Source organism: Parambassis ranga, chromosome 21 (assembly GCF_900634625.1).
Source record: "Parambassis ranga chromosome 21, fParRan2.1, whole genome shotgun sequence".
In the NCBI taxonomy this organism is placed as follows: domain Eukaryota; kingdom Metazoa; phylum Chordata; class Actinopteri; family Ambassidae; genus Parambassis; species Parambassis ranga.
The window spans coordinates 9703043-9822368 of NC_041041.1; the positions used below are offsets into that span (position 1 = coordinate 9703043).

The 119326-nt window shown below is 41.8% G+C and overlaps 11 protein-coding genes across 20 annotated transcripts in view; 5 read left to right on the top strand and 6 right to left on the bottom strand.

Moving 5' to 3' along the window:
* Window positions 1-3525: 3525 nt before the first annotated feature.
* Window positions 3526-39556, bottom strand: satb2 (SATB homeobox 2). Of its 4 annotated transcripts, none has more exons than XM_028393308.1 (14): window positions 39000-39556; window positions 29782-29997; window positions 25821-26006; window positions 20622-20748; window positions 19619-19742; window positions 18686-18788; window positions 18315-18365; window positions 17720-18240; window positions 16490-16702; window positions 16311-16397; window positions 15464-15616; window positions 13753-13947; window positions 5879-6085; window positions 3526-5762 (listed from the first exon to the last, which is right to left on the bottom strand). In XM_028393308.1, exons 2-14 carry the CDS (start codon window positions 29951-29953, stop codon window positions 5268-5270), a joined length of 2634 nt encoding a protein of 877 aa, XP_028249109.1. In that variant the 5' UTR covers window positions 29954-29997; window positions 39000-39556; the 3' UTR covers window positions 3526-5267. The 4 variants fall into 4 exon arrangements, with proteins under 4 accessions (XP_028249109.1, XP_028249108.1, XP_028249106.1 ...); XM_028393307.1 differs by having other exon boundaries at window positions 5879-6064; window positions 17648-18240; XM_028393305.1 differs by having other exon boundaries at window positions 17648-18240.
* A 15997-nt stretch (window positions 39557-55553) lies between these two features.
* dnajb11 (DnaJ heat shock protein family (Hsp40) member B11) lies at window positions 55554-59312 on the bottom strand. The gene is made up of 10 exons (XM_028394424.1): window positions 59125-59312; window positions 58562-58718; window positions 57770-57867; window positions 57466-57598; window positions 57220-57362; window positions 56980-57062; window positions 56846-56903; window positions 56652-56763; window positions 56123-56282; window positions 55554-56033 (listed from the first exon to the last, which is right to left on the bottom strand). The coding sequence occupies exons 1-10, from the start codon at window positions 59196-59198 to the stop codon at window positions 55969-55971; spliced, it is 1083 nt and encodes a 360-aa protein (XP_028250225.1). The 5' UTR covers window positions 59199-59312; the 3' UTR covers window positions 55554-55968.
* A 56-nt stretch (window positions 59313-59368) lies between these two features.
* Window positions 59369-64937, top strand: tbccd1 (TBCC domain containing 1). Of its 2 annotated transcripts, none has more exons than XM_028394422.1 (9): window positions 59369-59721; window positions 60511-60575; window positions 60653-60919; window positions 61035-61193; window positions 61309-61431; window positions 61541-61790; window positions 61877-62063; window positions 62155-62685; window positions 63509-64937. In XM_028394422.1, the coding sequence occupies exons 2-9, from the start codon at window positions 60513-60515 to the stop codon at window positions 63723-63725; spliced, it is 1797 nt and encodes a 598-aa protein (XP_028250223.1). In that variant the 5' UTR covers window positions 59369-59721; window positions 60511-60512; the 3' UTR covers window positions 63726-64937. The 2 variants fall into 2 exon arrangements, with proteins under 2 accessions (XP_028250223.1, XP_028250224.1); XM_028394423.1 differs by having other exon boundaries at window positions 61309-61425.
* A 626-nt stretch (window positions 64938-65563) lies between these two features.
* On the top strand, window positions 65564-67424 carry crygs2 (crystallin, gamma S2). Its single transcript, XM_028394427.1, has 3 exons — window positions 65564-65825; window positions 66032-66274; window positions 67129-67424. Exons 1-3 carry the CDS (start codon window positions 65817-65819, stop codon window positions 67399-67401), a joined length of 525 nt encoding a protein of 174 aa, XP_028250228.1. The 5' UTR covers window positions 65564-65816; the 3' UTR covers window positions 67402-67424.
* Window positions 66175-72534, bottom strand: lcmt2 (leucine carboxyl methyltransferase 2). Of its 3 annotated transcripts, none has more exons than XM_028394420.1 (15): window positions 71549-71833; window positions 71120-71244; window positions 70954-71035; window positions 70677-70857; window positions 70428-70584; window positions 70158-70347; window positions 69759-69866; window positions 69593-69680; window positions 69291-69509; window positions 68978-69208; window positions 68790-68887; window positions 68410-68597; window positions 68186-68321; window positions 67910-68090; window positions 66175-66255 (listed from the first exon to the last, which is right to left on the bottom strand). In XM_028394420.1, exons 1-14 carry the CDS (start codon window positions 71588-71590, stop codon window positions 67923-67925), a joined length of 2013 nt encoding a protein of 670 aa, XP_028250221.1. In that variant the 5' UTR covers window positions 71591-71833; the 3' UTR covers window positions 66175-66255; window positions 67910-67922. The 3 variants fall into 3 exon arrangements, with proteins under 3 accessions (XP_028250221.1, XP_028250220.1, XP_028250219.1); XM_028394419.1 differs by lacking the exon at window positions 66175-66255 and adding an exon at window positions 72423-72534 and having other exon boundaries at window positions 67609-68090; window positions 71549-71784; XM_028394418.1 differs by lacking the exon at window positions 66175-66255 and having other exon boundaries at window positions 67609-68090.
* rab5b (RAB5B, member RAS oncogene family) lies at window positions 72295-78065 on the top strand. 2 transcript variants are annotated; one of them, XM_028394425.1, is made up of 6 exons: window positions 72295-72408; window positions 74066-74365; window positions 74451-74602; window positions 74865-74987; window positions 75290-75383; window positions 75669-78065. In XM_028394425.1, exons 2-6 carry the CDS (start codon window positions 74200-74202, stop codon window positions 75782-75784), a joined length of 651 nt encoding a protein of 216 aa, XP_028250226.1. In that variant the 5' UTR covers window positions 72295-72408; window positions 74066-74199; the 3' UTR covers window positions 75785-78065. The 2 variants fall into 2 exon arrangements, with proteins under 2 accessions (XP_028250226.1, XP_028250227.1); XM_028394426.1 differs by having other exon boundaries at window positions 72316-72408; window positions 74070-74365.
* Window positions 78066-78221: 156 nt separating this feature from the next.
* On the bottom strand, window positions 78222-81629 carry dbr1 (debranching RNA lariats 1). Of its 2 annotated transcripts, none has more exons than XM_028393504.1 (9): window positions 81493-81629; window positions 80658-80855; window positions 80444-80568; window positions 80285-80365; window positions 80115-80200; window positions 79815-80039; window positions 79640-79717; window positions 79416-79561; window positions 78222-79258 (listed from the first exon to the last, which is right to left on the bottom strand). In XM_028393504.1, exons 2-9 carry the CDS (start codon window positions 80852-80854, stop codon window positions 78529-78531), a joined length of 1668 nt encoding a protein of 555 aa, XP_028249305.1. In that variant the 5' UTR covers window position 80855; window positions 81493-81629; the 3' UTR covers window positions 78222-78528. The 2 variants fall into 2 exon arrangements, with proteins under 2 accessions (XP_028249305.1, XP_028249304.1); XM_028393503.1 differs by having other exon boundaries at window positions 80658-80948.
* A 224-nt stretch (window positions 81630-81853) lies between these two features.
* On the top strand, window positions 81854-91442 carry armc8 (armadillo repeat containing 8). 2 transcript variants are annotated; one of them, XM_028393833.1, is made up of 22 exons: window positions 81854-82156; window positions 83496-83572; window positions 84206-84277; window positions 84382-84524; window positions 84613-84710; window positions 84839-84931; window positions 85055-85135; window positions 85216-85291; window positions 85398-85488; window positions 85574-85634; window positions 85722-85922; window positions 86104-86199; window positions 86287-86369; window positions 86605-86686; window positions 86800-86886; window positions 87212-87304; window positions 87389-87538; window positions 88130-88225; window positions 88364-88459; window positions 88557-88629; window positions 89227-89320; window positions 90130-91442. In XM_028393833.1, the coding sequence occupies exons 1-22, from the start codon at window positions 82112-82114 to the stop codon at window positions 90161-90163; spliced, it is 2022 nt and encodes a 673-aa protein (XP_028249634.1). In that variant the 5' UTR covers window positions 81854-82111; the 3' UTR covers window positions 90164-91442. The 2 variants fall into 2 exon arrangements, with proteins under 2 accessions (XP_028249634.1, XP_028249633.1); XM_028393832.1 differs by lacking the exon at window positions 81854-82156 and adding an exon at window positions 83249-83320.
* Window positions 91443-107675: 16233 nt separating this feature from the next.
* Window positions 107676-110777, top strand: ing1 (inhibitor of growth family, member 1). The gene is made up of 4 exons (XM_028393963.1): window positions 107676-107820; window positions 108838-108998; window positions 109355-109503; window positions 109759-110777. The coding sequence occupies exons 2-4, from the start codon at window positions 108860-108862 to the stop codon at window positions 110389-110391; spliced, it is 921 nt and encodes a 306-aa protein (XP_028249764.1). The 5' UTR covers window positions 107676-107820; window positions 108838-108859; the 3' UTR covers window positions 110392-110777.
* Window positions 110778-110885: 108 nt separating this feature from the next.
* ube2al (ubiquitin conjugating enzyme E2 A, like) lies at window positions 110886-114861 on the bottom strand. Its single transcript, XM_028393964.1, has 6 exons — window positions 114658-114861; window positions 113453-113533; window positions 113322-113347; window positions 112951-113040; window positions 112768-112856; window positions 110886-111633 (listed from the first exon to the last, which is right to left on the bottom strand). Exons 1-6 carry the CDS (start codon window positions 114699-114701, stop codon window positions 111505-111507), a joined length of 459 nt encoding a protein of 152 aa, XP_028249765.1. The 5' UTR covers window positions 114702-114861; the 3' UTR covers window positions 110886-111504.
* Window positions 114862-115393: 532 nt separating this feature from the next.
* ankrd10b (ankyrin repeat domain 10b) overlaps window positions 115394-119326 on the bottom strand; it is a 12956-nt gene continuing 9023 nt past the window's right edge. The window contains exons 4-6 of the mRNA XM_028393565.1: window positions 118366-118631; window positions 117921-118028; window positions 115394-115954 (exon numbers count right to left, since the gene is read on the bottom strand). Coding sequence (XP_028249366.1) covers window positions 115761-115954; window positions 117921-118028; window positions 118366-118631 — 568 coding nt within the window. The 3' untranslated portion in view covers window positions 115394-115760. The remainder of the gene's footprint in view (window positions 115955-117920; window positions 118029-118365; window positions 118632-119326) is intronic.

The following is a 119326-nucleotide window of genomic DNA, read 5'->3' on the forward strand; positions in this document are numbered from 1 at the left end:
GGAACGGGCGGTATTCAATGAAAACCAGAGGTGCTCACCACAAAGCTGAGTAGCACAGAGGCTGTGTGCTGGATGCTACAGCAGGGCGGCGGTGCCTCCTTCCCGTAACTCTCTCACATTTACAGTAATACGCATTTTAGTGATTGTCACGAGAAAAGACAGAGAAAAGAGCCCACAAATATTATTACTAGAACAAATGTCATCACTGAGAGGAAATAATGTCTTAATCAGAACATTGAGTCCGGCTTGCTGTCAGAAGATTATGTGGTTGAGTGCGGCATTACCATTCAGATTGAGTTGCTGCCTCTTTGCATAATATTTGCTGGTGTGTTTTAGGCTGATGAGTTTGGACCATTAAAAGGAAAAATGTGCATCTCGGTGTTTTATCAGTTTTGGGGGTGCCAGTCGACAGTTTGATATTTTTTAATTTCCTAGAACATCCATAGGGGGCTCTTTAGTAATAAAATTTCAACTCAAAAGAATAGGCTGGTTTGAATAACATTACCATTCAGAGTGAGTGGTTAGGCACTTATTAGCTTTATTTTGCACAATTCTCAGTTTGATTTAGTCGGAGGCTGATCGACCCACAGAACTCCAAACAATGTGTTCTTCTTCCACTTTCTCATTCACTCCGGTTAGGCTCATCATTCACTGGAATATAAACAGCAAAATTATGGAAAGAACTCAAACATGCCTTCGTGCACTATAATAATTAAAAAGACAATAGTGGGAAAAGAATTTCCGCATGGTATAAATTATTAACTATTTGTGTGTCACAGTCACCCACAAGCCAGTCTGCCCTACATGTCAATGGTAGAAAGGCTGTGGATCAGCCAGATACTCGCTGAATTTATTTCACTGCTAGTCAAAAGTCAATTGTGGTTCCATAGTGGTGCTGAGGAGGAAAATATTTTTTAGTCTTTACTGAATGCTTTTCTTAAGAATAAAAGGATTTGGTTAGATTTCCTGACAAAATCTATTCAAGTTATAACAGTTGTTTTTAAAATATAGCGGAACATCCATATCACTTGTTCAGTAGTGCTTTTAAAAGCCTGTTCTTTTATTATATAAACACAGGAAGCTGCATTGTCATCTACAATTTCCAGTAAATTCCACACAGAACAGTCTCTGGGGTTCCCACTCCTGGGTCTCTTTGATTGTGTACAAATGAAGCAATATTTGGTTCCTGTGGCCACGTAGCACCCCCACCCCCCTGGCCTTCTCCATGAAGCCAAGCCCTGTTCAAGTTTATACACAATGCACAACATTGTTCAAAATACGAGGCGCTGTGAAATAGTCTGGAAGCCTTTGAACTTCATCAAACAAGTCATTCCAAGGGTGAGTTGGACAGCTAAACATAAACACTCAGAGCAGTGATTCATACTGCAGTGAAGAAATAAGTAGGTTCTATTTTCTGAATAATGAAAATATCAACTATACAAAACGAGCGCTGAAGAGAACTTGAACAGCCACTCTGAAAAAGCTTTTGTCTATCGCTCCTCAGGAAGCATGGTCAGCTCAGTTCCCGAGAGGCGGGTGGAGAGGCTATTCTGAGGGAGGCGTGGAAAGACGCTGGTGCATCTCAGCAGGTATAATTATCCCACAGAGGCTGAGTCACAGCATGAGCTGATTGTCTTCACTCAAAGAAGACAAGCTGAGTGGAAACGCTATCTCAAGAAGACCTTGATCCTCCATCTCATCAGCAACACTTAGGTTCTATTGTTTACTGAAGGAGCCCAACAGGCTGCACACATAATGCTTGACCCAACCCATAGTGGCAGGTTAAACACCAAGATTGTTCAGGCCTGACACACCTCATCAAACCTGAAACTCATTAGGGAGGAAGATTGTGTGTGTGTGCTTAGGTAGCCTGTACTACTGTACTATGGCTACTCAATTTTCCTCAATCTTGATTCACTTTTGTCTGTATAGTAGGGCTGGGCAATTAACCGAAAATATATCGAAACCGACATTTAGACCCTCTAACTAATTTTACTTGTGACGATTAATTCGGTTATTACTTTTCTGTGCTGTCCCCTTGCTGTAAAAAATCAAATTAAAGTGCTTTGTAGAGCTTGTTACATATCCAGAGAACAGAGAAATCTGTTCGTGTCCCAGAGGTGGCAAGAACAATAACAAACTTATCATACTTTACGAGAAACACGTGTGTAGTCCTCATATGGCTCTCCCACTGCAGCGTGCAGCGCATATCGTGCGCACACACGCATACAGGTTCTGACGCTTCACTGCTGAGCGTCGGCAGAAGCAGCAGTTTAGGTAAATGTTTGAAGCGGAGATATTTGGGAAACAAGAAAAACTGAGAAATTCCAAATAGTAGCAACATCTTTCTCCTAAGCTGCTGCTTCTGCCATTCAGCAGCGTAACATCAAAACCTGTGTGTGTGCACTACAGTGGGAGGACTGAATGAGGAGGTCTGTACACACGTTTTTTCGTGAATTATGAAAAGTCCGGGCCGAAACGAATTTTGTTTTTGTTCTGCACCCTCAGTACCACCAATATATTTCTCTGTTCTAGTGGAGTATGTAACAAGTTTAAGTCACATGACTGGGTCCCTTTTTAGCTCTCTATTACAGCATATAGACCAATAGTAATTGAAATGTGTGCTTGTGTGCATGAGGCTGTTGAGTTGCAAAACAATTTGATCTGGTTCAATTATTTAGCAGCATTAGAATTAGCTAGCTTGTTGCAGTGAATTGATGAGCCTCTGAGGATAATTTAGTACACGTAGGGCAGTATTAACAGCCACATTCCCTTCTTTTCCCTCCTCCCTATACTGTGTGTGCTTCCCTGTCCATATCAGCTTAGGTGCTGTAAAAACATTATTAGACAACTATTAGAGTTGTCTTTACTTAAGGATCCTTAGTTCACCTTTGTCTGCCATGTGTTTGTGTGGAAGAACTCTTCCCGACACCAATAAATGCTGATGCCTGCTAAGCTGGAATCTTAGATAAAATCATTCTTCAGTATTTGTTTTCTATATAATCATAAATAAATAAATATCACAAATTTGAAATATTGTCGGATAAGTTTGAGGCTATACTGGCCACCTAAGCTGTGCTAGTATACAACACATAACAGCAGCTTTAGTAATAACTGACCATACAACATCTAAAGATTTTTCAAATTGTGGCAGCTTTACAAAGAACCCATGTATCTATCTGAAACACTGTAGAGTATGTGTTCTAGGGCCAGTTTCCAAGTGGTCTTGTTTTATATATTGAAGGATGCACTAGTGACAGTGAGGCAGGATCATTGCTTTTATTCCAGCAACTGTAATGTTGTGGGACATCAGAGCGGCAGGCACTCTGAAAGTGCTGACTGTTTTATGTTGGTAAACCCTTAGGTCCTGTGGTTTTACACAGACCTTTAACTGATTAGCTTTCTGCTAGAGACAGTACATGTGTATCTGTGGGTGTGTGAGGAGCTATAAAATGTAAAATAAGGTTAGGACAAAAACAGACAAATCTTTGAATTCACAAATTTTAATTCACTTCAACACTGGATGAACTAAGATTTCATTGGAACTGCATTGGAGTCTAACCCTGATTCCTGTCATACAGAAAAGCACAATATTATCATACGGAGTGATCGATGTCATAATTAAAAAGGCAGGTCATCTGTTTGAGTGTAGCAGCCGATCAGGACACTGTCCGTGCTCAGGTATATTGTCAGACATACTTTATAGTTACACAACTGCACCAGACACTGAACAGAGTAAAAGTCTGAAATCTTATTAAATAGTCTGTGATTGAAATCACCTGGAACAATGGAAAAAAGCGCTGGCTCAAACACTTAAGGTCACTCAGCAAAATAAAAGTATATCAATAACAATTTATCCCATGTTGGGTATTTACAGACATTAGAAGTGAAGAACAGAGTCAAACCTGCCACATTTCTTTAATGGCTCAAAAAAGTAGATTGTCATCAACTGCAGCAAAAAAAGCACATTTCTGCTTTCTGAATTATCTATTCCTCTTCTCCTAATATTTTTGGGAAACAGGACTATAAAAAAGGAATAATACAACATGACAGGACATTTTTTTTACGCAATAACACTCAGTAACTGCTTCTTTTTATTTTCTTTTTCACTCTGAGCTCCTTTTGCTCTCAGGGCAGAGTGCTTTTAATGTCTCTTGTTTCACCGCCCAGTTTTGCAAACCAATATTTAAAACCATGGAAATAAAAACTAAAAATAGCACGCAATGACAGCAATTCTAACCATAATAACAACAATAATAACAATAATGATAATAATAATCATGGATAAAGATAGCAATAAATAGGGTTGGTGAAGTTTAAGTGCGGGTAGGTGTGGTGAAACACAAGACTGTGGGCACCATTTAGAGAGAGGGAAGGATGGGGGGAGAGAGAGGGAGAAAAAGAGTGAAAGGGGTGGACCACCACATAAAGTGACTGATTGTTTGCTTGCTGAATCTCTGCTCTGTTGTTCCTTTTTTGACAATTTTTTGTCATGGGTTTCCAGTCTCGAGTGTCCCTTCTCGCCACATCCTCTCAATGCTGGTCTGCTCCTCCTCCTCCTGCCAGACTGTCCAGTGCCCCGCTCACTTTTTTAAACCTCACAGTTTGAGGGGACAGACAAAGGGAGGACAGCACATCCACAAATGATCAGTGTCTCTGTGAAGAGTAAGTGCTAGAGTAGGACTGTGGTGATTATGAGGCAGAGGCAGAGAGTGCCATCTAGGCAACATTCTCAGGCAGATAAAAGCAAATGTCATTGTGTGTCCTGAGGATTTTAAGAGGTCTATAAAGGCCGTACTCTAGTCGCTGTTTAGGGCAACTTCAGGCCAGCATGTATAGTGTATGTGTCCTGTGTGACTGTGCTCAGACGAGAGGAGAGAGGAGGACCAGGAACATCCTGGCACCTCAAAGTGTCTTTTCATTCTGATTAGAAAGTTGTGTGACGGTTTCTGTTGGAGGCATGAGCAGCAAAGTGAAAATCTGGGGTGAATTATTTGTTATTTCTGGGAAAACTTTCTTTCACAGTTATACAACTACTGCTGTGTCACAGCACACTGCAAACCTGCTGTCTTACTGAGGTAATTTCACTCCACCAATCTGCGATTGTCTGGTACAGTATTTTAGCCTAATGGTTTCTAGGTTAATGTGCCTGCATAGACATCCAGTTGTCATGCAGCTTCTATGCTATCCTCCATCGATTCATGACCAGTCCTTGTATGTTTTCTTGTTTCTTTTCCCTCTGGCCTCTCCTCTCTGTTTGTCAGTCTCTACCTTTGGTAGTCAGCCTGCTCTCTAGGGCTGGATGAGGAGCTTCCGGGGGCCAGAGGCCCACTAAGACGGGTTTGCCCCATGTCCTTACCGTCCTCTTGAGCCACATTGGCTCCTGAGGACGAATGGCTGGAGTTGGAGGTGGAGGAGGCCTGGGACTGATTCAGACCTCCAGTGCTCACACCGTTCCCCTCTGTGGTCTGGTAGATCTCCTCAGCTCCATCCTCACTGGACTCTGGGTCTTCTGAGCCCGAAAGTAGCTCCTCCTCTCTGTATTCGCTGACATCAACCCCTCCACTGGCAGCAGCTCCTTCACCTAGGTCCTTGAGGCGGCCGTGGTGCTTAACGTGGTAGCGCTGGTTCTGGAAGAACTTTATGATGGTGTGTTTGGGAAGGTCAAGTTGTGCAGACAAGGTGTGGATGGCCTCCTGGTCTGGGTAAAGGCCAACATCCTGGATGAAGCTCTGTAGGATACCCAGTGCCTCTAGAGAAATCTAGATTATACAGAGACAGAGTTTAGGGATAAAAGATATTTCAGAATGTGAATTAAGAGAAAAATGGACCAAATACCAAAGCACAGAATGAAAGGAAAAAAACTAACAAAGTCTACCTTGGTACGTGACCGTGGCTTTTTGCTGGTCCCGGTGCTGCTAACAGTCCCAGGTGGACAGCCGCCTGCAGCTGCTGCTCCCACATTCTGTGACCTCTCCTCATTGACCGGTGTTGATAACGGCTCATCACGCATTGGGGACAGGTGGTGCTCCTTCATCGGGGCTGGTGGTGGCCTGTGAAGTGCCTGACGAGATAAACAGAAGAGCTGATTAATGGGGCACAGTGACCCCTGATCAAGACTGCAGGCAGTAACCCATTTATTTTGATGTAAAACATCTTCATCATACTTAAGATACTGAAGAAAGTCTAATTTTCAGCTGACAGTAACCTAGTATGATGCAACATTTAATAAAACAACCAGTAACCTGCCCCCTGCTCTGGTACACAGTAGCCAGAGCTGCAGAGTGAGAACAAGTGTTTCACAGCCCACACAATGTCACAGTCTATTAACCTGATCCAACGCTGGCATTTAGACCGCTATGTGTCCAGTATACCTTTGACCTAATGTGTGTGTAAGATTAGATCTAGTAAAACGCCAACCACCTGTCTGCCAGGAAGTCTCTTATTTACAAACTTACGACACTTTAATCACTATTTAACCAGCCCATTCAAAACTTAACTTAAGATATCTTGTCTTGATTAGTAAATTTAGCAACGACGTCTATCTCTGAATCATTTATGCTAACAAATTTAGAGGGTTTCCAATTTTTCAAGCAGCACAGTAAGTTCATGTAAAAAAAAAGTTTGGCTTGATTATTCAGTCATCTCTTAGAAAACATGTGAGAAGGAGGTGTAAATGTTGTGATGGGTGAAGCCCTCTCTGACAGACCGGAACCCTTTGGCTGTCAGGTTCAGTTTGAAGGCTGTTTGACAGCAGAGTGAAGTGTTGGGAGGGAAAGTGGGGACTTTGGTTGTTTGTAAGAAGGTAGTGGCTGTTGTGAGAGCGTTGTGGTCGTGTCCCGCCTGCTTGCTTTAAGAGCAGGGAGGGGCCTCGCCACTGGAATGCCCAGCTATAAATCTGTGGTGCATTAAAATTAAAGGACCCACATAAAGATAATAGTCATTCGCTTTTCTCTCCCTCTCTTCAATAATAACAGGGTATTACTTAAATAATATTGAGGACAGGCCAGACCATGAAATTGCTACAATTTCATTTGCAGGGGTTTTATTTTCTGGGGGGAGGGAATGACCAATTTACAGGAATTCACAAGGTTTTTCCTTTTTTGTCTTTTTTTCCCTGTCCCTCTCTCCCCAAATCTTCTTCTTCTATTTCTTTTATGCAAAGTGATGGTTTTAGATATTGAGAAAAGACTGAGGGGAAACCAGCAACTGAGAAATGGAGAAACAGGCCAGAAAACTGATATATTTATCCTTACCCTAATGAGGACCACACAGCCACAAACATCTCCCACACAAACTCACTGAGACACTTAATAGCTACATTAAAGGTAAATCATGGAGGGGGGCTGTGAAACCTCCCCTCACTCACAGACCTTCATCATACCCATGATTATTTGAGCTGACAGCGAGGAGTCTTGGATCAATGGCTGCACACATGTGCATGTATCAACGGTGGGGCCTGGTTTCCCTCACGCACTAATGATGATGTTAGAGAGCAGAGCCAAATGCACAGAGGACTGGTCGGCTCCTTCAAAGGTCATCGATGTCTCTATCTGAAAGTGGCCACCATCTTTCTCTTACCTCAACATTTTCTTTTCCTTCTCTCACCCCCCCTCTTTCTCTCTACTCACTCCTAATACATCAGGACACTAATGAAGTGGGCCACTGCCAAGCCAGCATGACTCCACGTCCAAATCAACCCTGAAGTCATGGATGCCAGGAGCCCCCCCACCTCCACCGCCCTTCATTCATTTCTTCTTCCCCTCCACTCCACCTCGCTTACTGTCCCTCCCGCTGTAACTCCACACTATTTACACCTTCTCTTACGTCTCTGTGCCTCATGCTTTTTGAGCTCCGCCTGTGTCCCTGTCACAAGCACTATACCTCCATCGATAATATCTTTTTACTTGGAATGTAATTTGCTTTTCGCCTTCTTATACTTGGAGCATTTTTTAATGCTTGTAAGATGACTAAGAGGGATCAGTGTCTCCTCACTGCAGACAGATCAGCAATTTTTGTGTGTGAGAATCCAGGTGAAAGTCATTAAACCTATCTGCTTGTTATAGCATATATAACGTAATTAAATACTGAAAAACTCCACAAACTTTTTCTGACCCTCCTGCAAACCAGCCCAGAATGTTTCAAATGTGACAACAAGTTGGACGGGAGTGTGGCACAGTTGTGAGTCACTTCCGTTTAAGTTTCACTCACAGTTGGAGTTAAAAATATGATTACATTTAGGTAAAGATCATGGCTTAAAACACACACATTCACAACATTAAACACTTTTTATGTGATAAAATCTTCCCATCTGTTGCCGCCATTTTCCATGACCACGATGACAAGTACCGCCCCCCAGCAACACTTACGACATGCACTATTTAGATACAACCACAAGTGGGCTGTAGACATGTACACAGTGGTCATTTCAGGGCCTGGAAATATTGACCTCTTATTGCGTTTTATGCTAAGGATGGGCTGCCAAAAAAAAAAAAACTGCCCGCATGACCATTTTTTGATCTTTTAGACCCACCAGCCTCTTTTTTCTTTGCTTTTAAAAATGTCTGATGGTAACAAAAATGACTCATGTACCCAGCCACCTCTAAGGTTAAGCTTGGGTTTGGTTTAAGGAAAAAAACATCCCAGTTAAGTTCAGGGAAAGATCATGTTTTGGGTTTTATAACCACATGGCAAAGGTCAGGGATGGATTGCTGGTATGGTTAAAACGTGACCTACAGGAACTTTATCTGAAAAGATCAAGTGATGATTATAATCACAGTTTTTTACCTCTGTATGATTTAAGTGAACAACTTTGTCGTAAGTGAAATAACAAAGTACATTATTAAAAACACTGAAGCTACAAATTTATGCTAATTTAGGAGTTTTTACTGAACATTCTGTACAATTATTGGATGTAATGGAAGCTTACAGTCTAATCAACTCATCCGCAACACACAACACGCAACCCCCCTTCTTTCCCCTGCAGTTTAATTTTGACCTTTACACGTTGGAAGAGACTATATGTCATTCATGTCACTTCAGAGCGACACAATACAGCCCTGCTCTACCAAAACCACGAATGCTGGGGCCCTGCAGCCAGACCAGCTCTTCTCGTGGCATGATTCAATATTCCTGAAAAACGAAATTTCTCACCCCTCTCTCTCTGTGTCTGTGTCTCTCTCTCCTGGCAGCGTTGTCGTGAGTGCACTGCAGTAAAATGAAAAAGTTTTCTTTCAAACGTAAATCAAGGCAAATTACGACGCAGAACTATGAAAGAATTATAGGACATGAAATATTCATCTTCTCCTTAATGAGCTCTGGTCCTCCAGGACCTCTAACTCTCTCTCTCTCTCTTTCTGTCTGTGTTTTTTTGGTTGCGTGTGTGATCACCAGAGACACCATTAACACAGAGATAAATATGTAATGAAGGAAAAATCACTTTTCTGTTAGTTTTTTGCATGACTTCACCTTTCCTGTTAATCAGTGTTTTTTTTTTTCATTTTATTTTCCCCATTCCCTCCATCTGTCTGTCTGTCTGTCTGTCTCGCCTGTGTTTGAATAAGTGTGTGTGTGTGTCTGTGTGGTTCATGAAGACTGGATCCAGGCTAATGGAGTAGATGAGTCACGGCACAAAAAATAATGTTTCTTTGATGAAAAACTGTACACACGTAATGTTGTTGAGGGGGAGTGTGTGTGCTGTGGTTGTGTGTGTATGTGTGTTAATATGCACGTACTTGCATTGTTGCATCTTTTTTTCATTCAAACTGTGTGTGGTATTCATTCCATTTATCTGCAATTAAACAATTAACTTAATTGTGGCTTGCCAAAAGCCCAAACTCCACCCTGCAACAGTGAATAACAGGCCACCAGGATACAAAGAGAGAGAGAGAGAGAGAGAGGGGGGAGAGTGCTTCTTTCTCTCAAAAGTGTAATCGTTTGTAACACTTCTAGCAGTAAGTAGATAAAACTGTAACACTATTGTGTTAATATATATTCTAAGGAGAAGAGCTGTTTATTGACAAATATCTTAGCCTTTGCATAATGTTGATATGATTAACATTCAGTGTTACTTTTGCAGTTGGAGAGAATTCACATTACTATTGTGGTTTATTGGATTGATGGATGGATGATTTTTAATCATCAAGGGACCTGTATGTATTGGGTCACTTTTGAGGGTGTTTATATCTGCTTACATGTAGTATTTTTCAACAATCTTAGGAGAAAATGTACTTGCCATGTCTCAGTAATGTCGTTAAACACCTGTTGATTTCAGCAAACACCCCTAAAACATGTATAAAGAGTGCTTTTTATGGTGACTTTCAGGTATGTATGGATACACACTTGAGGATAATCGCAGTATTTTTCAACTATCCCATCTTTTGGAATCTAATAACAAGCTGCTGTCCTTAGACCTTGCATGGTTATTATTGTAGTTCATGTTATTTCTGACCATCTTTTATGTATATGAAACCAATCAAAATAGCCATTTTATTGCAAGGGGTGAAGGTACTGGTTTTTATTTTGGATCTTTTAAAGGGTCTAATGTTTTTACCCGCTGTGGTCAGTTTACTCATAATGGGCAGTTCTGTTCAGCTGGTGAAAACAAAGTGTAATGGTTCTCATGGGAACTTTCCCAACTCAGAGAAAATAATGCCTGATGATGTCATCAGGACTGTCTTCTATATATATAGAATGTGTATTACAAAATAAGGGTGTGCAGTATAGAAACATTTCAGATGTAATGAAGACTGACATTACGTTACGAGGAATGTGCAATCGGTGTTCTCCAATGGAGGCATACTAAGAACAAAAAATCAGTTTATAATCCATCCATCTTCAAGCCGTTCATCCGGGGTTGGGTCGTGGGGGCAGCAGTCTAAGCAGACTTACCTCCGACCCGGTGGGCAGGGAGGTGTCCAGGGAGCATTCAATACAGATGCCCGAGCCACCGCTAGCTTCTCTCGATGTGGAGGAGCAGTGGCTCTACTCTGAGCTCCTTTTGGGTGACCAAGGGCCTTACTTTGTCTCCAAGGAAGCACCCAGAATGAGCCGCTTGTATTCGCGATCTCATTCTTTCGGTCACTACCCAGACCTCATGACCAGTTTTTTTGTTTATTATTGTTTTTGAACACTGTAGACGCCTGACCTGTGTTTTAAACAGTTATATTCAAGCTGCCTGTGCCTGTGCCATCTTAAATGTGTGTGAAGTTGTTGCATGTATTGACAGAATGCTGTGTGCTTTCAAATGTTTGCTGAGTTTATAAGAGTTGGTGGAAACCCCAGATGTCACTGCATTCCTGTGAATTTTCAAGCTGGGAAAGGCGTTTCTCTCAAAAGAATTAAATAGCCCGTCACTCTATGATTAGACAAGTCATCTATAATTAACTGTATTTACATGAAAGATCCCAGTGTAATAAATTTCTTATATATGTCGGACACATGATGACATATACTGAAATGGATAAAAGATAGAAGCGTCATTGGCAGATTGATAATCACTTAAAAAAGGCAGATGAGTGATTTGTTTTTGGTTCAAGTAAGACACTAAGAGAGTGGAGGAAGGGCACAGTGCTTGTTACTTCTTGTTCTAGTCCACCACTCCTGGGGTCTCGGCCATGGTTAGCGGTCACACACACACACAAACCCACGTGCTGCAGAAATCAATTTAGCAAAAACAATAAAGAAATTATTTATAAGGGCAGACTTTGCCAAATTAGCTGTGGGACGCACTTAACTGCCAAAGCAGAGGGAGAGCTGTGGAGCGAGCGGCGGGGCCATGTCAGTCAGGAAGAAATGTGATGCTACTGACATGCTCTCTCTCTCTCTCACACACACACACACACACACACACAGCACCTGCAGACTTAGTAGACACACTGTGACACAGCCAGAGATTTCCCAGAGCCCCTAACATGCAGGAACGGCTCACGCTACTGTACATATAGTCCAGTACAAACATACACATGCACACACATCCCTTGTGTGTGGCTTTACTGTACAGCGCCGCCTCAGAGGGCAGCACCACATTCATTTTTCATGTGTTTTCTGTGGTCGGTTGTTACAGTTTTAGAGACCCTCTTATTGTCCAAACACAAAAGAGTTCTCACATTACCAACTATCAGTGTGAGTGTGTATGTGTGGCAGATGGGACACATGTGTGGTCTGTGGTGGCAGGCTGGCTGGAGCCTGAGGTTGGTGGAGGCTTCATTTGTGATGGAGGAGAGGACGGGGGGGCATGAACACACATGTATTTATACACACACACCTCATTTCCCATTAATAAATCAGCAGTGTTTAACTGCAGTTCATCTCCCTGTGTCTCTGGAGGTCGTGGTGGTGTGGTGGAGGGGTGGAGGGGGTTACAGCATGGGCGTTATGAGGGTGATCTTTATTTTTAGACTTTGCTGAGAGGAGCAGAGGAATGTGTTAATGGTGCCACCACAGCTTCCTCCTCCGTCTTCCCAACAGAACTCTGAATGGGACGAGTGGAGGTGGGTGGAGCTGAGGAGAAGCCCATGTAGGACTCATGTCGAGATTGAAGTTGGAGTATTTGCCTGTTTCTGATTTATGGCATATGGTATGTACTATATGTGGTATATAATAGCTTTGCAGTGGGGGGCTGGTGGTTAGACAGATTATCTCTCACCCAGAGGAACTGGGCTCAAGCCAAGCAGTGGATCCAGATTGTGTGTCTGACCTTGACCTTTGACCGGTTTACAGTGAGGCAGTACTGATAAGGCTCTGTTTGACAAAATCTGCCTAATAGCCAAGTCACTAAGCAGGTATATTTTAATCTATCGATGGTTCCTTCGTTTTTTTCTTAATATTTATCAGGACCACCAAAATAGCACCAAATATAAGCACCAATCCTGGTGCACAGATCCTGGAAAGGCCACTTAAGCAAAAACAAAACAAGTCCACATAGACCTCCATAATAAAAACCACGGGTGTTGTGGACAAATCAGTGTCCTCCAACGATGAGGTTGCGAGAAGCAACTTCTCCTTACATAGTAGCAGTTCTCTACAGATGTGCTAACTGCTACTTGCTAGCTGTTTAACATCCTCAGTCACTTGAGTAGTTGTTTTAAATGGTTAAAGTTGGTTTGTTATAGAGGTGGTGTGTCTGTGTGCTAGAAGAGAAACTTGCAACAAAGGAGGTTAAGAGCACACAGCAATGTTTCATTTTCTGTATCAGAGTGTCAGGATTACAGTAATGAAAGAAGCTGACACATCACTGTGTTTCCTACATTGATCACGTCTCCCTCAACCCTCCTCCAGCCTCTGCCTCCCTCCCCAGGAACTAATGGGGCATTTCCTCCAGTGCCACACCACCCAGCAACACTGTTTACTCTTCGTTCCACTGGGGCACGCAGGGACACACAAACACATGTGCACTCACAACAAGATCAAACAGCACTGTACATACTTAAAAATAATGAGTAAATAATAACGACAGATGTGGTCGTGGAAGCTGGACACATCCAGTTTCATCGTTTTGGAAGTGAGCTCTGTTATAGCTGTCATTGATGACTGTGTGTGCATGCTGTGTGTCCTTGGGATAGGGCTGTATTCAGATAAAGTTGACATATTTTTAAGAAATACCTCAAGATTTAAGATAAGTAACTTTATTCCTGTAATTTTAATATAAAGAGACTTGAAACAAGCAGCTAGCATTGTTCTGCCCAAAGCTGTAAAAACACTGAAGTTTAATCCAGATGTGACCTTCTGTAAGGTGTGCATGTTAACACTCACCGGTGTGTCCTGTGGCAGGTGGAGGACAGTGTGGAGCCTCTCAGAGTGATGGTGCCTGGACTCCTCCTCATATGCGAGGTCTCTGTCAGCTTGCGGAAGAGTGAGGAACCTCCGGATGGTGCACAGATTCTCCCACAAAGTGCGGTTCTCCGGGCTTGGGTTTTCCTTCCATCGCAGCAGCTCACACAGCCAGCCCTGAAGAAGGGACAGAAGAAGAAGGTAAGGGGTTTTTAAAGGGTGGAAGGACAAATGGAGTGCTTTTCTTCTTATCACCAGGCAGCAAACAGAGGTGAAAGCCATAAAATCAATAGATTTATATTCAGCACAAAAGTTGTTAAAGTTGTAAGCGTGCAGGATGTATGAGCAAAAGAAAGATGGGGGAGGAGAGATGAAGAAGATTCAATTATATCTGCTAGACTGGTTCAGTTTGTGACACCAGCTGTTGTGTTCAACCAGCCACCTCGGGCAGCATGCGCCACTAATAGCCTGATCATCGCTCTCTTCTACGCTCTCAATTCTTGTGGCCAGCTGCAGCAGATGGGTGCACTGAGCCGTGACCCTCAGCCACCCCCAGGCCCTCCAACCTGGGGGACCTCGCTCAGCACACAAACACACAAAGGCCCGCACGTACTGTATACATTGCTGTCCACACATCACACTCTGATATTACCTCTCTTTGACACAAAGTTTCTCTGTAATTTAGTCTGTTTTTTTGCCCTTGGTTTTTTTCTTTCATGTATCCAGTCATGGCTGCAATAGACCTACTGCATGAATTTTGGGGGGTAAAAATAACAGTTTAAGGTGTGTTAACATCTCTTTGAGGTCTTTTAATTAGAATGCTATTTACTATAAAGAAACAAAGAAAACCTATTTCATTACTGTAGCATTTATTAGATTAGAGGTAATAGCATTAGGATATTACATTTGTATTTTTCTGTAGTGCAAATCATGCATCAATCTTATTATCCTCCTCCTTCCTCATTGTGGCTGATATGCAGAAATTTAATGAAATTAGAGGGGCCACCATTTTTCTTTTAGTTGTTCATGCAGCTGTTAGCTTGTTAGTCAAATTAGCTCTAGCACCTCACTTTTCAAAATTCAATTGTAATGTAATATAAATGCTGAAAGCCTGGAGTGAAATAATCATTGATTAATATAGATAATAATCTAAAGGTACAATAAGAGATGAGACACATATTTTTCTTCATCTTGTTTGAATTCTGTTATGAATTTGTGGTATAACTGTTTAAATATGACAATGTGAAAGTACATAACTATAAAGACTACACACCCAAAAATGACAGGAGTGATATAACCAATTAATGCTCCTAGTGATTCCTTTCTCATAGCTGCACCTCTGAACATGACAAGGTGCGATGGATTTTCATGGTTTTTAATACTTATTCTGCCAATATGGGCTCAATTCAAAATGGCATGATTCAAAGCATCAAAAAATATTAAGAATATTTCCAAAAGAAGGACCGGTGGAGCACAGGAAGGTGCAGGACTTTATATTCAGAACTGCAGGACAGATTTACAGAAACATATAATAATAATAATAATATAATAATTTATTTTAATAATTTAATTGAAAAAAAGAAAGAAAAAAGAATTGGTACACACACCAATTATGGAGCTGACACTGTGTTGCACTGTCTATGTGAAACTGGGTCTAACACTCCTGGCCTTTTTCCTACAGTGGCTCCCTCACCTGGCTCTTGTTGGCGGCCACCTTTGCGAACAGAGCCTGGGACACCTTGGCTCTCTTCATCTCCTGCTGAATTTCATCATAGATGCCTGATGTTATGTTGACCAGTGACTCCAGCTTCAGAGGAAGATCAGGGGTGGGACCAGACGGCTTTGGCTGGAAGAAACCATCAACACATGACACCGTGAGTACAAGATTTTAAAAAAGGGAGACTTTATGTTGTTTGAAGAAATCAGATAACAGGAACAGGAAACATCTTACAGGCCTACCATTCATTGCTTAAAGATTGTCATTTGCGCAAAAGCAAATGTAGTGTGTGCACATGAGGTTATCAGCTGACGATCAGGCCAAGTGGCAGACATGCTAGACATGCAGTGTTTCCCTGTATGAGCATCAGCTGCACATCTGCAGCGCACGTCTCCACATGAACTGTGTTTACAGATCAAAGTCATTAAGTCCTCCTCTTTTGTCTTTTGTCTTGTTGTTTCTGTTTGAATGAGCATGTATTGGCTCTCAGCAAGCTTGTATACACAGTGTTTGAAGTCATCCACAAGACATGTTCAGACCAGCTAGCTTACATTCCCTCAGTGTAAACGATGCTGAGATAATTTTACATAGCCATAATAAGAACAGCACACAGCCTTCAATGGGCATTTGCCCTGACATCAGAGGGAACGTCTTATCAGTGACGTTGCTAAATTGTTATGTGCACATGGAAGGAAATTTCCGAATACTGTATAATGTCCTTTATGTTTACAATGTGCTCCTACGATAGCTTTGAAGCAGTTTCTCCATTATAAATGGAATTTGTTAAGATGAAATGTCTTGTTATAGACTGTAGATTACTCACAGAGTTAGAGATCTTAGTCTTGTTCTTCCAAATGGAGGCCCAGGTATCAGAGGTTATCTGCTCATCCAAGCTCCTCTCCCACACTTTCTATGCACACACACACACACACCACACATGGCATGTGATACAGGGATTACACAGAATTACACTGTTTTCTCTCTGTGAAAGTGCACACTAACCTGTGTTAGGCGTGGCGCTCCATGGTTGGATGAGTTGGAGGCAGGAAGGCCCACTGAGGGGTTCATGGTTCGTTCTCTCTCCTCCTGGTAGATCCGGTCTCGCTCACTCTCAGGCAGGTTGAGGAAATTCTGCATGGCCTTAAGGTTGACCAGCAGAGACTGAGAGGCAGTGCGAGGGTCCTCCTCCTTCCTCAGGATCTCTGATAGCAAACCCTGACCAACACAAACACATTTACACTGTGAAGCTTGAAAGCAAATGAGATGTCAGCTTTTCTGTAAGGTTGAAACTGATAGTAGAAGTTGTCAAAGATTGTTCATCACAGCGAGAAGCTGTAGAAACAGGAAGAATGGTTGGACTTTTTTTTAACTTCTCTGATCATTTGTGAAGACGTCATGTACTATTGATTGGAAATCTAACCAAAATCCAAAATCTAAATCAATATTTTTCACCACAACCACTGTATTGTTTTCATGTCACGCAGTTATCAGTAACGAACCTTTAATTTTAATACATTTACTGAAATACATTCCACCACCACTTAAAATTTGGGTGAGGCTGTTGCCGCATTTTGTTACAAAAAACGGAGAAAACCTTTAGATCAACAGTATTTGCATATCAGTTTGATGCTTTACTCTACAAAGACACACAAAACTCCACACCTGGCATCAGGACCAGTAGGCCTATGAGCCACCTCCCATTACATTGATCTAATGGGGCATGTAGTAACCAGTTTAGCACAGCCTGAATGCATCAGGTGTTTGTGCTGCTGAGAGGGTGGGGAAGGAGACTCAATGACCCAGCAAGCAACCCCACTTGCTTCTGCTAATCCCACTGAAAATACCATGAGGTGGGTGACCGCAAAATGAGCCAAACTTGGTGTGAAAAATTACAGTCTATCAGTGACGTTAGCCACCGTTTATTTCTATCAAATGCAGCAATTACCTCTGCTCACCTGATGTGTTCGACAGAATGAGAACTATAAGCTGTTAAATCTGAGAAGTGTTGGTCTCACCTGACAGAAACAAATTTATTTTTTAGATTTTTAATCTTAAACTTATTGCTCATCTTTTCCTGTTCTTAATGCATCACTGCCCGCCTTCTCACCTCCTAAATTTTTCCACATCTTCACTGTCTGCTAATCTATCCTGTGTTCCTACCTGAGTGCGGTTGAAAGCCACACGGGCGAACACGGCCTGGGAGACACTAGCTCTCTTCAGCTCGTCTCTGACCTGCTGGTAGATTTCAGAGGAGACCTCAGCAGCCGAGGGGTTGCTCCCCGGATGGTCGCCCCCAGTCTTGGACGAGCCCCGAGGGATGGGCGGGTGATTGAGGAACTGCTGGTTGAGGGCTTGTGGGTGCTGGTGGGCCAGCAGGCGGCTTACAGCTAGCTGCTGGTTGATGAGGTGGGCCATGGCGAGCTGTTGGCGCACCAGCTGCGGAGAGAGCTGTGGGGAGAGCAGCCCACCTGGCCCCAGCAGGGGCTGCAGGGCACCAGGCGGAGGTGGTGGGGGTGGAGGTGGCACCTGCCCTGTACGGAGAGGAGGGCTGTGGTGGAGGGGGCCATGAGGCGAGGGCTGCTGCTGGGGAGGAGGAGGCTGCTGCGATGGCTGAGAGGGTGCCTGTGGATCTCCTGATCCTGCTTTGAGGAGGGGACTGCCGGCTCCCAGGTGACTGAGCTGAGCCAGGCCAGCCAAATGAGGAGGAGGTCTCGGACCCAGAACACAGAAGTCTGCCATGTTGTCTCTCTCAACTGCAGAGGAGAAATGTGGTTTAAAAAACATGCTTGCTTGACCGCAGTGTGAGAAGATTGATTGCGTTACTTACTTTTAATGTCAGCAGCGTCTCGTCCAGACCACATCTTCTCCAGGTAATCTACTGCTCAACCAAACAAACACAACATCAGTCAGATGGGGAAAAATGCATCACCAAAACAACCACAGGTATGGCAGCCAATCAGAGAGCAGTTCTGTATGTGTGTGGAAGTTTTTTAGAGTTGCATTGTGCAAAATGCAGGTCTCAGTATTCGATAAGACAGAGGCTATAAAAACAGATGACATGTCTGGTTCTGCTTATCCTATACCACAAATTTGCAATGCAACATTAGCAGAGTGCTCATTTAATCATTTTAACTGGCAATCTGTAAAAATATATTATATTGTTAGTTGACTTCATTCACAAAAGTTAGATATCCTCACCTTTGATTTTCTTGTACTTCTTGTACCAGCGTCCGAACTCTTGACATTTGGCAGTAGAGACGTTGGCATAGTAGGAGCTATTCACGATGGAGGAAATCATACTCTGGGGGGGGGATAATTAATAACCAACATAATATGAAATGCTTAGACTCACGCAACAACCACATGGTATGCACACATAAACACGAACACTACACACACATACACACAATGGAAATAGACAAACATTAATCATGACTGGAAGCCACCCATGGAAACTCGAGCCAGTACAGTGCAGAAAGGGAATCTCCAGCCACACACACATATGCTTGCAATTGATGCAGCGATCAACACCCCCCCCCCCCCCCCCCCGATATCCATTTAAACACAATATGCAAACACGTCTCACACACAAGTGATTATGAGACCAAGATACAGGACTAAACATGCAGCTGTTGAGCTTAACATGATTGAGGAGGTGGTGCTTCATTTTGTTGGGTGGAGTTGATTAAAATGTTGCAGAACAATGCAAGTAGGATTGTTTCTACATTTTTAATTGTCCTCGAAGGATCTCAAGGAGGTGGCTTTAAGCTTTGGCCAGGGCACGTCACTGGCTAACCAATGAAGAAGAAGTGTGATGGTATGAAAGCATGTCTACAAGGTGTTGTAATGGTGCAGTGTGTTTAGGGGGATATCCTCCCTGCTTATGTGGAGTTTGTCACCGTTTTGTTTTAACTCTCGTAGCTGGAAAGATAGAGGCGATTGAACTCTATAAGTCCAGATGCCTTGTTTCAATCGCCTCTACGAATATGACCTGGATGACTGAAAATCTTAATCAAGGTAACTGGGAAGATCGACCCAGCTTGTTGAAAATTGAAGGCATGGTACTGTATAAGGATTGTGAAGACTTTGGTGTGACGGTGAGGTTGAGGTGCTGCGAGCTGATGTTCATACCTGTGACAGAGGACACTCTTTGGCCAGAGTACTTTGGTTCATTTCCTTCAGCAGCTCTTTGAGAGCATTCCTGACAGTCGCGTGGTTCCACTGTTCACAAGGCAGATCCTCCAGCTTTGAAAAACTACAACAAAGCAAAGACATACATTAAGCTTTACAGGTTTATGTAATAAATTGATATATCAAGGCAAGTAAACATCGTTTTTTCTTAGCTTTAAGGAACATCAGAGTGCCCAGTATTTTCATTTATTTGTAATTCTGCCTTTTTTGGTATTGGTATTCTGCCTTTTTGTTCAGCCACTCTGAGCACTTCTAGCAGATTTTTTTACTAGCTGTGTTGCAGCTGTAGTCCCTCAATCAATCACACGAGAGTGAGTAGTCAACGTGTTACCAAGAAAACAGAGAGAGGCTTCTTCTGGCTGTCTCTAAGAGGAAGGGAATTAGGTAAACCTGTGATGCTGTGTGTGTGTTAACCCCACATCTCTCTTTCTGGTTTATTATCCTGTTTATTTTTATTCTCAAATAAACCATTTCAACTTTGAGCACAAAGCTATGTCACCGGCATCACTGTGGATACTCAAATAAACATGTAAACAAACCTGGTTAGTATGTGTCAAAACAATAACAATAACTCTCATCTGGAGTTTATCTGTTTTTATCTGTCCATCAAGTCTCTTTTTTTCTAAGGAACTCTGCATTCTTGGCATGCAGACGCTCCCTGACGGAGACAGATAATAGATAAATCCCCATTGGATTGTTTAACTGGAGCTTTAGTGTTTCAGTATTGCTGCTTTCAAATTTGATAGATATGCTAAGTTCTTCAGCTGCAATCAGCAGCAATGACATCAGCTGCCCAGTGGACCCAGTGTGTGAGTCAATGTAACCACAGGCAATGGATGCATAAAACACCCACTGTGGCCAAAGAATCCACACAGATTTTTGTTTTTATTCTGTTATACCACACACAGTTTTACTTGAAATTTAACAACTGAATGACCCAGACCTCTGTAGTTGAATCCGTAGTGTGACCATGTGGTAGACTTCCATCAGCATGTCGGCCACGGTCGCTTCTGGAGCATCCGTCAGAAAGTGGATAGGCAAAGGGTTCCATCTGCCCACCTTGATGATACCTGGATGGAGACACAGGAGAGTTTTATAGTTTTTAGACAGAAATTTTATTTGTATTTTGAGACATCCATATCTGCTATTGGACTGTTTTTTCTTGACCCACCAAATTTCCCTTAATGTCAGAAACAGGAAAAAAGTTTTTTATTAATGAATTTATTGTTATTTCATTGTACAATCACACCCTGTTGAAAAAGAAGAACATGCAAGCACCCAACATAACAGGCACAAGCACTTCATCCTTACACACAGACACACACGCAGTCAGAGGGTTTTTTTCATGGGGACTGGCTGGAGCTGTGAAAACTAAACAAAGCTAATCGCATTACTATCCCCTAAATGAGATCCAGACGGGTCCTGAGAAGTCTCTCCTCTCTCTTTCTGTCCCCTTGCCCACCCCCCACCCACCCACCCTCCTTCTTCATATCTCTTCATTTCCTCCTCCTTTCTCCTTCTTTCACTTTGTTTACAGCTCAGTTATATCTTTGATTCCACTCAGGCCAGGATGTGTTCCTAATTATTTGGTCATAGAGAGGGAGCATCATTAAAGCACTATGAACAGAGGAGACTAAAGCGCTTCAGGGAACCAAAGACCACCACAGAAATTCAAGAGCCTGAATAGAGTCAGACCCTTGTTTTATACCTGTTAAGTCAATCTTTTAATTTTTTTTACAAGTAGAAAAATATATCACTCAAACAACAGACAGCGTACACATATATAGTATAAGATATATACTATATATTCTTCTTATAATAATATTTACAAGGAAGAAAATGCACCTTTTTCCAAGATTTTGAATCATAAATGCACAAAAAACAACTTTAGTTCTCTGGCATTAAAATTGTAAATTTTTGAGGGAGGATGCCCCTAATACGCTGTTGTAAAAAACATCCAGTCAGTCATCCTCTGTCGTGGTTTTCCATACACACATACACAGAAACTGTTTCTCCTTCAGAATGCAGCATCCGGACATCTGAAAATAAGACAACAATTTCACTAATGCTAAGCTGGGTGGAAGCAAACGGCTGAATAAGCAAACAAACACAAACTCACAGAGGACACATGACAGCACACAGAGAAATGGACATGTACTGGCTCGCATGCAAACACACACTCTCACAGTGTGATGATAAATGCATTAATAATTGATCCATCATTTTTTGGTCTGCTATTCAATGGGCTCTGCTTCTTGTCCACATTTAAAAGTAGAAATCATTGTTCCCATTTCCACATTAAAATTCCACCTCCCAGAGACGTGCTTTAATGTGGCCGGCTGGTGGCTTGGCTCATGTCTGAGTGTGCCCATCCGCACAAACGCAAGTCGCACACACAAACACACACTGATGTCTGTGAGTCTTCTGCTCGACACTTGCACAGGCCCGCACGCATGGGTGACTGTGTGTTCACACACACACGTGTACACACAGTAATCCCATTGTCCCATCCTACAATAAGTCTTAATGGTCACAGCAGCCTGCACACGCATGCACAGCTTCTTACAGACTGCTTCCAGGTTCCCACCCCTGGCACACACTGAGGAAAACCCTGTGTGCCTGACTCATCCCTATCATCCAGCAAAACACCCTGAGAAACTCCTCCTGATGAAGATCTGTCATGCTGTCATGGCAGGCATACTATAACTCCTCCAATGGCTGCTTCCTAAATTTCTCCATTACACTTGTATACTACTCTGCAATTAGTGTGTATAAGCTGTGTAAACCCACTGAAAAGGGGTGCGATGTACATGCGGCAGAAAAACCACATAGAACCTGAAGTTATGTAATAAACATAGAAAAATGTATATCTTTCCTTTTCAGTCAATGCTGAATGAAGCTTGTTTGAATGAAGAAGTTCAGTTCAGTTGCATTGTGGAAATTCTTCTCTGCATCTTACAAATGAGCAGTGTCAGAGAGTTCACCAGGTAGAGCAGGCGCTCCATAAACTCAGGCTATGGCACTTGCTGCAGGTTAATCACCCTGCAGCTCATTGTAAGGCGTCCTGTCTCTTTCCACTAACAGTTTTTAAATGAAGGCAAATATGTTAGAAAACAATATCTCAGCCTCCCACAGTTTTGACTTCATTATAACTATTATGTAGATGTAGACTTGCCAGTTAAGTAAGTCAGCATTTCTTCTTTATATTAAGTGTTTACGAAGCGAATGTAGTCAGAACCACAACCAGTCTTAACTCAGATGTCCGCTACACTGCTGATCTGCAGCAATGACCCTTTGTGGCCTGTTAGACGTGGCACTGCAACAATGCTCACTCTCCCTCTGTCTCTCCCCCTGTTGCTGACCACTGTTAACTGTTCGCTGACTAAAGCCGTAAAGTACAGGTCTGCGCCCATCCATTCTATAAAAGCCTTCAAACCCTTATAATTGAAATAAACAATATCTCCCAGTTAATTACTGGGCTAAGCTAATTAAAGAAAGGCCGTGGTCCTCGCCGGGGACTTTAAATACACCGCTGGGACACAAGAATGCAGGACACAATTCAAACAGGGAGAAAATAGCTGGGACTCTGTGTAATTTTGGTCGTGGACCGCAGGGGAAAAAATGTATAATTTAAGCCAGAAATTATTCATTTAACATAAACGCTTGTTTTAAAAAACAAAAAAAGTATTCATTTGAGAGAGGCTGGGGGGAGGTGTGTGAGAGAGTGTGTCTGTCTGTCTGTGTCTGTGTGTTGTTTGTGATACTGCATGACTACACGTTATTCCATGCCGAGTGTGAGCTTGTGCATCCTCACATGGGTTAAATGGAGTTTACTGTACTGAGTGTGTGTTTTGTTTGTGTCGAGCTGTGATGTCCCGTTCAGCCTTTGAAGCCCCTGGTGTGGTGTTTTTGGAGACGAGTGCATTGATGTGGACAGGGGACCAATGTGGCTCGCTGTTTTCCACACACACACTGATGAGACAGACAGACACGGACCTCCCCTGATACTTGGCAAAAACACTGAGGCTAGAAGTGCTACTAATTCATCTGCAAACCATAGCTAACATTTGCCATATCGTTTTGTCGGCTATTTTAGGCCATCACTGTAGGATGTTGTGCATCTGAGTGTTGTTTATTTTGCTCTAACAGGCCGTCAGTTGCAGCTTTGAATTTTACAACCAAAAGATCTGCAGCATAACCAGTGAAGCAAGTTCCTAAAAGTTTTTGGTAGTAATAGTGAAACAGATTCCATCTGTGTGACACTGCATACATGCTTCTTCCATCTCAGTTTCGGGATTTTTTCATCTGTTTGAATGCTATTTCCTGCTTCTTGCATCCATAACAAAATATTCTGATACAACAGTAGCACTGAAAATATTGGCATGCCATGTGCTTTGTTTTTCTTCCCTTGGTCAGTAGAAATAACCAGAGCTTGGAACAAAAACAGGTGTGGCCTCTATAGATAATTTCCCTGATTTTTTTTAAACTTTGTTTATTAACACTTAAAGATGTGTAGACTTGTAGGTGTCATCTGCCCTCTCAGCTCTAGCTTTGGGCCATTTTTTGGCATTGTGAGCTTGATTTATGCTTTTGTGTTACCATATATACATGCTAACCTATAATGTTGTTACAAGTCAACTGAACCAACTGTGAATGCTCCTCTTGGTAGTATTTCCAGTGGTTGTGTACTCTAATGTCTTTGGTGCAGTAAAAGTAAGTATTGTTCAATATTGGCTTGAACTCCTGCCTGATCTCATTAGTTTCAGTAGTCATGTTTGATGTTCAATAAGTAAAAAAAAACATTTGCGCTGTTCTGCTCACAGCAGTGTAGGTCACCTACAGTAGGTAGGCTACAATGAAGGGTCTGCCTAGGTGCAGTGCAAAAGCACTGTCTCAGATACTGTCAAGATGGCGACACCCAGAAGCCATACACTTAAGCTTCAAAACCACTTCACAAAAAACCTGTTGGTGACATTGTGGATGACAGCTAAGGTATTTTCAGATCACCTGTGGCAACAAACAACAATACACATCAAACTCCTGCATATCTGGACACTCCTGGTTTCGAAAGACCAAGACACAAACTCAAACAGCACCTGATGAGGACAACACACTTAGGTTTGATGGGGATCTCCCATAATTTTTAGTCTATTGCAATATCCATGTTGCTAACGCTTGTAACATTTTATATCGATGTGAAGCAACTTCCCCAGATGGAATACTCTGCATACTTGAGAAAAGACAGCAGTTAACAACACTGTCCTGTTGCAGATGACTTCCATGTGTGCAACAATAAATTACAGTTTTTCTTTTTCTCTGCTTCATAAACATTGTCACACATACTATTCTCTCTCTCACACACACACACACAATGTATTTTTGTCATGGAGACATTCCTGTCCAGCTCTTTGTTGTGTCTTTAATGAGTTTTACAGGCTCTGTCTGTGCCTCAGTTGTGTGTTTGAAGCATTCTTGTGCTTATTGCCACTGTTACAGTGAAGTGTCTGCTCTAAATAGACCACCTCACATCCAGCTTTCCTCTCAGACTGCTGATTAGAGGGAGAGCCTCCTTTTAGAGACCATTCTTGTCTTGACCCCTAACATCTATAGTTTACGCTGACAGACTCTGTGTGGTTGGCAGGATGACCTCAGATATTCAAATAACAGTATAGATTATTTAGCCGCATCATTGGTACTAATTGCTTGGTGTCTTTGGCATAAACCCTTTATTGTTGCTTGTTGTAGCTTAGCATGTTTATCATAGAGACAGGATAGTGGCTGGGATAGAAAGCATGTGAGTGTATTATTTGTATGAAGCAACAAAGTCCTATAGCTTAAAAAGATTTAGGGACTCACCTATAAAAAAACGTCTATAATTCACCATTGTGTGCGTATACACACATTGTTTCTTTGTTGTTTTGATTGCTTTTATCTGTTGTCATTGTCAGTGTATTTGTTAGCATTAGCATGGCAGCAGTTTTTTTATGTGAAGGTAGATGTGTGGCTTCAGATACAGTCACGAATTCTAAGTTGTAGTTGTTCTAGGCTTGAGAGTCTCCTCTAGTTAAAATTCTCCTTCAAAATCTGGAGAAAATAAAGTGAGGTCTTGTGCGTAGGTGTTTGTGTTGTCTCGATGACTGACCATGGGCTTGTGCAGCTGAGCTGTGCGAGTAGCCGAGGGCCAGTAAAGCTGTCTCCACCAGCTGAGAGAAGAGAATGTCCTTCCTAACCAGGACAAACTCTGCATGCTCCTCTCTCCCCTCACAGCCGTCTGTCTGCATCCCTCCATCCGACTGCTCCACCACACAGAAGACAGGAATCATCAGACCTGGACAAAAAGGAAGAAAACAACAAGATGTTTTAATGCCTGGCTTTCATTTTTCTATCATCACAACAGTTTATCCCTTGTAGACAGTGAGCATGTGGATTCTATTTGTTGTGGGTAAAGCCTGTAATACTTCATCCTTTTTGGTTTTGTTGAATATTGCAACACCTTAAATTCTCAACAAACTGCAATTGACCAGAAATGTAAAATAAATGATGCAAAAACCTATATAGGCTCTACAGATTCCCAGGCGCTTAATCTAACAGACTATTAGATAGGTTGTCACAATAATGGCTCCACTAACAGACATGCAAAGCCAATATACAAACGACCTGCAGCTGATTTAATCAATAACAGATAAAAACAGCTGACACAAATGCAAAAGAGAGACTAAAGCTAAAAGAAGAGTGAGGTTACATTAGAATCACTGTAGCTGTAACTAATACATGTGTAACCTCCTGCCTTACTCTGACTTTAAACCAGGTCTTCACCCTTTCCCTTATCACACCCTGACCCTTAACTCCAAATTTACATGCTTTTTTATGCCTGCATGATAACTACACTCTACGCTCATGTCTGAGCGAACAACTCCATTCATTTTAGTGGCAAAGAAAAAAAGGCAAAGCCATAGGGCCCTATATACTGAGTAGAATTTCATTGTGCCTTGCATAGTGATAATAGAAGATTCTAGATTCTTGAGTGTGATCTCGGACACAGCAGTAGTTTTGGTTACTAAGCAGCAGCTTTCAAGGCTGAGACATAAAGACTATGTGGAAGTCTCAAAAACTGACAAGAAAACAGTGAGTCAATCCCTGCACACTTCCATAAGATGTCCAACGTTACAGCAGAAGTAAAAATTCTGCACATTTTATACTGTTTTTATTGTCACCTGGTGTTTATATTTACATCTTACTTGAAAAGCCAACCTTAGTTAGTTTGATCAGAATCAATCCAAATCAAAATGGAGACACGTCCCTCCTCAGTATTTTCAGAACCTAGTAGTAGCTGGAATCTTTGTTGGCTCACTGTGCTAATATCACTCCTTCCTTTCCAATATCAGCCTTTTTCCTAAAAGGCTTTTGGTTTTGGGCCACCTGTCAACTGGCAATTAATTAAAGCCCTCTGAAGAAATGATGGACTGAAAGCATTAGGCAGAGTCCCAGCACTAATAATACAGGGCAGTGTGTGTTGTACCATGTGGCCACCACACAATACTAAACACACACATGCATGCTTCCCTGCACACACACACACACACTCATCCATTCAAACACTTGGAGGTGCACGCAGCATTAGCTCCCCCTCCACCCCGATCCATCCCTCCTGTTGTTTTAATCAGTCAATTCCTATATTTCTATTTCCTCCTCATTAATCACTCTGCTCCCAGTCCTCCAGGCTCTCATGGAGTGAATTACACACTGGAGCACCGTGCCAATTCAAGTAAGTGAATTTCCCCCAACAGGGAAATATAACTGTCAACACAGAGCAGCTCCCTCCGACCAGCACTCTCTCTCTCCTCTCTCTGGCTCTATCTCACTCTTTCGTCAGTCTGTCTTCTCTCATATCCAGTGTCCTGTGATTTGCCCGCTGACTGTATGATCTGGTTTGGATGATGTGATGTTGCCTCAAACCTCTAATCCCTCTAATATGTATGAGGATGAGTGAATGGGGATATTAAAATAAGATATGTGCTTTGCAGTGTAGAAGTTGGTGGACATATGGTGTATGTGAGGATGTAAGTGTGTGTGTGTGTGTGGCCCCCTCCTCGTGGCAGTATTGTGGTTTGGAGGAGACACGTTGAGTTTCCTGTCTTCAAAGACAACCCGTCATTATTACGGCCAACCATCCGCTCTGCACAGGAAACCCTGTCCTCCTTCCTCACTTCCTCATTTCGGCCCTCCCTCGATCTTCTCTTACTCCTTCTCCTTTTCCCTCTTTACATTTTAACTTGTCTTCTCTTCTCGTGCGGTTGAATATGAGCCCCTTGTTGACTTGTTAACCTCTTTGTCTTTTCTGAAGCCACAGACAAATTCATTCTCACAAATGCAAACTTTGCAGCCAAGCACTGTTCAAACCACAACCCAAAATTTATTTTTCTTATTCTAACAAAATTTTGTGGAAAGGTTACAAAAAGTAGAATCTATATCCTGCTTGATTTAAAATACCACCATTAAAGAGACAAATCAGTTTACCAACATCAAGACACTAAAACAAGCAGCCATTTAGTCTCTTTTTTACTAAAATATTTCAAAACATTTATCATAATTTGACAATAATTTATACCTGTAAGCATGTCCTTCTTCTCCTGGATGATTTGAATCTAAAAAACATGCAGACCCAATGGAAGAGTTCAAGCCAGCTAAAGTAAGTAAGTGGCTGGTAAGATGTGATTCAACATAAATGACAGAAAAGGCTGCCTGTCAGTGAATTCTGAACTTACAGTTGTTCAGTTGCAAAGGTTGGTACTTTAGATTTTGTGTCCCTGTCAGACCATTATTTAATTTTCAATCACTGTTTGGTTTAGGTGTAGAAACACAATACGTTATTGGACAAACTCTTCCTCCATTTGTTGGGTCTCCATGGTTACCTCCTGCGCAGAATGGAGTATTTAATATGCACCTATTCGTGTGATCACAGGAGGATGCCTAGCTATTAAAAATATTAACCTCTACTCACTCTAGAAAAAAAAAACATTCTTTTAGTTACCTTTTATCGTATCAGCCTATCATATCAAGGCCCCTTGATTTGCCCAACTTATTATGCCCATCAAGGGGTGCAGACTTTGAGCACTCTGCAACAACATTGTGCAGACTAAATTTACGTATTTATTTTTGTGATATTGCAGATTTAAATGTCCTGTTTGTTGCTTTTTAATTCTAAACAAACTATAGTAAAAGTGAAGAGGTGTTTAAGGCATAAGCTGAGATCTTTTACATACAACACAAACTTCCAGACACAATACAGAGTAACCACACACACACACACACACATACACATAAAGAAACAGCTTTCACTATGAAGGCAAGAATCGATAACCCTGAGTGACTTGTATAAATCTTGTTTATATGGAGCAATTCCCTTTATTTAGTAGGCCTGTGTTATACAGTTCCCTTCAGACTTATAGATTAACAGAAACAACTTGGGGTTCTCTCAATAGCGCTGCTATTCTGCAACATGGCACACTGAGTCAAACTCGGCTGATGGCTGAGTTTAAAACATCTCTGACACCTTGATAAGGTGGAGGCAGATATTCTGAAAGCAGGCAGCGTTCACGTTTTAAAACACATGCAACAATGTCGCAGTTTAATTTATTATATGTTGTAAAGGTTTAGTACAAATTAAATGCAAATCTCAACCAAATTACCAGATAATTGGCTGAAGCAAAAACCTAATTATTGTATCTTTCTTTGCAAAGCAAATATTAGAAGCTGGTTGCATCAAGATAAACAGCAGCTGCAGTTAATTCTCCAGTTAAACCACTGAAGCAGAATGCATGACAGGAGAGTTAGGCAGACTTCAGCTGATGGAAGCATGATGGAATTTATGTTTGGGTCGTGTATTAATTTGAGGATTACTGTAGTTTCCTCATCACTGCACATAGATTTGATGTTTTCTTCAATGGGAGCCTGAGTGATACCACATGGAGGCGCTTGCTTCATGTGTGTCATGATTCATTAGTCTGCTCCCATTGAAATCTGTCTGTAAGAACTTCAGTTACGATTATATATTTTATGTGCAAAATTTAAAAAGACAATTTAAGAACAATCATGGAGCTTACCTCCAAGGGGTCTTGGTGGGGCTCCATTGTGGCGTATGCGTGGCCCAGTGGGGCTTCCATTGAGCTCCAAGCGGCCCTTCTTCCCTGGCGGTGGGAGGCTGCCGAGGTCTGGGCTGCCCCCCCTTTGCTCAGGACTGTCCTGGGTGATAGGACTCTCCCCTCCTCGCTCCATCCTCCTCCAGACCTCCAGAGGAGCTCCAGCCAGAGAGAATGAGTCTGAGAGAATTGATGGGAACAGAGAGGCGACAAGAAGCTGAGAATTAATGTTTCAGAGGAGAATAGAGATGTTCTATAGTTTTGTCAAAACTCAGATGAAAGATATGACAGTCGGAAATACACTCACTCAAAATGCTGACAGATGCTTAAGGCTAATTCATAGGTTTCTTTCAGAGCAGCTAGACTGTTGGCAGGCTCCATAATCCATCTTTAAGGTATATGTATTTGTCCACACAGCAGTGGTTTGGATGAGTTCTGTGTGGAACGTTTTGCTGATGATGATGCCTGGGTGTGTCAGATTAAATTCTTGGTTGGAAAGCTGAACTTAAAAATGAGGACTTGCTTCCACTACACCTGGGAATCTGGGTATGTGCATATGTTCCACACTTGTCCAATAACAACAATGCTTGCGCCAGCTTCACAAGGATGATAGATAGTTACTCTTCTGCCACATGAAGTTGGGTGGATGTTATGCTTTCAGTGTGTCGTAAACAATTTACTGTGTCCGCACGGTATTAAGGCGACAACCGTGCATATGGAGGAAAGCTAGAGCAGAGAGTGTGTCAGAGAGTGTTTCCTGTAGATGCTGGAAATGCAGTCCCCAAATAAACTACACATCATCTGCAAGGGAATATAATCCCTGTTTTAGTCTCTGTGGTTAATCTAGGTGTCCGCCACACTGGGGCCTTGTCCACATCATGATGTCAGCATGATATTACATGCAGAGACAGAAGACACTGAGACACACTGAATCCACAGGACTGTGGAAAGTCTCTTAAAACAGAAGTAGAGACAGGAGGCAGTGACCTTGTTCACTCACATACTGCACACATTATATCATGCATGGCCACAGCCTCCATCATGTACGCACTCACATACATTTGTGTGAGTGTACATTGTGTGAGCTTCATGGGTTGGCATCCCCTGATAAAGGAACATCAGCCAAACGTCTAATATAGGGTAATACCATTAGCAACGCTGCCAGGCTAACACGCGCCAAAGTATCAAAGAGCAGCCAGCTCACTCTGTGGCCAAATGGACAGCTTTTATTTACATACGAGCCCCTGGGCAATATCTGCCAGCATGTGTGACCCTCAGCGAAGACACAGAGATTAGAATCTGTCAGAGAAATGAGGGTGAAAAGCCAGTTAGGGAGGAGATGTAGATTTGGAAACAAGATGTAGAGATGTAGAATTGGAAACAAACACACAGAGGGTGTCTGTATGGAGTGACAGTGAGCAGAAATCAGCAGAACAAATGAGGGAGAATCCGTGTTTATTGTTTGACTTCCCCCTCCCTCATTTTTTTAATATTTCTGCAGCATTTACTGCTCCAGCTGTCGCAACTCTTAACAGCTCAAAACAAGAGACTTGTTTTTGTGGTGGTGTCTGTCCTCTCTTCCTCCCTGTCTTTTCTCTACCTTCTCTTTCTCTTACACAACAACAACAACAGCAGAGCTGAAAAACACCAGTCACCACAAAAAAAGTAAATAAAACTCCCAATCTGAGAAGTATTAAGAGCTTGGGCACAGTTTCAACATGAATAATAAATTAAAAACATTAGCTTTGGCATGATTAAAAAGTGTGGGAGACAGAGAGTCCCAAAAATGCAAGTGGCAAAGTTTAATAAAGAGAAAGAAAACAAGTTCAAAGAGCTGCACTAAGAGGAGAGCGATGAGTTTCAATGTGAGTACAGTGGCAGCTATAATTCACAATATGAGGCTTGCTGAGAAAAAGCAAATAAATTCAACCGCTAACAATGCTGTCGGTACAATGACGAATAAAATGAAGAGAAAAGAAACTCACTAGATGCGTTGACAACCAGTTGTGATTGAACCTGTTGTGTTAAACTTATTTAATTTCCTACAGAGAGTCTGACTTTCTCACCAACAGGTCCCGTCTTGCTTTAAACCCTCACCCACTCCTCTCTCAGCTGCTGACGATTCCTATCAAGAGCTGCCCCCGCCGACATCTCACCATCTAACCTGGGACACACACACACCCAACCCTAACAGATACACAGATTTCCAGCATCAGCCTAATCTCCCAACACATCCTGCTTCAATTACATTTCATTTGGCATTTGTCTCGGGGGTAAAGAATCTTATCCAGGCGTGCATTTTTTTATGTTTTGCTCACTTGATGCTATCGTCGAGATAACATGTCCCACCTGAACAACAGCAAATATTACCACATGCGATCATGATCAGGTCAGGTGCGGTTAGACCAGATTATTCAGCGGGTATCAGACCAGAGATGGAGCTTCTGTGATTTTTTTAAAGACACAGAGAAGTTTTCCTGTCTTAAATTTTAATATGTCTCTTTTTGCAGAAAGGGATATCACAAACATTATAAACTCCCATAGATCAGTCTAATTTCAGGCTTCAAGCTACAATCCGCACCTTGTGATAAAGTACTGACAGTTATTGACGTGTTTTATGTGTGATGACAGTGAGTAGAAACTCTTTTCTCAAAGAGCCAAAATTCTCTACAGACATGCTAAGTGCTACTTGCTAGCTTTCATAGATACTCATAGTGTTTCCTCTTTATTTTGATTGGTTGAAGTTAGCTTGTGATCGATAGTGCCTGCTGTTTCCAAACAGTTGCCCAAGACACTCAGATAGTTCTGTGGAACATCTGACGTGTCAGGTTATGGAGTTGATGGAGGTGCAGCTCTGCCTCAGTATCAGGGTTTTATTAACACTGATGCAGAAATATTGTTATATTGATCTGAGCACTTTGTCCTCCAGGTCTGTTACTGTTAATTTTGAGACACTTGAGTATTTACATTAACTGTTATATTATTAATTACAACCGAAGAATATCCTGTTTACCCCCCACGCATCAGCTACTTATTTCATGTGTCACTCCAGTTTTATTATCTGACCCTTCAGGAGCCTTACATTAGAAACCACAGTACATGCTGACTGCATTTTGTTAGTCCTGATTAGCTTCATCTACAACAGTTAAATACTGCATGTATGAACAGTCAAGTTAATCTGCATTTATTTATTAATAAATAAAACAATAATAGATCAGATGTAGCCAGTTTTCTATTGAAGGGATTCTTTTACTGTGATGTTTAAAATAGATTTATCTGAGGGTACTGCTGTTATTAGTACTTTTACTGAACTCACATGCAGTGTTAATGATAAAAAAATATAATAATAAACATAATGAGCATTGTGCTCTGCTCTAAAATGTATTTTTATGGATAAAAGCTGGCATTTCATATCAGCAGTAAGTCATTGTTTGAGATTTAAATTATACATTGAGTGTAAGTATGCTATTGTTTATAAAATATTAAGATGTGGGATGAGTGAGCAGCCTCTGAACGTACACAGAAGTAATGTACCGGTACTCCAGAATAAGTAAATCACATACATTTATACAGCGTTATTGGCCCTCAAATGTACTTAAAGCACCAAAGTAAAAGCTGTAAATTTTAGAAACTGTATGTAAATAATAAGGCGTGTTGATGTCACAGTCTCACGTAAACATCTTCTGTCACAGACTGATAAATGCTAATCTATTTTATGTAATTATTACAGGCGTGTTGAGCAGTAACCTTTTGTCCTGAGGACTGTCTTTAAACAAACGATACGACTGCATGTACGGGGCGTCGCATGGTAATGGCTCCCACTGCCATTAAAATCATGGATTTATCAGTCTAAGATTGTTATCGCCCGCATCTTAAATTCATCTGCAGTGTTTGATAAGCTGCGTGATAGTCGCAGCATGTAATGTCTTGTTGATAAGGAGAGGGGTCATGACATATTTCCCAATTTATTGCTTCTCTGGGCAACTGTCAGGTATCTGAGATGAATGAATTATTAAGGAGTACCTTTTATAGCGGCTGTATATAAATATTATGAGCTAATTCTGAAATATGAAGACACAAAGAGAAGAGAAACTCCTCATGTCCTGTTTGTCCCACGTGTTTGACACAACTTTGTGTTGTGATGATAAGCGACTATCAAATTCCACATTATTACACGTTCCAGACATAACAAATACACACTGAGGGCCAAAGACGACGATTGCAGAGGAAAAAAAAATGTGGACACACCCAAAGAAATAGGAGAGTAGGACACAACAACAAACACACCTATAAACAACACGTCCAGCTCAAAGACGTAAACACACACAAACAACAGGCCAACGTGTAATTCAAAGCCAGCCTAAACTCCACAAATCAGACGTGTGGTTTGATGGCTGAAGTGCATGCTCTGCACTTTTTAATTCTAGTTTTTAGAGTCGATCAGTCTCTCTGCTTTATTTCTGTCTCCCCTTGATCTGTTTCAGACGCTCAGTTTCTTTAAGATGCACCAGAGAGGAAAGTTGTTTGCTTCCCAGTTCCACACACACACACACTCACTCACTCACACATGCCGTCAAACCCACTGCAATAACTTTGAGCATACTGGAACCAGAGGGCAGCAAACACAACAGCTTTTAGTTTTAAAACAAAAAGACGTATAACTAAGAGCGAGGGAAAACAGCAGAAAGATAAGCAGTAAGAAACATGGCTGACAATAAAAGCAGAACTTACATCTCCCCCAAGCCTCTCCTGCTCTAACTGCTATCTCTCTGACTGTTAGAATACGTGTCTTCTAATGAAAGGTTCTGCCTACAACATGCAAACTGGACAGGCAGTGTGTGTGTGTGTGTGTGAGAGAGAGAGAGAGAGGGAGAGAGACCTATGAGGGCATTATTAGCTCTGATAGCGGGGGAGAATGGGAGAGGCGTCACCTATAGGAAAATATCCAGAGATACGGCTGTTCTTCCCGTTCAGGATCCACTTTTATAGCTGGGTTATCAAGCTATTGGTTAATGCTTGGCTCTGCAGCACAGATAAAACAAGGCGGGAGGAGGAGGGAGGGGGCGGGGAGGGGGATATATTAAAAGCTCTGCTGTCAAAGAAACACCAAATGCACACATGCATGTGTGCACGGGGAGGGACGGGCTGTGCCGAAATGCTCTGACACACGACAACTGAAGCCAGCAGTTTGCTTCATTCAGGTTCATGTGATTTGATCATTCTTGTTGTGCAGCAGTGGTCAGACTGTTTCACTTCACACTGTGGTTGAAGTTGTCAGACCATCACAGAAGCACTAAATAAATTGATTAGTCTATGAATTGTCAGAAAACAGTAGAACATGATCATTATTTCCTAAAATGTAAAGTTGGTTATATCTAAACTCCACCAGCACAGGAGGAAAAGTGTTGATCTTTTAAAACTCAGTAAAAAAAAAAAAAGAAAAAAAAGTTAAATCCAAAATGTGGCGTTCCTACAGCTTTTATTAACTTTATTTTAGAGATACTCTGTATTGGCTGATAATGGTTTTAGAATGAAATATGAACATTTTTTGGCAAATAAGTTGACAGTCCAGTGAATGCAAATGTTGTTTTTTTTCAATCTGAAGCTCGTTTAATTTAAACTGGAGAAATCAACAATGATCAAAGTCTCCTGTTCCTGTGAGTTATAAAGCTATTGATTGATCAGTAGAAATTTATGTTTATTTTAGCACTCAGAACTAGAAGAAGAAAGATTGATACGCATACATACGCTAATTATTATTTGCTTCATTTTAGAAATGCATGATAATTGGCTAAACTGAAATATTCCACTTTCTTTGTCATTAACATATTTGCAGTGCAGCAGGTTTTTAAGGGTAGCAGAGTTCTGATTTTTGGTAATTGTGTGATGGAAAAAAGAGCTACACTCCTCCGACACTATAGATATAATTATGTTGATATGTTGACTTCAACACAGGAGTGACTTGATATTCTCTGTCAGGTGCAAAAATGAATACATATATTGACACTATAAGCTTTAACACAGCTCAGGTCAGGCTTCAGAAACACGTTGAAGTTTAGAATCGAAGAAAACTCATGAACCAGCAGATTTCCAGAGTTTTCTGTTGCTGCTTCATGCAGAAGTGTAAAATGTTTCCACTTTTTGAGTTTTAATCCCAAATGGCAAAATACAGATGTGGAAACTGCTGCTCATTTGGCAACACACACTTAATGTATCACTTCTGCATTGATTCTTTATTGAGTAACTTTTCATCTGGGGGACTGAATTCCCTGCAGCACAAAGGAGAGCATGTAATGATGTGTGTGTGTTTGTGTGTGTGTGGTGTTTCCTCACAAGAGAACCATTTTCTTCTTGTTCTTTCTCTTTATATCACTTCAATGATCAAGCAGTTATCAGAATTGATTCAAGTTTTCTCTTTTTTGGCAGATGAGAACTTATTGGTTTCTAGGGAAGTATGAAAATATTAAAACAGGATTTATACGGTTTTTCTACAACACTTCATCTTAATTAATAAGCAGAAAGAAGCCCAAGAACTCTCTTAAGCCTGAAAGCAAGATGAGGCATCTTATGTGGCTGAATTTGAAGAGTCTTTTCTGTTACATTATTTTGGAATTCGCTGTTTATGGCCCTCAGATGTGAGACTGTGTTGTTGGGAGAGTTGGTGTGAGTGGAAGACAGACCTTTAGGGCAAACACACAACTATTTGTAGCTCTAGAGAAGCTCCATGAACCTACATACACACACACACACACACACTGAGGAAAGCAAACAGGGTAAGGGGGCGACACGTGGGGCCTTCTGGCAAACATGTTTGGCTTTCTCGTAAACATCTCATTTGATAACGCGGGATGAAGAGCAAGCATTTACAGCCTCACCCTTCCAGTTAGTGGATGTGCATGCATGCTCTCTCTCTCTTACACACACACACAGGGTCTTACAGACACACAAACAGACACTAAAGCCGCACAAACCACAGCCAGCATGCTACACAGACTCTCTGCTTTAACACTTCCAGGGACCACACACTGACTCATAATACAGTCACTGACAGCAGGGACCAATCAGAGCAAGAGGAGCTAACACATGTACAGAGGGTGCACAAAATAATACTGTCATGGAGAGAGGGATGGATGCAACCTGTGTGTGTGTGTGTGTGAGTGTGTGAGCCAATGATTTAAACAGGTTTCTGTTATTTTGACAGCAAGGGAAAATGCTCTCTCTCTCTCTCACACACACACACACACAATCATCAGCTTAATAGGAGACATAACCGTGATTGGTGACGCCCACAAATGTTGAGAGGAGCATCATCGGTGCCCACAGAACTCCTGCACTATCTAATCTGCAGTTTAATAGTGCGGACACGCCCATATTACGTGTGAGTTGACACAGGAAAGCTGAGGCAAGTAACCTCCATATGCTTCCTCACATTTACAAAGACATGGAGACATAAAAAAGAACTAACACGAAATAACGCGTCTTCCAGCCAATGAAAAGTGCTGCCTTGGTCTCCATAACGCGCATGACATTGCAGACCATAAATAATGCGCGCATCACCCTGAGATCTTCCCCCTTAAAGCTTAAAGCCTCTGCAGCACAGTGAAAACCAAAGAAAATCTGACTTTCCTACTGTGTCTGATCATCTTTACGCACCAGTCCACCCCCTCATCCTCCTCCTCTGCGCGCGGTGCGTTTAACTTTTTTTTTTTAAACAAACTTTAAACAGGAAGGCCAGAAATTCTCCCATCACCGCGACTGAAACGAATTCGTTTCTCCTCGCGGTCAACTTCCAAAAAAAAATCCCATTTTTTTTTCTTTTATATTTATGTATACTTTTTTTAGTTGATCTGCTGGAGGCACATGGGAAAGCTGAAGTGGTTGACAGCGCAGGCGCGCAGTGCTGACACTTTTATTTATATTATTTAAATTGATTCTAAAACAAATCTTGCTATAAATTTAATCTGTAGATTAAATATCTGCTCAGGTGAAAACCTCAGAAAAAAACATTTCTGTTTGCTGTTTGGATTCTTGCAGTGGAGGAGTCAGCCTGCGGTGTTTCAGAGGTCAGAGAGGACGAAAAGATTTTAGAGTCTGAAAGTAGCTGCTGTCAGTGTGACGAGCTTCGCTTACACACAGACATTTAATAAAAGGACGCGTTTAAACACTTGGGGAAAAATCACGGCAGTGGATAAACTTTCATTTCGTGTTCCCTAATTTAAAATTAATACAAATGGACTAAATGTGAATTATTAGCCAACAGGAGTGTTTACGTTGTTGACATGACGCTCTGTAGGAGAACTGTTCCTCCTTTGGCTCCAGTTTCTTTGGATCAGACAGCAGACCTGAGGCCTAAACTTCTCCTCCATCGCTTTTTTTGTGTATAATTTTCTGAATGAGATGGTGTGGGTGAGGTTGAAGGCCCATATAGTTACCGCGGATGTTCGACACCTCTCCATTTCCCTACATATATTTTATTTATTATCTGTCCAGTTGTCTGCGTCAGTTTGCGAAATAACTGGTGTAAAATTAATTTGGTGCTATTATCTAAACCCTGTGCGTGTTAATGAGTGACACCTCTCAGATTCATTGGTCATTAATTATTTTTTTTTAAGTTAAAAAGTTACAAAGTGGGACAAGCTGCTTCTGTCTTGTTTTCTGGAAAAGAAAATCTGATTTAACTCACACACATTTTCTCTGACGCACACACACACACACACACACTTCTTGCAGTTGCTGTAAATTACTCTGAAGCTGAGCCATAAATTTAAACATCATATTATTATAAGCTGTGTGGGGTTGTGCTAAAGCACAAAAAAATAGAAAAAATAAAACATAATCTTTAGCTCTAATATTTACAAATTGCAGAGTTTTATAAGCTAATTGTGATATTCTGATTTGTTATCACCTTGAGCAACATTTTAAACCCTCAAAATAAACAACAAAATAGAAATTTTAATAAAATTAGCACGCACACTGTAGTTAAGTGCCCCAAACAATGCACATTACGAAAATATGTTCCCAAATTAAATTTTAATAATAACCTTAAATGTTAATATATCCCCACCCTAAATAACAATAATAACAACAATAATAATAGTAATAACATCTGTTGATTCGTGTGATCATGCATGATCAGACCTGCAGCTGTGTGTGTGTGTGTGTGTGTGTGTGTGCGTGCTTACTGTTTACGGCGTGTCTGTAGCGCTGCTGGCCGCTGAGGAGGCTCTGTCCATTGATCAGGAGTATTGAATCCAGGGCTGGGCTGTGGTTCGGCTCCTGGACGCGCTGGATCTGTGTTGAATCTGGAGTCGGAGCCGGACCGTGGATCCACAAAGAAAAAAGTTAGTGTGTTTATGTGTGTGGCGCCTAAAGCAGAGCGTAGTGGGTGAAGAGAGGTGGACGGAGGATGGGAGAGAGTTTATGAACCGCAGCAGCACCCTGTCCCGCAGAAAACTCGATATTTACTCGCACTTCTTCGCTTTTCCTTCGTGCTCCCTTTCACGCGTGTGTCCGCCTTCTAGTTCACGGGGCGTCTCTGTGGCGTTTCCTCTGAACTCATCCTCGAACGAAAAACCAAAAAAATAACGCGAAGCAGCAGTGAAAACGATCTGAAACCAAAACAGACCGTCCAGGAGGAGAAAACAATCTAAAAACACAAACCTGAGCGAACAGCTAACGCACACTGCAGGGTTAGAGTTTGTCTGCGCGGAGGACCGGTCTCCAATCAGAGGGTGTCACTTTCAATCTTTCCTGTGCCAGCGGGCGCACTGACTGATAGAGGGAGGAGAGAAGGGTGGGGAGACAAAGACGGAGAGGAGAGGAGGGAGGGAACAGGGGGGCGTCAAAAAACTAATAGGACTCATGGAAGCAGTTTGTGCGCCGGATCTCTTGCAGGGCGCAGGGAGATGAAATGTCCAGCAGTGATCAGACATGCTGTGGGGGTCGTGACCTGTGTGACCTGTTGTGATGTCTCCTTACAGCAAAATGTCTTTAATCATATCTGATTGGAGTCTTCTGTGCGATGCGATATGCAGCCAACTATCAGAGAGACCTTGACATGAAGAAGAGAGAAGATAGACTGCGTTACTTTTCTGTGATTAGAATATTTCTGCTTCACGCAGCAGGAACTTATCGCCTCCCTCTAATACCATCAGTATCATCCGGCAGATAATCCACACGAGCTGAAGTCCATGTTCTGATACATGTTAATAAGTAGCCTAATAATAAGTCAAGGATGACCCCCCCCCTTCTCGGGCTGCCGATATTAGATGCCCTGAGTCAATACCACAGTGCGCAGTGTCTCCTGTTAATGATCAACCTGTGACTTGATAGACAGATGTCACCATTCAGTGTTTAATAGATATGGAAGTCAGCGAGGGTCAAATGGCACCAAAGACAAATTTAATATGAAGTTTATGAACTTAACGGTTGGATTTTGTTTTACAGTTAAAAAGTTTAACTTCAGTGAAGCACGAACCAAACTGGAAACCTTTAAATAACAATTCTAAAACGCTTCTCAGGGTTCTGATTTGGCCTTCTATAAGTGTCTTGTGCACATTTTATCACGAGCATGCGCACACCCGAATTGAGCAATACGAACGAAGCCACGGATTTTACAACATCTGCAGCACTGTGACTGTGCGTAAAATGCATCCAAGACTGGTGGCTGCGCGGAGCGTTGCGCTGGTATGAGGCGAACCGCGGCGGGCACCGGTGAAGAGGAGGGTGGTGGGGGTGTCCTGCGATTTGCTCCCGGCCTCTGGGAAGCTCAGGGTTCACATAAAAGTGCGCGCGCAAAGCTTTTCAGGAAAGAGTCCGAAGGCGGAACAGGCCTGCAGGCAGAGTTTGTGGGGAATTACAGCACAGGTATCACAAAACAAACTTGAATCCTAACCTGATTAGCAGAGATAAACTAAATCTTCATCTTAATCATCATCGCTATCACTATCATCTTCATCATCATCACCAGCACCGTAAAAAAAAGTCCCCACATCTTCCACTCACCTCTGTAATGAAGCCGTGATATCAGCGCACGGACACCTGGCGGCTCTCAGAGATGCGCAGTCCGGATCAACTGGAAGCAGAGAATGGCTGAGAGTCAGTCCGCTCCTCCGCTGCTCATTCGTCAATATTATTAAATATGATAATGACGCTGATGATGATGTCGATGCGCGCGGTGGGGGAGTGATGTCTGCGGATGTTATAGGAAGAAACGCAGGCCTGTCTGCACAGACCTGTGTGTGTGTGTGTGTGAACCGTTTGGTGAAATGAACAGATTTTCTGCAGTTATGTTAATGTCATTGTAACGAGCTCATTAGAGGTTGAAATTAAGAGTGTTGAAATCCATTTAAAGGTTTATTTGTCACCATATAAGGCTGGTAAACCCAAAGTGTCTGGGTTTTTTTTTATTGGGCGAGATTACGCGCCAAACTTTTCCCTCTGAGTGGAGGAACGCACGCGGCCTGTAGCGCTTTTATTTTGGAATTATTTGTATTATAAAAAACTGCATAAATTACCAGGTGGGTGCATTTAATATTTCGTTTTAATCTGTGACAGCATGCATACGGATCAATTTATTTGATTTGTGCCAAATTCAGTGATTTCAGCTAAAAGTCTTTTTGTATTTAATTGACGCTATTTCAGTGGCTGAATCAAACCTGGCTGCAAATGTGAAGCAAATATCATAAAATAATTCCTAAATTCATAATCTTATTATTTTCAGTTTCAGATATTTTACTACAATCGCAGAAACATAACACTGAACTGTGTTGTTGGAAGTTAAATCCAGTGTTGTGTCGTCAGCCTGCAGAGAAGAGATGGTCGTATTATTCACAGAAACTAACATCATTTCACCTCTTCATGCGAAGACACTCGGCAGCAGCAGCGCAGTGAATTATTGAAGCCCGGTAGGGGAGTCGTTCGCCTGCAGAGCCTCTCCAGCTCTGTCCCTCTATCTGTTTTCCACTTCTTGGTGAACTGGGAGTCCAAGAACAAACTCAAACAACCGTGAAAAGCTCCACGGTGCAGTGAAGCAGGATGGAATATTGATCCCTGATGGAAACAAACACAGAGGGCTGCAGTGAATTGTTAATAAGCGCTTGGGTGATTACAGAGTGATGTGTGGCAGGTGAGAGGTGTGTGGCCTCCCGGTGCCTCCACTCCAGTGAAAAACATGTTTTTATTTATTCCACATCCAAGGAGCAGAGCAATTTATAGAAAGTGATGCTGTGATTGTAAGCAGAGCAGACCTCCAGCACAAAACTCATTTCAAATTCAACAAGTCAGCGGAATCATTTAGAGAAGAATGCATCTGGCTTGGATCAGGCTAAATGAAACCTTAATAAATAAGCAGAATGGACTTCACAATAACGCAGAGGGATCCTAACATCTGAAGTCTCTGTTCGATCACTGGGCTCCTCGTTCACCCCTTCAGGTTGTGTCTGCATTTCATGACACCTTGTGTGACAGAAAAGCATCATTTTGTGCAAACAGCGCGGCTGTGTGGTGAACAGGAAAAGACAGAAAACAAGAAAACAAAAAAAGCGCAGAAGGATTATTCATAGTCAGACAGAGAAACACAGACTTTTGTTTCCCAAACAGCGACATGCATGCAAATGTTTCAGCTGTTTGTATGAACAGGGGACAGAAATTTGTCAGACAAATAGGAACCAGAATGAGGAGGCTGTAAACCTGCAGCCCACATTGATGCATAAACACAATATAACGCAATTCGATACACGGAACATGTTTTAAATAGTTTCTCATAGAGCTCTCATTTCTTATTGTTTTTATATATGATATGATATGATATGATGATGATAAAGTATTCGTCAATATATTTAGTGATTATAAGGTCTTATATATTAGTGACAAAGAAGGAAACGGTTCCCCTGAAGCTGCTCCACTCCACAAAAAACATCATTTATTCATGTGAGTGAATGTATGAGCGCTCTGCTGGGAGAAAATCCCTCCAGATGATGGGTGAGACGAAAAATTAAATGTGCTCATGAAGAAATTTCTTCTTCTGATGAGGGGCACAATTCAGAATAACCAAAAGAAAAAAATATATATTTTCGAATAATCGAATAAATAATAACAGTGATGTTTAAAAGCATGTAAAAACAATAAGACGATGAATGTTCCACTACAATGTCCGATCAAATAGGCGTATTATTATTCATATTATGATTATTATGATTATTATTATGGGACAGTCCGAGTCAAACGTGTTTGAATTTTCTGCAGGCTGTAGTTTTCTGCTGAATTTAAGCACTGTGCTCAGAGTCAGCTCTAATTGAAAACGAAAGTAACGAACAACAGACGTGTGACACAAAACAGACCATTAAACAAAAGATCAAAAATAAATCCATATTTCACAGCCGTTTGTTTGTGCTTTGCTCGATTTCAGACTGAAGTAACTCTTACTTCAGCATTACATTTAATTAAATATTTAAAGGTGCATTTCTGTTTTTTTTTTCTTCACCTTAGTATAAATATCTCTGAAGTGGAGCCGCTCTAATATTAAACCTGTGACTTTCACTCATGGGCTAAAGCGGCCTAAATGGCTTGTTTTTAGAGGATGTATCTCGTTTCCGTGGAGGATTAATTCGTCTTTTTACGGCACTTTCAAACCCTTTTTCCAAATTGCTTCCATACACAGGTCAGGACTCACAAGTCCATTATTGCTGCTTCACACCATTTTTCACCCACAAAGCACTGCGAGCATTTTAACACACGGAATATTAAATTATGTGTGTTTTATTACCGATCACCTAATAGTAATTATAATACGAATAATAATAATACTAATAATAATAATGATAGGTTGAGTAATAAGTTGTAAATAAAGGCTTTCTTAATGTTATATATCACTCAGGCCTTTATAAGAAGGTATTTTCTGGGTTGCCAGGTTGCATTAGACCCTAATGAATGCACTTTAGGACAGTTTACCTACTGGGATAGTGCTGCAGAGAATCAGAGGATCTTTTATGATCAATTTTAAATATTTATTAATTATTTATAGCTATACTTATTTCTAAAATATTTTTACATTATCTGGCAACCTGAACATTTTTCACTGAAAGCATAATCTCAAAATTCATTTGAAACTATCATCCTTTTCTCTGAGTATTACTAAAATTACTGATGAATTTAAAGGATGATTCAGAATGAAATCATTTTTCTTTTAAAAGCTACATAAATATATAGAATATGACTCCAGAAACACTTAATAGACCCTAAAATCCAAAACAAACTGCACGTTTTCAGCTTTAATGTCCTATCTGAGGCTGTCTCGGGTCTCTGAGCTGCACACAGGATTGTTTTCCTTCTGGTAAAAGCCATGGCCCTCGCTGGCAGCCCCTGCTTGCCTCTTTTCCTCTCAATAAGTTCTTACCTGAAATCAAATCCGCCTGCTTAACGAGGAGGGGGAGCAAGCTGAGGGGAGCGAGGCAGTTGTGAGCGTCAGTACTCTGCACTATGTCATCGGGCACAAGTATTTGACAGTTGGAATTATCTGTAAATACTTCATTAAACTGTGTATGAGTTCCCCTCTTGTGCCTCATGGTCCACTTCTGGTAAGATTTACAAATGATAACATAAACAAAAAGAAAAAGAAATTCAATTCTCATTTGAAAAGAATCGTGGAAGGAGGAGGGATGAGGAGGCTGGGAGAGTCTGATTGGGGCCCACGAGCAACAAAACAGCGGAGGTCTCTGTAATGAGGGTTGGAAAGCATGTTCAGTTTTTGGGGGCCACTTGACCTGCCAGGGGGATTGTCTTCCAAACAGACATGGTGCCAGACGCTGAGCCAAGCTGTCCAGGCATTCACCACCAACTACTGAACCTATGTTCTATTAAATCTGTGAGGAAAATGTGGAAAAGAGACAAATAGGGTTGACTCATCAAAAACACTGAGTCTAATTCATCCTGCAACTTGGCCCTTAATATCAAACCTTACTGAAACGTTCACCTGGTTTCACCATGAAATTCCTCTGTGATGGATAAAAACACAGCCAGTGAAATAAAAAGCTCTAGGGCTCTAAGATCTTTTATTCTCACACACCATAAAGTCACTCCACATCCAACTCCGTTCCACTCCTGACATGATCGCCTTGGCAAACGCATGCACTCCCTACGTCAAGCTGTCTGTACTAATAAGCCGGCAGCCGGCCTCATATACCTGAGAGCCTCACGTCAAGAGGGCGCTGATGTTTGGAGGAAATGGAAACTGATACGGTTTAAAGTGTATGCTGGGAGAGACAAGGCAGGAGGTGCAGTGTGAAAAAACTGTTGATACAGGAGAGCGAAAAATAGAAGAGATTTGAGGTTTTTGGCAAAAAAGAGGTCATAGGTCATGCTGCTACTAGCTGAAAAACTGTAAATACAGTCCTACCATGAAGCATGCTGGTCCTCATCCGCATGTCTCTCGGACATCTCCAGCTGCACACCACCAGAACACAGACGCACAAACGGCCTTGTGGGTAAACAAGGGTGCGGGTTGGTGGATGGTTTCACTTTGCAGGTCCCCCTCTGGGTGGGCGGAGCCAAGCATTCAAAGTAAATGTCAATCATTTACTGTCGGACACCAATGAGGAAGCCTTTGTCTCCTTTGATTTCTCTAAAAGGAGTCAATGATTGAAAACACACATTTAGGGACACCCATATTGGCTCGTCAAGTATTTAGTGTGTCTGTGTTTGTGTGTGTGTGTTGGCTGGACCCTGACTGACTGTCAGAGCGATAGTGATCTGGGCGGCTGTGTGGAGGGTGTAGGGTCAGAGGTGACCTCAGTGCTGTGATCTTGTGTTTGTTATTGCTATGCTGCCCTTGGACGGGTTAACATAGCACACACTGCATCAGCTGGTCAGTGCACTTCCTCTCACTCTCTCACACACACACACACACAGACAGACACGGCTCTCTGAGAGGCGTCTGAGGGTCACTTCCACATGTGTTGATGGGCCCTGAGTGAACTAATCTAAACTGGTGAAATGTTATCCCCCTGCAGGGAGGACAGGAGCAACAAAAGGCCCTAAGGCTGCACTCCTTATCCAATAATGTGCAGGAGAACATGTGGCGACATACAGTGTGTGCACGTCATCAAGGTGTGTATTTATTTGATTCATTTCTTTTCTTCTGAAGCTGTGCATCATGGCTCAAAATGTTTCCTCCAGCACCTTTACTTTTCAATGTCAAGTCGTAAACTCTGAATACAGTCTTAAATTTTGTTGCATTTTCACATTATTTTCTCTTAAAAAAGCTTTTTGTGGCAGCTCCTGGGGTTGCATGGACATTGGCTACAACAATGAACATTATTTAGTAACTTAAAATACAATCTCACATAAAAAAATCAAACAGGTGCTGTGAAACTATTCTCAGTGTGCTGCTGTTGTAAAATATTTTTAAAATTAATATAATATTTCCCATTTAATATCACATTTTGCAACTCTTGCTTGTAAACAAGATTACCATTTAAATCCAGTTTAGGGCCTCTGATTTCTCACCGGAGCTTTGATTTCCAGTTAGTTGGAGTCCCACTTTACATCATAATATAATTGTTATGACACATACTACACATCTCTTTCATTTTAAGCGATTAACCATATTTCTATAATGTTTACATGACAAGTTACTAAATAAATATTTGTCACACAATCAATATTTGAACTTGAGAAACTAAATTGCAAATAAATGCAAGCAAATAAAAATATCTTATGCATCAGTTTACACACATTTTTCATCAACAACAAAGTATATTTTGGAAACTAGTCTAGTAACAATATGAGCCTTTTATGCTTATATTACCCTCACAAGGGCGATAAAATACCCTCCAGATTTCTTGCACTACACTAGTTTCACACACCAATGGTGCAAACACTATTTAAGTGTCTTGGCCCAGGACACAGCCAGGGCAGGGGATTGAACTGAACCTCAGGGTTGGTGAGGAGCCATTCTACCTTATGAACCTGTGTGCTACCATCCAGCTCCATACAACAATAATTACCCTAATATCCAGATAGTATAAGTCAATACATATTGTCCAGTTTATCTATAATAAGTAAGAAGCTCCCGATCCAAATTAAATAAAATACTTTGAAACTTGAATATTTAAATATGAATAATCAGCCGATTAGTATTCAGGGTGGTAAACCTCTACATCAGTGTGGCACATCCTTACAGCCGCGCATCTCCCAGGATTTGATGTATCTAAGTGACAGGCTTCAGCCTCCAGACACTTCTGCGGTGAAGCCTCCATACAAATATAATAGCAGCCACAAAAGAGAGCAGTGGAGGCAGCTGAGCTGACTGTAGCGGTGCCAGCAGAGGTATGCTAATGGAGTCAAAGGATAGTTCTGTGTGCGTCACACGTCTCCTCTGAGTATGGTGGTCGGCTGCCCACCCACCTCCTTAATTTTCATACTTCAAACACTCAACAGAGACCCACTAATACCAAACATATTGGGGGGTGGGTGGAGGGCCAGAGCACTGGACATGTAAGAGAGAGAAACAAGAAAAGGGTATCCACTTAATCAGTCATTATTTATAGTCCAGGGAGGTTTAAAATCAACATGTTCAGGAACCAGAGCCAGGCCTTATGGCTTTATAACTGCTGTTCAAATAATCACTGCACAGATACCAGATATGGATCAGTCCTCCTCGGCTCCTGCCTTGCTCTCCTTCACATCCCTCCATCCTCAGGTTCTTTTGGGATCTCTGAAGCATCTGAAGATGATATTAGTTCTCATAAATGTAATTGTGTTTTTGTATACATGTTTGTGCACATGCACATATGCAGATATGCAGTGTGTGTTTGTGTGTGTGTTTGGTGTTTTGTGGAAGCTATAAAATGAAAACAAATGGGAATCCTAAGCGAGGTGAACACGACTGATGGAGCTGCTTCGAAGGAACAGAAGCATTAGTGTGTATGTCGAATGGTCTGGTTTGGCACATGGACTCTGTGTGTGAGAGTGTGTATGCGTGTGTGTGTGTGTGGTGGTAATAGAGGAATAAGAATGACAAGGCAGATGAGGGGAATGGTGGGATGGAGTCAGTGAAGGTCTGACATTGCCAGAACCTGCCATGTGTCATTGATTAACCGGGTAGAGTTGCAATGATTTAGTTGACAAAGCATCACATTAGCACTGTGGATCCGTGTGTGTGTGTGTAGATTAATGATCCAGGGAAAAGCCAGATACTTGTTGACATAAACTGAGGTGCCAGAGTGATATCATGACGTTGTTTTATTTCTCACGGTGCTATTTTTCTTTTATTACCAGGAGATTATTGACTGCAATACTTTCTTGGAACAGATTTTTGCAAAATGATTCATGCAGAACACTTTGCAGAAATAGTAAATATTAAAACTGAAAAAATAAAACCACACATGAATTGTCTGGCCATTGTTAGAGCAATTCTGCTAATTATAATAGAAATGAAAAACAAGTCAGCTGATTAGTTTTATGCTATGAAGTGGAACTGTCAGAAATGCAAACAATCACAAAAAAAAGACTTTCCAGCCAACATATATCATCATACAATGGGTTTGGAATCAGTTCCATGGACTTTACGGAGACTTTACGGAGCTTACTCAACTCTTAAAAGAGTGATAAACCATCTCAGGACAAAAGGGTAAACAAGGGTTTTAACTGGCAGTGGTAAGATCTGTTTCCTGGATGAAATATGAAAATCGACTGCCTGTAAGCTCCATGAAACTACATACACTGCTCCTGCTTAGAGAGACAAAAAGCCCAGGTAGACTAGACAAGAGGAGTGGATAAACGAGGGACGAGAACTGCAGACACTTTTCCTAAACCGAGGCTGGACCTGTTTTATCTCAGAATGAGGGAGCAGGGTCTTTGCAGGGACAAGGCCAGTCACAGCATTGTGTGGCTGGGAGAGGAGGACGGTTAGGTGAAGCTGCTGTAGGCCTGGGGGTCTGTCTGTTTGTCTGTCTGGGAGCTGTGGAAGGACCGGCTCTTGGGGCTAACTGATTAGACCGTAATTTGAGGGAGCAGCCCCATTTTTGCCCACCACCACCCGTGGGAGGCTGGACTGAGTGCAACAGGACCCGGGTGAATCGCCACACACACACACACCATACATGCTTATGAAATGATGGATAAGCAGACGTGGGGATTGAGAACAGGAAGTGATGATTTAAACAGAGACGCCAGCAACAGAACTACTTAGCCTCCCTCCTTTCACAGGAACCAGCAAGCTTTGAATTATGTTTCACGTTTACGTCGCCAGTACAAAGTCATTTAATTTAACACGGCTGTAATCAATATTTCATTGGAAAAGCATCACATGACTTCTTGTATGTGAATAGCACTGGTAGTAATGAACCCACAAAGAATTATTGTTTGACTGCAGATCCCCTTTTTAGCATCTTTCAGCTCATTGTTTTGGTTTTTGGCTCATTAGCTGACTGTTCTGGTTCAGCTGCAGCAGCAGTTAGTCTCATGCAGGCAATTATGGTGAACTGTTTAAAAACCTTTTAGTGCGTGAGCATTGTAATTTTTTCTCATAAATCAGAGTTTTAACTCACACAGACATGATACATACCATGTCCATAAACCCATTTAGAAAAACATATGCCCTTTATATGCAGAACCTGATCACACACCACCATGTTTGGAAAATGGTTAAAACTCTATCAAGCTATTATTTTGAAGCCATTTACTCTGATAAATAGATTTAAATGTTTGTTCCAGGTTGTAAATATGTGTTTCTGCAGTCAAGTGTGACACGTTAATAGAAGTCTATGGGCCGTATACAGTATAGGACCCTCCTTCTTTATGTTAGCGGATGACACACGGATCCAACTAAAAATTTGAAATACTCAAAAGAACCTTTTGGTTTATGGTTTGTTAGCTTTGTCGTATCAGTTCTGATCTGTGTTCAAAGGCTCATTATTTCCATAGGTTCATTATTTATTTATTGTTAGCTGAGAAAAGTGGAAGGTACTGTCATGGTCAGAGGATATTTTCTCCCTTGAACTGGCAGACAAACATGGAGCTAAAACATCAGATGGTCACATGACTTAGAATTTGTGAGATTTCTAGGAGCAAAACCTAGTTGAAAGGGTGGGGAGCAGCTAGCATCTCTCATTGTACATGTGTATAGTGACAATAAAAGGCATTGTTCTTCTTCTTCTGAAAGAGCTAAACGAAACTGAGATACAATGCACTAATAAACTTAGGACGTTAAATGTTTTGTTTGTCAAAGGAGCAGAAAACGAAAATGTCAGATGTTAAAATGTGAATACGTCTCCACTGCCACCAAGCAAATATCCATTTGATACCATACCACACCAATGATCAACTCTAATTTAAATTAAAAAAATCATTGACTGCTATCAATGCTCGATTAAATACAAAAAATAGAGCAAGGTGCTTCAGTGCAGTCTCAGTAAACCACTCATATTTCAGCACATGTAGTATTTATTGCTGCCAGGTTTAAACAGAGGTGCTGATATTTGTTCAGTAATTGCAGGTACTATAGCTCGGCCCTGCTTTGTTTCCCTGTGTTGTTTGGCCATTGCCATGACGCTGTGTGGGTCTCCACTGTCAACAAGCAGCTTGTAATCTCCCATTAGATCAGATGCTATTAGTGCAGAGAGGAGTCACTGAGCAAACAGTATCCCTGCCTTTAAAACCAGGTTATCTAATCTAGTGAACGGTGATGAGCTGGACTTTGGAGTTCACAGACAGACAGACAGACAGAGCAGTTTGTCCACAAGTATTGTTTGACACAGGAATGAAACGTCACTCAAGACCAGTCAAGTCTCCATTGGTTGATTTTCAGGACAGTCCTCATTTGGGGCTTTACGAGCGGGGATCAGATAAGAAGGTCTGTGTTGAGGGTCAGATAACGTCTGGTGCTGATGTTCAGAATTAGATTTGCTTTTAAAGGCTGCAGTTTGTACCATTAATCTACAACTGGGTTAATAGGACGCAGACGTGTTTCTTTTATTAAAGGATACATTCACAGATTTAAGTCTATTTTAAAAATTGACTTTTCAAGGTCAGGGTGAAAATGTCAGGCTACTGAGAAACTCAGAATATATCAGTTAAGAAGATTGATCAAGGTTGATAATTTCATCCTGAGTTCTAGAGCTGATGCTGAAGATGCTAATTTTAAAATACAGCTCAGAATCTCAGGTGTTGAGACAGAATTATCTCTGACTCAGCTCTTTAGCTGACAACAAAAGCCACCTGAGCTCAGTGTGGTAGTCTTGACCTTCTTCTGGCTATTTTACATCTCTATTAAAAGAATAAGAAGTGATGTTTTTTCTACAATATTCCTTTTTGTTTTGACTCATTCATGTCCAAACCTCCGAGCTCCTCTGTCTGTCTGTCTCTTCTCCTTCATGGCTGAGTGCTTCAGACCAAGCGCAGGAGGCAGAGGCGGCTGTGTGCACGGGCCCGGCCTGGCCCGGCCTGCCCAGCATCAGGCTAAGTGCCTCTGACAGCCCACCACACAGTTATTAACTGTGATCCGCCACCACAGGGCCTGGGCAAGCCCGCATGGAGGGGAGGGTCCACCAGAGGGCTCTGCTTTAAACACAAAGACCGCTTTCACCTCTCCTCGGTGCTTCACCATGCACCCTCCTGACCCCCCCTCACACTCTAATACATTTTTACATCATTTCATATACTGTGCATGCACTTTTTCGTAGTGCTGTTCATGTGGTGCTGGTGCTGCTGGGAAGGCACTCCTGACACTGATGGGCTGAATAAAAATGCTTTTGTGAAGGCCCTCTGTGAAGGTGGTTTACTGGAGGCACACACAGACCACTGTAACATACAACCACGGCATGTACAGCACAGCCTCGCTGGACCAATGCTGCCTATGGAATGCTGTCAGTAGATTTGTGGCTTTCATCCATATAGGTGGTCCGCAGCATTGTTTGTCCTGCACTCGCCCTCCTGTGTCCCAGCCACCCCTTCTCTTCCTCACAGGATGTGGGAGACCGGAGAGCCATCAGCCCCTTCAAACAACAACACAACACGGGTCATTAGAAGAAAAAATTGGGAGAGAAATAAATAAATGCTAGTAGAGGGAGGACAGAAAGAGAGAGAGTGAGATCTATAATGACAGTTGACTATGTTTAGCCCCCAGAAAGGCATTGGGATAAACAGCAGCTCGTCCTAGCTAACAGGAGGGCTTTAAGTCGCTGCATTCAAAACCCCCAAAGCCACTTTTTCCTGCCCACAGTGGCCATAATGAGAGCCCCACCATTCAATTGTTGAATAGTTGAGGCTTTTCTCTTTGAGGTGACTGGCTTTAATATAGAAACACGACATACACAGTGGAGCAATGGACGTCCCCAGCAGTGTTCAAAGCTGTGGCGGGATAAGGATACGGCTGACATGCATTATTCCTTACAAAAGCTGCCCTTTGTTTGCTTTATGCTCAGATCCCACAAATTGTAGGCTTTGTCCGTCAACATTTCTTATTTCAGGCAGAGTCCTTTTTTCCTCCCCCCTTCTCCTGCTGTCCTCTCTGGCCTCAGCTTGTGTTAGTGTCTCATGGCATTGATAACTACACACACACACATAGTCGAGTGACACTTCTGTTACTCTGCGTGGGCCTAAATGGAAGGAGGTCACTTGTCGATCCTGTTTAGAGACGTACAATCTAACATAGATTTGTCAGTATACACAGATGAGTCTGCGTTGTAATGTTTTCTGCAAAAACACATTGTATATATGATTTTTCACCCTTTCAGTAGACAACCAGGGGACCTTTGGAATAATATGCATGTGAATGGTGAGAGACAAGCCATTGTTTAAAGCCACAATTTATATATATATAATGATTTTTTTGTATACATTTGTCATAAAACTGTTGAGACCATATACGATTTAGAAAATAAACTATATAAGGTTTATTTCCTGTAATGTTGGTGTTGTTTGTTGGTGGAAAGATGCTATGCAAGTGTGACACACTCTTTTTCTGACATTCAGTCGTCCTATAGTATGAACAGGTGCTACAAATCCCGTAGTGTGAAGACATGAATAGAAGTTTTTACTTCTAACGCTTTACTTTTCTACCTTTGTGACAGAATGCACCTTTTCTGATTGCCACAAATCTTAAATTGTCAAACATTGTACATCTAGATAAAAAAAAATATTTTGTTTTTCACCACTGACCACATTTGCTCCCCCAAAATAAGGTACTATGTCATGCACCATAAGGAGCTGAACTTTACTTACCCAAACTAGTTTAAAAAAATAAACTCATTTGTACAGAAATGATTGTCACATTTACAAGATTTAATTCAGTTCAATTTAATTTTGTTTTCATCATATGTGCTGAGAAGGAGCAGCAGTTTCCAATAAAAACTCATAGTACCATGAAACAGCAAAAACCTCACATCGAATCACATCTGAGGTGTTAAGACTTCTCAGAAGAAGTTTCACAATATGTTGAATTATTCTTGGAATTGACTGTACCAGCTTTCCATACATCTCTGAGTGACGCCTCAGCGGTGTTTAGCGGTGCTCAGCTCTTTACAAATGCTGCAATGACAGGTCAGGCACCATTAACCAAGCACACTGCCGAGTCAGAGCAGGTCAAAACACCCATTGGCGCCACCACACACACACACACACACACACAAACATGGAACAGATTGCTCAATTAGCCCTCCTCTTGCTTGTGCCTCTCTTAACCCTGCAGCTACGCTTAGAAGTCATTACACTCAGGGTCAAGTGTGATCCCGGCACTTATCTGCATCAACAACTGGCAAGTGCGGTCAGGCACTCTCTTCCTCTCCCTCTCTCTCTCTTACACACACACAGATTTCACAGAGCTCTGGTGAGTATTGTGAGTAATAAAAAGTGATTTAGGGAGGGAGGTGATTGAAGAGGCAATGCTGCCCTCATGTGCTTTACAATTTGTAGTTACAAGTGATTTAAAGATATTTGTGAATGACTGGTAAATCCCCAGCATAACTCACTCAGCCATCTCTTCTCAGAACCTTGTTTTATAGAGTGGGTCACCAAAAGTGACCTCTTGTACCGTTTCTTACTGTGTGAACACCCCTAACTAGAAGCTAACACGGGCTAAACAAATGGCCTGTTTGGTTCAGCTTAGTCATGCAGACAGTTATCTGATCATGTCAGTCTTGCAGCTCTTCGTTCTGTGGTGGCCTGAGTCTCAGTGGTGCCGTTTGGATGTGATAGCTGCGAGGTGAAACTGTGAGCTCCATCACAAAGCATCTCTTCTCCACTCCGGAGCCTCTTCAGCCTGAAAATGACTATGTGGTGGAGTGAAGAGGAAACTCCCTTTACCACAGCCCTGCTATCTCTGTGGGAGTTCATTATACACACAGAGACGAACACACTCGCTCATAAGCATGCAGTATTCGCTGTGGGAGATTATTACACACACACACATAGTCTGTGACCTGGTGGCCAGATGTGTACACCAGTCACCGCACTGTAAACTAACCATTATGAGTATGTTTCTGTGGACATCCCCTCTGCCCCACCCATGCAGACAGGCTCCCCAACAGCTATCCTCCCAGAATGCCTCAACCCATAAGGTGTGGGTGTGGATGGTAGGGGTGAAGAGGAAGGCTAACAATCATCAATCTGAGCCTCGAGTGTTAACACTGTAAAAACAGGGTTAAGCTGTAGGCCTGCTGCCTGTGAGTTTGAGTGAGGGTCTTGTGCTTGAATTTCTATTAATTCTAAAGTTCTCTATTGTTGAACAGCCCTTCTGTGTTGTGCGCTGTGTTTTGTGTCATATATGTGTAAAAACAACTTATAACTTGTTTGAAATCATTACTGAAGTTCTGTGGTGTTGTGAAGTTGCTGAAGATGTTTTCTTAATTTGCTTGTGTTTCGTGTCTGTGTTTCTGAAGTTGCATTGCAACAAGATCTCTTGGCTATGTGAGTATTGGAATGTTAAGGAAGTTTACATCTGACACAAACATCAGATGTGTGATTGGGAAGTGTGTTTAATGCAGAACAGAGGGTGCAGCACACCTCTCCAGAACAGAGTGCTGATCTACTCAGTCAGCCTGGAGTTGATCTACTTTGATTTTGACTGTTGCAGCATGTCACGCTGTCATTCTCTCTCCTGTAGGGTTACATGTCTAACTAGTATTCATCAGTAAATATAACATATTCTACTCTTAAGTTCTTGTTTTTCATCTTGTGATGGCATGATCATTCTTTCCTGCCATGGTACACTCTGTTCTGATGCCAATCTTTGTAAGGTCAATAAAGTCCACCAGGTCAGTTAACTAGACTCTTCTGTCATCTAGTGGTGAATTTGGGGTATAACATTTTATCAGAATTTGTAGAAATCTTTATTAAGAGTCAGCCAAAGTACATCACCCCCCCAGAACACATAAAAATGGCCAGAATATTCACATTTAAGGCCACGACCCTCTCGTAAAACTAGGAGGCAGCATTGCAGTTGAAGAAAACCCCAAAACCACATTAGAGACCAAATCAGGCAGTGATGCCCAACAGGGACACTGATACTGAAGAATCAGATGTCCTTTTCACGCCTCAGAGATTTGCGTGTGAGATGAAACGTCTTTTAAGTGGTGCTGGAGGACGTGGGGAAAAAGTCACCTCCTCCAAAAATAAAAAATAAAAAACACCACTGTTTAATTGAGAGATCAACTCTAGTCGCAGCAAAGCTGAAGCTGTGGCAGTTCTTCAATCTCACTGTCATCAGACAAACCAACATAAATTAGGTAAACTAAAACACAAATTGTTCTGAACTGTATTTACAAAGTACTATGGAGGAGGAAACAGTCAACAGGTGGTGCTGTTACATTCATAAAACAAATTTAGAAACAGTAGCTCATCCTTCAGTAGATGTTCTCTCAGTGGTCAACACATCAGCTTTTGATCTTCCCTCAGAAAGGACAGTGGGTGATATCGTTTGGATATAATGTCAGGGGCAGAGACAAAAACAGTTCAACACAGACACTGTATCCTCTTCATTTATACATAAAACATGTGCAGTTGTGCCTTGGCAGACAAGATGTAGAACATTAAAAACAAGCCATCCTGAGAACAATCTGAAAATAATAAATACACCCTGGCCCGAGTTACGGAGCACGCTCCTGCTGATTGAACGTGAGTGTGTGGCATATAAATCAGTCCAGGCTGTGTTGCTTGTTAGTATCCTTGTAGTCCATTGTAAACCTTCTGTACAGATCCTTGCTTCAGAAGACTCCGAATACCTGCAACAATAAAGATGCAGATTTATCTAAAATATGAGATGGTTTACTAAACAGCACGTTGACATCCGTTATCACTGCATCACTCTCACCATCTTTCTGTTGGTCATCGAGCTGCGTCTGAGGAAACTCCACATCAAATGTGATGATGAGGGAACCTCGGATGTTGATGTTGTCAAAGTTCGGCAGACCTTCACCTTTCTTCCACATTCTAGCACCAGGCTTAGTGATCTTGTCTCTCACTATATGAACCTGTCCGGCAAAGGCAGACAACACATTAGATCACATATTCACTTATAGATCACTTATTTTTCTTTTCTTTTTTTAATATATAACTTTAAATAGTTCATATTGACCCTCTCTATCAAATTCTCAGCATTTTTCTCGCCCGTCACATAGAGAGAATTTGTCCTGTTTTACAAAATCTTGTTCATAAAAATGTGGATAAAATCACAGTTTCAAACTTATTTGGTTGGTTACTGTACATTGTGCATGATGCATTCAAGGACCTTTGAAAAGTCAATTATTTCTGGGTATCTTTATATTTTCTGCATTTTAAACCTGTTGGTGTGTTTTTAGGTTCAGAGGGTGAAATAATCCATTTTAAGGAATTTGCAGAACCTTGTGTCCGTCCAAATGTACGATGTCCATCTCAAAGCCCACCAGAGCCTCGACCAGGGAGATGGTGACGTTGGTGTACAGGTCATCCCCTCTGCGCTCAAACACAGGATGTCTGGAAAAGAAAAGAACAACCGGTTACAGAGTGTCATTGTTCTTATAATAATTCTGTTCAGACACAGAGATAAATTTCATACTTCAACACTTTGATGCGAAATCGCAGATCTCCAGGTTCTCCGTCGATGTGAGGTTCACCTGTGGTCCCAGATAATGCGTTAGATCAGGTCTTAAAACAGACAAATGATTCAGACTAAACTTTTAGAAAGCATACCCTCGCCGATAAATGGGTACTCCATCTCATCTCTTACTCCCTGTTCAATCTCCACCTCTAAAGTTCGCTCTTCGTTCACTAACCTGTGTTAACAGGAACATATGATATTAGTTTTCTGCAGCTGTTTCACTTGTGATAATCAGAATGCTTTCTTTATTTCATGTTTTTAGATCTGGTTTTTAGACTCATTTTTGACTGTATGTGTGTTCTGTCATGATGACAACAAAAACAACCACTTACTTTACATTGGGACACTCATCACACACCATCTCCTGAGTCATCTGAAAGCGTCCAGGTCCGAGCTGTGTTGTCCTCATTTCCTGCCTGCAGTTACACTTCCTTTTACCGGGAGCTTCTTTGGCTACGGGCTTATTACGTACAACCTGAACAGTTTTACAAAAGACATGTTTAAAAACAAAAATACACACAGATATGATATTGTTCAGGCAGTGATTTTTTTTTTAGAAAGCAGGGTTTTGTCCACACCTCCACAAAGTTCCCAGAGTACACCTCTTCCAGTGTGACCTCCAGGTCCAGTATTATGTCATTTCCTCTGGGGATGTTCCTGTCCTGTTGCTGTCTGTTTCCTCCAAACATGAACCCAAAGTCACCAAAGAAGCTGCAAAGAGCATACAGAAACAGAGAAGCAGTAATGAATGATTTTACCTAGGCCATCTTTTTTTTAAATTAGATTAGATCGAGTGAGGCTTTGGTTGTCTTTTGTGTGAACCAGCCCTTTATGTTGACTTTGCATAGCTACATACAGTTTTATTGTGCTGTTGAAACCCACCTGGAGAAAATATCATTATGGGAGCTGTGGTGACCCTCTTTGAGTCCGTCTTCTCCATATGCATCATACTGTTTCCTTTTTTCCTCATCTGAGAGGACCTACAAACAAACAATCTGTCAGTCACACAACCAATAACCTCTGCAATGTTTTTATTTACACTTCATACAACCTCAGACACAAACTAATTCAATTTAACAACACACAAACACAGCCTCATACCAGAAAACACACGCAAATGTAAAATCTGAAACCTGCTTATAGGCTTCTGCCGTTTTATTTTGAGGCTTTGGGGCTTTTGAAGATACCGCCTTGGCCTATTCTACACTCTCCATTCATTATTCATTAAGATAACGTGAATAAAACTTCTTTCCTGTTTATTGTGTTATAAACTGTTTAGAAATGCTTCATATGAGTAGTAATTTGACCGTTTGACACGGAAACACCTGCAGTGCTGCTGAATCCACTCCCACAATTATCCACGTCATGGTTTTCAGCATGCCAGCTGTGCAGCGTAACAGCCAATCGGATGCAGCCACACGGTCTAAACAACCAATCACAGCGCACGTAGCGTTTCCAATAACAACCAAGTAGCAGACCAATGAAAGGACTTTTGTATCGGTGCCTGAGGCGCTTCCGCACACAAATACATTAAATATTCACATATAATAATTTAGTAAATATGCAGTAATTACTAATAATCACTGTGTGTATTTTGTGAGTATAAGTACAGAGATGCGATAAGCTTCTCCTCACTGATTCCTGGCTTCAAACACAACAATAGTTTAGACTCACCTCATAAGCTGCCCCCAAATCTGCGAATTTGTCCTGAGCTTTAGGGTCGTCTTGGTTTCTGTCAGGATGTAACTGCAGAGCCAGCTTTCTGTAGGCCTTCTTAATGTCCCTTATGGACGCACTCTTACTCACCCCCAAGATCGCATAAAAATCTCGCCTATGAGAGAGAGAGTCAGAGACAGAAGCACACGGTTAAGAGCAACTTAGCAACTCAAGAGTAGTGTAGCTACAGAGCTGCTACTTCTACTCAAGTGTTGTTAGTCAAACACTAAGCTAGCCAGAGAAAACCATTGGAACTACACAGTTGTGGAGGCGAGCTTATGCTAACTAAGCTAGCTTTGATTAAAAACATGGCCGTTAAATAAACAAGTTGAGCTACTGAATGTAAACGCTGAGGTACATAACAGCAACACAATGAAATCACTTATTAGCAAGTTAGCTAGCCTGCTCCAGTGCACTCCACACATGGAAAGCAGGTTTAGACCAATCACAGTGAAACATGTGTACCAGCTGGCGATGCTGTTTCACCGCTGCGATTCTGCTCTTAGAGCCGGCCGACTTACCCGGCAAGTACCGCCGTGACTACATACAGGAGCAAACAGCACACGTTGCACAGATTCATCCCTTTAGCAGCCATGGAGCCGAGGGTTTCTAGAGGAGGTAGCAAAAAGAATAGCCGGCTTTTGAAGCTCAGATCCCGCTACCAGTCAGAAGCCTTCTTCCTCCTGTCAGAGAGAGCCCGCCCACTGGAGGTCAGCGGCCCGCCTCTCCGGCAAGCTCCGCCCTCCATTAAAGAAATACCGCTCACTCTTCCTGTGAATACGACATCTGGTACTGTAATCTGTCATTGTTTTATCTAAAGTTCCCGGGGTGTGTGTACTAATGCAGCTACAGCAAGAATAGTACATTTCAGTTGCCCTATTAGAAATAGATCAGTGTCCAGGAAAAAGCGCGTCCTCGCGAGCTGCGCGCAACAGATGTGATCAGAGTGGAGAGGAGGAGGGCGCCAAATAGGAAGCTCGAGAGACGGACAACAGACAGCATCCACCACCGCATTCGTCCTCATATGTGTTTTACACTCGTGAATCTGTGACCCGTGGATCGTTCTCCTGTCCGACAGGATCAGGTCATTTCCACCTGTATGAGGACAAAGTCTTGAAGTAAGTGCTTGTTAGCATCGCTAGCTAACGGAAGCTAAGATAGCTGTTTGGAGTAGTTAACTTTAAGACAAACAACAGTTAGCCCGTTCCTTCTGTTAGCCCTTTCACCTTCCACACAGATGTTATGGCCGCATTTGTTTAGTTGTGTTTGACAGGATTTTTTTCTGCATACAGCCGGTTCGGTTAGCCTGTCAAACATGTTATGATACCCAGTCAGGTGTTGATGACATGAGCTAGTTGTCATGGGAGCAATGACGAAAAATGACCGTGAAGAGACAAACAAAGTCAGCTAAAGTACAACGAAATGTAGCATTATTTACAATACAGAAAATGCTGTGCTACAGGCACAGTGTTTGTAAAGTGGCTGGAGTATAATGGGTTTCTGAACATTATTTAGAGGACCTGGGAATGTACATACTAGGAGTTCGTGTTGAATGAGAAGCTTCTTTATAATGGTATTAATTTATGTGGTTGGCATGGATAGTGCTCTATAAGTTAAAAAAAAGTTAAGTCTGAGTTGTAATTTGTTTTGAAGACGAGCTAAAAAATAGTAGTGAACTCAAAATATCACATACAGACAACATTGAAGATAAATCTTCACTGAATGTTAACAAGCAGTAGTTGAATAGTAAAAAAAAAACATTAAGCACTGATTTCTCTAATATGTCCAAACTCTTTAGCTGCTGTAGAGAGCGTGAACTGACTTACATACGAACAAAGTACTTCTTAACATAGGAAGGATGTAGTATTGTTTAAGTTTTTTTTCAATTTTGTGTCATTTCTTTTTAGACATGGAGGCAGACGGTGTGAGCATATGGCCACGCATGGAGCCCTTCTTACTGGGAGCCCTGCAGGTGAATATACTCTCATTAGATATTCAACATAATCATATGGGTCCTGTTTATGTTAATCAAAGTTATTGTGATGGTAGGTGGCTCCCTCCTCCAAGCTTAGCCTGCACTACCTTCGCAAGATGGCGATCTATGTGCGAACGCGGGAAGGCTGCTTTCCAATGTTGGGCTGGCCCATGTGGAGGCATATTGCCTGTGGAAAGCTGCAGCTTCCAGAAGACCTGGCATGGCTCTACTTTGAGACCTTTGACCTTATTATAGGCCACAGTCCAGAGGAGAGGCTGGAGTGGGCTGAGTGTCTTTCTCAGTGTTCTTCAAAAACTGAGCTAGATCAACAAAGAATCAAGGTGAAAAACACATATTAACCAAACAATTTTTAAATAAGTTTTTACACTGGTGTGCGACTTGTTGTTTTTTGCCCCAGGCAGACATCAATGTTTATTTTTCTTGTTTGTGCTCTAGATGTCTGTGGAGACCCTGCAGTTCCTCCTCTTCCTCTACATCCAGCAGCTGCACCGAGTATCTCTGCGAACCTCTCTGATTGGTGAGGAGTGGCCCAGTCATCGTACCCGCTCCCCATCTCCGTCAGACCGAGAGGCCAAAACAAACTCCCAGAACAAGGTTCTCTAACATTAATGCATGTTTGGCCCAGTTTTATCATTCTGAAGCTGAAGGCACATATGTTAGTTTTTGGTTTTTGTTGATGAGCAACTCATAGTTTATTTTCCCTCAGTAGAACTGGGATGATCAGGCCCACCTGTCGTTTGTGCAAAGCCATCTATCAGAAATTTTGGAGCTGCTGGTGGAGCCCGAACAGCTGTCACAGTCTGGACAAGTTTCTAGAAACTGTCAGGTCAGTGTATGTATTTAATACATCAGTATGTAAATAATATGAGATGGTTTTGCATGAAATGAGCTTTATTTTTCAGGATGTGCTGTAGCAGATTTTACAGTTGTGTTTTTGCCAGATCTCCCTGGAGTCGGTGCGGAGCCTTGGCCTGCTCCTGGAGGGCTCGGTTTGCCCTGGGAAAGTTGTCCAGCCTATTCACCGGCTGCTCAGCAAAGGTCTGCTGCAAACACAAACTGGCTACTCCTCACTGAGCCGTTCCTTCCCTCTGCACAAGTTGCTCTCGTGCCTCCAGCAATGCCTCACACTCAATCCCTTCGGGATAACTGCCTGCCTCAGGTCTGGAAAGAAACTAGCCTGGGCTCAACAAGGTGTCTGAAAGTTCTTTTGCATCAGTGCTTCTTCACAGGATTGACAGTGAATTGTACCTTGATTTGACACAATGTTTGTATTGTAGTTGAAGGGGCCATGAAGAGAGCCATGATAGCCAGAAACACTCACACAGCTTCACCCGGCAGTAAGATAGTGTTGATGTCCCAAGTCTTCAAACAAACACTGGCTAAAACGTCAGACAAGCTGACTGGTGCCAATATCAAAATCCATAGATGCTCTGACGCCTTCATTTACCTTCTCTCACCTCTCAGGTAGGTTTGCTACCATAATAATAATAATAATATTATGTTTTTGACTTTGTGTGAAAGATAAGTCATATTTGTTTTTACTTGTGTTTCTTAGGTCAGTTAGTGTGCACAAATGCCGTGACAGCACTGTGGTTCTAGGTCCTGTTGAGACCAGCGTCCACATCCATGGCTGCCAGAACATAAAGGTGGTGTGTGTGGCTGGCAGGATTTCTATTGGAGCCTCTTCACGTTGCACCATCCACGCGCTGACACCCACACGACCTTTGCTCCTGCCTGGAAACACAGACATCACCTTCGGTCCTTTTCACACCTTTTACCCCTCCTTGGAGGATCACATGGCTAGCGTTGGGCTGGCCGTTGTTCCAAACTTCTGGGATCAGCCTATACTTCTGGGGCCTGAGGGCCTCAGTAATACCCCACTAAACACGTCATCTAATCCGGACCCTTCCTGCTACCGCCTCTTGCCGCTGGCTGAGTTTCACACTCTGGTAGTGCCTTTCCAGATGGAGGGTGACACCTGTGAGGTGCCCGGCGGGCTGCCTCCTCTGTACCAGGCAGCTCTTGATGGAAAGCAGAAGAAGATACAGAAATGGCAAAAAACTGTGATGGAGGCCCGGCTGAACAAGTGAGTACTCGTCATGCCATTATGAATGCATCGACAGAAAACCCTCATGCATGTGTAAAAATAGTTTGATTATTCCATTATCTACTGTGCTCCTTTAATCCGTGGAAAGCTGTAACGGAAAAGCCATTCCAAAAATCAATATAAATGTGTGTTGGCCATCCTGCGAGCGAGATATTACAGAGTTCAGTGATGGATGTGTTCAGAAAACTTGCTCGAGGGGCTTATCCACCTCTACCTGACCCCGTTCTGTGATGTCACTCATAGGTTTCTGATTATCAGCTCATAAGAGCAGTGTGTAGACTCCTGTGGTGGCAAAGCCCCCGTCCAACAATTTCTTGGGTTAATTCAGGAAATCAGTGGAGCTGAGGTTGGTTATGTAACAGAAAGCTTGAAATCTGTGATGGCCTCCCTAGTCATTGTTGTGTGTCCTTGGGCAAGGCACTTTACCCGCACAGCCTTCAGTGTACTCACTGGTGTATGGCGTTCTTTGCTGGGCTGCCTTAAGCAATTTCCCCATTGTGGGACTAATAACGGTTTCTTAATTTAATTTAATATGCCTGCGCATCATGCCAGTGTACCAAAACTGGCTGCAAGTCACCACAAGGGCGCTTACAGTACTCTATGAAATTAAGTGAATGGAGCTTCATGGAGCTTAATTCTTTCCATATTAAAATTTACATGGCTAGTTAAGGTCATTAATTACTGATCACACATTGTGGCCATATTAAAGGAATCATACAGTAATTATGATAAAACATGAGACAAATTTCAGCAAAATACAAATGTTTTTGTGTCATTAAAAGTTCTCTCTCTCTCTCTGCAGGGAGCAAAAACTACAGTTTCAGGAGTTGGTGGAGATCAAGTTTCATGAGTGGCTCCTGGAAACTGGACACAGGCAGGAACTTGACAGTCTAATTCCACCGACAGTCGCCTGTCTGAAAGACTCAGATGCGGTAGCAACAGACGCTGCCCAAAATAATGATAACAAACACATTGGTATTGTAAGCAGGGAGAAGGGGCAGTCACCTATGGCCTGTTGAAATAAAGCAGCACTTTCTTGAGCCTTAGCCAGCAGGTCAGTTTCACCTGTAGAGGAAAGTATTCACAGTTTCCACAGGCAGAGCTCCTATAAGCTCTAAGAGCTTCTGAGCAGGTTTTTAAAACAACTTACAGGTACGTCCAGATTTGCAGTCACTTCTTCAGAAAAGGCAGCTAAGTGCTTACCACGTCAAAGCCGAGCAGGGAGGGGATTGGCATGTTGTGAAACAACATTACAGCTTAAAAAAACACAAGTGGAGCAAGTGTGAAGGTGACACAGGTTTACAAAGGGACACTTTGATGAAGCTTAGATTCACATTTATTACTGAATGTCATCACTTGGGGACAAAACATAGATAAGATAAACATGTTGTGTAAGCTTTTTTGTTTCAGAAGGGAATCTGAGACAAGCAGGCAGAGAAGATTTGGAAACCTATCATGAAATTAAATGTACAAAAATCTTGAGTGATGGTTGTTTTGTTGTGGGGAGCTGTCGGTCACTGACCACCAAAGCCTGTAAATATCATCAGTTAGGGAAATTAATGTGCATTTAAAAAGTAGAGAATGTAGATGCTCGATTACCACCTGTACATTGACTTTTTGAATTATTAGATTATAAACTTTCATTGGAAAAACGGAAGAAAGATTATTAAAATAATCTATATTCTACATGTGATGACACCATCCAAACATAGAGGGTGCTAGTAAGAGCTCTGTTTTCGGTATTTTCTGACATCAGTAATTACAGCAGGGACAGGGCGCAGCCGCTCTGTGTTAATTGCAAACGTACCTTTAAAATTCTTCAGTGTGCTGTCAGAAGCAGAACTAAACAAACCAGCTGTGGCCAGTTTTCAAAGCAAATCCTGAATGCGTTTTTATATAAAATCACCTAAATAAATGTATATTTTAGCACTGTAGGTTGTTTACAGAACCAGTTTTAGCATTCCAAGTGTACTTTAGTTACGTAGTTAGCTTCCTTTTTGCACACTTGCATCACAACATGCTAACCTTCATGTCTTACATTACAAACAACAGGTCTGCTGCACATCCTCAGGGTAGCTTTGTGACGAACGAGAAGACTTTAAAGATGAACTATTTACACTGTAAACATGCCTTATTGCTGTTGTTTACTTCAGACAAGTTCCTGATCATTTTCACACATGCAGGTTATGTATCAAAAGCACAAATTAGTTTTTTTGATTGTTAAATAAATAATAAAATTAATGACTAAAAACAGTTGTTAATCTGTGCAATGAAATGCATGATTTTGGTATATACTGTGGAAGTAAAACATGACTTTAGATGAAGGTACTTTTGCTTAAATTACACCTGTCTTTCTTACTTGAGGATTCCCGTTTTTGTCACTTCAACACATTTCTGAACATACTTTGTTAGCTGCTACAATTACAACTTAACCTAAAAAATTCAGTGCCCTGGCATGACCAAAAATCTACTTTAAAATAAATTAGGTTTGTTGTAAGTTGACCATGATCAATAAAAAGTGCCATTTAGAGAAGAACACCTCAGTGATATGCATAAAATGATGCATCAATGACAGAGGGCTACAGGAGCACCTTTGCATGATACTTTCAGTATATGTTGTTTGTGGTTTTGCAGGACCTCAAATGTTTTTTTGTTTTTTTTTTTTTACTTAAGTGTTACCTGTGAACACTTCCCCCACTGAATTCTGCTCTATCTGGATTCATCTAAAAGTCTGTCCAAAAATAAGTCATGAGTTGGCAGGTCCTCGCCAGGTGGGGGGCAAGCTGGTAGAGCTGGCATGTGTAACAGTGAGCGGGCACTGGACCCAGCCAGTAGAGAAATGGACGCTTACCCCACACCCCAGCCATTATGCTGTAATCCTTCCTCGCTTTTCTGGAAAAACTGAATAGCACTAGAATCACTGACTCAATTTTTGGATCTCATTTTCATGACAAAGCGATTGTTCCCCTTTTACCTCCACTGTTGCTGTTTATAAACGTGGGAAAGCAGCGGGTATAAAAGGCAGCATTGGAAAGGCCAGTGCAACATCGAGACCTCAGGGGAACCATCACTCAGCATCCCAAGGCTTTCCCACACCTAGTGCATCCAAGATGGGCAGGGTGAGTCAAGACAAGAAGGCAGGACACTGAGGTTGTGGGTTAAGCATGAATATTTGGGTTCAATAACAATGACCAGTAATTTCCAGGTATTTATTGTTTACATTGTCTATTGTAAAAATGTAGGTCTTGTTGTGATGACTTCTGTCGGAATGTATTTGACACATTTCCGAATGGATGCTTATACTCTCATGTGTTTATTCCTCCAGATCATTTTCTATGAGGACAAAAACTTTCAGGGCCGCCGCTATGAGTGTGACAGCGACTGCTCAGACTTCCAAGCCTACCTGAGTCGCTGCAACTCCATCCGTGTGGAGAGTGGAGCCTGGGTAGTGTACGAGAGGCCCAACTACCTGGGCTACCAGTATGTCCTGACCCGGGGGGAGTATCCAGATTACCAGCGCTGGATGGGACTAAATGACCGCCTCAGCTCCTGCAAGATAATCCACTTTGTAAGTCAGTCAGTCTCCTGTTATCTGACATTCGAACATTGTTCATTGGTGTTCATGCTATGGGGGTTAATCAATGAAGGCCAATATCTGATCAGTCCATTTGTTTGATCAGGCTTCAATCCAGCTGACCCACAGCCTGCAGGCTCTTTCATACAAAAATCAATGCAGTTGGTACAAGCTGCATGAGTTTTCTGTTTATAAAGGCACAAAGGAGTCAACACATGGACTCCAAACACTGACTGACGGTGTTTGATTAATCTCAGTTATCTAAGTGACCAAAGGCTATTTTTAATTTGACTATTGTAGAGCAACTAATTATACATAAATTAAACTAAATGGCACTAAATCATCGCAGTTGCTTTTGTTTACAGGGGAGTTTATTCTCTTGTATGAACACCAGGTAGGTTGTACAGCAGTGTTTGCTGTTGTAATATTGACAGATATGTACAGGTTGCTCTTTTAACTGGAACTCTTGAGTGTACCAATCATTTGTAAAAAATAGATGGCTGAACTCCAAAAATGTACAAAGATGTAGAGCTTGAGTGGAATCGAGACGATATACGCAGGTTAGCTCACTACCTGTGACCTCCTGTCATTCAAACCTCTTTAATTTAGTTGTATAAAGGCTGTAAATATGTTCATTTCTTGTGGTAGGTTTTGACATTTAACATGGGAGTCTAGAGGATTGAGTTGCTTTTGGATCCAGTAAACTCACGAGAAGTCATCTTGGTTTTGCTACAAAAAAAATCAAATCTTACCCCACATCCCATCCCTATTCTTTCCCAACCCCCTGCACTAACAGCCATTCTCCTCCTAAACCTCTCCCGTTCATCTCCCCTTCTATGACCTTCCAGACTAGTGGGGTCCAGTACAAAATGCAGCTTTATGAGAAGGCAGACTTCGGGGGCCAGGCCTTGGAGGCCACAGAGGACTGTCCTTCCCTCTTGGAGAAGTTCCGCTGGCGTGAGGTAAACTCCTGCAAAGTGTTTGACGGTTGGTGGGTTTTCTACGAGCACCCCAACTACAGCGGACGCCAGTACTTCCTAGAGAAGGGGGAATATCGCAAACCTGGCGACTGGGGTGCTGTCAGTCCTACGGTTCAGTCCTTCAGGCGTTTCACTGAATGATTTAAACTCCACCTTGCAATGATGTACACCCTGAAATTTGACTCTTGTGATTTTGAACTGAGGTCTCAAAAATAAAACATGTCCAGTAAAGCAGACCAAAGACATACCTTTGGCCTTTTTCTTCAAGTTGTGTGGTCTAGTATATATAGTATATCTACTATAGTTGTTAGTGTGTCCAGTAGTACACAGAAAAAAGAAAGTTAGAAGTGAATTTGGTAGATTAATTTTCAGATATGTAGACAAAATACCTTGTAAAACATTGGGAAATCCATGGCAACCAAGTGAAGACAAGTTCAGCATGGCATTTTCACATATATATGATACATATATTCATTAAGTCGCAACCATTAAGGAATTACATTTAAATAATGCCCCTGTTTTCTCAGCAAATATGGGTTAACGGCCAGCTTCTCATCATACAAGACAACAAGTTTTCTTCTAATTATTACATCTTGTCACTTAATGTGTAACAAAAACAAACAGAGGTCATTTGTTTGGTCCTGCTCACAGAAACGCTCGAGTCATCCCAGCAGCGCATGTCTGAGGTTCACATTGACAAGCTGAGAATTCCAGTGAGTCCCAAAGGAAAAACAGTTCCCTCCTCCACCAATCAGGAGCAGCTCTGGCTCCTCAGACTCCACCAGCTCAGTGCAGAATGAGTGTAGCATCAAAGGCCAGGGCACCAAGGTCTGCACACAGCAGAACACAAACAGAGGTTTATTATTCAACCCAGGCTGTGACAACATGAGGTGACTGTGCAGAATGTGAATGAATGATAACTGACCGTGTCCAGATAGAACTCCACACTGCTGCACGTGCTCATGTTGATGACTAGAATGCCTGGTACACCGTCTGAATGGAGCCAAACTCCTCCCACCACCACCAGCTTCTCAGCGATTACATGGGCACAGTGAGAGTATCTAAACACAGAACGTCAGGTCTCATTCAAAGGCTTCTGAACAGGAAACTTTACTTTTACAGCACTGGATAATCACAGGGACATCAGACCTGGGAACAGGTGGGGGGTGCACATCCATTCTCTCCCAGCAGAAGCCTACATCAGTTGGCCTCAACACCACCGTGTCACCCAATGGCACTCCACCTCTGCTCAGTCCTCCAAACACCACCACGCCACCCTGATAGGAACAGGCTGAGTGAGAGTGACGAGCCTCTGGTGCAACGCCCTCTAGTGGCATCTAACAAAATGATACACAATTTAACAAATCAACAAATCAAATATAAAAAGAAAGTCACAGGTCAAGAACACAAACATCTTGCAGGATAGAAGAGTTTAAATAATTGAAGGGTTTTTTCACTGCAGGACACATGAATATGGCATGATTTAATGAGTGACTTTCCATTTAACAGCCCTTTTATATATACCACACCTCAGTCCAGTGCTTCTGTTTCAGACTCAGGAAGTAGCCATCACCCAGAGCTGCCTCTGATTCGTTCTTCCCACCAAACACAAAAAGAAAGTCTCTGTCTGCAGAAAATGTGACAAAGATTCACCAGAAGTCAGTAAAGTATTAATGGTATGACAGAAGGAGGAGACAGACTTCCTGTTCTGTCTTACCTTTGTGGCTGACCATAGTAGCAGTGTGCCGCCATCTTGGTGGCGGAGGATTACCCAAACAGACCATCTGCTCCACACACACCTTCACTGCATCTCTGCCTTCTGTCTCTGTAAGAGGACCACAGGTCATTTTGAAAAGGCTCTTGATTGGGTTGAGTGGGGAGGAGCGGCCTCCATAAACCACCACACCACCTCCAGGAAGGCCGGTCGCAGTGTGGTAGAGTCGTGCACCTGAAGAGTGAATAAAGGTAAGATGTAATTTTTCCTCACTTTCTCACTGAATGTAGTGCAAGGAGTAAAAACTTCTGCTCACCCAGATCTGCAGACATGTCCACGCTGATGGCTCTCCAGCCTTCTTGGCCTCTTAGGAGGAGTCTGGACAACAACCCTCTGCCTCCTCTGCTGGATCCTCCTGTCAGCAGGACCTGCTCTGGTCTCAGCAAGGTGGACGCCATCCCCAGCCCCTCTACATACACCGGTAAGCTCTGTGCACTCAGGACTGTGGTGCTCCAACATGGGCTAACGGGTGACCCTTCAGATACAAAAATCCAACAATGTACAAAAGATGTCACAAATTTGTTCTGTTCTATGAGCTGGAAATAAAAAGAAAGCTACCTGGATGACAAGTGAGCAAAGCCTGTGCCATCAAAGAGCCTCGAGCTGCAGTGAGGATGAAGTAGTGGGAACATTTCTGGTGCCACTCCTAATTTGAGACAGATGTGGATTAATGCTCAGTTGAAAATGTGATACAATGAAGAACAAGAGAGAGACAATGACAAACCTCATATTCATCAAAAGGCTCCAGGTGCCGCACTCTCTCTCGCTCCTCCTCAGGGACGAGCCCCAGGAAGAAGTCATTCATATCCAGACACACACACTGCTCCCACCCCTGCAGACAAACACACACTGGTTCAACAAAGACAAATATATTTAAACACAAGGCTTCCACACAGGAATATTAACAGTGTACCTGTGTTTTCACAGAACTGAGTCTCAACTAACTTCCAGGGAGACTTTGTACAGGTGACGTTATAATTGGTTTGGTACTTGAAGTGCTGAATGCTAAGATTATAACCTGACATTTTTCAGAAAACTTTAACACTGTCTGCATATACATTTTATTCAAAGGGGTTTCAATCACACTATAAGAGCAACAGAAACAAGATATTTGTATACTGGCCTTGTCCAGGAACCTTTGTCTCTGTGCCTCTGTGTCTGGGTACTGTTGGAGCGCATGCAGAGTTGAGTTCAGTTTGAGAAAATGTTCTTGCATGACTTGACCAAACGGGTCATGTGGATGGATCTGCTCATAGATTACAAAGAGGGACTGAGGCAGGTGCTTTGCTGCCCAGCCAATAACAGCATCTGACCTGAAAGACAATAAACCATTTTTTTCCTTTGCTACACAGTGAATCAGTTCAGATTTATTTGTGAATAGTGCTAACTGTACCACTGTGTTTCCATGTAGGTGAGCACCACTTCAGAGAGAATCAAGGTTGGAGCAGCCCAGTCCAGTCCAGCCAAACCCAGAGCCTCTTCCACCTGAGCTTCCTCCCTAACATCCACCCCTAAAAGACGGTACTGACTGCTGGACACATAAACAGGCCCTAAAGACACACAGGCAGACATAAAAAAATAAACTCATGAATGTACTCGTGTACATATATATATTTATCAGGCCTGAATAGAAAAGACTGACCAGTAGGACAAAGTAGCAGAGAGTCTAACATCCCCCTCAGTGTTGAGTTAGAGCTGATCAGGGCCAGTTTGCGTCTGGTGACATCAGGAAAATCTACCTCAAACACTACAGTCTTGCTCAGAACTTCATCTGCGTGCAGACGGAAATACAGAGAGTCGAAGCCGGCACCCAGAGACAAAATCTACAAAGAAAGATATTATATATAGATATATATAGCAAAACATAAAATACACAACCCTGTATGAGGTAAACACAGATGTGTTTCTGTTAAACTCACCTGTCTTTTGGGGCAGTTCTCTGTAATGTGTAGAAACCTCCTCACACAGTGATCAACAGCTCTCCAGCGCACATAATAACCCCTAAAACATACAATGAAACAATCATAAATCACAACCAGAGTCTCCTGTTTGTGTGTCCACCACAGTGAGTAAAGCCTGCCGAACCTGTTGATGAGCGGAGCTCGTCTGGCTGATTTGCACACGAAGTGTTGGAGGAAGGCATCGTTGAAGTAGCCCTGTGCTGCTGCAGACACTTTGCTCACCACACTACTGTCATTGGTTCCCTGTACCTGAGGAAGCAACAAAGAGTGGGCAGCGATATCTTTATTTATCTTCATTAAAAACGATGGAATACAGGCATCCAGGGCAGCTGCTGTATTTACAATATAACTTATTGATAAACACGTTAGTTTCATTCATCATAGTTAAAAAAAAGTTCACAATGTTAAAACATTTTAACATAAATTTGTAATATGTAGACTTCAAACGATTAAATGTAACTGGGTTGGGGCGCATCATTCCTCTGACCTCTACTACAACAGAAGTTGGATGTAAAAAGAGATTCTGTCATCAGTGAAAACACGCCGCACTCACCGCTGTGTCTCTCCCCTGCTTCTTCCCTTTTGTTGGTGACATGGTGGCGGCAGGTCGTCACATCACTCCGCAGTAACAACCCTACACTTTGTCTGTTTAATACTTGTTTACATTAGACTGTTGTGTGTTTTGAGCTGTCCCCTGATCAAAATAATTCAAACATCCTTCACGTGGTAAAAACTTCCGCGTCTCCTCTGAGCTGCGCTCTGGCGCCCCCCTGCGACCTGGAGGACTCTCTACAAGAATGCCGTTCAAAACGCCACTTCAGTCAAAACCACCGTCAAAACAATTATTTAACTAATTTTTGTGACTTACTGTCTACACGGTTCATTGTACATTTTAAATACATATTTATTTTGTATCAGATTGTACCTTCACATAACATAATATTTTAAGAAATATTTCTAAATGTAATGAAACATCTCCTGTAATTTAAACTTTTTGAATAATAATAATAATAATATAATCTAAAAACCTCTTAACAATAATAATATTTCTGGAATGTTCCCCAGATGTTGTGTAAAGGTTTCTCTAATGCCAAGAAACCTTTTTTAAGTGTTGACAAAAATTAATGTTCGGAGCTTGATTAGTATTTATTTATTATTATAAAATAACTTTATTTTGTTATGCCGTTATGTGTGTAATGTTGGAAATACATTTGTAGCTTGTGTGTTTAAACTGCTGACAGACAGAACAGAATGCGGTTCTTGTCTTCACAGGGCTGACAATGCGGCACTCATTGCGCATGCGCCGTTACACACGTTATACAGGAAGTGTAACATTTTCTTCTACCAGCTGATAGCCAAATTGTCAACAGTGAAGCCTGCGATACCTGCGCCGCTGAGCCGACAGTATAAAAGGTAAATATGCTCACGTTTCCTTCTCGCTGTAAACATGTTCATTCATATGAAGACGTCATACTGCTGTGTTTAACCGGGCGTCGAAATATGAAGCCTTGACTCAGTTTGGACTCGGGAGGTCGGAGCGGCGTTCCGTTAGCACATAACGCAAGATAAGAGCTGCTATCTGATAACATTTGTTGAGTGACTTACCTCACCCTGGAAGCGAGAGTCCCGGTGGGCCGTGTGTATGTGGGTGTATGAGCATGTCTTCTTCTGTGCAGACAGCTCGCAGCATGGCGCTCAGGTTAGAATGTTTTACATTCACCGCAGTGATGGAGGGTTAGCATCGAAGCTGTGAGGACAGAGACAGGCGCAGCGTCCATCTCTGGCTTCAATGCTGCTTATAAGTCACTGGATTTAAATTGCAAACTTTATTGCATCTTTGATCGGCTTTTCTCCAAATGGAATCCTTGGACTTCATGGAAGCTCTGATTAGACCTCTGCTGTGTGGTATATGATGAGAGCACAGCAGACATTAGACAGATCCACACCCATCTAATAAAACTGATCTTTAGGCCAACTGCCACACCTTGAGTACACGATTATTAATATTATGATGATATTACAGTAAAATCATGGAACAAGTCATTTCCATTTTTATTCAATGTGTCTGACTCAGAGTCAGCTGACCTAAAACCCAGGTCAACATCTCTTTGACACTAGTCCAGTATCATGATAACTTTTAACAACACAACTAACACAACATTTTAGGACTAACCGCATCTAACACTTTCTACTGAGCTGAAATTAGCAGTGTGATGGAAGTGAAGGGAAGTAACATGTTTGTGGTATTGGAGGTGTTATTGTTGATTTCCATCTATTGCACTGACTCATCTGTGACATATATCACAGATTATAATCAGACTAGACCTAAATACATCTGATGCATCTGAAGGTAAAAATGAACTATTATCCTTTCTGTTTTTTTATGCTGAAAATGTGTCACTTGTTTGTCTTAGTTTTTAATCTGTCCATCCATATGCTTCCACTGTTTCATTCACATTTGCAGTAGAAGAGTTTTTGAAAAATGTAGCTCTCTGTAATGTAGAATAGAGAAGCTAGCCAAAACCTCGCTGTCACACAGGGAATTTTAGAAGGCTCGCCAGGTATTGCTAAAACTCACCCTGGATAAACCTGTGTGTACAGTTGGCAACATGAAACACAATGTAAGGTTGTGTTTGAGAGACACAAGGTAGCAAGGGCTTAGTATTCCACCTCATAGTGCTATCTATTGGCTCCCAGGTTCATACACAGCTGTACATTTCACAGTTTTTAATCTTTCAAACTATGTTACACGTCACTTTTTGTTGGAACACATGCGCACACCTTGATGCAGAAAGCTGTGGTTAACAAACAAAAGCATGAACACTGTTGTGGTACCAGTTATCTCTGACTGTGAGTGTGGGGATTGTTGGCTCTGTCCAACACCCTTACAAAACTCTGAACTTTGGACATTATGAATCCACTTGGAAAAGCTTCTGTTGCCTTGAGAAAAGAGAAGAAGTGTATGTGACTGCTCTTCATGCATGCCTGACAGATCTTAGACACTCTGGATCCCTGTAGACAGACACATTTAGATAAGGTGACACGATTTTATCTCTTCACCTTTGTCCAGACAGAACAGAGTTAAAGGCATCAACGGCGGGACTCGACCACAGTCAGTTTGAGACGTGGCCCAAGTGACTGATATCCAAGAAGCATCTGTCTCCACACCAGGGAGGAGACTCAGCCCCCCTGCTGCTGGCCGGTATGAGCTCCAGAGGGAGCGGAGGCCGCTCCAACGGCACTCTACCACAGACCAAGATCTGCCAGTTTAAGCTGGTGCTGCTGGGCGACATGGCTGTCGGCAAGTCCAGCCTGGTGCTTCGTTTCGTCAAAGGGCAGTTTGATGAGTTCCAGGAGACAACCATCGGAGGTGAGGACTAATCAGCTGACAAGGGGGGGATGGTAAGAAGATACTGAGTGATGGTAACCCATTTTGTTGTCTTGTGTGTGTCCAGCTGCATTCCTGGCTCAGTCGGTGTGTTTAGATGACACTACGGTGAAGTTTGAGATCTGGGACACAGCAGGACAGGAGCGATACCACAGTCTGGCTCCCATGTACTACCGCGGAGCTCAGGCTGCTATCGTCGTCTTTGACATCACCAAGCCGGTACACAGCCACAGATTAACACATCAGTTCATACATGTCTGTGCAGAATGTGAAATACTATGCGATAACTGATGCTTTATTTTACTCCAGAACTGTAAAATATTTAATATACTCAGGAGGCACAGCATGCCTCCTAACTGACAAATAAATACGTATGCTGTTGTTTTATTCATGCACAGATTCTGTGACCTCTGTCATTTATCCTCATATTTACAGTTGTGTTGTTGTTTTTTTTCTTGGTGCTGTGATTGTGTGTGTCTAGGAGACTTTCGAGCGGGCCAAGGCCTGGGTGAAGGAGTTGCAGAGGCAGGCCAGTCCTAACATTGTTATTGCCCTGGCAGGTAACAAGGCTGACCTGGCAGAGAAAAGGCTGGTGGAGTATGAGGTAACCGAGCAGCAGCTAACACCTGCGTACACAGATCATTAAACAGATAATGGTACCGAACCTTAGGGGAAGGTTCCGGCATCTGGTAGAATGGAGACTATTATTGATTATTGAATTTAATTATACCCGCTGTATAATGACAATAAAGGCAATTAATTTATTCGTTTTTCAAGATGTTATGCCACCAGATTCATTCAAGAGGCAATTTGCTAGAAAACTCTATAATAGAACATAAATCTTTACATTGCAGTGTAGTGTTTTTGGTAATTACTTTCCTGCGTGTTTGTGTTCTGTATGTGAAGGAAGCCCAGACATATGCTGAAGACACCGGCTTGCTCTTTATGGAGACCTCTGCCAAGACCGCCATGAATGTCAATGAGCTTTTCCTGGCCATCGGTGAGTGCGCTTTTATATCCGATAGAGGACAGACCATCATTCCTGGATCAAAACATTGTACATGTATTAATCCTCCTCATGCACATCACTACAGTTGTCTTGTATGCATAAATGTTCAGTGTCTCATTGTGGATATGGATAGAATTTCTTCACCTTTTCATACTGTGTCTATTATTTTCTCTGGAGGTAACTTAAAGTCTTTCAATGACAGCTCAACCTTCTTAATGCTGAAAGCAGAGTTTTGTCATCATACGTTTAGCACTTCATCCTCTCTTCTTCCTGTAGCAAAAAAGATGCCAAAAACAGACACCCAGAACCCCACACATGCAGCACGGCACCGGGGAGTTAACCTCCAGGACCCAGACGCCCACTCCACCCGAGCCTGCTGTGGAGGGAACTAGACCTCCTCAATTTACCCCACCTGTATCCCACCATCCACACCACCGCAGCCCTTCTATCATCTCGTGTCCAACCAACAGGGTGAGCCTGATGTGGGGAAAATCCAGTGTCCATTCACCACCCCCCCCCCCCCACCCTGCATTCATCCTCCTGTCTAAGCAGACAGAAATTCAAATGAGAGAAGGAGGAGGTGAGCAGAGATGGAGAACAGAGATGCAAAGTTTGACATGTGAGTCTTTCGACTCTGTTTTGGGGAATTACAAGTGGAGGTAAAGACTGGGAGGAGGAAAATAAAGACTGTGGCAAGCCTGTTGTAGTATTTAGCACCGGTTGTGAAATTCCTTTCGTTTTCACTCGCCTTGCATCATTTGAGTCACAGCCCTGATTGTGTAAAAATGCACAAACTGAGCAGCACACACTAGAGAGGAAAGGAGGAAAATAAGGGCGGAGACGTAGAATACAGAAGCCAAACGGTTTGCTATAAGGCTGCTTTCTACTCACATCTGCTTGCTTCACCTCCTCTAGGTCCTGAATTGATCAAAGCCTGCTGTGAATAATGCCACATATTAAAACTCTGGAATGATGTGTAATCCTCCTGCCTGGCTCCACCAAACCCAATAAGACCCCATGGCACAGTTTGTCCAACATCAGTCAGTTTGTTCATATTTAAAGCCAAGTGTTTAGGCCTCTGACTGCTGGCTGTGAAGCTCCAATGACCTCCAGTCTAGATAGAAACTACTAAACTTCTACAAAGTTTTAAGACTGGTGTTTCATAGATACATTTGGCTAAATGCATTTGCTTGTTTCATGATGTTGCAGTGCAGTGTTTGAGTATTTATGTGACAGAAACAGCAGTGCTCCAGAGCTGACATGACACTGTGAGAGCAGCTGTAACTCATTACAGACGCATTTAGCCCATTTTAAAACATTGTCTTGCAGGAGCTCATCTACTGAGCCGAAAAAAGTATTTCGGGGGCAGGTGTGAACTGGCCTGTTCAGAGTTTGTTTTTTTATTATAGTGTAATATAACATCCAGTGTGCAGCTTTCCAATCTTTCAATCACACAATTCCCCTCCATTGCTTCTTCCTGTGTTCTGCTGTTCTGTCTTGCTACTCTTGCGTTGTTGTTAGTGTAACGGGAAGGGAACTGTGGTGTTGACTGAATAATCAGCGCCAAGCACGCCTCCCCAGTTTAAAGGTATTTAGATTTTTTTCAAAAAAAAATCTGGTCAAAAACCACCAGAGCTCCAACAAGAAAAGCTTCAGCAGTGTTTCCACTGCAGGAAGTGAAGGCTGGTGCAGGAACAGCACCTTAATCAGTCCATTCAGTATTTTCTTTGCTGTGTAGGGTCTACCAGACCGGCTAGAAGATGTTATTAATCTCATCAAACCTGTTTGACCTTTCTATTTAACCGCTTCTCCTCTTAGATGTTCTGTTATGGTTTCTGCTGGGTTGCTGCTTTTTGGACTCATGTTGTCTTTTGTGTACCTCTGAGTTTAATCATAATGCTGAGCTTAATCAATCAGGGTCAAGCTCCACCTTCCAGTTTTCAGGGCCACTCAGAAAGTACCCACCTCGTAGGTACTGATTTTTAAAACCTGAAAACAGCCCTGAAAGAAGCACTGCACATATGCACAACAGTGCAGGCTGCCCTAAAACAGCTTGATAGTTCCTGCAGTGGAAAAACATTCACACATTTCACAGATCAGTGTGAAGAAGCTGATGAAGGTCTCATCCCTGTTGGATTTAACTGATGTAAGGGCGCAGGTAGGTTAGAAAACATGAAGCTTCATGTTCAGTAAGTGCACGTCCTGTGTTTAATGTGTCACTCATCTGTCGTCAATCGTTGGTGAACCTGCACTCATGGTGATCTTAGATGGTTTTACTGATTGATGTATGAGTTGTGTGCTAGGTGGCTCTCTGAGGCTTAGCTGAAGAAGACCAAGAAAGACTTGATGAAAAGACAAAAAAGCAAAAGTGCCTACTCCCAGTTTTCTTTCTGAGAATCCTTCAGTGTGTGCTTCGTAGAATAAGTACAGGAAATCTATTTCCCTGACATCAGCTTGTACCATAAGTCAAGAACCCGGCTCCCCATCATTAGGCTAAACTGTATCGGCTCTTTGTATGGATGTAAAGAGATCTTGTCGAATACACTGTATGTTATATATTGTCTTAATTTTAATGAAAGTGTATGTTGATTTTAGCAGAGCACATTTGTGAACCTGGAATGGATTGTTTAAAGGACTCTAATCAATGTTATAAATCTGTTTGATTTAAACTAATAATGGTGTCCAGCGTAATCTTTATTTCTGCTCTGTTCAGAATCAGATACATTACTAAAATATGGTTAAATAACACTTTCTCCAATGAAAGCTAAAAGCCAATTTATTCTTTCTTCCCTTAAGAACTCATTATAAACTCACATGTAAAACAAAATAAACATTTGTGTCCTTTTATTTGTTCAATAGCTGTACAATTAATCAAATTAAAAAAAAATACTTTGAGGGTTAGGGTTATTTACTATATTGAAATTTCACATACAAAAAAATCAAGCCAAATCTGTTTTCTAAAATATTTTTGGTTTGATTAAAATATATACAGTTCAAATCTGAACAAAAAGATCCCCTAGAACAGTCCTTTATGCTCTTATGTAGTCTGACCTGAACAGCCATTATTAAAGGAACAAATACTTAAATTAATTTCCGTAAACTAAAGGAGAACTGAACAGACACCTCCTCCTGACTTCTAATCCTCACACTCGTCCTCCTCCTCTGCTGCTGCGTAGATGACCTGGTTCCTGCGTTTGATTCTAAGAGTGCTTCCTTTGCTGCCAGGTCCTTCAGCCTCGTGGCTGGTTCGCTTTAGGATGCGTGCGGTGGTGACTTCTTCATCATCGCTGCCTCCTTGTCCCTCCCTTTCTGCCCCATGAGCTGCTGCCGGTGTGGAATGGGAAGGAGGTGGCAGGTTCATCAGGTGGGGCAGATGAGTGGGTGAAATGCTAGATTTGGGCTCGGGTAGAACCAAGCGACTCGGTGTGTGAATTTCACCTGTGGGTTTCAGCACTGCCTCTTCTTTCTCTCCTTCCTCTTCCTCCCACTCATCCTCTATCTCAATCTCATCAGGATTGAATGAATTCGACAGTCCTGATGTATCAGTTGGATACTCACTTGGCTCATCTGCACTTCCTACACTTTGTCTGTCATCATCATCCTCCTCCTCCCCTCCTGTACTAGTCTGAGCTCTCCCTTGCTGACCCCCTCCCTGTCCCACCTGGGCATAGAGATCTGTGAGACCTAACTTTGCACAGAGCTCTGTTGTCTGAGGGTTGGTATTGTAGCTTGGGGGGGTGTATGGCTTGGGCTTGTTGGGTTCATATGACGGCACAGTCTTACTGAAGTTGTCTGGAATGGACAGATCACCACTAAGAGCCTCCACCACCTGCATCATTGCTGCCTCTGAAACTCCAAAGTCCCACCTAATGGTTTGGAGACAAACTGCATTATAAAAGACAAACGGAGTGTGTGCCTGACAGCTCAGTCACTAAGTGTGAGAGGAAACTGGCAGGGATGATACATACACATGCTCTAATTGCTTTAATGTCATAGCTAGTTGTTCTCTAAATATCTGTTTACCGTTCGTGTAAGCCATTATTCTCTGGAGGGTTCCAGGGGTAAGGGGTGGTCCTCTGAAGACTGTTGGTGGCCTTCAAAATAGCAAGCCACTCTGGATCATATTCCAGCCCATCTGAGGAATCTGATCTCTCTGGGACATCCACAATCTGAAATATATGTTGATATTTATTATTTGTCAAACTCACCTTAACAAAGAGTTGTGTAATAACAGTAGTGTTTCTCACCTGTAAGAAGTCCCTGTAGGGCAGACATTTATCCAGAGAGAGGAATTTGGTTACACGTGGGGCAGCATTACCTTTAGGCTAAAGACAAGACAATTCACTAAGCTGGTCTCATCAGTTTGTGCACTGTATTCATTGTGTTCATCCACAGCCACTACAGACAATTTGTTATTCTCACCTGATGCTGCATGACAGCAGCAAATTTGACATGAAGGTGTGCAGAAAACCAGTAGCTGGGCTGGAGGTAATTAAGCAGTTCCTCAGCAGCAGGACTCCCCAGAGTGTTAGACTCCACTTCCTGACGCAGAAACTTCTTTTTCCGCAACAATTCCTCTGTACTCCCATAGTAGTAAATCCCCCGAGGCCAGTCATGGCTCATGAAAATATCTATGGGCATCTGGATCTAGATGTAATCATTAATAAATCAGCATACAATATTTAGACACATAAGTGGACAATCTTTTGAGTTGACGTTTACCTGTTTTAATTTGAAAACCTCGATATTTCTGATGTGGTAGACGCTCCGCAGTGTTTCAGGTGTGTATGGAGGGAATTCATGGTGGCCTTAAAAAAAGAACATTAGTAAACACAGAGCAAGACAGCTTGTGTAACTTCTAATGTTTAAAACAGCTAAAAAAACACATGTACCCTTTCTGTAGTCATGGGATTTGAAGATTCCAGATAACCCGCCAATTCTGATCCCTTTATAGCGAATCACACCAGCGTAACCTGTATAAAGATGGTCCAGTCAAGCCTGTGCAGTATAAGATAGGCAGGTAGACATATCAGTTATCTGTTGGTCTTTACCCAGATAATAAATATTGGGCGCCACCCAGCCTCCATAAGGCAGCTCCTGCAGGTGGTTGGAAGCCTCATGGTTCCCTCCGATGAAAATGGTCAAAACTGGAGCCTTCTTCTCACCTGAATAGTATCTATAGCACCAACAGTAATTTGTAAAGTTTTTTTTTCCTTCACTTATATGTAAGAGTTTATACACAAATAAAAACAAAGAAAAACTGACTTGTAAAATGTCTGCATCGTCCTGTACTTGGCTGGCACCGCCATGCACTTCATGTCTCCCTCATTTCTCACTGCCTGGAAGTCTCCGCAGCACAACAGCAGGTCCACTTTCACCCCCTCCTTTTTCTCCAGGTACTCGATCGTCTCATAGATCTTGTCCAGTTCTCCATGACAACAGCCTTCCACTGCAATCTTCATGCTGCACAAAAGTCCCAGAAATATTCACACTGAGGGCTGGTCAGCACTTTGGTCTGACCTCAGAGCTTGAAACATCCACACACAGTTCAGTGATCTGTGGACAGACACAGAAAAACAAAGCTCAAAGCTTGCAAGTGGCAGAGCTAAAACTATAAGGTTATTTATAAGTTTAGATTTCTATTATAATTCCATTTATTTATGTGTTGTATGTTTGGACTTTTGGATGAACAAAAGCAATTATCAGTGATTTTTACAGATTTAAACAATAACTGGATGATCAGTCGGTCATACTACATTTAGTTGAAGCCACACTCGGTGAGTTTGACAGTCAATTGTCATGTTTGCACAGTTTTGAGACCACAATCAGACAATGATCACACAGAATGTAAACTATCAGCTTAAGCCACATATACAGAAAGAACGAATTAAAAACAAATAAGGCCTTACCACCAATACTTAATCTGGTCCTGGTAACAATATTGATATACGCCATTTATAAGCAACTTAAGATCTAGAACCAGCACAGACCACAACATACAAGCTAAATAGGCTAACATGTCGTAGCTGTTATATCGTATTGAAAGGTGAGCATATTTCTCATGCCAGAGCAAAATAAGAAACCCAAAGTGAGTACTTACATGGCTGGATGCACGACTAAAGTGTGTGTTTAATCCATGCATACGTTACAAATGTCCAAAAACCATGTTTTGTATTGCAAGTTTGCCGTGAAATAGAACAAAAATGAATTTTCCCACCTTGCGTCTTTCACTCAGAACGCATGCGCACTATTTACCAAGCCCGTGTTCCGTGTTTGATCCTTTGCAGCAGATTCGACAATAAGGATATGGAATTTAATTTTTATTATGTTCAGGTACTGTTTGTTATGAGCATAGATACATTGCTATATAGTACTTGAATTTCATTGCATTCAGTTATTAATTTTATGTTATTTATATTACTGTATCGAATCTAAAAGAAGGTGATGACAACTACGTCACATTTATAAACAACTTTTACCTAATTGACAAATCTAGGGTCTGTCAGACAGCTCGCCAAGTTAGCGGTGTTGCTTTTTGTTGTGTGTCTGCCGCTGGTGTGTAGAAAGGAAATTAAAGTTACCAGTTTTTATTTAAATGCTGACGGGGAGCTGCGCAATTTTGCTGCAGTTACTTTTTAAAGGCCGCTCACAGCTGCTCTGGGGGGCGGAGAGTCAACAGAGTGCTGCGCCGATTGGGGCGCTCGATCGGGGGAAGAGCGATGGCGTGCTTGTTGGAGGCCCCTCTCCGCATCAGCGTGCTGTCTGTGAGTGTCACTCTCCTAAAATGAATTTCAGTGTCATTTTACAGAATGCAAACTCAAAAAGTGTTTGGTTAATATGAATGGATCAGTCACAGGAAGCTATATGCTCTTCGGCTATGAAGGGCTAAGGTCTTATGTTAGCCTACAAGCTAAGTTTCCAACATGAAGCGCTGTAGCGGTCCACCTACGTGCTGCTGATGAGAACGATTTATATCATCGTCTAGCCCAGGCGGGCGGGAACTCTCTAAGAATTTTAAAATATACGCCCGTCCTTCCCGTCGGCCTGTTAAGGCGTGAAAAATGAAACGAGTAGTAGCTGTCACTGTCACCAGGAATGAGTTAGCAGCTAACTGCTAATTGTGACAGTCCTGTCACCAGTTTTGTAGTAACCTGGAAGCTTATAAAGAATGCACCATGCACAGCGGGACGCGAGTCCCCGAGTTAGCTTTTTATTGCAAACGCATTTTATTATAGCTTTAACTACTGCAGCTTGTTAATTTAGCACCTAACATTTGATGCTACAGGTAACGTTAGCTAACCAGTAGCTTACAGTTAAGCTAACGAAGCTAACTTAGTTGATTCACCGGTTTCACGTTTGTTTGAGAGAGTTTGACTGAGACAAAATAGCTGTTTCAGCCACCAGAGGTTTTAATAGGTTTCTAGAATTTTTCTAACAGGATGCTATTGGCCGTCAACTGTGACTTTGTTTAAGTTAACGTTTAAAAGCTAGAGGAGTGAAAACGGCATACTCAGGTCTGAAACGCCCCCATGGCACCCCCGCGGTGTGTGCGTGCAAATCAAGCTAATCCATATTTTATTTGGGACATCTTTTAATTTTTTTTAGGTTTTTAATATTAAAACCTTGCTTCGTTTGTGTAAACATTTACCCACGGTAGAGCTAATGTATCATGAAGTCGGTTTCTAAATCAGTGTATGTAGTCAGATATGTGCAGGTACAGAATGTGCTGGTGTGTTGGCAGCAGCAGCAGAGGCAGTATCTGTGTGTGTGTCAGCTGGCGTACGTTTACCTTTCTGGGGTCATGTGGAATGTTCTGGTCTAACCTGTCAGTGATATAAACACAGATTTCTGCCACTGAGTTCAATTTAGGACAGATGTCAAAGGTCCCTGGTATGGATGCTGCTGTATGTGTCAGTCTGCATGATTGTGTATGTATTGGCTGATTTTATTGAAAATCTAGTTTTTTGTTTTTTTGAACTTAAAAAATAAATGTGATTATCCGGACACACAGACAGAGTTGCTCTTTACTTAGATTTGCATACTTTAACTGTTAATTTCTGTTGTGTGTATGTATTTTGAATTTTTATATTTATCTTTACACAGGAAGTCACTGCCACCAGTCGCCATTATGTTGACAGACTGTTCGACCCCGACCCACAGAAAGTGCTACAGGGAGTCATGTAAGTCCGACTGTGATATAACATATATCTTCAATTCATCTATTATCGTATATCTTATCTATTGTTGACCTAATTTCTTTAACAGGTATGACAAGTATTGCCACAGTTTCCCTCTGTTCCTGAGTATTGTCTGTCACGGTGTGTAGGGGCATTGCCTCTGTGCTTACATGCACAGCTTTCATTTGGTGCTCTATTTTTTTGTTCAGCGCAGCTCCAAATCTCTCTCTTTCTGTCCCGACTGTGGTGACCTGGGCTTGGACTGTTTCATCGTTATTTTTAACTTCTGAGGAGACCTGCTCTGGTTACGGCTCGTACTGCTCCACTAGCCAACCACCTGACTGACTAACTGCCTGCTGTAGCAGTATTTTTCCACTAGCTTCACTCAGCTGCTACTTGATATCATCTGGGGGGGCACTACCAGAGATGAAGAAACAACAACATGGAAAAAAATGCAATGAATATGAATGAACAGGCTCTGTCTGTGGGATATCTGCTGATTATAACCTCCTTGTTATATTTCATCAGCACCACTGTGTAATAGGCATCTTTAATGCAGCATAATGTGATGTTGTCAGCTGTACTGTAATCTTAAACTTTGCCATGGCTGACTCATCGGTGTGTGTGACTTCACAGAGACATGAAGAATGCTGTCATAGGAAACAACAAGCAGAAAGCCAACCTGATTGTTCTTGGAGCTGTGCCACGGTATTTTTCAGCACACCTTCCTGTTTACATCACACATTCCTCGCATCATATAATATGCTGTGCCATATTGTAGCTTACATGTGCCTTTTCTTTGTGGTTTGCAGGTTACTGTACCTCCTCCAGCAGAGCTCATCCAGCTTGGAGCTGAGGACAGAGTGTGCCGTAGTCCTAGGCAGCTTGGCCATGGGCACAGAGAATAACATCAAGTCCCTGGTGGACTGTCACATCATCCCTGCCCTTTTACAAGGTTGGGACAGAAAAACATACTCCCCTGCTTGCAGGTTTAGTGTCTTTGATGAGATCCTCACAGCATCTTACGCATGTTGTGCTTGCAGGTCTTTTATCTCCGGACCTGATCTTCATTGAAGCTTGTCTTCGATGTCTCAGAACGGTTTTCATCAGTCCAGTCACCCCTGTGCAGCTGCTCTACACTGTAGGTTGTCTCAAACATATCTTGTCTGCTGGACACATAATTAGATTCAGTCAGAATCTAATCAGAAATCAGTCAGTCATTCAGTTCCTGTTTTTTGTTCTACTAAACTGCCTATGTTTGTCTTTAAGGATCCCACTGTGATTCCCCATCTAATGTCTCTACTAAGCAACTCGCAGAGAACACAAGAGTATATCACACAGATCTTCTCCCACTGTTGTAAGGTATTTGTTAGAATTTTGAACACACACACACACACACACACACACTCTCTCTCTCTCTCTCTCTCAAGGTCCATCATGGTCCAGACTGAGGTTCTTTGTTGATTAGACATTTTTTGTCTCCAGACCCCAGAGCACCAGACGGTTCTTTTCAACCATGGTGCCATCCAGAACATTGCTCCACTGCTCATCTCGCCCTCTTATAAGGTAGAAAGCTTCACTGTGATTGGATAGCTGGGTGTTGTGACTTTTCACATGCACTGACCTCCTGTTATTGTCCTGTAAAGGTCCGCATGCAGGCGTTAAAGTGTTTCTCAGTCCTGGCCTATGAGAACACCCAGGTCTCTATGACACTGGTCAATGGTGAGGAAGATTCTGCTCTACTTTGCTCTACCCTGCTCAGTCTTTTTAACTTTACTCTGGTTTCCTCTCATCTTCTTCTCAAGTTTATCTCTTTCTTTCTTGTCAGTGCTGGTGGATGGTGAGCTGCTCTCTCAGGTATTTGTCAAAATGATGCAAAGGGATCAACCCATTGAAATGCAGCTAACAGCAGCCAAATGGTGAGAGGCCTAAATTATTGTTGGTCATCATAAATTAATAACATTTGTCTGTACTTGCTCTAAAACTAAACCTCTCCTTCTCCAGTCTAACCTACATGTGTCGAGCGGGTGCCATCAGGACAGATGACAACTGCATAGTACTAAAGGTGAGGCTTTCACTGCTATTAGAATATTACATAATAATAATATTGGTGACACTTGTTTATTAAACATACATGTGACTTACTATCCAGACTCTGCCGTGCCTGGTGCGGATGTGCAGTAAAGAACATTTACTGGAGGAGCGGGTGGAGGGTGCAGAGACGCTGGCCTATTTGATGGAGCCTGACGTGGAGCTGCAGAGGATTGCCAGCACCACCGACCACCTTGTGGCCATGCTTGCCGACTACTTTAAATACCCCAGCTCTGTGTCTGCCATCACTGACATCAAGAGGGTGGGTCAGACAGCCTTAGTCGTGCCTTTACCTGTGAAATTAGTTTTTTGTCCACTGTAGGTCTCAGACATTTAGAGGCTTTTCTCAGTTTTCCTTTCTATTTTTTTAAATTTATCTTCATCTTGCTTCAGATAAAGTGGAAAAACTTGCTGTTTGTTATTTACTTTACTCTGCTTTGCAGCTGGATCACGACCTGAAACACGCACATGAACTGAGACAAGCTGCTTTTAAAGTTTATGCTTCACTGGGATCCAACGACGAAGACATCCGCAAAAAGGTCGGCTCTGGTATAATCTAACCCTAACCCTGTATAATTACACCATTAGATGTTTGTGTATTGATATCAGTCCTGTTTTCCTTTCAGATCACAGAGACAGAAAACATGATGGACAGGATAGTCAGTGGCCTGTCAGAATCCAGCATTAAAGTCCGTTTGGCAGCTGTCAGGTACGAAGTGAGTCTCTCTGGTCATCAGAAGTTCAAGGATGTGCTCACACTTGGAAGTTTGGTTGGTTTAGACAAAAACAGAAAATTGTAATGTCCTGTTTCTTAGTGAATCAGAAGATATAAAACAAAGGAAACTTATGATGTATACTTTAAAACCAAAGTTTGAGGTACATTTTAATTTATTACATCTCTGTTAAACACCCTCCTGGGTTTCTTTTTTTGTTTTTTGGTCCAGGTGTCTGCACAGTCTTTCACGATCCGTACAGCAGCTGAGGACAAGCTTCCATGATCATGCTGTGTGGAAACCTCTGATGAAGGTCAGTGGATCATACAACATATCAACAACGCACATCTGTCTATGGAGTTTTAGAGGCAGGACGTGAATGAAACGATAAATATTGAACTTGGTGTGTGTTTCTGTTGTGTGTAGCTGTTGCAGAATGCCCCAGATGAAGTTCTGGTCATGGCTTCATCCACACTATGCAATCTACTGCTGGAGTTCTCACCCAGCAAAGAGGTACATTCACAAACAGTTTAAATAGATGAGGTTTTACAGCAGTTTATTTTTTATCCCCTGGACTCATAGTTTTACAGTTTGGGTTCACTCTCCGCTCTCATAACCTCATTTCAGCCGTAGCTTTGAAAACCACCTGTGTCTTACCACCTGTTCAACAGATTCAGTGTGAGCTAAAACAGTCAGGGTTAGACTTACATTCATCAGGTGGACACAAAGAAATGGTGATGTTCTGAAGCTGCTGAATCTGTAAATAACCAAGTTTACTTATAATTATAATGCTGAGACATGTGTGTCTGTGTGTGTTTGTGTATTCTTGTTTTTGCAGCCCATCCTGGAGTCAGGGGTGATTGAATTACTATGCAGTCTGACCCAGAGTGACAGTCCTGCACTGAGGGTCAACGGGATCTGGGCACTGATGGTGACTATTTTAATCTTTAGAGCCTTTTACACATGTAGGTTTTACATTAGTATTAAAATCACAGAGTGTGTGCATGTCTTTCAGAACATGGCGTTCCAGGCTGATCAGAAAGTGAAGGTGGAAATCGTTCGGTGTTTGGGTACAGAACAGTTGTTCCGCTTGCTGTCAGACCCCGACGGCAACGTGCTGATGAAGACACTCGGTTTGCTGCGGAATCTGTTGTCAACACGCCCGGTGAGTGAGACACACAGTATCAATGTTATTTACTTGATTAGCACTCAGGGGGACCAGTAAAAGGGGGGCATCCTAACCAGGTGCCTGAATCACCTACACTGGCTTTATTTAACACAGAGGACCAGCAGCTCAACACTGAGCCCCTTCAGGATGACCAAGCTGACCCTGTCTCTTTCCCATTGTAAAGTAAAGACCATAAACTTAGCATAGCTGCCACTACTGTTTTGAATGTGTAAATACAGAAGAACACGAACATACCAGTACGCGGTCATTTGTGTTCACTACGGTGTTGGCTCTGTATAGGTTCAATGCAGAAATATGAATTAGGTTTAACTCATAGTTCAGACCACAAATCTATCAATTGCCCCTTGGATTCAGTATTAGAGGTACTTTATCATTAGCTATATTTGATTTGGCTACTGTAGTCCATGTATGCTTTTTATACTGTCATAGAAAACTGTGGCATCAGATTCTTGAATCTGCTGTGTGTATTTGAATGCATGTGGCCCAGAATGTGCTGAATATGAGTGATTTCTCTCAATATGATTGACTGTCTGTTGCTTTCCCTTCCCCTGACTCTTGTGTTGTCAGCACATTGACCAGATCATGAGTTCCCATGGGAAGCAGATTATGCAGGCAGTGACCCTCATTCTGGAGGCAGAGCACAGCATAGAGGTCAAAGAGCAGGTGAGTACCAATCATTTCATCCAGCTGCTGCACTGCAGAGTGGTTTTCAACATGCTGCAGAAGCACATGACAGTGAATCAGCTAAAAGTATGTATGATAAAGAATCAAATGCAATGTTGTTACACTTTTGTTTGTCAGACGTTGTGCATCCTCGCCAACATCGCCGATGGCAACACAGCCAAGGAACTCATCATGACCAACGATGACATGCTCCAGAAAATCAAATACTACATGGTACTGTGTATAATACTGACTGATTTGTGATTTTTTTTTTTTTTTTCTTTTTTTTTTTTTTTTTAATTAATTTTTCTGACTTCTGCCTCTCCAACAGGGACATTCGAATGTGAAACTGCAACTCGCTGCCACCTTCTGCGTCTCCAACCTGATCTGGAATGAGGAGGAAGGTAAGTGACGATATGAGTTATTAGAGAGATGTGTGCAAAGCGGAGGGTGTGTCGTACTTCCCGTGTTTCCTTAAGTTGTTTTTCAATGGAAAAATAGGAAACTTTAAAATGGCATTGAAAATAATAATTGAAATTTTCCTCAAACTGCTGCAATAGATGGAGAACAGTCACATAAACACCCCATAAAACCTCAGGCTTTTGATTTCATCACAAATCAGCTAAGGTGAAGATAGCATGTACAGAAAGTTTCGATAAAATCACAGTATTGATATACTGATTATCATTTTTCTAACTATGATCAGCTGTTGATAGAACAGCTCATCATTAACATTCAAGCCTGTCAGGCATGAATTGGATCTACTTAACTATTACTAGAGCACACAGAGGTCAGCACAGCTGGGGTCAGAAATTAGAGAGATAATGGTTGCTGCCATGGTAATTATGGTGCAATAAATGCTTGCAGTATTTATAAATCCATTTATGCCCTTTTTGGAACTCCGAACCTTTGATCTTGTTAATTTCCGTTGTCATTCAGCTGCACTGGGATTCTTCATTTTTGCAGATGTTGTCATCAGTTTTCCTCTCATGTGTTCTCAGGATCTCAGGAGCGTCAGGACAAGCTGAGGGAGATTGGCTTTGTAGACATCCTGCACAAACTGACCCAGTCCTCGGACCCAAACCTCAGTGACAGGTGGGCCACAACACCAAATCCCAGAGCAGAACATTCCTGTCCAAGTTATACTCCCTTTCTCCTGAAGGGGGTGTTGTTGTTTCTGTTAAATACAAGCGGCAACCTTCGGGGCTCAAAGTGGAAGCCCATGCGGAAGTGTCAAAACTTGTAATTCACGCTGCAACAGCTGGGGGTTGGCTCCAAAAGCGAGTAACTTCCCATATACTCCCATGTTAAAATGGCCGATTTCACAGCAGAAAAGAACATGTTTACGGCCTGGTACAAAAAATCGCTGTGGTCTCAGATGATAGGTTCTCTTCTAGTGTCAATTGTACGGGGGGTGAATTTTTTTACAACCCACTCGTTTCAATTGTATTCGGACTTAAATTTACGCATAATTCTGGGCGTTGCCGCTTGAGTGACAGACAGTTGACGTATCACAGCGTGAGTTTCCTGCTTCCACGATCGCCCGCCCCCCTAAACCCCGCTCGTGCCCCCCCTCTTTGTCCATATTCGGAGTTTTAGTTGACGTGACGCTGCCAACATGGCGGCGGTCATCACGTCCCGGAGCCTCCCACTGAGACTCAAAACGGCTCTTCAGAAACAAACGGGTGACGTCACGGAGGCTCTGTCCATAGTTTTTACTGTCAATGGTTAAATAGCACTGTGACACTGGAGCTCATCAAATCAAGATGTGCTGTAATTCCACATAATTATCTTAATTGACTCTCTATAAAGCTAGTAATTGTATCATCATGCAAAGTATACATGTACTGCTCTTAATTTGTAAATACATAAATTAAATGTTGGACTGCTTCTCTGTCTGTTAGGGCGAAGACGGCGTTGCAGCAGTACCTAGCATGACTACAATGGGCAGCGATCTTCTACTGCCAGCTTAACTAACAATCGTTGGGAGGACACCTGCCATTGGTTCTTAATTTTTCGTTGTGTTTAATCTTGAGGCTTGTTTTGTTGCACATAGACACCTTTTTTTGGACCTGTGGCTGACCTCCCTTCACCTCTCTCCCACCTCTCAGTACCAACACCTCACACTTGACGGTTTGCTCACATCCTGGAGACTCAGACTGTGATTGTTGGGAAATTAATGGTTAGGAGAGTTTTTGTTGTAAGTTTTTTTTTTCCTCTTGAAGTGAAATCTTTAAGGACCTGGTGACTTTTTTTCCTTTCTTTTTTGGAGCTGTCTGACACCAGGTGCCATTTTGGTGCTTCTGGACTCCGGTTTGTGGAGCTTCTGGTCTACAGGAGCCGGGCTGTTGGATAGCAAAGCTTCAATTTTTTTTAAATAATAATACTATTAATATTAATGTTTGCTTAAGGCATTGTAAGCAAGGACTTTTTGGAAAAAAACAGACTGCCTATTTTGAAAATTTGGGTGTTTTCTTTTTTGTGGATACATACCTCGTAAATATATAAATATATATAAATATAAACATAAATATATATTTTTGGATTTTTATTTTCCCCTGACCTGCCTGGTTGTTTTCAGTCTAAATCATGATTTCTGGCACAGCGAGGAGAATCAGACTTTAAACTTGGTCTGTGGAGGAGAAAAGGAGCAGAAATGTAAATTTCCTGGTTTCTCTTTGTTTTTGTTTCCTCACCACCCTGGTGCTGCACGTGCTGGAGCCTGTCACTTCTGTCCACTATCCTTATAATCCCAATGGGAAATGTAGTTTATGTCCGTTTACTTCGACCTCTCCACTTATTGATTAACAGGCACGAGTACACCAAGCACTGGAGAGGAGAGGACCTCTCCTGAATAAGACTTGATGTCTGCTGCTGTCTGTGCACTCTCTGCAGCCCTCCTCTCTCCGCGTTTGTCGAAGGGGATAAATGAAATCGCTGGGCCGGCTGGGTTTCTCTTCTCTGATGTGTTTTGAGAAGCGAGCAAGGACAGGGTAGATGTAAGGAGAAACAATTTGAGACCGGCCCCTGGAGGGTGAAGGCACCAAGTGCATCCACAGCAGAATCAAGTTCTACATTGTGTTTCACCCCTCTGTTATATAATTTGTTTACCCATCAGAAAATTTCTAGAGTGTTGTTCCCTGACATTTCAAACCTTTTCTGAAGCTCTGATAGAATGAATGTTACCAATGAAAATATATGCAGACCTGAAGAAGGATTTCCTCTGTGTTGCATCTTTATTCTGTGTCTCCTGTCTGGATTAAAGCACTCCGTGTTGTTTCATTGAAGAGATATCTGCAGCTATGAAAGGAATGGATTTATTGTGTTGTTTCTGTGAGTGGTCAGATATTCACCTATAAATTGCAACTGGGATTATGTCGACATTGGTCGGAGGAACTTTCAAAAAATCTGTATTGACCATTAGCTGCATTAGCTTAGAAGCTGACAAAACGTGATTTCTCCATAAAGTTTCCTATACATTGGTACTTTGGTTGATTTGATCACAAAAGAAGATTTAATAAAGTTGTAGAAAAGGGTGTCATATGATGCTGGGCACCATCTTTGACACTGAGCAGGTTGGAAGCATAGATTTTATGTAAATATGGATATAAAAATACACAGAAAAAAAGATGGAGGACACCACAGCGCTGCAAATGTGCCCCCTGGTGGCCGGCTGCAGTACAGTTCATAAACCCCACCACCTCCAGTTAAAAGTACTTTGCAAATAAAGTGTTCCCATAGGTGACTGATTTCATTGTTGACAGTTGTATGTGTCTGAAAGGTCTTTGTCTCTCTTTGTCTCCTGCTTGTATCATGTATGTTGTTCTGAGTGGAGCCACAAGACATTTTTAGTTTTTATGTTTAGATCCCGTTTAAAGTTTTTAAAGGAACGATTTATGACAAACTTTGTCTGATAGAGTCTTTGTTTCATGTCTATGAGAGTGTGTGAGTAGCAGCCGATTGGTCCAGTGCTCTTGGTACCAGGTGGAGCTGTTTAATGAAGCTAAGTAGATGTGAATGCAATAGAGTGTCCGTTTCCTCCTCTCCCCCAGGGGTGCAGTTGGTTGGCACGACGTGGTGTCCCCTGGTGTTGAGGAGGTGTCATACTCATGGGGGATCCAGCAGGTTGATACATAAGTAAAAGAAACCAGGTGGTAAATGTTGTTCGTGGGGCTCGACGTGGAGGACAGGTCAAAGGTCAGCCTGCTACAGGCAGATTAAGAGAATGTTAGGAGTCAAATTAAAACTAAGAATGGCTAGAAATTTAAGGTATTCTCAGCTCAGTTAGTGTAGGTATGTGGGGCCTGTACATAAGTGATTGATAAAGGAATATAGAATTTATGATGTAAAAAAATATAAAATAAAAGGAACACTTAGACCCCGTTTACACATAGCCGGGTATTTTGAAAAACCAATATGTCCTTCCATTCGTTTTCCAAAATAACATTGTGCACAAATCTGTTTTCAAAAAAAGTTTTTGTTTACATTAACCCGCATAAATACGCTCCCAAGAGCCATCATGACTACGCCAAGCCTGTGGATGGCACTGTAGGAAGGAGAAAGCCATGCAAGCTAATCAAAAGCCTCATCGATGCAGTCTGGCTCAGAAGTTGTTCCAAAATTGCTGAACCTGGAGACCTAACATGTCTCTGCTCCTCTACATAGTAATAGGAGCTGTATTTGCAAATGCAAACACATAAAAAGTTCTTGCACCAACAGAAATGCAAATGCTACCCGGAACGCATCCATTACTACAGCTGCTCTGGCAGCCGTACCACACAAAAAAAGGTTGCACGAACTGACACACAGATTGCCACAAACTGTTTTTCTCCGCTTTTGTTAGTTCACATTCAACGCGAATACGGCATTTTCCAAAATCTCCATTTTTGCCAGAGTTTTTAGAAAGATTAGTTTTCAGGCTAAAACTCCGTTTATGTGTAAATGAAAGGCAAAAAACGTTAGGAAAAGTCTTGTGTTGAAGATGGTTTGCAGGGAGGAGAGGTGACAGCGGTGACGCATTCTGCCATCTTCAACCCCCTGTGGCTTGTGGTCTGCAGCAGAGTAGCTGCTGTACCAGGTGGTGATGGAGCCAGTCAGCTGCCCATCTTGACCACTTGGGGTCTGTCCATCAGAAAGCTCAGAATCCAGTTACAGATGGGTAGGAGCCGAGCACTACCGAGGCCGTTACACCAACACTTTTGTTACATCAGATTAAAGATGAATCTGAATTACCATTATATCTAGAAGCAGGCATTGGTCCACCTGTAAGCATTTCGTGCTCATAGGATTCATATCATCGTAGGATTCTATGGACCCTGCTTTTATAGGTTATTAGGATTAAAACATCTACCCATTTCAGTCCAGGAATCATGCTCAGTTCTCTACTCTTTGTCAGTTGTCAAGATGTGACTGAGCAAACAACAATAACCACAGGAGAGAATGGTCATGTCTGCAAAGTTTAGTAGAACACATGAAGTCTTACAGAGACACTTTACATACACAATCTACTCATCCAGTGGCAGCAGAGTCTGTTCCATGTGGTTCTAAATCTACCTGTGCTATTACAAAAGGTTTCCCCAAACATCGCAGACCAGTATCAATCATTAACATAACACACACGTCCTCAGGTAGAGGTCAAAGGTCAATGATTATAAACATCTGATCAGTCATCTTCAATTCTTCCATGTTTCAAAAACAAAGACTAAACAAGGACACTATGAAGTTATACATTCACAAAATATAAATAAGTCACTAGTGTGAAACTGAAATTAAATTTATATGTAAAGTAGGAATATATGAAAAAAGATAACAGCAGATGAATAAAAAAGAGAATGTAAAATAGACTAAATGAATTTAATCTGTGCCGTTAGCTGTAGCAACACAAACATGCAAGTGAGGGCAAAAAACCCGATGTCTGCTTGTTCTGGGAAAATTCCCTCATGATCCCCTTAGATGGGCCATCACGGTGTTCCGCTTGCAGTGAACAAAAAAAAAAAAAGCAATAAAAGGAAAAACGAAACAAACACTTTATCCGCATGAAGTTAAAGAGAAGTAAAACCTGGGGAAACCACTACATCTAATCTACACCTAGGCGTCGCTCCAACAATGATTTGATGGTGGTGACACAAGCCTTCAGCTTGCACGTCACTGGATCCCTGGATGCTCCTTCAAAAAGTCCGACCCTCCTCTTCCTCCTTTTATGAATAGGGGCAGCGTTCTGCGTACACCCCAGGCGATTCCTCTTATTCTGGTTAGCCTGCAGTCAGTGTTGACCTCCGGGTCAGATTCCTGATCCTCAGCCACAGCACGCAATCTTCATGAGAATGAAGGTTTGTCAGGCCCGACCCTCTGAGCAGCCATCTTGGAGGTCATCATGGACCTGAGGATAGAAAACAAACAGCCAGCAAAGATCCCAGAATAATCACATAAACAGCCACAATGACTCCAAGGACCTGCATCAAAGAAAGCACTTAGCAACACACCTGGAGAAGTAAAAAGGTTAGAGTCAATAGCTTCAATAGTTAGTACAGGAGGTACTAAGTGCTTCCTCATAGGCAACAACTGTGGGGGGAAAAAATGTGTTCAACACACACATCAGATCACTTTGTCCAGAATTTCTGGACTAGCCTCCTTTCAGTCCTGGAGACCCTTATGGATGATACACAGCTGTTAACACTTCAGTCAACAGGTCAGGTCCCTTTGAATCAGCCTGAGAACCAGCTGCAGGCAGCTCATAAGCACTTCAGGTTGTTAGGATTCCCTCTTTTTATGGTGCATTTGAATACTGCACATACAAAATAAAGCTCTTTAAATGTTAGAAGACATTGAGGTCGAAGGCCAACATCCACCCAATTCATTTCAGTGCTCGAGTAGAGTTGCACTAGTTTGGTTTTCAGTGTTATACTCTGACATTCCTTGGCTCTGAAGGCGATACAAACATCCAAATCTTGGTTTCAAACCTTTCACACCTAGTAAAGACACAAGTTAAGGAGGCAGACCTGATAAAATAAAGAGATAAAGACTGAATATTAGGAAAATGACACAGAGCACATTTAATGAAGCCCTCAACAGGACTCCGACTACCCACAGGGACAGATCAGGCAGAAGAGAAGACAAAGACAGTTTAGCAGAACTAAAACAACTTTACAAAGGCATTAACAATCGCAGACATAAGAACGAGCCATCAACCACAGCATGACAAAGGAAACTCCGCTGGCATCAACTTCAAGAATCCCGGGCCTCCTGTGGATTGGTCAGGCAATTGGCAGAGCTAAGGCAATCACTGCACACCACGCACTGAGCCTGTGACGTCAATCTGTGAGGGAGAAGAGAACAAAAGAGAAAAGCAAAAGGGGATAAAATGGACCCAATCTGAACGGCCATAAAAATTTCCTGAAAGCTTGAACTTTTTCCCCATCAGAAAGATCCAAGCTGCTGTCAACTGTGGTTCTAATTAGCACAACTGGGATTGGAAACGGCTCCAAAATAGGTGCACAGTCGTTCTGTACTCCTCTTAACCAATGCAGAGAGCAATGCAAACTTCAGTCCTCTTCCTCCACCTTCACCTGGTGAAACATAGCCTGTATTTCATCCACAAAGGCTGCTGGCTGGTACGAATAAGGACGCCTCAAAAATATTTGCATGCACTGCATCCTCAAGAAATCCAGGACCTTGAAATCCAAGTTTGGTTCTTTAAACACTCAAACCTTTAGACATCTGAATACAACATCAGCTGGATTATCTTTGCAACCAATGTGTTTCCATTAAGAGCTTGAGAGGTCTCCGATGGCAGAGATTGTGACAATAGATGTGGAGACGCCCGTCCGCAATGTATTTCCGAACAGCTGTACCATCTGTCCATGTTTGTTTCTGCTCCATCTTGAACAAATCGGATTCCACAAAATCCTCCGTCTTCATCCACATCCAGCACCCTTGGTGCGAGAACCTCTGGGAGCAGAAAATCATTTCCATCCAAACTGCCACCTTCCAACCCCAATATGGAGTATGTGAGTTAAAAATGAAGTTTCCAGGAACATTTGCATGAGGATTTCTAAGCAGGGTCCAGGATCCAAGAATGCATTTCTGTGTTTCCTTTGACTATTTTCCCCCTGCACAGGAAAAATGGAGAGTCCAGTGATCCAGCTGACCGTCGTCCCACATCCAGACAACAAGCCAAAAAAAAAAATGAAAAACTTGTTGCTGACCTCAAATGAGAGCCAACTGTGCTTCTTATAAAATTGTTAGTTGAGAGATTGTGATTGCAGAAAGACTTCAACATCTGATGACCATCAGCTCCATAAAAATGTTTTCAGGATTAAAAACCCAGCAGCAGAAACCTCAAGTCTCCTCTACCCTAAAAGAAACATCCCTTTTCAGGTCATTTCCATGCACTGCATCCTCACCAATCCTTCCGAGCCATCAATAGCAATCTGGGACTTTGAGTCCAACTTTGTTTCTTTAAAAACTCCGGGACTCAGTTCTCTGGATACATCAGCTGGATTAGCTTTGTGTCACCACTGAGAAGGGCTTGATGCATCTCTGACAAGGGAGATCCTGCTGGCAACAGATGTTTGAAGATGCTCGTCCTTGTTGTTGAATTTCAAAACAGTCCTGTGTGCCCAAAACATGAAACCGTCACAAGCTGTAGCTCTTCCTTCAGCTTTACATCCACTCGGAGCCAAGACAACATTCCACATCCAGTTAGAGACTGACGTTTCAGCTCCATCTTGAACTTGAATAAATCAGATTCACACAGAGCAGGCCTAAACCATGCTAGAGAGGAGGACAGTCTTCATCAGATCTAGCACAGCACAACTTCCATATCACATATTCATAAAGAGCCCATGGAGCTAGGAACATCTGAATGGCCTCCTCCGAGGCTACACTCAGTCATCCACATAAAACTTCTTTTAACAGCTTGAACTGTTTCAGCAGAAAATTCCAATGCATTGTCATCTGCATTTCTTCTTCAGCACACATGATACAGCTCCAAATATGTGCCAATATGTTGGCCACCAGAGAATGGGACCTTCTGTCCTCCTCCGTCTTCACCTGGTGAAACAGCCTGTACTTCATCCACAAAGGCCACAGGCTGCTCTCTGAACTGAACAAGGACTCCAAGCAGAGGACTGGTGAGGTTTGGTTCAACAATGTCTCGCTACAATTCAAGGTGCAAACAGTACTTACAGCGAGTCCTTTCTGGGATGGTAGACGCCATGGTGTGGCATGTACCAGAACTTTCCATTTGCACACTGTAGCTGTTCCTTTAGAAATAAGTTACAGTGGTTGTTCAACATGCAAAACGAGCTCAATTGTGACAGAGCAGATATAATTTCCAAATAATTTTCCAACTGACCACTTCAACATGGAATATGTTACAGGTCATCCTGCCTGTTTTCAAAAGAACACCTTTTTCCACCAACATCCATCCTCAGCATGAGGCTTTCTGAGCAGAACGAAGCCAAACTACCGAGAAGAACGTCCATATCACTTCATGTCCTTTGTTTGACAAAGTTTGAAATAAGACCTGCACCTCTCTGGTCCCTCTGTGTCCACATGTGATGGACAGTGAATGTTTTAACACACTGGAAATGCTGCCATTATGAACACCCTCATTTCCAGACACACCCTTTCATTGTCAACAACCACCTCTTAGTATTTTCATTCAGTTCACCATTAACAATGATTTCTTTGAACCATATTTCTCCAACACCATGATTTTCAGACACACTTTCATTTGGTATAAATTTGCATTTCCAGCAAATTCTTCATTAATCATTTGAACCATATTTCACAATATTGTCTTGGCATAAAAATAAAACCAACATGGTCATGCAAATACCTGATTTCATTACACTCAGTGAACCCATCAAGACCCATTTGTACCTCTGAATGTTTACATTAAACCATATGTTAGTTTTCCTTGAATGAGCAGTCTTTAAAGTTCATCTATCAACTATTCTGCACACTGTTCAAAGTTCTACCACAGATTTATTCACCTGTGTGTCACAGACCATCACACAATTGTATGATGGACAACAGCTCTCATCACTGGAGATTAACAGTTTGGAAAACATTCTCATATTAGTTGGCAGGTACAACTCCTGCACCAATAACCATCTTTTGTTTTGATCACTCTGATTTCAGACAAACTCATTTATTATAACCACTTAATGGTATTTCCAGCAGACTCTTCATGATGTTTGATTTGAACCATATTTCATGACCCCCTTTGGTATCATACAGAAACCATTTCACACTTCAGTAAACCTTTTTGTACCTTTGAACATTTACCATCTTGCTTTACACATTGCGTTTCTTGAAATACCAGCCTTTTTAGTTTCATCTTTCAACCAGCCTGCAACCTGTTCAAAAGTTTCAACACCTTTGCAGAGACTTCTGTCACCTTGATGATGGTTCAGCATCACATTCAGACACCTTCATTTTCATACACATCCTTTGATTTTCAATAACCACTTATTTGTATTTTAAGTTCACTGTGCTTTGAACCATGTTTCATGCTTCTCTTTGGTTCCCCAACAGAATCACCTGATTTTATCACACAATTCAGTGAACCCAACCAAACCTGTTTGTACCTCTGACCATGTAGAGGTTTTCTTGAAGGACCAGGACTTAATTCACATTTCAACCATTCTGCAACCTGTTCAAAGTTTCAACAAGCAGTTTCACTTTGTTCATTTGAGTGTTACTGTTACTCACCGTCTGACGTTAGCAGCAGTCACTCACACCAGTCACACTGTTCTTGCTCGTCTCTTCCATGACAGTCAGTCTGCAATAAATTCTATGAAACACTACAATCAATGGATTGTTACTGTCATAATGTGTGCATACAAACCCTGATGGCCATGTGACGCTGGTAGCTCTACTCACCTCCACAGGAGCCGGATGATCACTGTCTGACATCAACAGCAAGAAGCTCCTCCTACTTTCTATGTTGTAAATCTATTTTTAAAATACAAGCTTATGTTTTTAAATTTATTGTTAGTACTTTTTCTGAGTGTTTGAGTTTTTAATAGAACAGGAGTCACAGACAAAGAAGCAGAAACCCAAAAAACACTTTTCGGCCCGTGGGACAGGATATCAAATCTAACTTTAAGACACCAGTGCTTTAAGAGGTCTGATACTGGAGATGCAAGATAATCTAAAACAGGATAAAACCATGCGCAGTCAAACAGAAGACACACAGGGTGACCATGAGACAGTTACAGATGAAAACACAGAGACAGAAGTATGCAGCCATCAAGCCCTTTGAGTGTTACCGTTACTTACCAGTCTGACGTTAGCAGCCGTCACTCACACCAATCACAACGTCCTTGCTCGTCTCTTCCATGACAGTCAGTCTGCAATAAATTCTATGAAACACTACAGTCAATGGATTGTTACTGTCATAATGTGTGCATACAAACCCTGATGGCCATCTGACGCTGGTAGCTCTACTCACCTCCACAGGAGCAGGATGATCACTGTCCGACAACGGCAAGAAGCCCCTCCTACTTTTTATGTTGTAAATCTAGTTTTAAAATGCAAGCTTATGTTTTTAAATCTATTGTTGGTACTTTTTCTGAGTGTTTGAGTTTTCAATAGAATACAACAGCAGGCACAGACAAAGAAGCAGAAACCCAAAAAACACTTGGACTATCAAATCTAACCTTAAGACACCAGTGCTTTAAGAGGTCCGATGATACTGGAGATGCAAGAATCTAAAACGGGATAAAAACATGCTCGTTCCAGCAGAAGAAACACAGGGTGACCATGAGACAGTTACAGATGAACACAGAGACAGAAACATGCAGCCATTAAGCCCTTTGAGTGTCACTGTTTCTCACCGGTCTGATGTCAGCAGCCGTCACTCACCAGTCACAGGGTCCTTGTTCGCCTCTTCCATGACAGTTGTTCTGCAATCAATCCTTTCAAATGCTACAGTGATCAATGCATTGTTATTGTGTCATAATGTGTGCATACAAACCTTGACGGTCATCTGAAGCTGGTCGCTCTACTCCCCTCCACAGGATGACCATGATCACTGACATCCATAGCGAGAAACTCCTCCCCGTTTTCTCTTCGTTGTGATTATGTTCCTCACCCTGATGTTTTCATTTGGGTCTTGTCAACTCTGTGTTTAAAGTTTCCTCTTTCACAATAAAGACTACCAGTTGCATTTCTTCCAGCAGGAGTTAAGCTGGATCCATACTCCAGAACATACTCGAGAACAGAGAACTCCCTCCCCCCTGCAGACGTTACGCCCACAAAATGACGTCTTTTTTTTTTTTTTTTTTTTTTTTTTTTAAAATCTCGGACCGCCCGTTCTTCGCGATCTCGTGCACAAGGTCCGGGCAGAACATTTTCTCTCAAGGCTGCATCAACCATGCTGTGATTGGTCGGAATTTATTGTGGGCGTGATGAATTCAGGTGCAGAACACACAGACAGAAGGAGGAAGTACAACTACGATGGACAGTTTAGATGAGCAGCTGGCAAACAGCTCCTGGAAGGAGAAAATTTTTACTCTTACCACCCGTAGAGCGAGTTCTCTGTTCTCGTGGAGTACGGAACAGCCTTAAGACCCATCATCATTACCTTGTACAATACTACTGCATGTTGTATTCTTGTTATTGTGTTGCATGTTACAGAATCATTCAAATGAACATTACAGCTCGTGTCCTAATGTTTTGAGTCACTGAGTTACATTTACATCTTACATTTACAAAACTGTTGATGACAACATAACATACATTTAAATATTTAACATTTTAACCTCTTATTACAAATCTAGCAGCAACTTTGAAGTAGAACCTTTTTGGATCTTGAGAGCCATCTTCTCTTCTTCACGCCTTCGTCGCCAGTAAAATTCATCATTAAATGTTTAAAATGAAATGTCGCTGCAAATTTGTCCAGTCAGTTGTTTTTGGATCTTGAGAGCCATCTTCTCTTCTTCACGCCTTCGTCGCCAGTAAAATTCATCATTAAATGTTTAAAATGAAATGTCGCTGCAAATTTGTCCAGTCAAATTTGTCAAAGACTAAATATAAGAGTTATTCTTCTAGGTCTGTTGCATCACTTCAAGGTCACTTCAATCAAGGAAGGGGCTGACACGGCAGCAAAACAAAAAAATAAATAAAACTTGGTCTTACCTTTCGGAGATTTCCCTACGAGGAACACATTTCCTACGAGGAATACATTTCATTATGTTAGACAATCTGGACGTGAGTGTGTGTGTGTGGGGGTTTGTATGAGGAGCTTCTTGTGCAGCTATCGATGACAACCAATTTGGGTAGTTTAGTTTTCATAGAGGTTTAAACTACACAACATGGTGCTCTCAAAGATAACTTCACAAGGTTTGTGTGAGAAGGAAAAGCGAGGGGGGAAAAAAAGGCAGAAAGGCACACAGGCCATGACATACTTGGAGGACAGCAAGAGGTCAGAGCCCATTTCATGAAGGAGGTTCAGAAACCTGCAGTTATATGTTGAAGTGTGTGAGGAGGCCGAGTATGATATATTGAACCTAAAAACTACCAAACCTGCTTTGTGAAATGGGCCCCCAGTAAGACATCATCACAGTGACACATTAATGAACATTTGTTTAGAGTACCTTTAAGAACACTGCTCTCCAAGCAGACAGTCTAACAGAGCTCCCTCTGCTAGGGAACTATATTGGGGTTTAAAATAGTGAGTGCACGTGTGAGCGCGCGCATGACGAACGAATGTGTAAATGTGAACATGGGTGATCGGAGGGTTAGCCATATTGACCCCCCACCACCAAAAGGTGCATGTCATGTGTGACACTCATCTTTTGGTGGAAATGAAAATTACATTACAGTATGACAGACTAAACTAATATACAATAAATATAAATCGAATGGACGTATGATCTATTATAATGGGAGAGATGGAGATAGAAAAAAGGGATAGAGGCGAATGGCACGGCGGCCGAAAGCTTAGGAGTGGCACACGGGCCGAGAGCTTAGAAAAGGCACGGCGGCCATAACCCCCACCCCCCCAACCACTGGTTACTTACTGGTTGAAGATCTTCAGGCAGATAAATGTACACACCTACACTTGACCTAGTCGACGCAATAACGTATGTAAGTGGTGGTGACCACACTGGACTGATGGATGAAGGCAGGACGGCTCTCAAAATGGCGGTCATCTTCTGTAGGTCACCAAAATAATCTTCCACTTGAACTGAATGACGCAAAGGATTAAAAATCTTATATTTAAATTGCTACTATAAATTAACATATTCAAAGAATTGATACATTTTTAGGATGATTTTATTTACATTATAAAGACAATCAAGATCATAAATGAGAAAATTAAAGAAAAGTTGTTAAAAAGAAAAGATTTGGCATAGCAGCCAAGAAAAACCAAGAGTTAGATAATATAGAACACCTCTGTCTTACTGGTTGTTGATTTGCTTGTTTGTAGATCAGCCTAAAAAACAGAAATATGAAGGACCACAAAAAATCTGGTCAAGCATTATCTTACCACCAGAATGTGGTCAGAATGTGAACAATCAGAATGTGGCCCCATTTTATTTAAAATCAGTGTGTGACACACAGCTGCTCCCTTTTACTGTCAGCTCGGGCTGTTTGTGTAAACCAAACACAAGAGTGCAAGCCTTAAGCAGAGAAACTCACAAAATATTACTTGCATCCATCACTAGCTGGATTTAATCATTGTTTAATTGCCAAAACCTACATCACAATTTATTTTAAATTAAACTTCTACTTGGGGCTTTTGTCTAACCAGAGCAGCTGCTGCAGCCGTCTCATTGTAGAAGTCTGACAGTAGCATACGCTAACCTGCATTAAGCAGCTAGCTAGTTTGTTGATGAAGATTCTCAGTCATCCAGGTCATCATATGTAGAGAAGATTGAAGCAAGGCGTCTGTACTTGTGGAGTTTTCTTGAAGACGTTTCGCTGCTCATCCAAGCTGCTTCATCAGTTCTAACCGTTTGGTTGGGAAACATAGTTTATATGTGGTGGAGGACCTCAGTGTGTGGGTCTGGGTAAAACTTACAAACAATAGCACTAAATGGCTCCATACTTACCTGCGATAGTCTGGCTGGCTATGCCAGGTGTGTCTAACAACTGGCTAATGAGACTGCCGGAGGGGGACTGGTTGACAGCCCTTTGTTCTTGCTGTGAGCATCGACTTGGAGTGAAACTTCCTGGGAATGGATGGAAGCACTGCATTGTATGTGGTAGAAAGATGATGTCCGAGACCATCACCTCTGTTAAGGAAGGTTTTCCCAGCTTAACATGGATTGTTGTCCTTGACTCCTCTTTCAAACCATCTTCCCCCTCTGTCTAGGATGTGGACATTGTTCACCTCAAAGGAGTGTCCTTTGAGGTGAACAGCTGAGTCTTGTCCTGAGGAGGTGGCTGTTGAGGCAAGTCCTTACCATCTCTGTGGCTTCTGATGTAGGGATGCAGGTGAACAAGGAGGTGACATCAAATGAGACCATGGTGTCATCTGGGTCCATTTGGCTGAACTCCTGACACCACTGGTAGGTGACACACCACATCACATTCACAACTCGCAGGACTTTGTGAACAAGGTGGAGAAGATCCAAATGGACCCAGATGACACCATGGTCTCATTTGATGTCACCTCCTTGTTCACCTGCATCCCTACATCAGAAGCCACAGAGATGGTAAGGACTTGCCTCACACAAGACAGCACACTCAAGGAGAGAACCAACCTAACGCCAGACCACATCTGTGACCTGCTGGACCTCTGCCTGACCACCACTTATTTCCAGTACAATGGGAACTTTTACAGACAGAAGCACGGCTGTGCGATGGGATCACCTGTGTCTCCTATTGTGGCCAACCTCTACATGGAAGAAGTGGAGAGAAGAGCCCTGAGTTCCTATCCTGGAACCACCCCCACCCACTGGTTTAGATATGTGGATGACACCTGGGTCAAAATCAAGACCAACGAAGTGGAACGGTTCACAGAACACATCAACGCAGTGGATAACAACATCAAGTTCACTCGCGAGGACACCAAGGACAACAATCTGGCCTTCTTGGACTGCACAGTACATATTGAGGAGGACAGGAGCCTCAATGTGGAAGTGTACAGGAAACCCACACACACGGACCAGTACCTGTTGTTTGATTCACACCACCCACTGGAACACAAACTGGGAGTCATCAGGACCCTGCAGCACAGAGCACAAACTGTACCCACCAGCTCAGAGGGGAAGAAGAAGGAGCAACACATCAGGAAGGCCCTGCAAACATATGGCTACCCGAAGTGGGCACTCATCAAAGCCACAAAAACAAGACCCCCCAACAACAACAAGAAGGACAACACCAGGCGGAGAAAGAACATCTCCATTCCATATGTGTCAGGAGTATCAGAGAAACTCCGCAGGATCTTCAACAACCATGACATCCCGGTCCATTTCAAACCTATGACAACACTGAGACAGAGACTGGTTCACCCGAAGGATAAGATTCCCAGGGAGAAACACAGCAATGTGATATATGCAGTCCAGTGCAGTGAGGAATGCTCTGATCTGTACATTGGAGAAACTAAACAACCACTCCACAGAAGAATGGCTCAGCACAGGAGAGCCACCTCCTCAGAACAAGACTCAGCTGTTCACCTCCACCTCAAAGACAAAGGACACTCCTTTGAGGACAACAACGTTCACATTTTAGACAGGGAGGAAAGGTGGTATGAAAGAGGAGTCAAGGAAGCCATCTATGTTAAGCTGGAGGCCTCAGACATCATCTTTCTACCACATACAATGCAGCGATTCCATCCATTCCCAGGAAGTTTGCACATACTCACAGTAAGAACAAAGGGCTGTCAACCAGTCCCCCTCCGGCAGTTTCATAGTCGTTAGCCAGTCGTTAGACACACCTGGCCCAGTCAGCCAGAACATCACAGGTAAGTATGGAAACATTTAGTGCTATTGTTTGTAAGTTTTTTAAGTTTTACCCAGACCCACCCACATAGGTCTGTAACCACATATAAACCATGTTTCCCCACCAAACAGTTAGAACTGATGAAGCTGCTTGGATGAGCAGCGAAACGTCTTCTAGAAAACTCTACAAGTCCAGACGCCTTGCTTCAATCTTCTCTACGTATGATGACCTGGATGACTGAGAATCTTCATCAACATATATAAATAAGCCTTGCCTTAAATCTGTGACCCCTCCTCATAAAAATAATCTGCTGATCCCAGTCTCTTAGCGTCCTAGTCCTTTCAAAACCTGTTAAGACTGGGAAAGTCGTGTAATGTGTCCCCACGCTGCCAGCTCCACTTTGAAAAGCCACTAACATGCAAACAGTGTGCTTGAAATGAGCCAGCTCCTGTGAGAGGAGCGCCGTTTTACCCCATAAATATTCAAGGTTTTTTTCACCTCTTAACTAGTGGATCAGAGTTTCAGTGTTGTGGCTTAAACCCAAATTTCTTTAATTACCAGACATTCATTTATAGAGAAAAACTAGACTGTGGGATTAATAATTTGGCCCTGTGGCCTTCATGAACCTGTGCAGCTTCACCCTGTTTAATGCATGTTAAACTTGCCAACTTAATAGTAAGACTTATATTATAAGTATAATAAAACTTAATATAAAGCATGGCATTATTATTATATTATCACAGTATAAAAGCCACGAACAGGCCAAGATCCATGGCACGCGGTTAAAATTAGCCTAACAAGCCAACACACCTGACAACAATTAGCAGCTAACGTAGCTAACAATTCAAGGCATCAACCGAGGTGTCTATGAGGTTCAGCTCCTCTTTGGAGTTTGGACTGAATCATTGTGCCGTGCTGGTGGAAACCACAAAATAATAATAATGATGTAAAATTATAAAAAGTATAAACATCAGGAACAGGCCAAATTAGCCTAACAAGCTACAAGCTACAAGCTACACCTGACAACAATTAGGCCGTGCTGCGCGGCTAACGTAGCTCACGGTGACGCCACTAACCTTTAAGTGAGTTCCAGCTTCCAGAGTTTGGACCGAGTCATTAATGCCGTGTCCAAACGGGTCAGCACCTGTGGTAGAGACATCCGCAGAGATGTGTGAAGCTCCTGGAAACCAAACGTCTTCGTCCCAGTTAAAGTCAAACTTCAGAGAGACTTACTGTGAACACCTGAGACGCTGCAAGCTCCACTTTGAAAAGCCGATAACACCTTGAACTGAAACAGCGTCTGTCCACATCGACAGAATGCCACAGCACCTGTGAGGAAGGAGCAGCTACTGCTAATTACTTATTAGCATCTGATCGGCTCTAACGTGACCAACGGGATGACGCCGATTTTTTTTTTTTTTTTGACGCCGATTCATTCATTGCGACGGGGGCAATAACGCAAGCGGTGTAGTTTATTTAACACGTTGTTATATTTACAGAAGAAGAAAAATCAGGGAGGAGGAAAAACTCTGCGAACTTCGCAGAGAGGATAGACTACCCACAGATTTTAAAGCGGCTTATCTGGATCAATGAATACATAAAACATGAGATCAGGGAGTCAGAATTTTGGGTATGTACAGTACATCAGTCAATGTCGTATATGTGTGTGTGTGTTGACTATGAAAGGAAATGCGTCGCTCGCGTCGCTTGCGCGCTTTAAACGCGTGGACTCTGCAACTTCCGGGACTGACATGAAGTACAGGGAAATAAAATAAAATGATAATCATTAGTTATTGATCCCACCATCAGGTGGACTGGGCAGAAAAATAAGAAAGATAAATGCAAACAAAATAATAAAATAACATTTAATCAGATAAAATGAAAACCAAACATTTTACTATTAATTTTAATTCAATATAATTAAATTGCATTAGATAAAAAATGAATGTAAGATGAAAACAATATAAACACAACATATAAAATAATATTATATCAAAAATAATACACTATAGCATACTCCTTCTAGTGGCAAACTATGATGAAGGAAGTTATAAGTAATTATTTTCAGCAATGCAAAACTAATACTATCAGTAACCACTGTGAACAGCAGGAGGCGCTGCAGCTTCTTCCTGGCTTTTGATAAGGAATTGTACATGTGTGTCATTATTTCACAGCATTCGTGATTTAATTAAAAACATTTCAGCTTTTATCCAAGATTTTATCATTCAAATATTAAATAAATATTTGATTTTTTTGACAATTTTTTGAAAAATTTTGACGTTAAATTCATTCATTTATGCTTTAATGCTCTAAATGTATGCAGCCTTTAAAAATGCAAACAGAAACGAAACAGTGAAAAGAATAAACAGGTCAGAACCTAAAATATATAAAAAAGACAGGGATTTTAATGTAGCATAATAATTGTAAATGTAATATATTTTAAAAACAAGGAAAGTGTGTCGCCGATCCTATTCTGTAATTACAGTAGCGCTCTGGAGTGCAGCACATGCGCATGGCTGATTTTTGTAGTCAGGCACTTTAGCCAACAGCTAGTTAGCCGCTTGTAGCTACAAGGACCCGCTCTGCACCGCAACAGCGGTCAATTGTAGTTACACACACCGAGGGGTTAGCAACAATAGCTACGGTGGTATCCAGTAGTGTTAAAGATTGGCCACAGAAAAATACATCTACAGGTAAGATCCTGTGTAAAAGGCAGTTTCACTTAATAAAGAGGTGCATCGTGTTCCTTGTGTCTGTTTGTCAGGTTTTTAGTTCGTTTAGTAACGTTAAGCTAACAAGCTAATTTAGCTAACAGTTACACTTAGGCAAACTTGATAGAACTGACAAAGCTTTAAGTGTCCAAATGATTGTTACTTGCGCGATTGTCAGTTGAGTAATTGTAAGCACACTGTTACGTTAAGTGGTCAGTATGTGTCCCGTTGAATCCACTCATGGAGTAGCTGTAAACGTTTTTCGTAGTATTCAATATGTTCTTTATCGTGTTTGGTTGTTTTCTGTAACGTTTGCAGACAACAATTAGAGCTTGTAAGACTGTATGTTCATTTAAATCTGTGTGGGGTGACAGCTAATCTTAAAGTGGCAGAAGGAAAAAAAAAAGTTGACTTGAGTATACTTGACGCAAACTCACCAGCAGAGTACGTTAGCTGTACAGCAGTTAGCATTGACTTGTGGAGCTCAGCAATTAATGAAAATATTCAAGATCAGTAGTGAATGTGTCTGTGGTAGATTTTGTATTCAATTGTGAGTATATGATTCCTCCAAATCCACCTATTAACATGATCGATCTCTGCGAAATTTAGCTAGCTAAATATTACTAGCTAGCGTTGCGGAGAAGACCGTACAATAGTGCCTGATGTTTACTAAATCCATTTCTTTATTTTATCAGCTCTTGGGTCCTTGTAGACCTGTGTTTGTTCGTCGCTACTACTGTGTAACTCTGGCAGATTCATTGTACACGTAGCAATTTCAGGATGGCTGCCCCCTCCCCCCTTTTTCACATTTTGACCATTGCAGTCTGTATATCTGATTGTTGCAGATGCATAACGCGACAAAACACCATCACATGCCTACCATGATGTGCATACTAATGATGTAATGAGGTGATAGTTGCCATGTGAAGACGTATTAGGTGGCGGACTCACTACAAGATCTGCTGTAAAGAGGTTTCAACAATGATTTGTTGTTAACAGGTGCAGGAGTGTCGCAGCCACAATGTTGAACCCAGCCAATGGTGACCCAGGCCATGTTGTGGTGAATTATGTGGAGGAGTATTTGGATCTGGTGGAGTCACTTCCTTTTGACTTGCAGAGGAGTGTTTCCCTGATGAAGGAAATTGATGCCAAGTATCAAGGTAAAGGATAACTGTACATCTTTCTACTTTAGTCAGAGTACTAAAGAGGTTTCTAAAGGCATATCGTAAAAAGAACAATTAGTGTTCTTAGTTGATTATGCCCCAAAGTCATACAAATACATAGGTATAATTTCTTTAAGAGTTAAAAACCCTTATCAGAAACAAAATTGTCTGAGATGACTGACAGAACTCACTACTGATGGCTAACTGAATTTATGTAAAGACAATAACCGAGCTAACACAAATACACTTACAGCCGTTGTTACTCACAAAAGCATAATTCAAGTCAAATTGATGCTCTAATACGACAAATGATGCTTGGAAATGCTCAGATTTGTTGTTTGTTTTTTTTGCAGATGTTCTGAAGGAGCTTGATGATGCTTATGAACGGTATCGCCGTGAATCTGACTCCCTCCAGAGACGCAAGCTTCAGTTATCCATTCAGAGGGCGCTGATCCGCAGTCAAGAACTTGGAGATGAAAAGATTCAAATTGCTGGTCAGATGGTATGTAACACACAAATCTTTACTTGTCTCATGAATGAAAGACAAACTGGAACCATGTGACCTAAGGGTGATAGTAAAATGGTTACAGGTTCAATAATAAAATTAATTACTTTCTAAGATCTGTGTCAGAAAGATGTATGCTGAGGTAGTAAAAAGGAGAAGCAGCATTTTCAAGTGTCTCTGTGGGAATGAGTATGCTGAGTATGCTAAAATAACAGAGATATTTGTGATAGTACACAAGCGTTCTTGTTTCAGGTGGAGCTGGTGGAGAACCGAACACGGCAGATAGATTGGCATTCTGAGCTCCTTCTTTCCTCTCAAGAAGCCCCAGAAAGTCATGTTACCACAGCAACATCAATGACAAGTACTCCAGCATCCTTGATGTTGTCGCCATCGGCTACAGTCACCCCGGGAAAACCTGGCCATCATGACAAGAAACGGGACGAGGTGACCACAGGCTCAGGTGGGGGAGACAAGGCTGGGGGGAAGCGCTCCAGACGACAGAAAAATGGAGAAAATCGGGAAAGTTATGGGGGTCTGGATCATGCTGAAGAAGTGGGGGTTGGGGCATCCAGGGAAAAGAGGGCCAAGACCTCATCTAAGAAGAAGAAAAGGTCAAAAGGAAAGTCTGAGAGAGAAGTGTCACCTCCAGACCTGCCCATTGACCCAGATGAGCCAACGTACTGCCTGTGTGAGCAGGTCTCTTATGGTGAGATGATTGGCTGTGATAATGACGAATGTCCTATTGAGTGGTTTCACTTCTCCTGTGTTGGGCTCCATCATAAGCCTAAAGGCAAGTGGTACTGCCCCAAGTGTAGAGGTGAGAATGAAAAGACAATAGACAAGGCCTTAGAGAGGGCCAAGAAGGAGAGGGCATACAACAGGTAGCTGGTCCTGGAATGAACTCTTCAGTGTAAAAACATTTAATTTTATGTCTTTGTTTCCATTTACAGTTAAGAGTGTTAAAGTAATGATAAGATGAATCTTGTAAATAGTTATTTTTTTAACTGTTGCATAGCTGAGAATCAAGATCGGCCCTTTCAAAATAGAGAAATATTATGTCTGTAACGGACATCCACATCCCTTTGTCCTCATGCATGCAACATCGACCATTGAAATATGTGCTCCATAAACAAATAAAACACTTCAAAATAAAGAATTTCATTTTCTGTAACTCAATGAGATGTTAGACACTAGTCAAGTGTGTTTTTGCATCATTGCTGATTTAGTGCTGAATAGTGGTTCAACAAAATGCTTCAGAAAGCAGTGTTGTATAACCCAATCTAAATAGTGACTTTTCTGGTCTGTCGACTCCTGATACTGCTGAAAGATATAGAATGAGAGCATTAGTGTTAGCACTTGTAATTAAAAATCAATGCCCATAGGATGAATCTGCTTTTTTATTTACAACTGGAAAAGTGACATGGGGGACAACCAGTGCAAAATCTGTACATAATTTCAGTTGCAGGTTTCTTTATATACACGAAAACTGAACGGGATTGTGAATACACTCCATCATGCATGTAACAGTTCACAACACAGCAAAAGACGTGGCGTAACAATGTCTGATTTAGTTGTAGTCTGTGGTGATTCTCAGGCTGCACAAACTGATAATAGTTCAGGTGCACAACAGATAACAGACGCACCCTTGGGGAAATTCAACATAACTAAATCATGGGGTGTTAAGACAGCACGTTAGAACACACCCAAGTTTTTTGGTAATGACCCTCAAAGTCCATAGTGACAAAACATCAAGGCAAGATTCAGCACATTTCCCCTGATAAAATGGAGAAGTGGGAAAGAATAGGAAAAAAAAAAGAATCCCCTCTCAGCGGCCCGGGGGGGAAAATGTTCTATGAAGGGAAGTTGAAGGTAAAGTGCATAAAAGCTTAAAATTAAAAACGTGGGGGGAAGGAGGGGACCATGATGGGGAGGTACTCCACTAAAACTTGCAGCACACACACCTTAATGATGGAGAGAGCAGCTGTCTGGAGTGTCAGGTCAACTGTCTCTCCAGCTTTGCTCTACAATGGCCGACACACGTTTCTCATACTCCCGTTTGTTCTCCTGGTACAACTGAGCTGCCTGACTGTTGGCTGGACTGTTGGGGTTTGGCTCATCAAGCAGGGACTGGAAGGAAAAAGGTGAGAATACATGGTGAAAAATAAATATGTCTCATCATATTAACCTACTACTAAACCCCTTATACTGTTACAAGTCACTTGTAACCATGACTATATTCAACTGTAACATTATAATTCTATAGATCTTGCTATCATGAGTATTTAGCATTTTACCAGGCACATAATGAATGGTCAAGATATAAAATAACAGTAATAAACAATTAAAAATAGTGGTTACTTACAACACTACATTCTTAGTTAGAATTAAAAAAAAATAAAACACTGGAATTTCAGAAAATTTACTTTGTATATTTACATATAAACTACCGTTCAAAAGTTTGGGGTCACTTGGAAATGTCTTTATTTTATTTTTTTTAAAAATGTTTTTTCAATGAAGATCAACACTAAAGTAATCAGACATACAGTCTAGACATTGTTAATGTGGTAAATGACTATTCTTGTTAGAAAAGGCTGATTTTTAATGGAATATATCAGAATCAGAATCAGAAATACTTTATTGATCCCAGGGGGAAATTGCTTTCATTCCAGGTGCTCCATGTATATTCAAAAGACAGGTTAGAAATATAAGTAAGGTAAAGTAGTAAGCGTAAGATAAAAATAAATCCTAATAAATTCTAAACATTAATAAACATTCAAGTAAAATCCTGGCAAGTGAAGACTGATAGTCATTTATAATACAACTTGTACCGTGTGCAGTAAAATCTTGTCTAAATAAATCCAATATGGATATGATTACAAGACAGTGTGTTAGATCTGTTCTCAGAGGGAGGTGTTGTACAGTTTGATGGCCACAGGAAGGAAGGACCTCCTGTGGCACTCAGTGGTATACAAAGGTATACAGAGGTAATCGTGTTAAAAGTCTAATTGATGACTAGAAAATCCTGTGAAATTATGTTAGCACAGCTGAAACTGTTGTGCTGATCAGAGAAGCTATAGAACTGACCTGGTGACCCCAAACCTTTGAAAGGTAGTGTATGTATTTGTCAGTAGAAACACTGAACAATATGTTTGTTACAGCTTCTCAGTGTTGAATACATGACCTGCTGACATTTGCCCACATTTTATTTACATATTTCATTAAAAAGGGTAATTGTAACTACTGTATACTGACACTTCTTACCTGAATAGATGTTAAAATAGAAGACACATCATAAGTGGGACTCCAGCGATTCTGTAGGATGTCTAGACATATACTGCCATCTGCATAGACTGGATTCAAAAACCAACAACAGTTACACACAGCCCACTGAGCCCAGAGGCCGTAACAACACTTTAAAGTGGCAGCAGATGAAAGCATTCTTACCGTTTGGATGAAACATCTTTGACACAAATCGTACTGTGGGGGGTTTGTTGGGATATTCTTCTGTGAATTCTACAATGAGTTTAAATGTACCTATGACAAAGAGAAGAAATAATTTATTTATCAAGACTGAGTGTTTTTGGAGAAGGTGGAAAAATATTTGAAGCAGTAACTCGTCCTAATCTGACCAAAAAGGTTCATCTGTCAACTCAAATAATGAAAAGCTGGTTAAAACAACTACAGCAACACTAACACATACACATGGCTGTTGATAAATCCTAAATAAAATACATTTCATTTACAAGAATTAGTAAAACACATTTTGGTGATTTTCATGATGCATTGTCTCTAAATAAACAAAAGGGTTTAGCTACCATCTTCAAAGGGAGTTCCTTCAGGGCTGTGAAGTGAGAGGACAAAAAAGTGTTTTGTCATGATTTCACATTATTTATTTACAATTTACAAAATGTAGCATATATTTTGCAAACACATATCAGTGTCTTACCCAAAGATGACTGCATTCCAGACCATGATGTTGTTTTCAGATGGGGCACCACTGACACCGGCTGGAGGATCCTCTTGTAGCCTTTATAACAAAAAATTAAACGATACTTTACTCCTAGCAGTACTCCAAGCAGAAACAGCTGTATCTAGATAGGTCAAATTTTGCAATGTTAATCTCTTTAGACACAATGTCTAATTCTTGCACTTATTTACACATTCTTTTGCTTGAAGAATGAAGTATGATGCAAGCTTGTAAAAAGGTTTACAGAGTTTCTAATAGCATCAAGTGGATATGTATATTGCACACCAAGCCACTCCCAATACCTGGAAAGACCTGTTGGAAACTCTTGAAACTCAATAAGTAACTTTGACTGTGTTGTCAAACGTTAACCCATTTAACTGATCAAATTCACACTGAGAGGAAAACATGTTTGAAGAAGTTAGTGAGAAAGCGTTAAATACGGACACAACCCATTTTCTATGGACAAAGTGATCCGTCACCCTGAGAAGAACTCGCTACTTTTGATGCTGACTTCAACAAAGGCGAACACTTCCGCTATGGTTTAATGTTGTTTTGCTCACATATGACACGATGGATTCTCCACGGATTTCAGGATAGCAACATCACTCGTGACCTTAAACCTAGTAACAACGTAATAAATATTTAAATACATATTTACCTTGCCTATATATCTGTATCAATCAGTATAGCTATTATTAGTTTATGGCTGTATCGATTTCAAAACAGCCCATGTTGGTGAGCAACGAAACTATATAGCCTAATGCCAATATCACAATAACGACAAGCTAACATTTAAGCACAACATAAACATTAGCTACATGGGTAAATCAACCATGTAGTAACTCGTCGTAGGCATTTAAATGCTAGCTGGTTTTAAGTGATCGCTTGAAGTCGTAGACCCTACCTGCTAACACATCAACTAGCACTGTTAGCTTCTCGGTAAAGGCGAAGAGCTTCTCAAAAATTGATACTTCATTTAAATATTTCAGCTTCGAAGACACACACGATCAATTTAATTGGTTTGTTTAGGCTCTAATTCCACGACAGAAATGACTGAATCAATTGGTTTCTAATAAAAATCTTGGTTAGCTAAGTGAATCTAACATACGCTATGCTAACGTTAGCTGTTTTGACAACCATAGCTAACTTAACGCTGTCGGCATCATTTCTGACCATTAACTCACCGTTTAAAATCTCTCATAAGTCTTCTTCTAGCCGGGGTTGACATGGCTCAATTTGTGAAATACGGGCTGGCAACACAGGTACCTTTGACAGGAGACTATTTGATTAAAATGTTATATTGTATTTGATAATTGTTTGACAATTTTACTGTAACCCTGGTCAGGGTAGCCTGTCTCTTCCCGTCGTTTTCTTGTTACCCCTGAGCCTCCGTTTAGCCCAGATAGGTTTACAGGATGATACCACTTTGTCCATGGAGGGGGGGTAATTAATAATGCCAAATCAAATACAAATCTTATGGTTGGAAATTATATTTATTCACAGTGTCATACAAATAAAACATATCAGAGATGCATTGTTGTCTATCTGGACAGTATATATGTATTTAACTCGATGTTTTTAGTCAACATGATTTTTTGGCCTCCCCTATGTCGTCATCTGCCGCGGGCCTGGGCCTCAGTGACGCGGTGTTTGTGCAGCGTAGCTCTGATGAAGGTCGATACTCTTCTTGGCAGGTGTGCCTCTACATGTGAAGCTGTGGTTGGATAGCCTGTTCTGCCACATGTAGGGCAGGTTTTCTGGACATAGAAACAGCTGATCATGTCCAGGCTAGAGTTAACATTTCTTAGCCTTGATATTAGAGAGAAAATACCATGACTGCAGCCAGTGATGAGTTTATTCTTACAAGGAGAATGCTTTCTTTTCCAAAAATTAAAAAATAGACAAGAAAAAAACAACCAATAACTTTTGCAAAATCTTTTATTTGTTAATGAGTTGCATTTATATGAAATTGCACTGGTTGTATTAACATCAACGTTAAACAGAAATAAAAAGTATTGGCAGTGGTTCCTTACAGATGCTTACTTATCCGCAGCATAGTGAAACTCAACAAACTAAACAAATACTTTCTCTTTAACAACACAAACAAGAATCAACTTTTTAATTAACGTTACTGGCTACAAATTGCCCTCAACAACAACAGGCTTTCTGCTTACAACAAATAATTTGAATGAACTGAACCACTCAGTGGCTTTAAGGCGAATTAATGCTTGTTTAAGGTGTACATGATATTCAGGCAAAAAAAAGGACAGACTGCCAGCTTCATACTTTAGGATCCGTGGTAAAGAAGCATGGTGCTGAAGAGGGTATGGTCATACAGCTGCTCAGCTTTTACAGACTTCTGGTGCTCCATCTGGCTGCCTGCAGTGTTATTGATCTCAGGTGAGTCACTGAAGATGTGCTGGCCAAGGAGGATTTCTGCTGCTGGGTCTTTAAAAGCCTCACAGTGCCTCTCACCTGCCACTGTAAATGAAACAAATAGTCAAAGATGTTCTGATCATATTTCTGCAAGTGAAGCAAAAAAAAAACACAAGTGATTTTGTTTTGCACAAATAATAAAAGCAGCCAATGATCAGACGCCATCATGACCAGATTTCAACACAGTAACCATGTTCTAGAACCTCTTGGATCACACAAGAAAGATCAACACATTGTGAAATACATTCCAAAATGTTATGTAACCCTACAGATTAAGACCCAAGACCTTGTTGTAAATAGGCCACATCCTGATCCGTGTACTTCTGATACACAGCTTGTGTTGTATGGCACAGTGACCTAGTTTCACTGCCAACTGAAGTTCATACCTTAATTTGAATTCTTTGCTTTTAATACATTTGTGACACAACTAAATGTACATCAAGAAAAATGAAGGCCACCACAATCGCATTTATAAAATGAATCAACATTTAATGATTTCACACAGTCAAGTACAAAGCTAAAACCCACTCAGCACTAAGCACTAGATTCTCCAAACGCAACGACAACACACTCAAAACGTCTGCCACGTAATGCAAAACAACCAAACTACCTTCGACATAAAATTAGTGCTACAAAATACAGAAAGAAATTTCCCTTAGCATCTACAAAAGTTCAAACAATGTACATTTTGTTATTGATTATTCAATGCAGCTCAAGAAATAAGGCTTTTGCTGTGTAAAAATCCATGCAAAGGTTCTTGAGCAAATTAGTTTATATATATATATATATTACTAATTTTAAAACAGCCGATTACAGTAGCAGTTTTAAAGTTACACTGGGTATTATATAACATACACATGTGCAAGCCCAGAAACTTGCCTAAAACCCTTGCTGACAGACATTCACCGTTACTTTAAACCAAATAAACACAAAGAAAGGACCAAACCTGAAATCCATGGAGCGCTGGATGTCAGTACACGACATCTACAAACTACAAGAAAGCTGCACAAAGAATTGTCTATACGTTACAAGCTACATTCATGTTGGGATATGCTTTGGCATAAGGTCAGGTGACATTTCCAAAGAGTGCTCAAGCACTCTTTTTAACATTGTTACGGCCAGAGGACGTTAGTCTGTTTAGCCTGGGTGAGAGACAGGAACCGACACAGGAGGGAGGAAAAACACCCCGGCTATACAGACTAAAAGCTTCTAGCTGTAACACACATTAATGTAAAATGCTCATTAAATCAGCAAGCTTGATCTATGAAAAGTATAAAAAAATTTATAAATTGGGGTTAAAAAAGAAAACAAAACACTCTAACCTGTTGTAAGTACAACTTTTAAGCCTGATAAATGCTACTGAAATTCACAAATGCTCCTGCTCAAGGCCAAAGTTCATAATCTCAGGTGACCAATGACAGAATTTCTAAAACACAAAAATTGTTTTTTTTTCCTGTTAAGCCAACACAAACAAAATCTGCACCATAAAGCAAACACTGCTAAACATTTGTGCAAAACAAAAATCACCCTTTCATTTATAAAAAAAGCAAATCAGGTTAACATGACAATTATCTGTGTAACTGGACGGATGTATCCAATGTATATCTATTTATATATATTTATATAATTGTATAACAAAAACCTTTTATACATCCAGTACATGGAAAAGTAGAAAATACACGCACACTCTTCTATACAGTTTGCAAATGTAGCTCACCACCAAATCAGAACAATATTTTTGTTTCATTCTATACCTGTATTATGAAAAAAAAGTAGCAAGACAATACAAATGGGATTATTAGAGTGAGCCACACACAAGCCGCCTACAGGTAGGCATAAGAGTTGGTGCAGCGACATGGCGTTTGCATTGATGCCACAGTGATGACCTCCAGCTCTTTAGTTGCAGGGCTGGACCTGTCCTGTCCCCCTTGGTCCTCACACTGATCCATGGACCCCAGACCCTGTGGGGGTGCAAACCCATTCAGCCCAAATGCAAAGGATCCTGGCCCACCTGATGTTACAGTTGCTGCCAACTCCATGCTCATGCTTTCCATCTGGGCCTCTCCAACACCACCTAGTGGATTGTTCCCATTCAGCAACTCAGGTGGCATGCACATACCTAAGAACCAAGAGAGAAAAATCAGCTAAACATGTTTTAAAAAAAAACTTAAAATCTTACCAGCTAACATTTGTTATAAATTAGATAAACTTGATTACAATCCAAGGCTGCCATTTCCCCAGTTCGTCCTCTTTGACGTTTGGGTAGTTTTCAAAAGTAGAGCTACTACTTTTCCCAGGATTGATAACAGAGGTGGGCACACAGATATTATGCTGTACACACAACGATTTCAGTTTTGTGACATAAAAAGAAAAAATGTTTTGTATTTATTGATTTACAGGTGTTAAACTACCCAAAAGAGTGTTAACAGTAACCAACAATAGGTAGCATGACCTACCATTAGGTCTAGCCTTCTTCCCCGGGTTCACTTCCATGCCATCAAAAGACCTCTTTCTGTTGGGCACACCATTCAAGAAGCTGCGTCCCTGGATGGTGGGGTGAGCGTGGCCCCCATTCCGGCTTGTGCCGTTCAGAAAAGCCCCGTTGTGGGACTGAGCCATGTTTTGTTGAAAGTTCTGGGCATTGGAGAGAATTTCAGCGCACTCCTGGAATCCTTGCGCGTGGGCCAGGTCAGCAGCCGTCAGCCCACTGGCATTCCTCATACTGCACAACAGGAAGAGGGAGTGTTAGAAATGCTCACTGTACATTTGATGTACACAAAAACCAAACAAATAAGACAAGTCCAAGCACACACACAGGCATACATACACGCACAGACTCAATAAGCACATTTCCGCACACACAGACAAACATAAATGAATAGAAATAGCCTGTGCTGCTCTATCCTTTCACATCGCTCTTCGTCATCTTCAAAAGAGATGACGATTGATCCCTTCAGGATCATGTGTGTCTTTCACAGAAATAAACTTAAATCTTTCAAATGTTTTCACATGATCAGAGAAATGTATCTGCTGCAAAAGGACATGATTAAGACAACTTAAAATGTGCACAGTAAATTTTAAGGAGCATCCAACACAATGAGGATTACTATATGTAGCAAGGAATCCAAAAGAGATTGTTTCAGGTTCACCTGGAAGATAAAGACATCAAAGGAGATTTTGAAAAGCCACCATCAAGTCATCTTCATAGTGATGATGATGCTGAAAAATGTCTGCAACGTTGCATCCAAAATCCAAACCATGATGTAGTTATGTCTGTCCGAGATGTGCTAGCCCGAGTAGCATTTATGAAAAAAATAGAAAAGAGGTCTTCTTGAGAAACAACTGCAACAATCAGATGTTCACCATCCAGACCAGACCAGTATCTTCAGAAGAAACTCCACAGAATTCAAGGTTAGG

Excerpts from the sequence above, each read along its gene's own strand:
- crygs2 (XM_028394427.1), top strand. Across the intron at positions 66,275-67,128 it reads CCTGCAAGATAATCCACTTT|ACTAGTGGGGTCCAGTACAA; the intron begins GTAAGTCAGTCA and ends ATGACCTTCCAG.
- dnajb11 (XM_028394424.1), bottom strand. The coding sequence starts at position 59,198 with ATGGCTGCTAAAGGGATGAATCTGTGCAACGTGTGCTGTTTGCTCCTG. Across the intron at positions 58,719-59,124 it reads GTCACGGCGGTACTTGCCGG|GCGAGATTTTTATGCGATCT; the intron begins GTAAGTCGGCCG and ends TCTCTCTCATAG. Across the intron at positions 57,063-57,219 it reads GATGAGTGTCCCAATGTAAA|GTTAGTGAACGAAGAGCGAA; the intron begins GTAAGTGGTTGT and ends CTGTTAACACAG.
- ing1 (XM_028393963.1), top strand. The coding sequence starts at position 108,860 with ATGTTGAACCCAGCCAATGGTGACCCAGGCCATGTTGTGGTGAATTAT. Across the intron at positions 108,999-109,354 it reads AATTGATGCCAAGTATCAAG|ATGTTCTGAAGGAGCTTGAT; the intron begins GTAAAGGATAAC and ends TTTTTTTTGCAG. Across the intron at positions 109,504-109,758 it reads TTCAAATTGCTGGTCAGATG|GTGGAGCTGGTGGAGAACCG; the intron begins GTATGTAACACA and ends TTCTTGTTTCAG.
- tbccd1 (XM_028394422.1), top strand. The coding sequence starts at position 60,513 with ATGGAGGCAGACGGTGTGAGCATATGGCCACGCATGGAGCCCTTCTTA. Across the intron at positions 60,920-61,034 it reads TAGATCAACAAAGAATCAAG|ATGTCTGTGGAGACCCTGCA; the intron begins GTGAAAAACACA and ends TTTGTGCTCTAG. Across the intron at positions 61,432-61,540 it reads CTAGAAACTGTCAGGTCAGT|ATCTCCCTGGAGTCGGTGCG; the intron begins GTATGTATTTAA and ends TGTTTTTGCCAG.
- rab5b (XM_028394425.1), top strand. The coding sequence starts at position 74,200 with ATGAGCTCCAGAGGGAGCGGAGGCCGCTCCAACGGCACTCTACCACAG. Across the intron at positions 74,603-74,864 it reads TCTTTGACATCACCAAGCCG|GAGACTTTCGAGCGGGCCAA; the intron begins GTACACAGCCAC and ends GTGTGTGTCTAG. Across the intron at positions 74,988-75,289 it reads AAAGGCTGGTGGAGTATGAG|GAAGCCCAGACATATGCTGA; the intron begins GTAACCGAGCAG and ends CTGTATGTGAAG.
- satb2 (XM_028393305.1), bottom strand. The coding sequence starts at position 29,953 with ATGGAGCGAGGAGGGGAGAGTCCTATCACCCAGGACAGTCCTGAGCAA. Across the intron at positions 26,007-29,781 it reads CCCACCAAGACCCCTTGGAG|GTCTGATGATTCCTGTCTTC; the intron begins GTAAGCTCCATG and ends CTTTTTGTCCAG. Across the intron at positions 16,703-17,647 it reads TGGCTTTCAACCGCACTCAG|GGTTTGCTATCAGAGATCCT; the intron begins GTAGGAACACAG and ends TGTGTTGGTCAG.
- dbr1 (XM_028393504.1), bottom strand. The coding sequence starts at position 80,854 with ATGAAGATTGCAGTGGAAGGCTGTTGTCATGGAGAACTGGACAAGATC. Across the intron at positions 80,569-80,657 it reads ACGATGCAGACATTTTACAA|ATACTATTCAGGTGAGAAGA; the intron begins GTCAGTTTTTCT and ends TTGGTGCTATAG. Across the intron at positions 80,201-80,284 it reads ATCCCATGACTACAGAAAGG|GCCACCATGAATTCCCTCCA; the intron begins GTACATGTGTTT and ends TCTTTTTTTAAG.
- lcmt2 (XM_028394420.1), bottom strand. The coding sequence starts at position 71,590 with ATGTCACCAACAAAAGGGAAGAAGCAGGGGAGAGACACAGCG. Across the intron at positions 69,867-70,157 it reads GACAAAGGTTCCTGGACAAG|GGGTGGGAGCAGTGTGTGTG; the intron begins GCCAGTATACAA and ends GTTTGTCTGCAG. Across the intron at positions 69,510-69,592 it reads TTTGCTCACTTGTCATCCAG|GGTCACCCGTTAGCCCATGT; the intron begins GTAGCTTTCTTT and ends TTGTATCTGAAG.
- armc8 (XM_028393832.1), top strand. The coding sequence starts at position 83,267 with ATGTCAAAGGTCCCTGGTATGGATGCTGCTGTATGTGTCAGTCTGCAT. Across the intron at positions 85,489-85,573 it reads CAGCTAACAGCAGCCAAATG|TCTAACCTACATGTGTCGAG; the intron begins GTGAGAGGCCTA and ends CTCCTTCTCCAG. Across the intron at positions 89,321-90,129 it reads GACCCAAACCTCAGTGACAG|GGCGAAGACGGCGTTGCAGC; the intron begins GTGGGCCACAAC and ends TCTGTCTGTTAG.
- ube2al (XM_028393964.1), bottom strand. The coding sequence starts at position 114,701 with ATGTCAACCCCGGCTAGAAGAAGACTTATGAGAGATTTTAAACG. Across the intron at positions 113,041-113,321 it reads AGGAACTCCCTTTGAAGATG|GTACATTTAAACTCATTGTA; the intron begins GTAGCTAAACCC and ends TCTTTGTCATAG. Across the intron at positions 111,634-112,767 it reads CTATTTTAACATCTATTCAG|TCCCTGCTTGATGAGCCAAA; the intron begins GTAAGAAGTGTC and ends TTTTCCTTCCAG.